Below are 141,582 nucleotides of genomic sequence, written 5' to 3'. Positions count from 1 at the left end.
CGATTTATCTGGATGGGTAGAAGCGGCGCCTCTAGAAAAGCTGACGGCAGCAAAAATCGGGAAATTCCTACTAGACGAATGGGTTTATCGGTACGGTCCTATCAAGACAGTCACGGTCGACAACGGGCCGGAATTTAAAAACGAATTTATCAAAGCTGTGGAAAAGATTGGAGCAAAATTTAAGCCTACAACACCCTACTACCCAGAAGCTAATGGCATGATTGAAAGAGGGCACAGACCTATTAAAGATACCTTGGTAAAAATGTGTGGAGAATCTGGGGGAAAGTGGCGGGAATATTTGCCTTTAGTACTTTTTTCCGACAGGATCTCTACAAAACGGACGACAGGATACTCACCATACGAGTTGGTATTTGGCCAGAAATCAGTTTTACCCGTGGACCTGGAAATGGATACATATTTAGGAATTGATTGGACAGACATTAGTACAACTGCGGAACTCTTGGAAGCACGGACGCGGCAACTGGAGAGAAGGGAGGAAATCCTAGGAATAGCTCATCAGAAGCTTCAAGAGACACGAGAATCATCAGTTAGGTTCTGGGACAGAAAAATGGCGGCCCAACTTCGGAAACCTTTAAACCCGGGCGAAATGGTTCTTATTTACAATAAAAGTCTAGAGGATCAATGGGGAAAGCTGTTTGCGCATCGTTGGAACGGGCCTTTCAAAATTAAGAAGCAACTCAGCGGTGGGTCTTACATTTTGCAAGAACTAGACGGAACAGAACTAAAGAGGGCTTACGCAGCATCACATATCAAAAGATTCTATCCACGAGGACGGCTATTGACCGAAATTCAGGAGGATGAAGTCAAAGATTTAGATCAGGATTCGGACCAAGACTCCGAGGAAGGATCGCAAAGCTCAGAATGAATTATATTTCTTTGTTGTAACAGTATCAAGAAGGTAAAACATAATTAAAATAGATAAAAAGAATAGAAAACAATATAAAAAGAAAAAGAAAAAGAAAAAGAAAAATAAAAAGAAGAAGTTAAACTCATTTTTTTTTTCAAGTTGGGGGAGGATCTTTTACCATGTAACAGTATCATTCTCAATTTGGTTGAGGACAACCATCGAAGTTGGGGGAGGGGGTTCTTTCTTATCAGTCTCAAAGTCTCATCAAAGTCTCAGTTTTTTTCAAAATTTTCAAGTTTTAATTATCCCCACTCATAAAAGTAAATAATAGATGAATCAGGCTCGATTTCTTACTCGCAATCTTCAGACATATCAAACATAGGATCGGTACTCGGGACAAGCTGGGAACACACACACATAGCAGGGATTTGGAGCCTTTAGCAGGAGGTACAATCAGGACGAGCAAAAGTATGTACGTTATCGGTCGGAGGAGAAGGACGAGCATTACGAGCCGGCTGAGGAACAAGCAAAGGAAAGATCACGATCAGAATCGTGGCGCAGAACTTATAGGCCATAACAACAATCAGGAGCTACCACGAAGGGGGGAGCCTCAGCAGAGACACGTTGAGAACGACGGCGAGTGGAAGGCATAAAGTTCTGAAGATAGCTATCGATAAGAGAAAGCTTGGCGTGCAGACTGAAGACGGAACGGAAGAGCTGAAGACGAAACGCTTTTATCTCTTGAGGATCGGCTTTGAAGCGGACGATACTCTCCTTGCACAGGGACCCCATTGACCCCCGTGGCAAGGAGAGGATAGGAGTCGATTTCGAAACGATTCCGTTAGGCATAACAAGGATCCGGCAGAGTTCATTCGAATGTGATATGCATATGGTCGGGTCTTTCGTTCGAATGCAAAAGTAAAAGTGAATAAGAAAAGAGAACGGGCAATTAGTTCTCTCTCGTAAACGAACTAGAAAGTACTAGTGATGGCGAATCTTCGGAAAGGATGCTCTAATTGAAGAAGAAATGAGAAGAAAGCGACTAGGAGACAACTTACCTAAAGATTGAGCACCACCGCGGCCAAAAACGAGGAGTGGGTCGTAGAAGTGGGGATGACGGATGAGGGAGAAGCTGCTCGAAGTCGGAATCGAACGAGCTGAAAGGATATCACAGGCCTAAGGAGATTGTCACGGACTCGTATTCCGAATCGGAGAAACGCACACGTCACCAGAACGCGCAGAGAGCAACTGCGGGCGCAGCAGCGAGGCCCGCGCGACCAATCACGCAAACCAAGTACCCCCGATGACTACTCGACACCCGAGGCGCGTGAGCAAGCATAGCGGCAACCAGCGCGCACTGCGGACTGTGCAGGAACCACGACAAGCAGCTTGGACACCGCAGGACCACGGTTCAAACCCCAAGGGACATAACCACAACCAACCACCTATAACCTGGGTTCAATTCCCACCAAACCCAACAAAATCAGACACCACAAGCGCGCGGTTTCGACCCCAACCTCAGAATAGAAATAAATTCAGCCAACAAACAGGGCGCCGGTTCACGCCTCTGCCTCAACCCAAAAATTCAAGTCTCACTCTCCGCAAAACACAAAATACCTATACAAAAACCATAAACTCAAGAATACACTCTCAAGCCAAATCAAGCCTCAACCTCAAAACAAACACAGTTATAAGTCATAATTGACTGGGGACAGTCAATAAGTTGGGGGAGGATGTGGTCATTATTCCTGTGTTTGTAGAAGGAAAAATTCAAACTTTTATGTGTACTCACAAAACGCCTCAAGATACGGCCAAATGGAAATCAGAAATGGAATCTAGGACCAAAATAACCCCTAGTCACCCACTGAAACCACTCTCATATCTCTACCGGATCAGAAGATACGCAAATCATCCCTTTCACGCACCAGTCCAAGCGGGTTCACACACAGACTCAACTCTCGGCTACCATACTTGGCATAATGCATACGGCACATGAATTACCTTTCTTCCTTCCTTTTATCAGTTCTCACCTCCTATTTTCATTTGCATATGTTTGTTTTCCAGTTGCATATCTTTGATCTTGGAAAATCCCTGTATGAATATATATGATCCTGCTTGCATATCAAAGGGACGCATTGTAAATAGTCTAGCTAAATTCCCTCAGTTTTACTTTCTCACCAGCCAAATTCCCTCATAGCTGCTCCCCTGGAGCTAAATTCCCTCATCATTGTCTATATAAGGAGGCCTCTGCCTGCCAGTTGTTCCCGGCCTCATGCCATCGGGGAGTCTATATTCTCTACTCACTTATCACTCATATTATCTATCCATATCACAGTTATCAGCTCACATCACCACTCACTTTCTCATACCTTTCACACTTTATTTGAAATTCATATCGCCGCTCAGTCACACACCTTTCACCAGTAACCAGTCCCCGGTTCCACTCCTGGTTGAGCTTAGCTCCCTCTCACCCTCATCACCCCTCACTTTCTGAACTTATATACCCCCAGGCCAAGGACCTAGGTTCAAGCCCCACTCGAGACATCAAGTCACCGTCACCTACTACATACATCAGTAACCCCATCAACCTCGGACATCGACAACAATCCTCTTATACATCTCATCTTCGAACATATCCTATCACAAAATAAATTGCCAAGCTTACCTTGGTGGTCTTGTTTTCTGATATACAGAAAGGCAGAGCTTGCTCCTCATCCATACCTTTCGCCATTCAGCAAAAGGGTCTCACGACACCTTTTGAGTCTTACACCGTCTACGCCTAGAGGACCCATGGTGTGTTATTATTGCCATAGAGAGGGCCACGGTCTGGGTCGTTGCGCGGAGTTGCAGAAAGATAAAGAGGCTAAGTTGGTGGAGCAGCGTGGAGGGAGTTTTTTCCTCCCAAATGGTGCGCTCATCCCGGTGGACAACTCATGTCCAATCCGGCATGTCGTGGCGTCTTACAATCCAAAGGCCGCTACGGCTAGCGCGTCGGAAGCTGAGTTTAGGACTACGTGCGGGTCCCTTGATCCCTGGCGGCCGCCATCTATTTCCTCCCATTCTTTCTCAGGCGCTTATCAGTCCGACCCCGCTCGCAAGAAGCATGAAGTCCCGAAACCTTTCAAGGCCCCGATAGTACCTCCATCCGGCACACGTAAGCCGTTGAGGAAGACGGTGTCTGATACTGAAGACATGGAGCATGAACCTGAACTTTTCGAACGTGTGCCAGCCGTCCCCGCTGCCTCAGAGACGGAAGAGCAGCAGAAGGGCGCTCCGCCGACGTCTGGATCGTCAAAGCCGGTGACGCCGCCGTCCAAGGTGCGCTTCGAGCGCGGCATTGCCAAAGATCACCCCAATGCGACGGACGTAATGCTCAAAAAGATGTTTGAGGTAACGGTGCCCAATGTTACGGTGTCCGAGTTGTTGGCTGTGGCGCCGTTGGTAGCCGAGGGGATGAAGAAGTGGGTGGCGCGACGGCGCGTCGAGGTTGGAGCGGACGAGATGAGGGTGTCTTCGGGAACTCTGGCAGAAGATTCGGAGGGTGAAGGGCGGATTGACGGCATGAGGCTCTACTCCTGTCCGCTGGGTTATATGCCGTGTTTGGTTGGCGACGAGGAGAGTAACTCTCTCCCGTTAATTGATTCTGGTTCCCAGCTGAACCTGATTTCCGACTCTATGGCTAATAAGTTAAACATTAGCCCCCGAGTGAATTTTAGCTCCGCAGTATATGGTATCGGAAACCAGGCGTGTGAACTTGTTGGAGTCGCAGAAGATGTTCTCATCCGGGTGGGGAAGACAATCGTCGGGTTGTGCCACTTCTGGATCACACGAATGGACGGGCCCCTCATCTTTGGACGGCCATTCCTTATGGACTTCAATGCAAGCTTAAACTTTGACAATCAGGTGGGCGAGCGGATCCTCTTGCCGGAATCAACAGGCCGTAAGATTGAGGTGTCGCTGTGCTCAGTGGATTCCAGACGATGGGAGCGCAAGTTTCCAGGGCACGGACGCAAGGCGGTCCTTTCTCACAAAGGAAAGGCTTGTGACGACCCTTTGGAGGGCCGTCATTTTTTGTAGACACGGTTGATTCAGGAGGCGGCAGATCTAATCTAGAGTTCCGAACTCTGTCTGCTGGATCAACTGCACATTCAGGAACTCAAGGCCGCTATTTTTCTTTATCCTCTCATTCTCATCAGGAAAAACAGCCAGAAAACGTCAAAAAACAGTCAGAAAACCCTCAAAGCATAAAAAAAATCATTTCTTCCGGCTTCTCAGATTATTCGATGGTTTCCTCTCAGTTTTCTCATTTATCTTTTAAGTTATCTCAAGATTCGGATGCGGTTCAGGGCCCAGGGGCCTCCCTTTCGATGGAGGATTCGGAAATAGCGGGCGGAAAGGAGGAGAAAGGTTTGGCGCGAGGATTGGGAGAACTAGAAGTAAGTTCCTCCCAGTTATGCACCTCCAAGGGTTCTACTGCACCGTCGAAAGCATTACAAGCCACATATGTGAGCCGCAAACATCACGTGGGCCCCGGTTTTCTAGGTTCGCACTTTTTGTCCACGGTCCCTTGTCTCCGCGACGAGAATAAACTAGGTCACGAATCTAGTCTCCGGAACGAGGATAAACTAGATACGTCCTATGGCGTTCTCCGCAACGAGATTAATCTAGTTCAGCTCCGCAATGAGCCTAAACTCCCGAGCCTCCGCGACGAGGGAAAACTAATGACCCTCTGTAATGAGGTTAAACTATCTCGTTGGACTTTGGCAATTGAAGGAGGCGAGGTTAGTTTTGCACCACCGTGGAGGCCATTTGGAGTGAAAGTAAGTTCCTCCCAATGTGCACCTCCGAGGCGTGATGCTCTCAACCTAGTCGAAGCCCTACCTCGTGCCACATACGTGAGCAATGGACGTTCTTTTGGGTTCTCTTATTCAGACAAGGCCGCTTTCGAGGACCAGCAGGAGCATCGGACTTGGCCATTGATGGAAAAGGGTTTGACGCTTGGCGGGCAGTCGGCTTTGGTCAAAGCATGGAGGGAGGAAGGGTTCTTAACCTTCGCGGAGAAGTATAAGCCGGTGGCGCGCAAGGTTAAGCCAGTCAACTTGCCGATGCTTCAGCAGTTGAACCCCCCACTTCAAAGGCCGTCTCTCTCCTGTGATCCCTACCGAGGTCTTTCTAAATCATTGGCCGGCCCTTTCGTTCCGCGTGGTCGAGTGACAGAGGATCGTCTGCGAGTCGTGAATTTCGGCCCCGATGGCTGGTTGAAACCAGATGAGTTTAATTTGATCAAGAACGTGCTATCGGAGAGGAATCGGTCGATTGCTTTCACTCCAGAGGAGCGCGGCTTGCTCAAGGATTCGTACGGCATGCCGTACATTATCCCGGTGGTTGATCATGAGCCTTGGCAAAAGAAGCGCATCCCTATACCGGCTGCAAAAGTCGACGAGTACATCCAGATTATCCGGGAGCGCGTTAAGAATGGACTTTACGAGCAGTCCACCTCGAGCTACACCAGCCCCGTCTTCTGTGTGTTGAAGGGCAACGGGAAGTTGAGGGTAGTACACGATCTGCAACCCCTCAATAAGGTGACCATTAAGGACGCGGGCGTACCGCCTGCCACGGAGGATTTCGTTGATTCTTTCGCCGGACGCGCATGTTACGGACTGGGGGATATTATGGGCGGCTACGAAGAACGCGCACTGGACCCGATTTCCCGACCGCTTACCACATTTGATACGCCTTTGGGACGTTTTCAACTCACGCGGCTTCCTCAAGGAGCTACAAATTCCGTGGCTGTTTACCAAGCCCAAATGGTTTGGATACTCCAGGAGGAGATTCCTGAACACGCGGGCATCTTTATCGACAATGGCGGCATTAAGGGCCCTACGTCAGATTACAATGGAGAGGTTCTTGAATGGCATCCGGGCATCCGCCGATTTATTTGGGAGTACGCAACTACGCTGGAGAGGATTCTGTTCCGCATTGAGGAGAGTGGGCTCACGGTCTCGGCGTCAAAGCTCGCGGCGTGTGTTCCCGCGCTGGAGATCGTAGGACACGTGGTATGCAAGGAAGGTCGACGGATGGCAAAGTCTAAGGTCAATAAGATCGTCTCTTGGCCGACCCCGGTCAATGCGACGGAAGTCCGCGGATTCCTGGGAGTTGTGGTCTACGTTCGAATATTCATACCTTCCTTGTTGGAGATCTGCTTGCCCTTGCGACGCCTTACGCGAAAAGACGCCGACTGGTCGTGGTCGGCGGAGTGTGAAGCCGCCTTTCAGAAGCTGAAGACGATAGTGGGCCGCGATATTGTTTTGGTCAAGATTCAGTACGGAGCGGAAGCCGGCAAGATTAAATTAGCAGTAGATTCGAGCTTTCATGCAGCAGGAGCGGTGCTTACTCAAGAGGATGCAAACGGCTTGGATCGACCTGCTTTGTACGAGTCGCTTCTCTTCTCCGACGTTGAATCCCGGTATTCGCAGCCGAAACTCGAGCTTTGTGGGGTGGCTCGCGTCCTCAAAAAGATGCAGACAATCTTGTGGGGGCAGCATTTTGAGCTGCAGGTGGACGCGCACTCTCTAATCGAAATGATTAACGCTCCTAGCCTACCCAACGCGCCGATGACTCGGTGGGTCGCTTTTATTCGCCTTTTTTCGTTCAATATCGTGCACAAGCCCGGGAAATCCTTCACAATGCCCGACGGCCTCTCAAGACGCCCTCAAGGGGACGATGAATCAGACCCCCCTTCAGATTTTGAGGAAGATCAGCCCCACATCAAAGCGCGGCATTCTTACGCGGTGGGTGAGGAGGAATCTTACTCAGGGTTCCAGCAAGGGTATTGGCGCGACCTCGAGCGCTTTCTGGCCACCTTGCGCAGGCCGGACGGGATGGACACTAAGGAGTTTCGCGCGCTGAAGCGCCGATCAGCTGATTTCTTCCTACAGGCTGGGCGGCTAATGAAGAGGGGAGTTCCCCTTCCTCGCATTGTGGTCACGGTTCCGGCAAAGCAGTATGAGATTCTCTCAAAACTTCATGAGGATTTGGGTCACCGCGGCTCAACGGAAACTTATCGTCGGGTGTCGGAGCGCTTCTGGTGGCTGTCATTGAAGGAAGCGGTGTCGAAATGGTGTCGCAGCTGCGAAGCTTGTCAGAAGAAGGATCTTCGCCGTCCTCAGGAGATACGTTACCCTACAGGCGAATCTACAGTGTTCGGACGGGTCTCCATGGACGTCGTGCATCTCAAGGCGGGTGACGCGAAGTACTTGATAGTAGCGCGAGATGACTTTTCAGGATGGGTTGAAGCTAAAATTCTCAACAACCTGACGTCAGAGGCGGTGGCCTCCTTCCTGCAGGACCACTGGACTATGCGCTATGGTCTAGCGCAGGCTTATTCGACGGATGGCGGTTCCGAATTTGGCGGCGCGCTAGCGGATATGTTACGCGCACTACCCGGGAAACATTGAGTCTCTACGCCTTACTACCCTGAGGGCCAAGGAATGGTGGAACGTGGCCATGGCCCCCTGAAGGCGGCGCTAGTCAAGTTGGCGGGCGAGAGCGGCAAGAACTGTCGAAAGTTCTTACCCTTGGTGTTGTTTGCCGATCGAATATCAACCAAGAGGACGACTGGTTATTCGCCGTATGAAGTGGTGTTCGGGCAGCGGGCCGTGCTCCCCCTTGATCTGGAAATTGAGTCTTACCTAGGAGTTGATTGGGATTCCGTGAAGGATACTGCCGACCTTCTAGCCGCGCGTTCTTTGCAACTCGAGCGCAGCGAAGAATTGCGCGGCGTTGCCTTCAAACAAATGATGGACGCAAGGGAAGAATCTGTACGGTACTCTCAAGAGAAGAACGCGTCGCGACTACAGGACCCGCTCAAGGCTGGGGACAAGGTTTTGGCGTACAACCGTTCCTTGGAGATTCAGTGGGGGCAGTTGTTTGCTCATTGTTGGAACGGTCCCTATCGAGTTGTGAAGCAAGTTCAGGGCGGTTCCTACGTTTTGGAGGAGCTCGATGGCACGGAGCTCAAGCGGCGCTTCGCCGCGGATCAAGTGAAGAGGTTCTTTTCCTGGGAGGACATTCTTGACCAGAAGTAAGTTCCTCTCCAAGTATGCACCTCCCGGGTAGTTGCTACCGCGTATTGTCAAAACTCTACTTTATGCCACGCTCGTGAGCACCGCGTACGCGCCTGGTTGGTTTTCTTTCTCTTTCTTTAGGACTTGGATTTCTTTTTTGGCACGGATACTTGACAAGCAGTCTAGGGACAGACTGCAAGTCGTGGGTGGATGTGGTGGACAGATCAGTACACAGGGCAAATTGAGGATTTCTTTGCGCATGGCGCGCGCCGGAGGACGTCAAGACTCAAGACAGCAAGATTCAAGCTTTCAGCCCTCAAGGCCTCCTCAAGTTTCAATGGCGCGGCGTGGCGCGCATCCTCAAGACGTTTCAGGTTCTTTTCCTTCTTTCTTTTTGTTTCTGTTTTTATGTCTTTGTTCCCTTTCTATTTCACTTTCATCATGTTTTGTTATTTTCCTCTTTCATTCTGCGCGCATTGGATAGGGTTTGGATGAGGAGGGTTGGTTTTTGTCTTGTTTCCTTTTGTTTTGTTTTGTGTCTGCTGTTTTGTTTGTTGTGGCGCGCGCATGCGCGCTAGGTTGTGATGAGATGTCTGCTACATGTCACCAACTCCAAGGTTTGAGTTCAGTTCGAACTCAGGCTTTGGAGCGGCATGGACCAACTCTGAACCGTAATTTTCAGCTCTCCATCAAAGTTTAAAGTCATTGTCTTGGCGCTTTGTCCGCCCGCATTTTCACACGTCTTCTGAGCTTATCCCCTCAACGCCGATCTCCTCCAATTTTCTGGTTTAGATCACACCCCACCGGCAGTATCCCCGGCTCTTTTCTCAACAACAAAATGGCCGACGCGCCACTCCAGCCGTCGTAAAATCAAAACCCCCCCACGCTTACACAAATCTCAGCGCTCACTCACGGCCAATCACCCCGGAGGGCATACAACACATTTTCCTTTCTCTTCCATTCCCCTCCCCCAACTGCCGCCGGCATAGCACCGGACGGAGTTCCTCACCGTGAGTGATGTCGCTTTAAACCCGTTTCTTTAGAAAATGAAAACATCCTAACAGCAGCATCCCACTTACAGATGTGGTTGTAATAATACTTCAGATTATCTGAATCCTCTGCGATGACCTTGTTTTGAGCAGATGTGGATTTGGATTTGTTTCTCAAGGAGCTCCCCAGTCTCTTGAAAAACTTTGGCACTTGAGAATCTAACACCAGGAAGAAAGTGAAGATTTGTTGATAATTAAACGGGATGTCAGCAATCCAAGCAACATCAACTGAAATTTTGTGTTTGATGGCTCTGCAAGCTGGTTGGGCTTGTTTGTCAAGAGTTGGTACAGTATGCGGGCAGCGTCTTTGTTCCCAAACCCTATGATGCGCATGGCGGCAGTCAAATCGAGATGGAGAATCACCAGTAGCCATGCCGGCAAGCTTTTAGAAATCATTTCTCGAGCTATGATGACCAAAACTCGTGCCGTCACATGGTCAGATGGATACACTCCGGGCGCCTTTCAGTTGCTTATCGGCCTCCTTTTAAGTTGGAATGGTTCGGTTATGGACGCCTGTTGTGGCAGTGCGCGATCGATCTACCAAATAAGTCCGAGAATCCGGATGGAAGGAAAGGGCGCTTGGCCGGATACACAGGCGAGATTCCCTCCGTCACTACCCAGCTCCTAATTGCTTCTAAAACATGACCATTATCAAATCTTGCATCATTGACGATTGGACGTGTATGAGAGCCATAAGCGGACCCCGAAACATCAGGAAAAATTTAGTCAAGACTCGGATGTGCGTGTGTTTTCTGTGGGCCATAATGCATGAACACCATCAGGCGTGCATATTGGTGGAAGCAGGGGTTACGGAGCAGGCCCTACAGTAGCGCATGGCAATAACGTCTTGCAATCTTAAAACATGGGAGGCATTTTATCCATGTTGTGTACACAACCCCATCGTAGCCCCGAATGGACCTAAGGCGCGGCGCCCAAATGTATCTACCGCCGCTTTATACACCATCAATGGTTAGAATAAAAGGGGGGTTTTTGCTCCCTTAACCCCAAGAGATTTTCATGCGACGGATATTACAGGGTGGAGAGTGGGGGTTCAGGAGTAGGGGAGGATCATGATGAGTTCTGGACTTGAACTCGGGATGGCTCAGGATCGCGGGCAACCGGATGGACTCCTCGCCTCTACAAAATGCCAAGTCAATAAGAGAGCGGACTGTGTGAGTTGGTTGTGCGAGGGGACTGACAGGACTTTTGCCTTCTGTTTATGGGACAAGGCTTTTTTTGAGGAGGGCTTGGGTTGAGCAGCGGCTGTTGATGGCTCTTGCAGGGTGCGAGCTGGGAGAATCTTCTCAACAGGATTGCTAGGAGCAGTAGTGGTGGTGGTGGTGAGGACTTCGTCTAGGGCTGCGATAACCGGCCTCAGGTCGCCGACGACCGCCTGTTCCTTGGCCTTCTTCTTGAGCCTCTTTGCGTGCGATTTTGAGTACGGTTGAACACCTAAGAAAAAAACCTGCTAATTCTGATGCAAGGAAACAGTTGCAGGCATGGCTGGTTCGGAGTTCGGTAGGGGCGTGGCGGTGGTATGGTTTTCAGGGAAGGATGAATGCACCAGTCAAGTGTGCTAGTCTGGTGGATCTTGAGAGGGCTGTGCCAGGTGGTGCCAAATTTTCTATAAAAAAAGGTTGTCGGCTTGTCTACTTTTTTGCCCCAGGCGTCCTCTGCCGCTGTACTTCCAGCTTGCGGTTTGTCCTCAACCCCCTCTGCTGTTGCACTTGCACAGTTTGGGGGGCTAAATTTGTTGGCCCCCCTTTGCATAATGCCTTAAATGCGGCGCGCTGGGGGTCATCCTCTCACCATTTTTTAACCCTGCTAGACAGGGATGGATGGTGGGCCATGGTGCATCAGCTTGCTGATGTTAGGTGGCTGGTTGCAGTGTTTTGTTGATTTTGGCATTTGTAGATGGAAAACCGGTCATGTCTTTTTCCTGGAAGTTGTAAAGGGGAAACCCTTGATTTTTTTTGTGATTTTTGGAGATTTGCAGGGGAAACCCTTGAAGTTTTGTTTTGTGATTCAGAGGCTTTAATAAACTTGGATATATATATTTAATGTTTTTGCGTAGTTTTACATATGTAAGAGTAATAATTTCTCTTTCATATGTAAAACTACTTTTTATATTTTTTATTTATATATTGTCACAGTGGCTCTGCCATAGTAGCCAGCTGACAGCACTGAATTCCATAAATCAGATTCAAATCCAGATTTCTGTTTTTTTTTTTTTTTTATCACAAAAATTTCACAGCTTTAATCCACTTGAAATGTTTATGATTTCAGCCTTGGTCAGAAAGGATAATGAGGTTTCAATCTGAAATTAAAGTAAAACATTTAGACTGTTTCAATTCTATCTCCCATCTAGATTAAATATTCTATGCACTCAAGTTTTACTCTAAATTCAGAATAGATCAATAAAAGAATTTCTTCTGTACAGGAGTGCAGTGGGACTTTGGTGTTGTCCCCAAAACTGGTCAAACCTGCCAGGGCCGGGCGAGTGCTGGGAGAGTATAGTTGAACCACACCCAAAAAAGCCTTTCTGGCCAAGGATTCTCAAAAACAAACCCAGGGATTGAAGCAAGTTTCATCCTAGGGCCCATCTAGGTCACTAGGAAGGCAAATCCAGGCACTCTTTCAGGCCATAACCTAATAGGGCTACCAGTAAGTGGGCCTCGAGACCTAGTCCCAGCCGGAACTAGGTGTACTTTGATAAGTTTGGGGAAGCCACTCCAAGAAGTAGCAATAAGTAGCGGGCATTTGAAGCCCTAGGCAGAAAGCCACCGGCCCAATCTCCCAGAGACTCGTACCTACACCAGGAAAAAAAAGTAGTCACTTGATGGCAAGTGACATGACACAGTTTTTTTTTTCAGCTCCAACACTGCTCCAATGCTGCTCCTCTCCACCAGCACATCTGGGGTTCACCTGATAGGTGTCAGGATCAAAGCACTCAATGTGAAAAAAACAGATGATGCTCTGCTTTGGCCCTGGCCCAGCTGATGCTCAGATTTTACCCTGGCTCAGCTGATGCTCAGTTTTTCCCCTGGCCCAGCTGATGCTCAGCTTTGGAACTGGCCACCTGATGATCATATTTGGCCCTGGCACAGCTGATGCTCAGCCTTGCCCATGGCTCAGCTGATGCTCAGCTTTGGCCCTAGCCTAGCTGATTTTCAGCTCTGGTCTTGTCCAAGCTGATTTCCATCTTTTTCCTTTGCCTGACTCAGCTGATACTCAGCAAGCTGTGCATCAGCTGGCCAGCTGGCCCAGGACTGGGCCAAAGCTGAGCATCAGCTGGGACAGGACTAGGAGAAGGCTGAGAAAGGACTGGTACAAAGCTGAGCATCAGCTGCGCCAGGACTAGTACAAAGCTGAGCATCACCTGGGCAAGGAATGGTCAAACGGCTTTATTCCAATTCTGAGAGTGAGCTGCATGAAAAAGCTGAGTATGAGCTGGGCAGAAAAGCTGAGTATGAGCTGGGTACCAAAGCTGAGTATCAGCTGGACAGAACTGAGGATCAGTTGGGCTCATCAAAAGCTGAACAGGACCTCCTTGGTAAATTTTGGAAGTTGACGAGATGGTTGGGAGATTGGGGTAGATAGTGGATAGATATTGGATAGATGGTGGGTAGCTGGCTGGAGCTGGTGTAATTTCACTTGTGATCAACTGAATATTTTGTTTTCCTGGTGCCACTGCCTACTCTCATTATCCTTTGGCTTGAAACAACAGTGAGCCAATACACTAACGGTATTTGTTAGTGTAGTGTATCTTAGCCAAAACCAGCTAACAATAGCAACATTTGCTGTTATCTCGTTTTTTGTGTTGCTAACAATACAGGAACTTTCCCAGGAAGTAGTGATGGTTAACAGCAATAACTGTTATTGTATCCTGTTAGTAGCAATAAAATGCCTGTTATTGTTGTTATTGCTGTTATTTCCTGTTATTTTTAGTATGGATACTTGTATCTGAGATAACAAATAACATGTATGTGAGAGTCAATAAAATGGCTACACTAACAGTTATTGTCCAATAACGTTAGTGTAGTGCAGTGGCCCATTGCTGCTTGAAAGTAGGCCTTTATATCTCCAAAGGAGATTATCACTTGAATCAAAAAAATCTCAACCACCCCACCCACCCTTGCAGTGGTTGAACCACAAGTCCAAAATCACAAAGTGGAACTCAAAGGAGTACTGCCAGGGTCTTGCACCAACCCTGGCAGAGTCAGGTGTGCGTTTCTTCTCTGAGAATGCTGTGGTGTGCTGTAGATCTCAGCACCATTGCAGTTGTGAGATGCAGCCAAACCTTCCTGGTGGCACTACAGCATCTTTGCCCTGGAAACTGAACTCTACTAGGCCTTGCGTCTAGCACTGCCCCCCCCCCCCCCCCCCCCTCTACCCACGCCCTGGAGATTCAGCCCTAAAGGGCTTGGCTCATGGGGTTGCCTAGGTGACCTCCTTCACTGAATCTGTCTTGGAGCAACACTGAAAGAGAAAGTGTACCCCCCCTGCGCCACAAGAGTTCTGCATGTGCCATGCAGCACACACCACACATTTCTTGCTCTAAACCATGCATTGGTTTCAGCCTTCAAGCCCATCCAAAAAATTCCTGGAAATTCCTAGGATTTTTTACCTGCTATAAATTCTACATCAGTGAACCAAATTTTTTATCTCCTTTGTGTGTAAGTTTTGGGTGAAATGTCACACACATGTCATGTACTGGATCTTTTCTAGAACCTTCCAAGTCAAAAGAACATTCAGAGTCAGATTCTACTCATCCGGACAACTCAGAACCACGCAACAACAAGACACAACAACTCAAGAACACCTACAGCAACTCCAAACAAACAGTTTCAGCACCAGCTTCACTTGACTCAACTCCAGGAGCATCGTTCAGGGGGAAGAGGATAGGTATTTATTCTTTCAACGTTCAACATGGTTATTTTGATCACTCAGATTGTTGTTTCTATCTTTCATCCATTCTTAGTTTTTCCCTATCTCTCATTTCATCATTGCCTTCTCAAACAGTCTGTCAGATATTAACACTCAACAACCTAGGTAAAACTCAAATCAACAATGTTTCTTTCTCATGAATGATTCTTATTAATTGTTATGTTTTCTTCAGTTTTCTACTACTGGTTTTTTAAAGTGTTTGCAATAAATAAAATCTCATCAAACTACAGTAAGGACTGTTGAACTTGAATTAGTTTGTTATTATCTATTCCAAAACTTAATATATCCTGCCTTATACACTTTATTTAGTTAGTGCCGCCCCCATATTAAGGCTGGCACCCAAAAAGTGCCCCTTGGGTGGACCCCCCGGGTGTGCGTGGTTGGGATGAGGCCAAAACCCTGCCAGAACCCCCGGGTGGTTTGGCAATACTTAATGGGTGGACTTGGGAGGTTGAGTGTAGCAAAAGAAAGAGCTCCAGTGCACCAATGAAGCAAGTGATGTGTACCTACAGGCTAGGAAGTTAGATAGGGAAGCATGTGGGGTGAAAAACAAGTCAATTGGAGTAAAAAACAAGTGTATTGACTAATTTAAATGAGTGTTGGGGAAAAAATGCATGGGGAGAGAGAGATGAGCAACTATATTGGGCTGTCGAGTAGCTGGTACCATCCCTTGGTACATAGTAACTGTTCCATCGTTTCAGGATCAAGTGATGCGCGCTGCCAAGAGACTACCCAACAACCTTTAGAGAAGACTCTCTCAGAGGCTGCACTTGTAGCCCGAATGGCAAGTAGCGCCAAGCCATTTTTGACAAGATTGGATAGTTTGATTTTTGGCCAGACAAGTACTTCAAGAATGGTGTTCCTTTGGGTTCAAGTTCTTCTTTGAGATAAAAAACAATCTCCACCTTGACTGTGTCCAGATCAGTGGTTGGTTCATAATGCAGAAGAGAAGAAGCTAGATGTGTTCTTCTTTGAACCCGGGTTCAACTTTGTTTGCTGGGGGGGATTGGGCATCTCATTGAAAGTCTTTGAAACCCCATGGAAAATTTTGAGGATTGCCTCAAATGACGTATCATAGTGCTTCTTGATAAAGGCTTTTTTTCTTTTCCAGACCGCAGTCTTGAGGTTGGGTCAAGGATCATTGCACATATGTAGCTTGGTTTGCCAAGTAAGGAACAGAGGTAGCTTTTGATCTTGTTGATGATCTGGGTGGCAGGTTGGATGAGCTGTGTTTGGTCAGATAGACCATTTTGAACTCTCTTTAAGTGCTTCATTGTCAGCCTTAGAGTCAACACAGCTGACCTAAAGTCTGCCTTTTTCTACTTATTACATATGAAATTACTTCATATATTTTTCATCTTAAGAGATATCATTGTTTTGACTTCATGTTCTGTTTCCTCATGAAATTTTAACCCTAGTTACAACTTATCAATTCTTTGTAACTATACTCCTTCCCTGAGTTCTTGAGTTGTAGCGCACATGCGCAGTTGTGACGTGTCAGCGCTACCAGGCGCGCCAAACCACATGTACATATGTAATTACATAAGCAAACTGTGAAAATTTTTGAATTCAGGATCCCCCTTGCCTGAGGAGGATACACAGACTTCAGCACACCAGAACCACACCCCAGATAACCCAGGATCACCACCAAAGAGATTACCACACTCCCAGTATACCTACCGTCACAGGCGCCTAGGATATTGACAGTAAGTAAACTCTCTCTCTGAACCTTGCTTATCCAGAGTGAAACTCTGTTTCTCTTGAATGTTTCTTCTTTTCTTTAACTCTTTCAATCATCAAAGATCAAAAGGTTGTCTCTGATTAAGACCTATAAAATCAGAGCAGAGTAGTAACCCTACTTCTGAATCCCACCAACGTTTCCTTGTTGTGAGTGGAGGCTGTTGCACTCTTTTTGGCCTGGCACAGCTGGCATCCAACTTTTCCAGGTTGAGAATAGCCCAGATCAATTTATAAAGACTTAAAGTCTAGGCCTGATCTTCTCTTTTCTCTCTCTTTCTCTTCCCCTCTCTTAGTTTGTATTTCTTTATCCCAAGAAATCTAAACTATTTCCCCCTCTTTTCTTGTCTCCTGTTGTCACGTAAGAGACACAGGCTCACATTCATCAAGACTATGTAGACAGGGAGTGTGGTGTTTAAGCTTGGGTAGTTGGATCCACATAGCATTTGTGTTGCTTTTTTAAGAGGATTTAGAAAGCGTGTCAGGTTGGCTGCTTGATCCCATTAGTCTACTCAGCCCCGCCCCTCCTAGCTCGGCAGGGAAGTACTGAGACTCCCCCCAAGCTAGGTGAGAAAACTCCTCCTTTTCCTTCTCTCTCCATTTCCCCTTTTCTTCCCTCTTTCTCCAAAAGTTTTATGTAAAGGGAATTACTGAGACTCCCCCCGAGCTAGCTCCATTTGCCCCTGCCAATACAAACAGAGGTTCTAGAAGCTGTTACGTGCCTCGTGCCCTCGCCCTTGTCCTTGTACCCTTGTCCTCGCTCCTTGACCCTTGTCTAGTGAAGCTCTCCTCATTGAGAGCTTAAAATTCCTTAAGATCTGGCTGTAAAAATTTGACAACCTCACAAAAGTGTTCATGGTGTTGCAGAGAAAAACAAATGCAAGTGCACATGCCCTGGATTCTCTTGAGGATAGTTTTGAGATTTATTCCACTGCTGTACAGTCCAGATTGGGGGTCAGACGCAAGATGCGCATGACAGTGTTGGAAAATTTGGATGCATTAGGATTTTTGGCATTCTGTTTGTCATCTTTGTATGTCATCAAAATTTCTTGACCATTGTGGTCTTCTTCAATGCCACCAAGGACCATAAGACCTGCTTTTGCCCCTAGATTTATGACATGGGCAATTCAATTCCAGCATGATTGGCTGGGATGAAGTCATCCCACTTTAACTGGGATGCACTCAACCAATTTGAAATGGGTTGATCTTGAACAATGAAATATAAATCCAAGGGGGGCACCTTGGATTTATATTTCATCAGTTGAGATCAACCAAGTTCAAATTGGTTGAGTTCATCCCAGTTTAACTTGGATAAACTTAACCCAGCTAATTATGCTGACAATGCAATGCAAACTAACAGGTGGGTCAGGGTGTAAACGGGTTGGGTTTGGGTTGAAAAACAGGGGTCATGCTTTACGCACTGCCAAAAATTACCATGTGCACTACCAATAAGTAGTGCACTCCAAGAAATCTTGGACGGTGCTCCACTCCAATTTCTTTGGAGTGGAACCCTGTGCACTCCAAAAATTAATGGATTACACACTACCATTGCCCTCAATTACTGGGATAGACCAGCCATCAAGATCACATAAAATCTTGATGGCCAGTCCAGATCATAGGGATTTGTACAGCCCTCTCAATGGCGGGTACAGACCGGTCACCAAGAGTATACAACCCTCTTGATAAATGGTCTGCGCTGGTCACCGAGGGGATACAGCCCTCTCAATAACCGGTCTCCGCCGGTCATTGAGGGGATACAACCCTCTCAATCACCCGTTTTTGGCCATGCTGAGGTGCATGTGCTTTGCAGTGACCAAGCAATCAACAATCTTCACTCTCAGCCAAGAGGCCAGCTAGTCTGTAGAGATGAAAAGGAGGATTTTTGGCTTAGGAAGAACAGCTGTGGTTTCAGGGCCTCATGTCTCATTTCCTTTGTGCAACCACACATTGGTCATGTGTGCCTTATGAATACTACCAAGGTTTAGCTAGCAGACTATTCTCCCTGTTGCGTGTAGCACTCAGGGCGCAGAGCTAGCTCGCAGTTCCCAGGTGCTTGGAAAAAGAGTCAGCTGAAAAGGCTTCCTAGTTGCTTGGGAAGTGCCATAATTCCTCATTGGTCCATGTCTTAAGTTGTAACATCAAAATACTATCTTGATAGGGACAGTTGGGTTGACAACCAACCAGATCAACCCGCTTTCTTAATTCTATATGTGAATATACTCGGGCAAGCAAGATATAGGTAAGAGGAGATTGCAGAAAGAGAGATCAAAGATCAAACAGACACAAAAGTCTCCAAGAGAATACATGAGGTCAGAGGAAGAGAATACATGAGAGAGGGAGGTATTTTGAAAGTGATTGGGTCAAGAAGTATGAGCAAACGCTCCGGGCATTGGCAAGTGATCGTCATTGTCAGAAGCGGCATCCTGATCAACGTTGTGGTCCTGGTCCTGGTGTTGATGAGGAATCGGAGGAGGGACAGGGGGATCTTCAAAGAGACGATCGAGGCGGGCGAGGAGGGCCTGGCGTTGGTGAGGTTGGAGCAAGTCGTTATCGAGCTGGAGGACAAACTGGATCTGGTTGACAAGGTGGTTGCGTTGTTCAGGGTCGTCGGCCTGGGCAAGAAGCCGCTCGAGCGCCGCCTCAGCCTCCTGCTCTCCACCCATCATCCTCCCCATCATCTCCTCCTCCTCCGCTTCTGCTTCCTCCTCTTCTTGCTGCGTCCGATCCATCCCGTAAGACTCCCCTGCCACCTCGTCTGTCTTCCTGAAATATTCGGCGTCGTAGCTCGTCCCGCCCTCCGGCGGTAACGGATCAAACGAGAATGCAGTGGCCGAATGGGAATATACCGATGGAGGAAGGAAGTTTTTAAACGCCTGGACGTCTGCACAGGACAAAAAGAGGGCAAGATTGATTGTTTAGTATACATGTACGTGTGGCTTAGGGGAGCAGAAGAAGACGAGCCTGAGACCAGGACGGCACGATGAATGCCTTCAGCAGCGACCAAGTGAAGCTGGGGATTGCTAGCGAACTGGATGCCGAGCTGGACGTCGGGGTCGTCAGGCTGCGAGAACTTGGGCACAACGCGCTCGAGGATCCGGCGCAGCCACGCCGAGGTCTCGGGCACTTTCCACAACGAGGCCGCCCGTGTGGCATAGATGCGGGCCTTCAGATGGAGCATGCTCTTTGCCGCGTCTTCCGTGTATCCCTCATCCACTTGCGCCCGCTCAATCCGCTCGTATTCGACCGGTATCGAGTGCCCGGTCGCGCGCGCTAGTGGCTTGATCACCTGCGGGAACCTCAGGATGGCAGATTCTAACGCAAAGTCACTGGGATCATGGTTCTGGTTAAACAATTAAAGGCACAATAGTTAGTCTTACCCTTGAGCACAAACGAATACAAACACGCTTAACTGAACACCGCTCCCTTTCCTCAATAGCTCTCAAACATAACGCTCTGGAATAGTATAAGCCCGGATAGGCTTCGGTGTAGATCCCTCCATTGGGATCCCGGTTCTGCAGATCGGCCAAGTTGTCGAGAAAGTCCAAGAAGAATTGGTCTTGGCTGGCTTTTGGAGCTAAGAAATCGATCCTGTTGTGCCAACCCATGAAAGCGCGCTTAGGCTCAAGCAATTTCGAATCTCTTTGAAAAAAAAAGAAGAGAGAAGGATGGAAAAGGACGAACCACAGCAGAGCGCCAAAAGGATCCTGATAGGGGTTCAAAGAGAAGAGGAATTTGCAAGTCTGAAAGCTAGATCGGTAACAGCCCTGCTTGAGCAAGAGCTTGAGCTTAAGGTCTAGCGCCTTGAAGAGGTTACGATTCTGAACGAGTCTGAAGTCGAGCCGAGCAGTGCCGGAGGAGAAGAAAGAGCTGGAGGCAGTCCAGAGAGTTTTCTCGCTGACGAAGAGGGCTTGGTTGAGGAAGCGAGTAGCTTGGCCCTGGTCTTCGTTGTGTGCCGAGACTTCGGAGAGTTGGAGCAGGGTGTCAGGATGGTATGGATGTCGTTGAAGGATGGTCATGAGCTGGTTAGGGTCGAGAGACATGATAGCTTGGAGGAAGCGGGACTGGACGAGCTTGAAGCTCATGCTATGTTCGAAGGTGAACCACAGATCGGCCTCGGCCAGCCGTCGGCCAGCCACCTCCTCGGCGCCCATCCGTCGCATGCTCAGCCCCGACGAGGCCCGGCTGTACGGCGGCCAGTTCGGCTCCGGCTTCGCTAACAGACTCGCCTTCATCTTCAGCTTCGAGTTCAGCTGGTGGTGCGGGTCATTCGTGATTCGTGCGCCGTAGACTGCATGCAGAGGGCGGATCGTCGCCCCGCTCGACGATACCTATTTTGGCCCCAAAACATACCACCTCAGCTTTGATTTTGGATCAGCGCGTAAAATCAACTTGCCACTTTGGCTCCGAACATCCGGCGTAGCTCCAAGTCCGGATCGAGCATTTTGGGGTCAACCTTCAGCAGATTATTAATCGCAGCTTCTTGTTGATCTAGTGTTCGCTGAGGATGGTCGGCAGGCTGGATGGACTTGAGCTTCGTGCTTAGCTCCTGCAATGCCTGGTCGATTTCGTCCACCTCGGTCTCCTTTTCTTTGCCGGTCTTACTACTAGCTTTGTTGTTCATGTTATTTTGGCCATTCTTGGCTGTTCTGGTGCTTGGTAGTGTTGTTTCTGTTGGTGAATCAAGAGTTGTTTTGTTCTTCTTCTTTTTCTTCTTCGGTTTCTTCTTTTTCAAGCCCCCTTGCGATTGGCCTGTTCTGAGCCTCGCGTCTCCTTCCTCTTCATCTTGTTCCTCGTCCTCTTCGTCCTCTTCGCCTGCCTCGGCCGCTAGCGTAGTTATGAATGAATTGAATAAGTTCTGTCTGCCCGAGTTGGTGGCTATTTCTGATGTTTTTGCTTCCTCGTCTGATTCAATCGCTGGTGTCGATGTTGATAGGAGTTGCAGCTCTTGGTCTTCTCGTTGCTGTCTCTTCGAGTTTCGTCCCATCCTGACTGTTGTGGTTCGTTCTTGGTTTTTGAATCTTCGAATCTTCAGCTGAGATACAATATATCACCAAGCAGACTCCGCTCATGCATAGTCCCTTCCACTTTGGAATCATCAACCTTAACCTATTGCAGCTGGTGGCATGTCCCTTTGTGTTCTGACCTCAACACCATCACTCAAGACAACTTCCTGATACTTCCAAAAGGAAAGGGCAAAAAACACACTCCAAACACATCTAGGCTTGATTTGACATGTACACAAATCACACATGTAGTTGCTAGAATCCTGAAAATAATGGAAGGTTCAAGCTTCATGAGAAGGTGGCCCTGGCTTTGGCATAACTACACCAAATTCTCAGACTCCAGGTGGAACTCAACACCCAATTGAGTATTGTGGCTCAGACTGTGAGTTGAATGAGGAACCAAGAGAGGCCAAAAGATCCACTTCTTTTGAGAAAGAAAAGGTACACCTGTGATCACCAACAACACAACTGAACTCGATGAAGAAAATAAAAGAAAATAAGAGTTATTGAACTGGGTTTGCAAATGATCAAGAAAACAAGTGGGCATTATGGAGCTCCACTCGGTGCTATGCCGGCGGCAGCGCTGGGAGGGGAAAAGGTGTCGATGTGACTGCCCTCACGGATCGGTCCGGATGAGTTGTATGGATTTGAGTCAATGGCGTTGTGGAGGTGGTTTTGATTTGTTTTGTTGAGGGTTGGATTTTCGACGGCGGTTTTGTTGAGGATTCTGGAAAGGATCAAGGGATTTGTTGAAAAGGGGGGGGATTTGTAGGACTCTGGACTCTTCTTTATTCTTTTGATGGCGGATCAGAATGCCATGCAAACTTAACCCAACTCCCTCGCTGCTGCGGGCGTCTAGGGACTTGCGCGCTATCACCCCCTTTTGCAGAGCCTAGAATCTGAGTTTGGCTGGGTGGTTTCTTCAAACCAACACAGTTTCTTGCACTCACAACATTAAACCTTAAAAATTGGCTTGGCACAAAGCCTTGCATCTTGCGCATCATCCCACACAATCTAAGCTAAGTTACACCCCTTCTTCAAGGTTAAAAAAATTATCAAAGTCAAGCAAACCTTGGAGTTTACTGAAGTTGAGTAACAGAAGAGATCCGTGCTCACACGGATATACATACACTTTTTTTTTGACTTACAGTCAAGCCTCTGAGCCCTTTATTGCCGGCACAAACCCGCCATCAAGACCGCATAGCCCTCTGGATGACCGGTAAAGACCGGTCATCAAGCGGGATATATACAACGCCCTGGATGACCGGTACAGACCGGTCATTGAAGGGAAATGTACAACCTCTCGATGACCAGTCTGTGCCGTTCATCGAGGGGACTCAACACTCTCAATGGCCAGTACAGACCGGCCATTGAGAGTATACAACCCTCTCAATGGTCAGTACAGACCGGCCATCAAGAGTACACAACCCTCTCAATGACCGATCTGTGCCGGTCATCGAGGGGACTTGACACTCCCAATGACCGGTTGATACCGGTCATCCTCAAGCTAGCTGCGTTTCAAACAAAGCTATGTATTAAACGGAGAGTCTGTGTTCTCATTTTATGATTAATTTCTGCAAATGTGGGTTATAGACTTGGTAATAGTCTTCAAGTTCTCAACCCTCTCAATGACCGGTACTGTGCTGTTCATTGAGAGGGCTTTATCCTCTCAATGACTGGTACTGTGCCGTTCATCGAGAGGGCTTTATCCTCTCAATGACCAGAACATACTGGCCATTGAGAGGGTTGAGTTCCCTCAATGACCGGTTGATCCCGGTCATCCTCAAGCTAGCTGCGTTTCAAACAAAGCTATGTATTAAACGGAGAGTCTGTGTTCTCATTTTATGATTAATTTCTCCAAATGTGGGTTATAGACTTGGTAATAGTCTTCAGGTTTAGTTTTCTCATTTAATTTTTCAGGACTGACTTGTATCAGTACATAAAGAAAAAAAATACAAGGCTCAGAGCGTACGTGCATGTTGAACTGATCTGGAGCAAAAAAAATAAAATATCATGGAATGAGGGAGGTACAAGGGGAAAAGCAAAAAGAGGGGTGAAAAATGCATTCTCCGTGCGCCAGAAAGGGGAGGTACGGTATAAGTCCCTCCTTCCAAGGGCTGTCGGAGGCTTGCTTCACAAGTCACACGCCCGCAGCAGCGAGGGACTTTGTTAAGTTTGAATGCCATGCCGTTCCCTTCCTCCAAGTTCAGCAAACTTGGACTCGGGGAGACAACATGTCACATGCATTTCATCATATCCTTGCGCGCCACGCGCGCACAACACAACAATCAAAGAGAAAGAAAAGAAAACAAAGCCAACAAACACTCAAAAGGAAAGAGAAAAAGAAACAAGAAATAAAACAAAGAGGTAATGAAGAAAAAAAAAGAAGAAAACAAGGACAGAGAGAGGAGGGAGAAGAAACAGAAGCAAGAAAGGAGAGAGGAAAGAAGGGGAAGAATCAAAAACAACAAAATAAACCCACAGAAAAAGCTGTGTTAGGACCAAGAAAATAAAAGAGTTGACTTGAGACAGGGGGGGGGAAGGAAAGATGAAGAGAGAACAGGATGGGAAAGGGGCTAGGAATGGGAACTGGAATCCTGACTCTTGAGAAGTGAATTTTGAAGCTTGATCTTTTGAGGTCTTGATCTTGATGAGCACACCGGTGAGATTTGAGAATTGAAGGATGATCTGACTACTGGTTTGGCCACCACAGCATCAGAAAAGTTGCCTGACATGCTCATTGTTTTTTTATTTTTTATTTTTTTTATTTTTTTTATTTTTTTTTGGAAATGAATGGTTCAATGTAATAAGATGGGGTGCAGAAATCAACTTTGCCTTAAGGAGGGTCAAAAACATGCACAAAAAAAGCATTATAAATGGTATAATACTACCTTGGCATGGAAGTTGACCTCATTCATCCTTTCATTTAACTCTTCACTTTGAAGGCTTTCTTTAAATAACTCCTCATATTGCTTAAGGATCCAATCACAAACCCTTTCAGCATGATTATTCATAACTCCTAGCTCACAAAGTCCTTGTTGTGGCTTGCAATGTTTCACTTTCTCAAAAAAAAAACAGTCCACCACCTGTATGTAACATCACCAAACTTTTCTACAGATTCTCGAATAGATTCATTTCTTTGAAGCTTTGGTAGGCTTGACTTGTAATTTTGATAAAATTGACATTCAAATGGAGATTCTTCTTCTCCTGAATCTTCTCCAACCTCCTATTCCTCTGCTTCTTCTTCTGTAAACAGGAGTGAAATCTGTCTGTTTTCATTCTTATCCACCAAGAAATCAGGTTTCCAAGGGGCAGGATTAGAGAATAACGATTTGGACCCGGGTACGGTTGGCACCCGGGTACCAGGTCTATTTTTTGCCCAAATCAGGGACCAAGTACCGCACCCGGCACCGCCTGGCGGGTACCAGCGGTACTTATGGCGGGTACCGGCGGTACTTTGTGCCTTTTTCTCACGGGCTTGGCGTAAGGGACTGGGGACACCAATTCCCCACAGTCCAGCTCGCCGAGAGGTATGTCTCTTGGCGAGCTGGTTAATCTCCAGCTCGCCAAGAGGTCTGTTTCTTGGCGAGCTGGTTAATGTCCAGCTCGCCGAGAGGTCTGTCTCTTGGCGAGCTGGTCAAAGTCCAGCGCGCCGAGAGGATTACACACCTCACGGTGAGCTGGGCTTTGACCAGCTCGCCGAGAGGATTACACACCTCTCGGTGGGCTGGGCTTTGACCAGCTCACCGGGAAGAATACCCTTGGCGAGCTGGTGTAAAAATTCAGCTCGCCAGGAGTTGTGTATTCCTCTCGGCGAGCTGGACTGACCAGCTCGCCAAGAGACATACCTCTCGGCGCGTTGAATTTTTACCAGCTCGCCGAGAGGAATACATCCCTTGCGCCGAGCTGGACTTTGACCAGCTCGCCGAGAGGTGTGTATTCCTCTCGGGAGCTGGTCAAAGTCCAGCTCTCCGGGAGGGATGTATTCCTCTCGGCGAGCTGGTACAGATCCATCTCGCCGAGAGGTGTGTATTACTCTCGGCGAGCTGGTTCCAGCTCGCCGGGTGTATGTATTATAATTTGGCACAGGGGGGAGGCACTTGGACGGGTACCGCTTGGGGTACCCGGGTACCGCCCCACTTTTCTTGAAAAAACAGGCACCCGGCACCGCACCCGGCCCCGCCCGGCGGGTGCGCAGCGGGTGCCGGCGGTACCCGCCAGGCGGTGCCGGGTACCTAGCAACGGGTCCAAATCGTTATTCTCTACTGCGGCAGGATGCAAGGTTTTTAGGTATTCTCTGGCCCTGATGTATATTGAGTGATACATACTGGACACCAGCATAACAAAATACTCAATTATAAACACATCCATGTAAAATATATTTTCTTGTCTTTGTGCATTGATGGAAGATGCAATTTCTGTTTGACAACGCAAGATAAAACTAATCATGTCATACACAAGCTTGGTTTCAATTATAGAATTTGATTTTATTTGGCTCAAAAAAGCTGATTGAGGTGTCTTTAATGATTTTTTCAGGTAATTCATAGATTGAATCATGAAATCTTCCACTTGTTGCACTGTGATTTTAGCCATAGAATTTGGTGATGCCAATTCAATAAAAATATCAAATAGTGGCTTAATGGGCTCTTCCCAATCTTGAAGGTTTATTTGTGTGGGGTCTTGAGAGTATGTCAGTATTTGAGCCTTTAGGTAGTCAAATTCCACTTTTTTCCATGTATCCTCATTCAAAACTTTAGATCAAGAAGCCAAGGAGAGAAATGTTAAGATCCTGATACATTTTTAATCGGTTAAGTGAATTTTGCAAACCATCTTTTACAACCCTTATGGGTTGTAAAACCGATGGGTTGTAAAATTCCATAGCCCCCGGGGTGTTATGCAATTTTACAACCCATAGGGCTAATTTGGACGTATGTAAATAAATAGGTTGCAAATAATAGTATGTAAAATTGCGTCAGACATGCATATGGACTAAATTCACAAACCATGTCTTGCAACTCTCGCATGATGCGGTTGTGAAATTACGTTACAAGCTTTGCATATGTAATTTCACAAGGTAAGTTCTTGCAACCTAGTATCGCATGCAAAATATGCTATGTAAATAAGCTTTACAAGCCCGTGAGATATAATTTTACATCACATGTGAACTCAATTTGCAATCGATGCAACATACATACTAACTTCCAACTCTAACACTTCAAACTCTGACGCTAAGCAAACAAAGGTGATATCAGCGACATCAACAAGTCAACCGGTCGACGCTAGGCAAGAATGACTCTCCATCCCCTCCCACGCTTGAGTCAATCAACAGTTCACTCAAGCTCCCACCGCGATGGCGATTCCGACAGCAAGAACCCCGATGGCGAATCCGACTCCAACGACCGTCACCGACCCGAATGGCACGATTGAACCGGCCGCTGTGGAACTCCGTCCGGTGCAGGCCGGCGGCAGTTAGTTGGAGGGGAATGGGGAAAAGAAGTTTTTATGTGCCCTCCGGGTGATGGTCGGGATGAGCGATGAGGATCGGTTGAGCGATGAGGTTTTGGGGGGGGAAATTTTACGACGGCGTTGAGCGCGCGTCGGCGGTTTTGTTGTTAGAAGGAAGAAAACTTGAAAGATCAATAGGATTCGGAATAGCGCTATGGAGGGCGCCGGATAATGATCAATAAACTCTCCTGGATTCCTGATTGGGATCAGCTAGGTTCCATGCCGCCCCTCGTCTGAGTTCGGGGCTGAACTCAGACTCAGGGAGGCGCAGCGCGCTGCGGACCAGTCATCACACCCCGCGCGCGCACAAAGACAAAACAAAACAACACAAAACCACAAGCAGGCCACAAAAGAGAACAAACCAAACCCTCCCCACTGAACCCATCCAAAGCGCGCAGTAGAGAAAAAGGAAAATAGAACAGAGGATCCATGAAAAAGAAAACAACAACCTGAGAGAACAAGCAGAACAAACAAAGGAAAGGGTGATCCTGAAAACGTCTTGAAGGCGCGACGCGCGCCGCGTCGCGAAGATCTTGAAAGGAACTGAGTCTTGAGTCTTGAAGCTTGAACCCTAGGGCACCTTGACCAGCCGCGCGCCAGCGCGCAATGCTTTGAACTGAGTCTACATCTGTACCATGCGGCACACCACATCTCCACCACGCTTGCAGTCTGTCCCTAGACTGCTCGCGTCCGCCATCGGGGAATTTAATCGGGGAAGGAAGAGAAAAGGAAGGGGGAAGGGGAGCCTAGAAACTGCGGAGGAACCAAAGGCCGGCGCGGTGCTCACGAACGTGGCATAAAGTAGGGTTTCGAAAAACAAGCGGTAGAAATACCCTGGAGGTGCACACATTGGGAGGACTTACTTTTGTTCTCCTATGCCTCCACGAGAAAAATACCTTTTTACCTGATCTGCTGAGAAACGCCGCGCCAAGGGGGTCCCGTCGAGTTCCGCCAAGATATAGGAGCCACCGTGAACCTGACGCACCACGCGAAAAGGCCCATTCCAGCGGCCGGCGAAGAGCTTGCCCCACTGTGTCTCGAGGGCCCGGTTGTACGCCAGCACCATGTCACCAGGCTGGAGAGGCGCCCGAAGCCGGCTCGCGTTCTTCTCCTCCCAATACTTGACGGATTCCTCGCGTGACTTCATCAGCTTACGGTGCGCCAGATCGCGCACTTCTTCGCTGCGCTCCAGCTGTCGTGAGCGCGCCGCTAGGAGGTCGGCAGTGTTGTGAACTTCGTCCCAGTCGATTCCGAGGTAGGATTCCATCTCCAGATCGATAGGCAGCACAGCGCGCTGGCCAAAGACGAGCTCGTAAGGCGAGTATCCCGTCGTGCGCTTTGTTGAAATCCGATCCGCGAATAAGACAAGCGGGAGATATTTCCGGCAGTTCTTCGCGCTTTCACCTGCGAGCTTGACAAGGGCAGCCTTCAGAGGACCATGGCCGCGCTCGACCATCCCTTGACCTTCTGGGTAATAGGGCGTAGAGACGCGATGTTGGCCGGGAAGTTCGCGCAACATCTCCGCAAGTTTGCCGCCGAATTCAGATCCGCCGTCTGTCGAATAAGAGCGCGCCAAACCGTAGCGCATCGTCCAGTTCTCATGAAGAAACGTTGCCACCTCCTCTGAGCTGAGGTTATTCAAGAATTTAGCCTCGACCCAACCGGAAAGATCGTCACGGGCCACGATGAGATATTGAGCGCCAGGGGCTTTGATATGGACAACATCCATGGCCACACGCCCAAAAACAGATGATTCACCCGTGGGTCCTCTGATCTCTAAAGGCCGTCGCAAATCGCGCTTCTGGCATGCCTTGCAGCTCTTGCACCAGAGCGCGACGCTCTTCTTCAAAGAGGGCCACCAAAATCTTTCCGCCACGCGTCGATACGTCTCCGTCTCCCCGCGGTGGCCTAATCCTTCATGCAGCTGCTCTAGCACCGCATCCTGCTTTGCTGGGATCGTGATAACAATTCGCGGGCAAGGGGAGCCTCTCTTCATGAGGCGCCCCGCGTGGACGAAAAACTCTGACGATTTGCGCTTGAGAGCCCTGAAATCTTCCGTCGCCATCCCATGCGGCGCCCGAAGGTCGATCAGGTAGCGCTCCAACTGTCGCCAGAACCCCTGCTGGTATCCTGAATATTCACCGTTAGCAGTTGTCAAGCAAAACCCTAGGGGTTTGATCGTGGGCTCCTCTTCGTCGAAAACAGAATCAGGAGGCGACTCATCTTCACCCTTAGGACGCCGGGACAGACCATCAGGCATCAGGAATGTCTTTCCCGGCCGGTGCACAATATTGAACGAGAAAAGTTGAATGAAGGCCACCCAGCGCGTCATCGGGGCGTTAGGCAGACTTGGCGCATTGATCATTTTGATGAGAGAGTGGGCGTCAACCTGAAGCTCGAAGCGTTGGCCCCAAAGGATTGTCTGGAGTTTCTTGAGTATCCGCGCCACGCCGCACAGCTCCAGTTTGGGCTGTGAGTACCGCGATTCGACATCAGAGAAGAGGAGGGATTCATACAAGGCTGGCCGATCCAGTCCGTTTGAGTCTTCCTGCGTGAGAACCGCGCCCGTCGCGTGAAAACTAGAATCTACAGCTAGCTTAATCTTCCCAGCGTCAGGGCCGTAGTTGATCTTGACAAGGACGATGTCCTTGCCCACGATAGACTTGAGTTTTTCGAAAGCCGCTTGACACTCCTCCGTCCAGATCCAGTCGGCGTCCTTGCGCGTCAGGCGACGAAGAGGAAGGCAAAGCTGAGAGAGAGCGGGAATGAAGATACGAACGTAGACAACAACTCCAAGGAAACCGCGAATTTCTGCCGCGTTGACGGGGGTCGGCCACGTTAAGATCTTGTTGACTTTTCCTCGAGACATCCTTCGCCCTTCCTTGCAGACGACGTGCCCTACTATCTCAAGCGCTGGCACGCAAGCAGCAAGCTTTGAGGCGGAGACAGTGAGTCCTGACTCCTCAATCCTAAACAGAACGCGCTCCAATGTCGTGGCGTATTCCCAGATGAAGCGGCGAATACCGGGGTGCCAAGAGAGAGCCGCATTATTATAATCAGAATCGGGGCCCTTGATGCCTCCATCGTCTATGAAGATACCGGCATGATCTGGAATCTCCTCTTGAAGGATCCACATCATCTGGGCCTGATAAACAGCCACAGAGTTAGTGGCCCCTTGAGGGAGGCGCGTAAGCTGAAAACGCCCAAGAGGAGTCTCAAAGGTTGTGAGGGGACGAGAAATCGGGTCCAGAGCGCGCTCGTCGTAGCCGCCCATTATATCGCCGAGCCCATAACACGCCCGTCCCGCAAAAGACTCTACGAACTCTTCTGTGGCGGGCGGCACGCCCGCATCCTTAATGGTGACCTTATTTAGGGGCTGGAGATCGTGAACAACTCGAAGCTTGCCGTTGCTCTTGAGGACGCAGAAGACTGGGGAAGTGTAGCTGGAGGTAGACTGTTCATACAGCCCCGTCTCGACTCGCTCCCGGATGACCTTGATATACTCGTCTAGCTTGGCCGCAGGGATCGGAATCTTTTTCTTTTGCCAGGGCGCGTGCTCCACGACGGGAATGATGTATGGCATTCCATACAAGTCTTTTAAGAGACCGCGCTCCGCTGGCGTAAAGGCTATCGCTAGGTTTCGCTCTGCTAAGACGTTCTTGATCAGATTGAGCTCGTCTGGCCGCAGCCACCCGTCGGGACAGAAATTGACCACAGCCAGTCGTTCTTCCGTGACGTGCCCTTGAGGAACAAAAGGGCCCGCGAGAGAGCGCGCGAGTCCGCGATACGGATCGCGTGACAGAGGAGGCCGGCGTAAGGGAGGATTGAGGCCCTGGGGCATAGCTTGATTCACCGGTTTGATCTTCTTGGCAACTGGCTTGTATTTGGTCGCAAACGCGAGGTATTCGCCCCATGACCACGCCTCCAGAAGGGCCTTCTGCTCCGTGAAACGCAGACCGTGCTCCAAAAGGGACCAAGTACGATGCTCGCCATCATCCAAAAACGCCGCTTTGTCTGCGAAAGAAAGACCGGATGGACGTCCATTGCTCACGAGTGTGGCACGCGGTAGGGTACAATGACGTTGCGTAGCATCACGCTCCGGAGGTGCACTTTGGTTGGAACTTACTTTCAGTCCAAAGTTCCTCCACGGTGCACCAAACATCACGCTCCCGCCCTCACAGTCCATTCTCCAAGAAAATAGTTTATCCTCATTTCGGAGTAGATCCTCAAACGTCGCGTCGAACCCTAACAAGAAGGCGGAAACCGGATCCAAAGTTTTGCTCACGGATGTGGCACGCGGTAGAGTTTTTGACGACGAGGTTGCATCTAGCCCGGAGGTGCACAACTGGGAGGAACTTACTTTCAGTCCTCCAGCCCTCCGCTGAGTGCCCATATCCACCACAAATGCCCGCACGTCCGAATTCGAAGAAAATAGTTTACCCTCTTCTCGGAGGCCGCTCGAAGGCGCAACTAGTTTATGCTCATCGCGGAGAACACTGCCAATCGTTGATGAATCTTGATCTGAAAGAGAGATAGCGGCAGGGCGTCCAAGGCTCACATATGTGGCATGTAATGTTTTCGACGGGAAGGGAGCATCATGCCCGGAGGTGCATAACTGGGAGGAACTTACTTTCAGTCCTCCAGCCCTCCGCTGTTGCCCAAAATCCTCCAAAATATCCTGTGCCTTGAGACCCCGGCCTGGAGTTACCGCGGGCGCGGCCGGAAACGCGCCAGAGAGTGAAGAAGAGGGAAAAGACGCCGAAGAAAGAGATGGACCGGAAACAGACAACATTTTTTTATTGATTTGATGATTTTTAAACTGTTTTTCGGGTTTAATGTTTTGATGAAGTTGATGTTGACGACCTATATGATGATAACCGGAAAAAGATGGAAGACAAAACCATGGGTCCTCTTGAGAGTGAGTTGAACCAGCGGCGCGAGTGCGAGGCCCTAGATTAAAACGGCCGCTTCCCAGTTCAACTTCTTTCATAAAAAATGACGACCCTCCGCAGAGTCGTCGCGGCCCGTCGCCATACGCGTCAGCACCGCCTTCCTTCCCTTCGCGGGAAAATCCCGCTCCCATCGCCCTTGATCCGTGGCGCAGAGTGAAATTTCAATCTGGCGTCCCTCTGAGTCGGGCAGCAGAATCTTCTCGCCTCCACGACCTGAAAATATGAGGGTGGCCTCGAAGTCTATGAGGAAGGGGCGACCTAAGATTAGGGGCCCTGCCGCCTTAGTGATCCAGAAGTGGCAAGACCCAAGGATTGTCCGCCCAATCTTGATCTGAACGTCTTCCGCAACGCCCACGAGCTCGCACGACTGATTGCCAATGCCGTAAACGGCGGAGCTAAAGTTAACGCGCGGGCTTATACAAAACTTGTTAGCCATTGCGTCGGAGATCAGGTTCAGTTGGGATCCTGAATCAATGAGAGGGGAAGCCGAACTCTCCTCATCGCCGATCAAGCACGGAAGGAAACCCAACGGACACAAGTATAGGCGCGCGTCGCCACCAGAGCCTTCTGTGTCAGGCCCTTCAGCCAAAAGCATGCCAGAGGACACCTTGAGATCTTCAACGCCAATCTCCACGCGCCGCTTGGAGACCCACTTCTTCATTCCCTCCGCCACCGATGGCGAAGACGCCAAGAGTTCAGAAACCGTCACGCCCGGCACCGGAAGATCGAATATCTTCTTTAACATCCCTTCCACCGCGTGGGGGTGATCCTTGGTAACCCCTCTCTCGAAGCGCACTTTAGGAGCGGGTGATTTGGATTTGCCCGCTGGTTCCGACGCGTCCGCGGTCGAAGGAATCGCGTCCTCAGCCGGAGCAGCGGGGGTTCGCTCAAACAGTTCAGGCTCCTCGTCCATATCTTCAACATCAGATTCAGCTGGCGCCTTCGCAGCCTTGCGCGCCGGCTTGCGCGCTGCAGAGGGCGGAACCATCGGAGCCTTGTAGAGATTGGGAGCTTCGTGCTTCTTCCTCGCGGCGTCGGCCTCGTAGGTCCCAGAGAAGGTCTGAGAAGAGATTGCCGGAGGGTACCAGGGCTTGAGCGCACCGCAAGTGGCACGGAATTCCGGAGTTTCAGAAGCCACCGCGGCCTTAGGCTGATAAGACGCCACCACGTGCCGAATTGGGCGTGATGAGTCAAAAGGGATCAGCGCGCCGTTTGGCAAAAAGAAATTGCTGCCCTTCTGCTCGACTAGATTCGCCTCTTTATCCTTGACAAGCTCCATGCAGCGCCCCGTGCCGTGTCCCTCTCGATGACAATAGTAGCAAACCAAAGGTCCACGCGGCTCGCGCGGCGTTCCCGGCGCAGGAAGCGCGCCCTTCGTCGCGAACTTCTTTTCCAAGCGTTGCTCAAACGACTGCAACATCTTGGAGATTTCATCTACGGTCGCAGGAGCCTTATCCGAGACGGAGGCATCCTTCGGCCGTCGATCGTCCTCCATTTTTTGCATGATGTCATTCGCGGCCTTGAATTCGGATGCGGGAACTGCGACTGGCTCGGGTTTGATCTGCTCAGAGGTAAAAGCCACCTCCTCTTCCATCTCTGATTTTACGGCTGCTCTGAGCTCACTAAGGGCTGGAAGGCGGTACCGCCCGTCCAACGTCTTAACCATCTTCTTCTTCCTGACTAGATAGGACTTGATGCGCTGCTGGAACCCGGAAGAGAATGAAAAGAAAAAGTGGTCGACGGCTAGGTCCTCCGAAGATAGGTGCTGATAGCGAATCAGATAAGATAGGATGACGTCGAACACGGATTTGAAGGATCTGTACGCGTCCAACGTTGCGATGCCGCCTTTGGCGGTCCACGAGTCTTTGAGGGCTTGGAGATCCGCGACCGTGTAGCGGACTATATCAACCTGGCCCCAGCGTTCGACCATCTGTTCGCGGAGCACGGCCCACGACTTCGTCGCGTAGCCGCTCATATCCCACACTGCGTCCTGGATGTCCTCGCTCCCGAGGAAGGAAGGGATCTGGAGGACCTTGTCCTCATCCGACGCGCCATCGAGGTTGGCGGCCAGCTCATACTGACGAAGAAACGCTTCCACGCGCGTGCCGGTGAACTTGAGATTGCGATCTTGAGGTTTGATCTTCACCATCTTACGCGATGGTCCGGATTCTTGAGGTGTATCCATAATGATCTGGCAAGAAAAGGAAGAGAGGCGATCGAGGGCGGCTCACGGCTGTGGCAACGTAATGCTTTCGAAAAACAAGTAGTAGAGCCCTCGGAGGTGCACTATTGGGGAGGACTTACTTCTAGCTCCTTGTGCCTCCGCCGCTGAACTCACTAAAAAAAGGAAAACAGAAAAAAAAGAAACTCGACCGCCAAGCGTCTCGAAACCGTGAAAATTCGGCGAGACTGTAAATCTTGAGGTCGCTGGTTCGATCCCGGCTCGGGGGACCAAATGTGGAACTCCGTCCGGTGCAGGCCGGCGGCAGTTAGTTGGAGGGGAATGGGGAAAAGAAGTTTTTATGTGCCCTCCGGGTGATGGTCGGGATGAGCGATGAGGATCGGTTGAGCGATGAGGTTTTGGGGGGGGAAATTTTACGACGGCGTTGAGCGCGCGTCGGCGGTTTTGTTGTTAGAAGGAAGAAAACTTGAAAGATCAATAGGATTCGGAATAGCGCTATGGAGGGCGCCGGATAATGATCAATAAACTCTCCTGGATTCCTGATTGGGATCAGCTAGGTTCCATGCCGCCCCTCGTCTGAGTTCGGGGCTGAACTCAGACTCAGGGAGGCGCAGCGCGCTGCGGACCAGTCATCACACCCCGCGCGCGCACAAAGACAAAACAAAACAACACAAAACCACAAGCAGGCCACAAAAGAGAACAAACCAAACCCTCCCCACTGAACCCATCCAAAGCGCGCAGTAGAGAAAAAGGAAAATAGAACAGAGGATCCATGAAAAAGAAAACAACAACCTGAGAGAACAAGCAGAACAAACAAAGGAAAGGGTGATCCTGAACACGTCTTGAAGGCGCGACGCGCGCCGCGTCGCGAAGATCTTGAAAGGAACTGAGTCTTGAGTCTTGAAGCTTGAACCCTAGGGCACCTTGACCAGCCGCGCGCCAGCGCGCAATGCTTTGAACTGAGTCTACATCTGTACCATGCGGCACACCACACCGCTAACACCAGCCCTCGACTGTTCATTCCGGAATCTAGCCCCATCACCCCAATTCCATCAAGCCTGATCACCCCAATCAGCCCCTTCAGCGTTGGAAATCTCATCCATCCCTTGATCCCACCCCTTAGTCCCATTGACTCGCCGTGCCCCTCAGATTTGAACAAGGAAACCACCACCGCTGACCCGCCAACACCTTGTTCTTCGTCTTCTGAAGAGATGCCGCTCTCGAACACCCCAAAACATACGAAATCGTCCAAAAAGATCAAAGTAAAGCCCCCAAAGAAAAACTCTCCGGCATTGCTCACAAAGAAAGGAAAAAAACAGAAATCACCCCCGTCGCCAATTGTCAAAAGAAAGCTATCCCAATCGAGGTCCAAGATTGTGACCAAGAGCGACGAGGACTCTGAGTATCAGCTCCCTGAAGCTTCCATCGCCTCTGAAGCATCCGAAACGTCTGAAGAGTCCTATTTGTCTGATCCTAACTCCCTTCCTGATGATTCGGACAACAAAGAACCTTCTTTGGACGACCAAGAAAATTTGCCCCCGTCGCCGAAGAACAGAACTAAATCTTCTTTTCGCCCGTCTTCAAAAAACAGGAAGAACGTATCGCCCCCGTTGCCAAAGATCAGAAAGAACAGCCACCAAACTAAGATCAACAACGACCGCCACTATCAGCAGCCCGAGACGTCTGACTCTACCTCCTCTGATGATGCAGATGACAAAGGGGATGGCTCCGATGAAGATCAAGATGAAGATGACGATGCATTACCCAAGAGAAGACCGTCCGAGAAGGAATGGTTCCTTCCGGATATGAGCAAGTCGTACGAGACCTACATAGATCACGGGTGTACCCTCGACAAGCAAGGCTATCCGATCTACCCAAACGGAAGGACCACGTTTGTTCGCCTGCCTCAAGACAATGTCACCAACTTTGGCTCCGTTGGGTTTTCGAAGACCCAAACTACGAGCTATCGCAGCAACAGGACCTGGAAGGTGACACGCTACTTCTGTCTCGGAGCTCTGGTCTGCGATAACTCGTCATGCGAATGGACTGGGCCTCCCCCAACTGGAAAAGGAGGACAGGAAAAGCTGGAACAAGGGTGAGTCTTCTTCTCCTCTCCTGCCAGCGGTTTTTTGGACATATGGGTTGCAAACTAATTTTACAACTCATTTTTTACGATCGTTATTTTACAAACCATGCAGTAAAATCAAATGTCAAGGATTGGTAGGCAAGTGCAAAGGCACCGTTCGACATGTCAAATGTCCCGATTCCGTAGCGGTTCAAATCGACCACCATCTCCCATCAGGATGGGGGATCCTCCGGCATAAGGGCGTCCACCCTCATCCGTGGCCTGTCGCCAAGAAGCCCGACCCGCTTGCAAAGGAGGAATTGAAAGAAGAAATCAAGAAAAACCCCAAGGCTGGAGCTTTAAAGCTCAAGGTAACTATTTTCTCTCCCATTTCGTTTCTTTTCATTTTTGCAACCCTTCTTTTACAACCTTCATTTTTGCAACCCTTCTTTTACAATCCATTACATCCCATAGGTTTCCTCCAGTCTGATCTTGTTACCCTCCCATTCTTTGTAGATGGGGAAGCCCACCGATCCCCATTCAGCTTTCGGAAGTGTAGTTTCAATCCACGAGTCCTATCAGAACAGAGATCGGCTGGCCTATTATTGTCGATGCATCCTTGCTGAGTTAGGATTAGCTCCTGACAAACTCGGCGCCGGCGTGGGGGACAAATTCATATTGGACATGTTTGGATGGGCATCGTAAGTTGTTTTAATACATTTTATGTATAATTTTGATTGCATCTGACTAAGAATATTGTCTTTTCTCAACAGGCGGGGTCTGTGGATAATCTCCAGCTCGTTCATGCCAAAGGCCGAGCATTTCACCTTCCAGACGAAATGGATGTCAGATCGCTTGCTGGCTCGCGATAAGGACAACAAAGTGTACAGCGGCGGTCTCATCTCCGACGTGACTTACCGGTACTTCGAGACAGGATACCTATTGACAACGTCTATGTTCTGTGAAGATCTTAAACGATGGATACCTATTCAGCTCACTTGGATTCAAGGTCTTAGCGAACAATACTACAAAATCCACTTTGCTACACTCTTCCGGCAGTTTCTGGCGGCTCCGATCACCCCCGCCGAGAGGGACACACTAGTCCGCGAGGTCGTAGACTTCTTGTCAGCTCAAGTCGAGGGCTTTGTGTCCGCTTACCTCGAAGTATTCCGACAGGGAACTTGCAAAGAGGTCAGGGGCATGTTGAAAGGATGCCGCGAGCATTATCGCCAGTCAGTCACACGCATCAAACGCAACCGGTCGCTCATCACTGCGGATCAAGAGGTATGTATGATCTGTTGATTTTTCTGATTAATGATTTGCAAAATTCCATTTTGCGATGCATAATGGATTGTAAATGTGAATTTTACAATCTATATTGCTTTGCAAAATTCACTCATCGAAATTTACAAACCTTATTTATCATGCTGATTTTTTTGCTTTATGACTTACATATTCACAGGAGCCTTTCCGAAAGGCTTGTATGGGTCTCCTCGATCGGTCCGAGCCGGGTGATCAAACGCATGAGCAGAAGGTTGACTATATCCGTCGTCGTTTTCCTAAAGTCCGGAAATGGCTTGACTGGTGGACCGTTTCCGATATCGAGGCCCTTTTGTTTCCATCCCAAGAACAACGGCTTGAGGACACGCCCGATGGAGATGGACTTCCTGAGACTACAAATGCCCAGGAGAGCTTGCACCGGACATACTATCGGCTCAGGTAAATCTCCTTTACTGTTGGTGTATGTATTGAGCTGACATCCGACTCTGTTTGTTGCACTTTAGCGAAGGAAGGCAGTGCCTGATGGTCGGAATGATTGACCTCTACACATTCGTCGACATGCTGGAAAAGGACTGGTGTGCCGCAATGAAGGGCGTTCCAATCAAATACGGACGTGATAACAAAGACATCGGATCGACTTTAGGATTAGCCAAGAAGCGAAAGCGAGCCGAAAAGTTTGTCAACGATGGAAGACCACCGGACACGACTGACAGTCTGATCAAAGGGAATAAGAGAGCTAAGCTTGGACGGCCCCCAAACTCCAGAAACCACAACAAAAGCCTCTGGGCCGCCTATCCCTCCTATCGAGCAAACTCCGCCTCCAAAAAGAACAATCGTTGCTGGCTAGCAGCCGGATTGGAATCGATGTGCGCATTGTTCTCCCCATTATGGCTTCGTGGGATCAGCGCAAAGGGAAAGGACCTCTTCACCCACTTAGCGCATCATTTCTCGTGTCGATCCACTGGTGAATTAAACGGAGGCTGCTCAATCCGATCGACTATAACCCGGGGCCAAAATCACCTGTTCAATGTTCTCAACGCACAATACCCTGCAAGCTTCATACCTGGGGCGTTCAGCTCGGCCGATGTGGAACTACTCAAGGGGGAGAATAGAGCTTGGAAGGGAAATGGATAGCAACACTAGTACTAATGTAAGCTATGCAAGGGTGCTGATGAGGCTGCCTTCCTGACTAATGCTGAGGGGATGAGAGTAACACTAAGAAAAAGAAGAAAAAGGTGTGGCTGATTTCTGCTTGATCTTAGGAGCTAGTACTATGAGCTTTAACTACTGACTACTGAGGGTAAGAGAGTTTGGAGGAGTGATGAGAGAGGGGAATGCAATGGCAAGGTTTAATGGCAAGGGGTTGATGAGAATGGGCACTTATAATTTCTGTATCTAAAATTATCTATAACTTCTGCATAAGGTACAAGTGAGGGGGGAAAGACAGTTCTTATATGAAGGAAGGATGAGCACAGACAATAAGGAGTTCTGGCTATGAGAATGAAGGTTGTACAAATGAGGAAGAGTGATGTGAACATAGTAACAGTATGTAATGATGAGCAATGCTGAAAGGGGAATGCTGGTTATGGGAATAAAAGAATGTACTAATGGGGAAGAGTGATGAGAACATAGTAACTACTTGTAATGATGAGCACTACTGAAAGAGGTAAGCACAGATCCAATGATGTAATGTGTACAATAGGCATAGTACATAATGAGAAATGTATGTAAAGGGTTTAGTATGTGAGAATAAATATGTAAAAGGAATTTACTGTAATGATTCAAGTAGGTTACTAATGAAATGAGTATTGTAACTAATGAAGAATGTAGGTTGTCTGTAAGTCTTATATCCTTATATAACTACTGAACCATTGAAGATAAGGGGGTACTATGTATGAGTGACTATAGGTGAAATTTGGCGTAGAATCTGAATATGCAATAATAATGAAGTATTTGTGAAGGGTTATGGGGGAAATGGGAAATGTAATGATGAATGTATGTAAAGAAAAGCAATAAAACACTACTTATGGTTTGGAATGGAGCACCACACCGATTATTTCATGGAGCTAGTCCTTGATCCCAAACTCCACCAGAGCCCAGAATACAAGAAACTGTTCTTGATTTGCGAACGCAGGACGTTTACTTGTGAACTCAAGCCTGAAACACTCCAATCACATCCTACCCGAGCTTCCCGGACATTACATGTATTGACTATCAAGCCTCAGATGTTTGATTTGAATAGGATCCCGTATTCCGATGTTGCTAAGCTTGTGGAACTCTGGCAAACGACCGGTTTGATAAGTACCTCTGGCCTTGTGTGTAAGGCATGTCAAGAATCGCAGTTCCCGACCCACCCGAATACTAAGGCCAAGCCCAAAAGGAAGTCAAAGAAAGCGATAGTTTCGATTGGCACATCCGAGGATGAAATTTGCGTTAACGTTGGAGTCTCTCAGCCGTCGGCACACTATCTGATTGATCGTTGCAAGCTTACCTTTGACAACCTCCCTCCCCCTCTTCACCTCAACTTCCATGTTGAGGTCAGCCACATTGATGATGTGCCTCGCCGGGACAGCTTCATGGCCACAACTGATTGGCCTTTCAAGTTGAAAGTCGGAGGCCAAACTTACACACTCATTTCTCGCGGATACTGGAACAGAGCCCATTACTGGTGTAAGGTCCTTTGGAGCGCCAATATCTCCGCTGAAAAAGGTAGTTTGACGGCTGTTTGGATGCATAACGATGGCGAGAATGACGGCTATGCTCAGCAAATCAATCGAGTGCCGAGTTCTATTGCTGGAGCCGAGATGTATACGGCGTGGGTCTTGTATTCACGTACGTGGAATGAATCCGAGGAAGAATACGTGGACAGCTCAATCCAAAGGATTCTGGAAGACAATCCAGATGCTGCTGGGGATGTCCCCTTCAAAGAAATGAAATTGATATTGAACATATCACACAACTCCACCTCGATCGCACACCGGGAAACCAGTTCCTCAAGCCAACGACCGACTTCAAACAACAAGGACGACGTTGAACAAACCCCTTCATCTGGCAAAAAGAAGGAGAAGGCGAAATCTGCGTCTGGCAACAAGAGAACAAAAGGAAACAAGAAGAAAATCCAGAAGAAGTCCGCCTCATTCAAGGAATCCGAAGAGGCAGAAGTCGAGTCGGATGTGGCCCATATTCTTCAAGCCGACGACTCATTCCTTGGTAATCAGACGGCCGGCGACGAATCCATTGCGAATCACACCGCCGAAGGTTCCTTCCTTGCCAATCAAACGGCCGGCGACGCGTCTTTGCTTGATCAGACGGCCGAGACAGCCTGCGACGATTCCTTGCTTAATCCTGGCGACGAAACCATTCAGACTGGGGAAGACGAATCCTTCCTGGCCAATCACACTGCCGCTGCCGAAGAGAATTCCGTACAGTCTCAGAAGCCACCTCCAAAGTCTCAGCCTGCCTCACGACTTCGATTACTGCTCAAATTGCCTAAGTTACCTGCCTCAGGTGATGAATTACGTCCCGATTCAAAGCCTCCAAGCCCGCCCTTACCACCTGAAAGCACAAGACGGCGATCTACCCGCCAAAAAAAGTGATACTGCTTGTTTTCACTTCTTGTTTCCTTTTTTCTTTTCTGTTCTGTTTTCCTTTTTTCCTGAGTGATTGATTGACTTGCAAAGTATCCCAAGTTTCTTTCTTGCTCAATTTTCCACTTGTGCCTCGAAAAAAATCATTTTTTTGTGAGGTAATTTGTAAGGTAATTAGGGTTGTAAAATTACATTTTGCCCCTTAGTTATTTCTATTTCACAAACCATATATTGCAATTCATAATGGGTTGCACGCCAATGGGTTGTGAAATTGTTAATTTGCAAGTTATAAAGTAATTTTGCGGCAGATATATCTTGCAATCCATATGGTTTGTAAAAAATGAGTCGTAAAATTGCTCTTCAGGCCATCCTGGGACAAATTTGCAATCTAAATATTGCAATCCTTTTTTTTGCAACTCAGATTTTTTCTTGATGGGTTGCAAAAATCCATAAAATGACACATTTTGTGGATTTTTGCATCCCTGCGGTTTTACAACCTATAAGGGTTGTAAAATATGGGTTGCAAAAAAACAGCGACCCATTTTTAATTATTTCTTGATCAATTTTTTCTCCTCTGACTCACCTTTCAAAAGATCAACCACCTTTTCTGTTGTAGGGCCTTCAAGAAGACTGAGCTTAACATTGAAGTTCATTTAGAGCTTGCATATATCCAATCTGTGTTGACGGAACCTGTTGGAGGCATAACATGATATTATTCTTGAGCCACCCTTGTTGTTCATGAAATCATCAAGATTCTTCTTGGAAATGATTTCATGCCTTTGTAAGTCAATGAAAAAATCAATCATGAAATCACTTCCTTGCCTGATGAATGGGATTGCTTCCTTTTTATTCATAATTTCTGGAACCTCCCATGTCTTTTGAATATCTGCAACTGAATTCATCCACACATCTTCCCATATATTTGTGAATTATGCAGCAAGATCTCCAGTCACCAGCATTTTTCCACCTGCCTTGAATTTACATGGCTTTCCCTTGAGCTCAAGATTATTATTTTTTTCAAACAAATTCCTCAATGCATTTTCTATCTCTTCCATATTTAGTTCAACATGATTAAGTGAAACTTGAGATAGATTGAGTTTCAAGGCACTAGATCTCCAAGAATAAAAACTTTTCAATGTTTTTGTGTAACATTGCCATTTGGTTTTTTCCAATTCTGTAATCAAGTCTACTGTGGGAATTGGTGATTTTTCTGAAATGGTAGATTCAGTATGGCCCACTGGGGGGATGAATTTTAAATGAAAAGGATCAGAATAAGTTTTTTGATTTCAGCTTCTGCATTTTCAGAAAGCATGGCGAATTCAGTCTTACCTCCCAGAGATGATGACTTTATATTGCTTGTCCCAAATTTTTCCAAAGGATATTTAAGCTTGTCAGATGTCCCCCCATCTATGGGCCAAACTTGATTTATGTGGCCCTTGGAATTTACAGCAGCCTCTGCAACAAGTGATTCTGGGACATGAGTGCCTGCATCATCAAGCACCATTTCCTTCATTGGCTGAACTATTAGCAAGATGCACATAATTATTATAGCAAAATTCAAAAAATAGTCAAGCATTTTTGTGTGGAACAAAATACTATAGCTTGGAATGTCTAGATTATCTCACAATTGCTCTCACAACCAACCTTTATAACAAACTGCTCCATTTTTTTTGGGCCAAGGTTCAGTTTTGTATGTATATTCAAGTCTGCCATAAAAGAAGCAAATGAGGTTTGATATATCCACAAAGATGTACATCAAGGAAAACATAAAAGAAGAAAGGTATGAAAACGTAAAGCCTTGTGCGGTGCACCAAATGTTGTGAGTGAGAGGGTTTCACATGTAGCTTTAATGAGCTTCATCCATTTTTTTCAGATCTTCAATATATCAGCAGTCTTGATCAGTCCCTTGCTGTGTAATGTTGTGAATTCATATGTGGGGCAGTTGGGCCAGCAGTGAAAACTCTACCCAAGTTCATATTCAAGGTTAAAACATGTACATCAGAGCAAATGCAAAAGAATCAAAGTATGAAAATGCACAGCTTTGTACAATACACCACAATTGTTTCACTTTAAGCTAGAGGAGTCTGCACATCCTCTATTTGTGGGCTAATTGCTGCTCTGAATTGAATATTTAGCTTTTGTCCTGCTAAAATTGCATACAGCAATGCTTTTAGTGAATGTAGTGGCTTTGGCGCTAAAATACAATCATTTTTAGCGTTAGCGCCTTCAAAACGTCAAATTACATGGCGGGGGGGGGCGAATTGTGTAGCAAGGGTGTTGCTAGGCTACCCGCTATATGTAGTGCTGGACCGCTACCACTATTTCTAACTGCCCAGATTATTTGCAGCAAGCGCTACACTATATTTTCAGCGCCTCTAAGAGTATCCGCATTGGTTGCGGATTAAGGAGGGATTAGCGTAGCTAATCCTCCTCGGCAACCACATTGGGTCCAATTTAGTCGGACTATACTCCTCCTTGGAGTATGATTTGGACTAAGGAGGAGTAACTTTACTCCTAGCTAATCCTGGGAGTAAGCCTTGCATGCATATTCCCATGCATGGATTGCGGGCACTGCTCCCCACTCAAATGTATGCACCAAACACAGCTGACATAAGCTTCAGGTGCATACACCATAGGGAATGCCTTCAGGTACCCGCTGGGGGGTACCCGGCACCCGCGGGCGGGTACCCCTCACACCCGTTGCGCACCCGCCAGGCGGTGCCGGGTGCGGTGTTGGGTGTCAGCTTTTGGAGAAAAAACAGCCAGGTACCCGGGTACCCCCCCTGTGGGGGGCGGGGGGCGGGGGGGGGGGGGGGGGGGCGGGCGGGGGGGGGGGAGGGAGGGATCATGGGCGCCGGTCGGACATTGGGTATCAGCAATATCCCTTACATCCATCCACATCTCGGCCGCCAACATGCCACCGACTCGCAGCCAACAACACAGCAAGAAATCAAGGACTCAATCAACCTCATTGTCTCAGAATGCTTCTGAAAGCCTGGCCAAGGACAAACCAGCTGCATCAGGAGGACTTTGCCAACTGACAGACAAGGAGGAGTTACGTGAGTAGGCTGGATGGCTTCATTCTACTTGTTAAAAACTAAAATCCCACATCTAACAACTGTTCCACATTACTAGTTCGAGCTCAGAAGGTTGCCAAGAATTCCATCAGTGTCAGCTATAAATCTTACGGAAAACCCGAGCTTTCTGATCAAAAAGATAAGACTGGGAGGCGGATAATCGCATACGCCTGCCTCTTGTAAGTTTCTTTTCTCGTTTCTTTACTCCTACAACACTTTGTAGGTAGATTGCTGAAGGCCATATTCAGGTGTGGAAATAGGATTAGCCGGCCAACCTCGGACTCCTCATGTAGTAACCTCATCAAGCATGCATCAAATTGCATCCGGAAGCTTAACGAAACACAAAAGAACCGTACATTAGATGGGTTTGGGATTACAGGAACTGGGGCGATCGAAGAAAAAGAGGTATGTGGCTTATGATGATTCACTTTTAGATCGGGCTCTTATTGTTGATATGCCTCAGGTTCCGCAACTATGCGCGATATGGTGCGCTGAAGCTGCTCGGCCTTTTTCGTCACTCGTGGACGCTAGCCATCAAAAGATCCTCCATCCGACTGTTCTCAAGAATTTGCCAACCAAAAAAGCGGTCTCCAAAGACATTCACTTACTTTACTCGGCGATACAAGACAGCTACCGATCTAGATTGCAGGTAAGGGCCCCTTATTTTTCCTTTCTTGTGCAATGATGTTACAAATCAACTGATTTTATGTCATTAGGCACACAAAGGTGCCTTATACTTAGGGGTTGACGCCTGGCAGTCACCAAACGGGTATGACATCTTAGGTGTGGTTATGTATAGATTAAAAGAAGAAGACACCGGTGAGTTTGAACTAGAGGCCATGCCTCTTGACTTTGTTCAACTTTCCCAACGGCACACTGGCGAGTACTTGGCCAAGACGATCTGACTGATCGTAGAGAAGTTTGGTATCCAGAATCAGGTAAGCCATATACTTTCCCTCAAGTAGTCTATTCCAAAGCCTGACTGAGCTTTTTGTTTATTAGATTTGTGGTATGGTGAGCGACAACGCATCAAACAATGAAGCAATGGTCAAGGAGCTCAAGAGGTCAAAGTGGACATGGTTCAAGGGTGATTCCAAATGGATTCGCTGCTTCGCTCATATCCTGAACCTGATTGTCCAGGGGATCCTTTGGCCGTTCGGAACCCATAGGAAGAAGACTAAGATGGGATCAATTTCATTATTGGTGGAGCCTGATGGTTCATCTTCTGAAGAGGACAATGCGGAGGGACAAATTCAAATGTAAATTGGTTTGTCTCTCATTTCTTGGACTGTTTGAATCAATCCTGATCATGTTTACGCTGTTATTCAAGCCTTGCCCGCGGTGAAGAGCCCGCTGCATTGTCCAATGAAGAATTAAGTGATGGTGATTCAAATCCTGAGGCCAATAATGAAGATTCTGAATCCCTTCTTGAGGAGGATATTGAAAATGCAAGTGATGAAGATGAAGGCGATATCTATACAAGTGCATCTTGCAAAGGAAGTTTGGCCAAAGTAAGTGAAAGTATGCATACTATGCTCGAATTGCATGTTAAAATTTTTTGTACTGATGTTGAATGTGGCTGTAGTTCCGTGCAATAGCCAAGAAATTATGATTCTCTCCCAATTCGCGGGCCGAGTTTGTTGAGATATGTCAAGAGAAAGGGTGCAACACACCGCATTTGATTGAAAGAGATGTTTGTACGAGATGGAATTCCACAAATTCTCAACTCAAAAGCATAATCCGGTGTGAAGCCGCATTGTAAGTTTCATTTCATCTCATTTTTCTTGGATTAACTATAGCTGAGCCCTTTTTACAATATCAAAGACCCAAATGGCAGCGACTTAAACGGCATGGTGTGGACCGCAAGTTTCATGTGGACGAGTCCGACTTTTGCATGGCGCGCGATTTGGTTCAAGTCCTTGATCTGTTTCATGAGATAACTCTACAAGTATCTGTTCCTGGGTCGGCCCGTTTGGCAGACACAGTGGTATTCATTGACCAAATCACTGATCATTTATCAACAGCTATCAAGAACAAGGGATATCCTCCAGCTTTGAGGAATGCATGCCGGATTGGATTGAAGATCACAAACAAATATTACAGTCTGACCAAAACATCTCCTCTCTACAGAATTTCAATTTGTAAGTTCTTTCTTATTTGATTTATCAAACGATTAATGTGAGCCTGTGTCTCTTGTGTGACAACAGGACACAAGGAAAATGGGGGGATTCTGGTTGGATTTCTTGGGATAAAGAAATACAAACAGAGAGAGAAGAAAGAAAGAGAGTAAGAGAAGATCAGGCCTAGACTTTAAGTCTTAATTAATTGATCTGGGCTATTCTCAACCTGGAAAAGTTGGAAGCCAGCTGTGCAAGGCCAAGAAAGAGTGCAACAGCCTCCACTCACAACAAGGAAACGTTGGTGGGATTCAGAAGTAGGGTTACTACTCTGCTCTTGTTTTGTAGGTCTTAACCAGAGATAACCTTTTGATCTTTTAAGATTGAAAGAGTTGAAGAAAAGGAGAAACAATCAAGAGCAACAGAGTTTCACTCTGGATAAGCAAGGTTCAGAGAAAGAGTTTACTTACTGTCAATATCCTAGGCGCCTGTGACGGTAGGTATACTGGGAGTGTGGTAATCTCTTTGGTGGTGATCCTGGGTTATCTGGGGTGTGGTTCTGGTGTGCTGAAGTCTGTGTATCCGCCTCAGGCAAGGGGGATCCAGACTACGAAAATTTTCACAGTTTGCTTATGTAATTTACATATGTACATGTGGTTTGGCGCGCCTGGTAGCGCTGACACGTCACAACTGCGCATGCGCGCCACAACTCAAGAACTCAGGGAAGGAGTATAGTTACAAAGAATTGATAAGTTGTAACTAGGGTTAAAATTGCATGAGGAATCAGAAAATGAAGTCAAAACAGTGATGTCTCTTAAGATGAAAAAGATATGAAGTAATTTCATATGTAATGAGTAGAAAAGGCAGACTTTAGGTCAGCTGTGTTGACTCTAAGGCTGACAATTAATATTTCATGACTTGTATTATTTTTGGTTTCAGTCCTACACCCCTTGTTTCGGGATGAATACTTTAAGTTGGCAAACTGGGAGCCCGATTGGATTGCCGAGGCTATACGCCTTGCACGGGACATGTGGGTTTCTCATTACAAGCCACAATCTTTGCCGAATCCCTCTGCTACACCTGATACCTCGTCCACAGTAAGTTTAATTTTATTTATTATCAAACTATCTATTTCATTAATGTTGATGTACGCTTATATCATCTCACAGCCCAAGACTGGCATGCTTTCTGGCCTCAGTCTAGCTGCAGCTGCCTGAGGCGGTAATAGGTCATCAGACGCATTGGACATGTGGCTCTCCGGAGGACTTATCCTGGAGGGTAACAACCCTGTGAATCCACTAAAGTGGTGGATCCAGCAAAAATGTACCGGCAACACACACGGGGGCCTTGTACACATGGCATTGGATGTTTTAAGCTGCCCCGGTAAGTTTTCATCTGTATCACTTATATTGCTTGCCATAACTAACTGGTCTCAACCTCACAGGAACATCCGTTGACGTCAAGAGATCATTTAGCTTTGGGGCCAACTATGTTACATCGCGGAGGCACCGACTTACGCCAAAGTCAGTAAGTTGCGGGATGACTGTTGCCTTCTACTCGAAGAACAAAATTGAACGAGGATCTTTAGCCGAATGGAAAGGGGCAATAACTTTGAACAAGAAGATGAGTTGTGGACGATGATTGACTGCCACCTCTTGTACATTTTTTCTACATTTTTTCATCTTTAAGAAATTTACAAACTTGTTTTGTGCGCTAAAAGTTGGGGGGTACCCGCGGGTACCCTCCAAAAGTACCCGCGGGTACCCTCCAAAAGTACCCGCGGTACCCGCCAGGCGGTGCCGGGTGCGGTGCCGGGTGTTGGGTTTGGGCCAAAAAACAGGGGGGTACCCGGGTGCCAACGGGTACCCGGGTCCACTGGAGCATTACCTAATACACCATACTTACACATCAAATTGGAGCTCACCAATGTGGTTGATGGCCAAGATTAGCGATAATCCGGTAGTAAGCTAATCTGCTACTACCAGACTTACTCCCGCACCAATGCGGATGCTCTAATTGATTTTAGTGTAATAGATGCATTGTTGCACAGCAATAAAAATTTGGTTTTCACAGGCACATCATGGTGCTGAGATTAAATAACCTTGGTGCGCGACCAGAAGGTAACCTCCAGGTCGCAGAGGTCCTATTGCAACCAGAAGGGCTTCCTTCTGATTGTATATTGCAACCAGAAGGGCTTCCTTCTGATTGCATATTGAAACTAGAAGGGCTTCCTTCTGATTGCATATTGCAACCAGAAGTGCTTCCTTCTGATCACATATTCCAACCAGGAGGGCTCCCTTCTGGTCGCCTAGGTCATGCCTCTTCAAACGGGAGGGGTCCCTTGCAGTCGCCGAGTTGAGTTTCAAGGGGCGGGTACCCAAGCAAGCAAGCAGGTACCCACCAAAGAGTGCGAATGCGGGTGTTGATTTCAGGATTCAGTCAAAACAGGCCGCGGGTACCTGGGCGTGACGGGGCCATCTCTAAAAAAACGGGGTTGACAACTGGCAGTATCATCCTAGATAAGGTTTTGGGGTATGGTGTTTCAGCATTTTTTCCCTAGTGCAGTGGTGTAGCTGCCTTTGAGTAATCTTCATGCTGTAAAGTATAATATGAGGAAATACCACCACCTCTATAACCTCCACATGGCAAGGAATGTTTCAAAAATAAATTACAGCAAGCTATACAGAGACTTAATGCTTCATCAATGAAGTGAAACTTGTACAGAATATGTGTCAATGCCATAAATACAGTGCTGTGACATGAATATATTTAAAAGACAGTAATCTAAAAATAACTTTAATTTTTGATCACAATTCTTAAGCACTCACTTCAAAATATTTACTGAATTCCCCCCTCCAAATAAAAAAAATATTTCCAGTCACAAACCAGTCCTCTTTTTAAAAAACTGACTATTCTCAATCCCCAATCAAATCAGTCCTTATAAGATTTTCTTCCAATATTATATGATATTAAGTTAAACACATCTTAAATTATCATTAAATACCAAAATGACCTGTTACTTGGGGTATCAACATGTTGGAATGTTGATAATCTGGCTCTTATTCCAAGGAAGTCAAACCATGGAATCTCTGAGTGATTCATTTCAATTCATTCCCATTTTTCTTCATATGTGGGACAAGATGCTCAACCTAATTACATTTTCTGACAGTATGTACTAAAGCAACTTCTCTATTCTGAACTAACAGGGAGTGCAGATGCAACAATTCATAGTAGTTGTATAAGCAGGCAAATTGGATTCCAAGAGAAAGAAATCATGACTGAAGATTTGGTTTCAGATTCCCAATTTAATTCTTTGCATCAAGATGAAGTAAATAGAATCCTAGAGTATGCAGCAAGTATCAATCAGTTTAACAAACAAGATGGAACTTTCCCCGAGATAAGTAAGCAATTTATTGATTTTGTTGTAGTACACTTTTCTAAGTGCTTGAACTGAGTGATATTGGCTTGAATTCCTCAAAATCTTCTTGCACTTATAATTTTAACTGAAACTTACAGCTCAAACAAATAAAATGTGGGAGGACTTCTTTGATTTGAGGGAAAGCTTGAAAAATACAGAAGCTGAATGCACAAAAAACAAAAAAGATGCTGGAAGACTATTGTTGAGAAAGATAAAAGATTTAGAGTTGTTTCACGATCTCATTTTGAAGGAAATTGTGGGTAGAGAAGCAAGACAAACGAAAATCAATATTAACCATAGGCAAATGTATGATTTAGAAACAGAAGGAAAAAAACAGCATTCTGGTTCTAAAAATGGGTCAACAAGTTTCAAAGATTTATATCAAAATCCTTTTTTGGAGGATGAGACACTCAAGTTGAATAAAATTTTAGAGAGTATTGATTTATTAACCATTGGAAATAATGGAGGAAAGTAGGATAGAAAAAAGCATGAGAGAGAAAGACTTGCATTAAAGCTTGTACACAATTTATTTGAAACAGCTGATTATATTTACAAGCAAAATTTTATAAGCAAAAAGGCTTTGCAGAGGTTTTATCAAAGAAAGAAGACAATGGATACTTCTACTTTCTCCATGGTGAAAAACTTCAAATATGAACATGGAGCCCATGATTATATGACCAAATTTTACACCACTAATTGCATTCTCAGCAACTGGAAATATTCACCTTATAGGAGTGGATTCACAGGTAAGACATTAATCATGAAAAAGAACTTTCTGTTTTAGGAAAATCCCTAATTTTACTGTTTGTTTTCCAGTTCTTGAGGGAAGTGAACTTAGATATCTCAATTATTCATTTCTTAAGAAGTTTCTCAGTATATATTATGAGTATCAACTAGGTTTTGACTCAGATCAATCATTTTTGGAATTATTCAAGAATGATATGTTATATCATATATAATGGAAACATATAGTGAAATCAGGTTGAATTCACCCATGAAGCTGGAAGAATTGAAACACAAAGATGAGAATTACATACAAACAAGAAAAAATGTCCAGAAATTAATGAGAATATTTCTTCAAGTCAATAAAGACATAGGCTTGTCAGAGCTAATGACCATGTTGGAAGCTGACAAAAAGAAGTGTTTCAATGTCTTAAATTTCATCAAAGAAAATTATGAAGAAGATATTCTTGATCTTGACACAGGAACCCTTTTCCAGGAAGAGATGAGGTTAATGAGAGCTAGCTTGAAGTTGATTGAAGATTCAAACAATGTTCTGAATTATCTACAGAAAAAAAAAGAATCAGTAATTGAATACTGGCCAGAGTCAGAGTGGGTTAAATTTTCCGAAAATCAAGAGAATGAGATATTCAAGGCACTTGAAGAGCCTCACATGATTTCAAAATACTATCAATTGATCCTCTCTAAGAATTCAGGTCTACTATCTATCCTACATAAGCAGGCATATTCTTGGGCGCTTTTTCCATTGGAAATATTAACAAGAAGCATTGAAAAAGAGGTTCCAAGGGTTCAGAATCATGTCCAGGAGCTAATTGATCTCAAAATCATGTTGGGCTTTGGTCCATCAGCTCAAATGAAATGAGAATGTCTTATAGTTGATCCAAAATCAGCCAGGCCAAAAGATGTCAAACTGCTGTTCCTTATCAAATTGAATCACTCACAAGTAGAAGGATAACCTAAGTGATCACAACAATTCTTCTGGTCTGGTTTTCAAAAGTTTTAGTTTAGTACCATCATACTCAAGATCCTTGCCTCAAGCTTCATCAGCCAGATCCTCAAGATTGCAGCCACCATTCAGTCTCTCAAACTCTCAAGATTCTCCATTTCCTTTTTTTCTTTATTCTTTTTTTTCTTTCTGTTTTCTTTGTCCTGACTCCCTGAGACATGATACATATGGGTTTATAATTGTTTTTTGGGTGGTTTTTGGGTTGTTTTTTGGGTTGTTTTTTGGGTTGTTTTTTGGGTTGTTTTTTTTTTCTTCTTATTTTTCTTCTCTGCATTATTTTCTTGAATCTCTCCTGAGGTTTCTTTGTTCTCTTCATCCCCTCCCTATCCAAGTTCTTTCCTGTTTTTTTTTGGGGGGGGCAATCAAGTGTTTTAATGGTGAATCTAATACATCCAGGTTTGTGAAAGCCAGATAGGGCTAGAGCCAACATGGCTTCACCAGCACTTGAGCCCAGCTTGGGCTTCTAAAGTGGATCACTAAAATACAAAGTGCTGAGCTTCCAGGTTCATGGTCCAGCATGTTGAGCCAAGGCCCTGTTTGGCAGCAATGATGCTGTCATTTCATATATTTCAATATGACTTGAGTGCTTGGCTGCCACTTGGGTCATATTGTAATTTTTCCGCATGACAAGCTCAATTTCCAGTCCATACCAGTCATACCCACATCAATGACTGGCACAGCCATAGCAAAGCTGTACTAGCCATTTGACTTGTCTTAATGGCCAGTACAATAAGACATCCCTCCCAATCAAGCACTTTTGAAATCAAAATTTATCAAAAGTTGTTTGTTGAACACAATTACAGGTGGAAATACACTGCATCCGTCCCTCTACCACAGATGGTACGATTCAGGTTGCACTTTCTAGACGGTAGAAATCGGCAGGCCAGTCCTCTGTTTCACAGAGAACGCCAGGCTGAACTTGGTGCAGGGCGCTTTGCCTTGCTTTGCTCCCATGCCCCGCGGCAGGAAAGGCGTTGGGCCATGGCCAGAAGAGGGCCTATTTCTCTTCTGCTGTTTTTCTTTGCGAAGTCGATCGACTGTAAATGGCAGCCAAACTGCCATGTTTGGCAAGTTTGGCATGCCGCTGGTTGGGTGTAACACACCCTTGAAGGATGTCCCCCGCGCGCGCGGGAACGATCCTTCACGGAGGGACTGCATATGCGGACCGGTCGGGTGTTTCTTTCCATGCCTGGAGTCAGCTAGGCCCCTTTTTCCATCTGTCCCCACAGGAAATGCAGCGTTCACTAGCGTGTTCAGCGCGCGTCGAGCCCGACCGGCAGTTCCCGGACGCGGGAGGCCCCACTGATTTGTGCGAGGCGTTAATTTGCGCCGCGCGCCCCGGCAGGCGAGGAAGTTCGAGTCGAGCCGGCCGGCCAGGAATGTGTTCTGGTTTGGAGCGGCCCGGCCTCCCGTCCGGCCTCCGAAGCCCGCGTCCAGGTGCTCGAGGCCTCGCCGAGACCTCCATGGAGGACCTTCGTCTCAGCCCCACTGCCTTCGCACGCAGCCTCAAACTCTCTCCCGATACCCCGTACGCCCCCTGGTCTTGTGCTGTTTTGTGGCCTCGACGGGGCCGCCCGAGGGGCTGCCGATGAGCTTCGGCGCAAGATCTCCAAGCGTCCGGCGCCCTCCCTGAGAAAAGGAGGGCTGACGAGAGATGTCCGAGCCGCCCTGCTGGACCGTTGACTGCAGCGCCATCGCGGGCGCGAAGTGTCCGATGTGCGTGTGGCAGCTGCCGATCGCCCAGCCGGTGCTGCCCAGCGGGTCCAAACAGCGGCTGCAGGGTCTTGGCACCCAGCTCTCCGCGCAGGCTGTTGGTGATATGCCGGATGTATGCGTCTGAGGGGAGGCTGATGCATGCTCGGGTAACGGTGTGCATCGACGCTGGGAGTGCCAAGCTGTGTGGTGGCTGCTCGGGGCTGTGCAGCCGGCGGGTTAATGAAGCCGTTCGCCCGTCGTCGGCTGGCGCCGGGCCGCTGTGCTGCATGTATGCGTTGCGGGGCCCCAGCAATGGTCAACAGGGTCCTCCTCGGAGATGTCCTCGCCCGTGCCTGGCGCCCATGGGACTCTGCATCCCCCCGTCGCCAGCCGCCATAATGAAGCTCATGGGATCAGACAGCGGCGCTCGACCAACGCTCGGGGGATAAGCCACAGGCTGAGTGCAGGGTGCTGGGCGTGGCTTGGCAGCCCCTCGCCCGCTTCCGGACACCCGCTCGCACTCCGCACACGCCCTGGCCTGGCCCAGGGCCCCGGTCGACACTACCGCAAATCCCCCCATAATCAGTCGCCGAGGGCCCGTAGCTGCGTAACCCACACGCCGGCTGGCCAACACCAATGCCCAACCACTTGAACCACCTCTGCCCCTCGCTGCACACCACTGGAGCCACTCCCCTTGCACGAAGACTCTCCCCCATCACGGCTGGCCTGTGTCGGATCACGTCTGGTGAGCCCTTCTCTCTTTCCCGGGCCTCCATGCGGCCGGCCTCCGTGCGTGCGGCACCAGCGGCGGGGAGCAGGGCCTCCCCAGTCCGTAACGTGTTCCGCCTCCAGCCAGCCCAGCCCCGCGCCCAAATTCCCAATGCAGGAGGCTTGCCAGACGGACTGGCCACTGTATCGATCTCTTCCCCAGCCTTGGCCGTCCGTTCTCGCCGACATACAATGCCTTCCCCCCCCTCGTTTCAGCGTCCGCTGGCCCATACACACACTCCTCCTTTGTATAGCCTCCGAAACACGATGGCCCGCTCCCTGCCAAGCCTCTCTTACCACAGCCTACTGACTGCCCTTCCTGCCCCAAACCATGCCCTAGAAGCGCTATAAGCCTCTGCCCCCCTCCCCGAGCCCCCCCCCCCCCCCCCATCCCGCTGGCCATCCTTTTCCTTTTCCGCACAGAACGCATCCACGCTGCGCCAGGATGGGCTCCGCTCCCATCGACTACCGCCTCGTGTTCTCGACTGTAAGCCCCTACCCATCCGAAGCCCACGCACGGCGAGCTGACCCGTCTGCCCATCCCCCAACAGTTCCGCCAGGACTACGGCCCGGTCGTCTTCACCCACTACGTCCTGGCCCCGCTGGGCATCGTCGTCCTGCTCGTCTTCGCCTACCTGACCGACCTGCTCATCGACCTGCTCCCCTTCACCTTCCCCTCCCAGGTACATCTGATTCCCCCCAAAAAAACCCCGCCCTCCCAGCGCTGACCTCTGCGGGCCCCAACGATGTGCAGGCTATCGCCATGATCCTGCTCTTCCTCCTCCTCCTCCTCCTCCACAGGTTCTCGCCCCACTTCCTGTTCCACCACGTCCACTCCTTCCTCCACCCCGCGGCCGACTTCCTGCTTGCATGCATGGGCCTCTTCTTCACCTCCTCCTTCATCCTGTGAGCCCCCCTTCCCCCCATAGCCTTCAAAAAAAAAGAGTACTGAAGTCTGTGTGTGGCAGGATCCCGCGGCGGGACGTGATGCCGGGGAAAGAGATCGGGCTGATCGCGGCGCTGTTCCTGCCGAGTCTGCTGGTCACCTGGGCGGCCACGGTGGTGCTGGTGAAGGCGCTGGCGTTCGTGTGGCCGCAGCGGACGGTCGACGAGCCGGAGGAAGACAACAACGCGGACGTGCTGTCGTCGGACGGCGGGTCGAGCCGGGCGAGCGAGGCCAGCGCGCGGCCGCGCAAGCCGCACAGCCGCCACTCCGGCGGCTCCCAACCGCAGGCCGAGGACGCCGGGCTGGCGTCCGCCGAGGCCGGCCGCTCCGCCCCCGCCTCAATCCACAGCGCCATCGAGGTCCGCGAGCCCCCCGCCCCGCCCGGAAACCCGCGCTTGGCGCTCGACAACACCCTCACCTTGATCGCCACCGAGCCCGTCGACGACGACAAGAAGAGCCTCGGGGAGGACGAGAAGGCGTGGCCGGAGCGCAGTCTGGCCAAGCTGAAGGACAAGCTGCGGCGCCAGCCGCGGCCGGATGGGCCGGCGGAGACGCGGGAGGCCCGGCTGGCGCGCAGGATGCAGGCCTGCTTCGACCCCGCCGTCTACCTCCTCGTCCTGCTCCTCGGCATCCCGCTGTTCTTCGCGCCCGGCGGCGAGCACCGCACGCTGCCCCTGTTCACGGGCGTCGTGGCGCTGGCCTGGCTGTTCAGCAGACGCGCCGTCTCGCCCGGCGCCCAGAAACTGCTCCACCCCATCCTCGTCACCAGCTTCATCACCGTCTTCGTCGTCTGGGGCTTCGGCAGGATTAAGGGCCTCACCCTCACCCAAGGTACCCTCTCGCCTTTCCCTCCCTCCCTCGCCTCTCCGCACCCTCACCCCCTCGCTTGTCTGTGTTTTTTTGTAGCTCTCAACCATTACTCGACCGGCGCCAACTACCTGATCCTCTTCCGGAGGAGCGAGGGCTGGGACGGCAGCTCGCCGAGCGCAGGGGACCTTCTCTCGAGCCTTCTCGTCGGCGGAATCGTGAGTGTGTTTCCCCAGAGAGTAGTCGCGGAGAGCAGGGCTGACGCGGGGAGCACAGGTGGCGCTGGCCTTCCCGATGTTCCGCTACCGCGCCGACCTGTACAACAACTTCTTCCGGCTCTTCGTCGTCGTCCTCCCCAACTGTGCGCTCTCGCTGCTGCTGTGGCCCTGGGTGGCCTCCCAGATGGGCATCGCGGGCGACCGGGCGATCACGTTTGCGGCCCGGTTCATGTCGACGCCGTTTGGGATCCAGTTCATCGTTGCGACGGGGGGAGACAACTCGCTAGTGGTGGTGCTGATCTGCATCACCGGGATCTTCGTGCGTGCCCCTCTTTCTCTCTCTTATAAGATCCAGGAATTGACGGTTATGGGTGGTGGGACAGGCGGTGATCGTGAGGGACCCGCTCTTCAGGCTCTGCCGGACCCGCACCACGCCCGGCTCCGACGAGTACTTCACGATCGGATGCACCATCGGCATCGTCGCCGCAGCCATCGGCACCTCCTCCCTCATGGCCTCCCACTCGCGCGCCGCAGCCACCTCCACCGTCACCTTCGTCGTCTACGGCCTCGCCCTCCTCGCCCTCGTCGCCGTCCCCGCCGTCGCCTCCTTCGTCGCCAAACTCGCCGGCCTCTGATCCCCTGCCCCCTCGTTTCCCGCTTCCTCTCTCACACTCCATAAAATCGGACTCTTCTATCCCCCTGCCTACCAACCCCCCCCGCGTCACGCAATAGTCGTCCCTCTAAGCCACCCACGTCCTCCGCCCCCGCCACCCGCACCATCGCTTAAAGCCCTGCCCATAGTGTCCATACCGGCCTCTGCTGTGTCCGGCCCGCCCATCCACACCACCCCCATACTTATCCCGCCGCACCGTCTATTAATGTCTGCTTATATATGTACACACACGTCCGAGCTCGTTCCCGCGGTGTCCCTTCCCGCCCGTCGGCCAAGTCAGCCAGCCTGCGCGAGGCGCAGACCGGCACGTTTGTACACTAGCGCCCGTCTGTGTGTGGCGTATCCCTCCGTGTGCGTTTTTCGTAAGCCGGGGAAGCTGTCGCTGCGTCGTTCCTGGTGCGTCATGCGTGCAGCTATCTGAGGACAAAAGATCGCGCTCGGGCGGCTGGGCCGGGCTGCGCGCAACCGCGCCTCCTGTGCGAGCCCCGGGGCGGCCGCCCCGCGAGAGCCCCACTGCAGCGCCCTGCTTGCGGCCGGAGAGAGCCCGGAAGGCTTCCCGCCCCCCCGCTGTTTTTTGGAGGACAACCCTCCCAGCCACCCGTGCCGCTGTCGTCGCTCGACTCGGCCCGGGGTGCAGAGGGCCGCGGCCCCCGCCTATCCGGGGTTTATATGCAAGAGAGAAGCACGGACGCGGCAGAGTGCCTCCGCGGGAGCCTCGGCGGGGAGAGCTGTGGCCCCGGGAGGAGATGTATTTGGGGCGGGGGCCGGAAGGCGACTGCGGACGAGGACGGCTGCCCTGTCTCCTTCTTTCCTTGTCCGGCAGCGCGCTCTCCGCTCTCCTGGCTCAGTGAGCCCTTCCCTGTAGCTTGGGCCCGGATGGAAATGGAAACCGGGAGCCAGGCCGCGGGGCCCGCATCGTGCTCCGGAAGTCCCTCCCTCCTGTGGGCGCAAGGCAACAACTGCTTTGTCACTCTACTGGGAGGAGGCAGGGGCGTTGTTCAGTCGGGCTTCCTGGCCAAAGGCTGTATATGTAGCGCTTCCGGGCTGCTTGGTTTTTTTTTGGAAAAAAGTGGGATGTTGCCATTAGCATTACACGCTTTGAATATGCAGTATTGTGTGGTGAGCAATTTCTTGGGGCATCATTCTAATTGCAGGGATGAAGTGTATAAGTAAGGAGTACGTGCGCGGTTGTTTGCGACAATGGAAATTCCTGGATTTTGGAAACACGGGTTGCCGCCAAAGACAGGTGTTTCTTAGTTGCGAATTAAGTGTTTTGCATTTGCCAAATGGAATGAGCTGATCTGTGTCTCCTCTCATGCACCCAGCGGTATTTCACCCGCCTCACCCTGAAACAAGGGGCCTGTGGCAAGTGGTAAATGACCCCGAGGGAGGTGGAAACACCCAAGTCTACGGCCTAGACCGTCTACAAAGGTAGTGGTGCTAAAATTAGTGATCTGTCACCGTTCCGAAGTATGTATGTTACTCCGTCTATGTAGGGGCACAAAACTGTGGACCCGGGCATGAAGGTGCACATGAAGCTATATGAAGCTCCTCACGATCCGCCCACCCGGCTTGCTAATCTAAACAAACCACAGTTTTTTCATAGCTCTATCCAATCCGGAGGGGGAGCAAGAAGACAAAGAATCTAGAACTATTTACTAGCACATCAGGATTATTAGCCCACCGAAATATGTTTTTCAAAGGTTTATTGGCCTCGCTATTACTAGTCTCTTATCTTTCTCAGGTTTTCGCCATGGACGATTGCTTTGGCATCAAATCCCCAAAGGTTCCCAAAAACCTATCAAGGAAGTTCAACAAGCCCTCGGGGTCATCCAGCAAAACAGGTGTGTCTTTGTTTTGCATTTTCCACGTCTTACCAAGCAAATCACCGTGCATGATGATTCCTTGCAACATACCTCCTGTCTAACCCCTCCTTGATCACTGATTTTAGTGTACTACCGAGCTATCCATGTGATACCATTACTGACATTTAGAAACACCAGATGATTTGCTTGAGCCGCTAGTTTCCTCAGAGTCACAGGCCAGAAAATCTCACCCCTCATCAGCAGACCAATCCAAAACAGCTTCCAACAAACGGGATGAGGAAGTTAGAGAACTCTCCTCTAATTTTCGCAGTGAGTGGGATGTTCCTATTGGCCAAACCCCTTTCATTGTCTGAAAATGGTCTGTAATCCTCGGTGGGCGGGATCCCTGATGAGTTTTCCTTTAGGCAATGCGGCTGCCTTGCGTTGGAAAGAGATTGAGGAAAAATATCTCGGCCCCCCAAAACCCTCATTTCCATATCGTCCTAAATCAACTGACAACGTGGAGGATCCGGAAAATGCGTGAGCTTGAAAACACACTGCGGAGAACGGCGTGTTGTGCGTACTAGAAAGACTCGGCCGGTGAATTTTTCTTGTTTGCGGAGGTGTGGCTCGCCCCCGCAAAAATCCCCCCTCACTCTTTCGAGTCAAATCCCCACTTCGCCCAATTTGTTTCATCTCTTCACCCACCCTATACTAATACCCGGGTAGAGGTGCCTATCCATACTCGCTTTCGGCCCATTTTGTGTGGTTAATTTTTTAGATTATCCTCTCGTAGTAATTAGATTCCCTTTCCCTTAATTTCGCCCATTCAAGGTGCTCATTGTTTACACACTAAGCGCAATGGCTGTTGTGTTGACCCTCGGGAATGGGATCATGAGTACAGGCGACTAATCATCCTAGGTAATCGTGAGGTCAATAAGATATCCACGGGCTTCATGGGAATAAAGATCACTATAGAATCGCAGCAGTTTCATTAAGTACATAGTGCAGAAGGCATGATAGAAATAATAGCAAGGCGATAAGTTGTACAAACATATAGTACCATCAAATCAAATGGGTGATGGTTCGGACTCGAAGTTGAATCAAGATGCACGATGAGAACCTCTTTCTGAAGCTTGATCAACACATATCAGAAACGTCGGCCGCGCTGACCCGGAAGAATCCCCATCTATCGGTATCTCCCTGAAAGCTCCAATGATAAAAGGGCGAAAACATCAGCTTCCGGATATCTCTGAGCAGAACATATCCCCCCAACTCATTCAATTCCCTCCAATTATTGTCAGACCCTTGAATAAAATCAGGCCCCTCATGAGTCAAAGGTAACATACATCGACTTTCAATTTTGCAGAGCAGCATAGCTTTTGGATCGTCTTTCCGGGGTGAGCATTGGCCAACAACTGACAGTCGTTATGTCTCCCGTTCCAATTCGAAGGTAGAACTACTCCGTCGCCAGCAAACAGACCACCCATGAACTGGTTTAGTAACGAGGAATGTTTGAGAGAGGGCGAGGGAGGAGAAGATGACTTACCGCCGACAGTATGTGTAGGCGGTGTAGTGGATTGGACAAGTGGGGGCTCGGCATTCAGACACAACGCTTGGGGTCTATCCTCCTCTAGACACAGGAACGGCGGCATTTTGGCGTCGTTTGGCGGCGGACCCTGCAGCATCAAGGCGACGCAAACGCGCAGGAAGGTGGCCGAATACATCGTTCCAAGGGTTTGGATCTTGAGGACTGAAGTGGGTGAGGATGACTGGGAAGGAGGGTGGTGAGAAATGGAGGAGGATGCTGGAGGGCCCGGCAGAAACGTTTTCGAGGAATCGAGACAGTTGATGCCACTTTTATCAGCAACTCAACTTGCTGAGGCAAGAAGCGGAGAACGTTGTGGGGCTGATGGAGACACTCGAAGTGCACGATTTCGTCCAGCTCCGATCCGACATTTACAAGTTGTAACCCACCTTCAGCAGGCTCCCTATGAAATTATTGGCCATACCAATTTCACCGGAGCGCTGGTGGTGGATACAGCCCAAGATGAAACTGCTGGCCCTTGTGTATGCGGCATGCCCGGTGCGTGATGACCAGTTGAGCTGGTTCACGGATGAGCAAACAACACTCCTGGCATGACCGGATGAACCCGCGTTGTTGAAAAGAGGATCAACAGGTATACCGTATGACCGCCGCCGAGCTTCATCGAATGACCCTCCTGACAACCACTGGTTGTGACTTGGAAGGGTGCCTGGACACAAGGCAGAAGCATGACCAAACTGCGTAGATTGCAAAAGGACAGAATAGGGGGTATCAAATATGAGAAATCCACATTTGGAAACCAGTTGATTGGCCAAAGATAAAATTCATTACCAATGGATCTCAAAATGGGGTATGTGAAGGGAAAACATGTTTTAAAAATGGTGGGTTTTTTCAAGCCAGTCAATTACATAATGGTGGATTTGGTCATATTTGATACCCCCTAATCTACATAGCCGGGAGAGAGTGGAAGCTCTCTCAGTAAGTACAACTCAGGGCCCTGCCAGGATGGCCACATGGCACAGGTACCCGCCACTAAAATCACAATTTGGTTTCCTGGATAACCAGGGTTTGGAAGCAAGCACTATGTACAGTGGGTCATCTAATGTTTTTTGCACCACATTTTTCAATGCAGAAGCTCAGCCCACAGCCTTTAAGTCATGAGATTGGCCACAGAGGTGGGAAAGAAGTTTCAAAAAATTATTTTGACCCGTGTGCATTTTGGGAGTTGGAAAATTAATTCTACTCTCCAGAATGGGAGTCAGAATTTTAATTTTTTTGATTTCACAAAAAATGACGGAAAATAAAGAAAAATTTATACCTCCGCACTGGGGCACCTAAAGCCCCCCAAAGTTTTACAGAGGCCATAAAGCACTCTGAATAGCACCTGATGAGCTTCACGGCATTGGCACACCCCAGGAAAGGGGGTGTGCTACTGTGGGTCTAATTTGGCTGATTTCCTACTAAGGAAATCCGTCAAAGCCTTAGCTACAGTGCCCCAAAGCCCCTCAAACTTTTACAGTGGGAATAAAAGCCTCTGAAAGGCAGATGGTGAACTTCTTGGCAGTAGGAAGCCCAAGGAAAGGGGTGTGCTACTGTAGGTCTCATTTGGCAGATTTCCTACTAAGGAATTCCGCCAAAGCCTTTGCCACAGTGCCCCAAAGTGAACCAAAGTTTCCAATCATGAAATACAATACTCTTTACCCAAATAGCTATCTGCAAGGCATTAGCACACCAGCATAAAATAATTTTGAGGCAGCTGGGGCTTTTGGTTGTATCTGCTACTAATTGCCTCTGCAACAGAAAAAAGTGCCTCCGCCACATTTAATAGTGCCTACACCACAGTTAATAGTGCTCCACCCACATTTATTAGTCCCTCTGTCAAAGTTAATAGTGTTCCCAGCACAGTCTGTGATGTAGGGTCAAACTCTTTGTTGTAAATCTTAGATATATCTCTTCAGCCAGTAGTAGTAATTTTGGACTATAACAAAAAGCAGAACAAATAAAAGAAATAAGATGAGTTTAAACAAAAGACAATCATAAAGAAGTAACAATTGAAATACCAACAGGATTTAGATGCTATCTATACTGAGAAACTGAATACAACACCAACAAGAACTTTGAAAAGCAAGAACAATGACTAGAACAACAAAACTAAAGAAACAATGGTTTTAGTGATTTTAATCATAAGAATGAAACACAATAGTAACTAGACCAATGCTGAGACTCCTAGTGTAGATTCTTGATTTAAACTCCTCCTGAAACGCAGTTGACTTCAGATTCTAGATCTAGTGTTGTTGATTCAAAATTGTTGATGAGTTAACGAATCCAAGTTGACAGTTTAGCATTTGCTTCTTCTTTGCCTGAGTGGTGAAACTCCTATACTCCGGCCTTCCTGAGTCTTGAGGGATTGAAGTGTGAGCGCGTCCCAACCGTGAATCAATGGTGAAGCGGAAAACGAGAAGGCAAGAGAAAAAACCTTTTCCAGCGCGAGCAAACTTCAAGATGTACTGACACGTGTACAGTGCCCAGAAGAAAGTTTTCATGAAATTTCTTTTGACAAGAACACATAAGAACCATGCCTGATAATTTCTGATTTATTAGGAGGATGGACAGAAAGGTTCCAAAAGAATGAATATAAGTAATGTTTTTGGAAAAAATAAGTGCATACTAGCTGAGAATATTTTTTTCATTAAATGATAATTTTGGAAAATCTTTAATACTATTCCAAAAAAATCATGAATAATCAGAATCAATAGACTGACATGTGACGTGAATGATAATAAATGAAAAAAATGAATCCCAAAATCCATCCTAAATTTTTGTGGGCAGTGAAAACACCTCAGACACTGTTTTTTTGTTACCTGCAGTGCAAATTTGCAATTTTTGAGGTACTTTCCCTGCCCACAAAAATTTAGGATGGATTTTGGGATTCATTTTTTTCATTTATTATCATTCACGTCACATGTCAGTCTATTGATTCTGATTATTCATGATTTTTTTGGAATAGTATTAAAGATTTTCCAAAATTATCATTTAATGAAAAAATATTTTCAGCTAGTATGCACTTATTTTTTCCAAAAACATTACTTATATTCATTCTTTTGGAACCTTTCTGTCTATCCTCCCAGTAAATCAGAAATTAGCAGGCATGGTTTGTATGTGTTCTTGTCAAAAGAAATTTCATGAAAACTTTCTTCTGGGCACTGTACATGTGATATTGAATATGCAAAAAACACAACTTCATCAAATTACCCTCAACACAGTCAATAGTGCGTCTGCCACAGTTAACAATGCTTCTGCCACATAACTGTGGCGGAGGCACTGTTAAATTTGAAGGAGGCACTATTAGCTGTGGCGGAGGCACTATTAACTGTGGCAGAGGCACTATTATCTGTTGCGGAGGCAATTAGTAGCAGATATGACCAAAAGCCCCAGCTGCCTCAAAAGTATTTATGCTGGTGTGTTACTGCCTTGCAGCTAAGCATTTGGGTACAAAGTATTTTATTTCATGATTGGAAACTTTGGGGCACTTTGTGTTGGAATATATGCTTCAAGCCCCATTTGAGTGGCCAAGCTATATGATCTAATATCCAAATATCACTAGTAAGACCAACCGTGTGTTTAGCTCAGTGGTATAAGAGCATCTCTCATGAATTATGGTGTTCAAAGTTGGTTTGCATAATTTTATGCATGCATAAATCATAAAATCTTTTTTGCAGGGGATATTACTGTCTGATTATGTAATACAAAATTTCCTCACCAAAATATTTTTATGATTTTATCCTTTATGCATGCATAAAATTAGGGTCAGCCTAAATGCACTCCAAAAAAATCCCAAAAGCACTCCAAAAGTGAGTGTATGGAGTGTGCACTCCAATGATTGTTGGAGTACAGACTAGAGTACTCCAAGTCAATTGGAGTGCAGAACCAGGGACTCAAGACTCTTTGGAGTGCACCACAAAGAACTCCAGTGGCCAGGAAATGTAATGAGTGCCCATGAGTCTCACTCCATCAGATTGGAGTGCATTCCCCCAGCACTCCATTCCTGATATTTCTCCTCCTCAAAAGGGGAGTGCAGTACTGTGCACTCCAGCCCTACAACTTCAACCGGGCTATGTACAAACACACCCCACTTGATCCTCCTGATATCCATGACCGGTACAGACCGGCATTGAGCGGATTAACATCTCCTCTCAATGACCGGTCTGTACCGGACCGCCGGTCATTGAGGGAAATCACACCTCTTGATGACTGGTCTGTGCCGGTCATCGAGGGGAGTAACATCTCTCGATGACCGGTCTGTACCGGTCACCGAGGGGACTCACACCTCTCGATGACCGGCGCGGACCGGTCACACCTCCCAATGACTGGCACAGACCGGTCATCGAGAGGACTCACACCTCGATGATCGGTCACACCGGTCATCAAGGCTAATAACACCTCCTCTCAATGACCGGTGATGACCGGTCATCGAGAGGGCTCACACCTCTCAATGATTGGTCAGTCCGGTCATCGAGGGTGATAACACCTCTCAATGACCAATCATCACCAGTAATCGAGGTGAGTCACATCCCTTGATGACCGGTCAGACCGGTCATCAAGGGGAATAACACCTCCTCTGGATGACCGGTGTGTACCAGTCATCGAGGGTAGGTGCCCCTCTCAATGACCAGTCGGTCTGACCGGTCATCAAGAGGAGGTGCTACTCCCCTTGGTGACCGGCACAGACCGGTCATCGAGGGGACTCACACCTCTCGATGACCGCCGGTCATCAAGAGGGCTCACACCAGCTCACACCACTCAATGACTGGTCAGACCGGTCATCAAGGGTAATAACACTCGATGACCGGTGATGACCGGTCATCGAGGTGAGTCACATCTCTCGATGACCGGTCTGTGCCGGTCATTGAGGGGAGTAACATCTCCTCTCAATGACCGGTCAGACCGACCGGTCATTGAGAGTAGCACCTCCCCTCGATGACTGGTACGCACCGGTCATTGAGAGGTGTTATTACCCTTGATGACCGGTCTGACCGGTCATCAAGAAATGTGACTCACCTCGATGACCGGTGATGACCGGTCATCAAGAGGTGTGAGTCCTCTCGATGACTGGTGGTGACCGGTCATCGAGAGGTGTGACCTCTGGATGACCGGTCTGTGCCGGTCATTGGGAGGTGTGAATGATGACCGGTCCGCGCCGGTCATTGAGAGGTGGGAGTCCCCTCGATGACCGGTAAAGACCGGTCATCAAGAGTAGCACCTCCCCTTGTTGACCGGTACACACCGTTCATCGAGAGATGTGACTGATGACCGGTCCGCGCCGGTCATCGAGAGGTATGAGTCCTCTGGATGACCGGTTGTGTGAGTCCCCTCAATGACCGGTCCAGACCGGTCATCAAGAGGTGTGATTGCTGTGGGCACTCCAAAAAAAAGGAGACTTGGAGTGCACCCCAATGCACTCCATTTGGTATTTGCTAGCTGGAGTGCAAAGCCAAAATCCTTCACTGAAAAGGTGGAGTGCTTGGGCTTGCACTCCATTTTTTTTGGAGTGCATCTAGCTGCACTCCCCTATTTTAGTCAATTTTGGAGTACCCAGTTGTGTACTCCAATAAACATGGAGTGCCCATCTGGGGACTCCATGTTTTGGGAGTACAAAATCAAAGCTGTGGAACTACTCAAGGGGGAGAATAGAGCTTGGAAGGGAAATGGATAGCAACACTAGTACTAATGTAAGCTATGCAAGGGTGCTGATGAGGCTGCCTTCCTGACTAATGCTGAGGGGATGAGAGTAACACTAAGAAAAAGAAGAAAAGGTGTGGCTGATTTCTGCTTGATCTTAGGAGCTAGTACTATGAGCTTTAACTACTGACTACTGAGGGTAAGAGAGTTGGAGGAGTGATGAGAGTGGGGAATGCAATGGCAGGGTTTAATGGCAAGGGGTTGATGAGAATGGGCACTTATAATTTCTGTATCTAAAATTATCTATAAATTCTGCATAAGGTACAAGTGAGGGGGGAAAGACAGTTCTTATATGAAGGAAGGATGAGCACAGACAATAAGGAGTTCTGGCTATGAGAATGAAGGTTGTACAAATGAGGAAGAGTGATGTGAACATAGTAACAGTATGTAATGATGAGCAATGCTGAAAGGGGAATGCTGGTTATGGGAATAAAAGAATGTACTAATGGGGAAGAGTGATGAGAACATAGTAACTACTTGTAATGATGAGCACTACTGAAAGAGGTAAGCACAGATCCAATGATGTAATGTGTACAATAGGCATAGTACATAATGAGAAATGTATGTAAAGGGTTTAGTATGTGAGAATAAATATGTAAAAGGAATTTACTGTAATGATTCAAGTAGGTTACTAATGAAATGAGTATTGTAACTAATGAAGAATGTAGGTTGTCTGTAAGTCTTATATCCTTATATAACTACTGAACCATTGAAGATAAGGGGGTACTATGTATGAGTGACTATAGGTGAAATTTGGCGTAGAATCTGAATATGCAATAATAATGAAGTATTTGTGAAGGGTTATGGGGGAAATGGGAAATGTAATGATGAATGTATGTAAAGAAAAGCAATAAAATACTACTTATGGTTTGGAATGGAGCACCACATCCTCCCCCAACTTATTGTCTGTCCCCAGGCAATGCACCAAAGAGAAGAGTGATCCAGAAAGAGTTGAAGAATGTTGAGTCCAAGAGTCCAAAGTTCCAAAGTCCAGTGTTCTTCCTCCAAAAGGTGAAATCCAAAGTCCTGAGTAGTAATCCAAATCCAAAGTCCAGTGTCCAAAGCCAATAGAATCCAAGTATAATCCAAGTCCAGTATATCTGAGTCCAAGGTATCCAAGTCCAATCCAAAGTCCAATAGTCCTATGTATCCAGAGTATCCATAGTCCAGTATCCAATCCAAAGAGTCCAGTATCCAAAAGAAGGTCCAATTATCAATGAGGGGTGAATGTTTAAGAAGATCTAACTCTGCTGAAGGCAATATCCTTGAGACAGACACATATTAGACTAATTTCCACTCTGAAGAATACAATAATTTTCCTGCCTAACTGAGGCCAATGGAAGAATGCAATGATTGATGATGAATGATGGGGTTGATAATTGTAGTTTCTGAAGGTTGTGAATGATTTGGGGTTGAATGGCTGAATTTCTGAGTATCTGAGTATATAATGTAGAGTTCTGTGAAGAGAATTTGAAGTCCAGGGAGGCTGATAAGCTGTCCAAAGAATATTCTTGCTCAAGTTGGGTGGCTTCTGAGCTGCAATGTGTTGGAAGAAATTGATTATAATGGTGAATGAATGAAAGGTTGGTTTGTTGGCTGAAGAATACCTAGAATACAGGGTGAAGATGATGATGGAGGAATGATTGATGTTCAGGAATTAATGAATGATGATTTTCCAGAAAGAATGATTTAGGATGATGATGATGATGGAGGAATTGAATGAATGACTGGATTATTGGATTTCTTCATGGAGGAGTCAATTGAGTTGGGGTTCAAAATAAATGATTGATGGCAGGGAATAATGATGGGTGCTTAGATTCCTTTCATGGAGGAGTGAATTATTGATGGATGAATGAATGATTATTTTTCAGAAAGAATGATTTAGGATGATGATCATGATGGAGGAATTCCATGAATTGCCTGGATGATTGGATTTCTTCATTTTGTCCAGACGGGGAATGGAACATGTGTTCATTGTGTGTAATGTCGAAAGAGGGGTCCTGTTGTCTGAGCGGGGGCTCCAAGCGGGAAACGCGCGTGCGGAACGTCAACAAAAAGAAAAGGAAATGGTCGACCCGTATCTTCGGAACGGCTCGATGAATTTTCTTGTAACCAAGCTCATTCGAAAGAGCCGATTCTCCAGATTAAAATGGTATATACTGATTATTTTTAAGGGTTGATTTTCGGTTGTGTAGGGCCGATTAAAGATCCAAGCGAAATCCGCGGGCGCGCATAGTAGTAACACCGCGTAAATATAAGGTAATATGTTTTTGGTATAACTTGGATTTCCGTCGATGAAAAGTTCTGATTCCGGGCTCATTCGAAAGGCAAGAAGGAGGAGATGAATGGAAAATCGAGCAATATTAAAGATTAATTCGGCCGATGGGCCGCCGTGGACGCTAAATGAAAGCTGTAAATGAGGCCGCGTAGATCCTAAAAAACTTCGAGCGCTTATAATTCCAAAACCGCTCGATAGAATCGGCTAAAACCAAATTCAGACGAAAGCCAGGATCGGAAAGGTGAAACTGGAAAGGTGTAATATGTATTTTGAGGTCGGCCTAATCGTTATTGAAACACTCCAAAGTTTCATTACAATTTCCGCAGTTTCCACCGCAAAGAAGTTGAAATCCAAGGGCTACATAATGAAATAAACCAAAGGTAACGCCGAGGGACTGCCCAAATGAACTCCTGCGTCTGAAAAGGGTGTTTAGATAAAATGATCGCGGTATTTACGCGCCAGGAGATATCGGAAAAGGGTAGATTAAACTGGGTCGAACACCAGAGTCAAAAATTAAAAGAATGAAAGAGAATCCGCGCCAAACGTCTTCGAAAGGTGAAGGCGTCCATGACGTCATAAAATGAAGAAGAATGAGTATCTATAAGGCCCCAGGTCATTGGCCAACGGAAAAGTTCCGTTATCGCATTCGATATCCGTAATGTTTGCCTCCAGCGCCACTTCCACGCCCTCATCGCCGAAAGGTATCATTGAAAACTCGATAGATTCTTCGTCCAATACGTCCATATCATCTTCGCAGCTTGACAAAGAGGCCGTCATTAGACCTTCCTACGAAATACCCTTTTCTATTCGCAGAGCGCACTCGTTCGTCGACAACATTCACGCGTACAACGCCGGTATGAGAGATTCTTTTAAACCTGAAGAAGTCGATGCCTTGCGCCACTATATCCAACAAGGACTCCTCGCCTTCGCTCGTGAGGACCTCGACGACCCGGTTGCCGCACGAAACGCACGCCTTAAATTGTATAGCCGGTTCCACGACGCTTTTACACATGTATGTTGAATGGATTCCGTATGTATATGAATAAGAATTTGAAAAGAAAGAAGATTGATTATAATACTGATATTTTTCCCTGTTTCTATTTTGATTTTTAGATGGATACTCATTCCATAATAGATGCCATGATAGAGGAAACTGAGGAGAGGAATGCCCTGGAATTATTAAGGATGAGGGACCAAGTGGAAGAGGAGGAAGATGGTTGGAGAGTAGAAGCAGAAATGGAGAGGATAAGAGCTGAGGGTAAGTTCTAATATATTCTATATTTTTTTTTTTTTATTCTTTATTGAAGACTTTTACTAATGTTATGCTTTAATTTTCTTTTTATGTCTTTTGATTTTTATTATTTTTTTTTTTTTAGATAAGGAGAAGGGAAAAGAGAAGGAGAAGGAGAAGGAGGGAAGTGAAATGGAAGAGGGTGATGTAGTGATAAAAGAAGAAGAGGTGAGCTTTTGATTTTATAATTAGTTATTTTATTTGAGAGTGTTTGAAAATGATTTTTATTGATTTTATTTCTGATTTGTTTATAGATTTTATTTTATTTTGTTTTTATGTTATTGTGTAAGAAGATGAGAAAGAGAAAAGAGAAGAGAAATGAATTGATTATTCCTTATTTATTGTTTTCACCTGGAGTGGTATTCCTTGACATGAGTTGCAGCAAACCTTCTGGCCAATTCTGTGCCATCCAATTCTTCCAAGATGTAAGATCCTCCTGGGTTTTGAGCTTTGATTCTGTAAGGACCATTCCATTTATTTTCAAAGAGCTTGCCAAATTGAGAGTCCAGAGATTTGTTATACACTACTACTAATTGACCTTTCTTTAGTGGCTGCCTTGATGTTTTCTTTTTGTTCCAATAATCCACAGAGTTTTTCCTGGAATCCATGAGCTGCTGGTGTGCTTGCTGCAAGATGGTATCCCTGTTTTCAAGCTGCTGAGTCCTAGCCAATAAAAGATCCTGAGTTGATTCTACCTTTGACCAATCCACTCCAAAGAAGGTTTCCAATTCTAAATCAATGGGTAAGATGGGGGGCTGTCCAAGAACTAGCTCATAAGGTGAGTAACCAGTTGATCTCTTGGTGGAAATTCTGTCTGCAAATAAAACTAAAGGTAAATAATTCCTCCACTTCTTTCCTTCTTTTCCACAGAGCTTGACCAAGGTATCCTTAATTGCCTGATGTCCTCTTTCTACCATACCATTTGCTTCAGGATAATAAGGGGTGGTGACTTTGATTTTGATTCCAGATTCCAGAAGGGATTTTTGAAATTGTTGTCCAAATTCAGAGCCTCCATCCACTGTGACTGACCAAGGGGCTCCATATCTGTAGATCCAGTTGTCCAAGAACCACTGAGAGATTTTCTTTGCCTGAATCTTTTCTAGTCCAACTGCCTCTACCCATCCAGAAAGGTCATCTCTTGCAATTACCAGGTACTTCCATTTGCCAGCTTTGATGTGAACTGTATCCAAACTGACTCTTCCAAAGATGGTTGCTGCTCCTGTAGGTTTCTTGGGTTCCATTGGCAATTTTGAACTCCTCTTCTGGCAAGCTTCACAAGACTGGACCCACTTGGTAACACCTCTCTTGAGACCTGGCCACCAAAATCTGAGTTTAATTCTTCTGTAGGTTTCAGCAATACCTCTGTGGCCTAAGGATTCATGAAGGGAATTGAGGATGGATTTCTGAGCTGAAGGAGAGGTGACTACTATCTGGGAGAATGGTTTGTTGATCCTGTGCAAGACTCCATTGGAAAGGAAAAAGTTGGCTGATTTGTGCAAAATTTGCTTCAATCCCAGGCTGCTGCATCCTGGAGGTTTGTTCATGGTTGAAAGGTATTCCTGGAGATGCTTCCAAATTCCTTGCTGCAAGTTACTTACCCCCTCCCCCAACTGAGCTGATGTCCCCAGAAGCAGGCCAAAAGAAGAATGTTTAGTTCCAAATCCAGGGTGAGGTTTGATCCAGGTTTCATCTTCATCAAAGCTAGGACAATCATCTTCATCAGAATCAGGGGGTCTTCTTGAAAGTCCATCAGGTAAGGTGAAAGTTTTTCCAGGAGTGTGAACAAGGTCATAGGAGAATAACTGAATAAATCCAATCCATCTGTTCATAGGGGCATTGGGAAGTGAAGGGTTGTTGATCATTCCAATAAGGCACTGGGCATCCACTCTGAGTTGAAAATGTTGACCCCACAGTTTGGTTTGAAGTTTCTTGAGGATCTTGGCAACACCACAGAGTTCTAATTTGGATTGTGAGTACTTTGATTCCCTGGGTGAAAAGACTACTGACTCATATAACACAGGCCTATCCAATCCATCAGAATCCTGTTGAGTAAGAACAGCACCTGCAGCAATAACACTGGAGTCCACTGAGAGTTTGATTAAGCCAGCATCAGGTCCATAGTCCAATTTCTTTAGGGTGATATCAGTTCCAACAATCCTTTTAAGGTCCTCAAAGGCATCCTGGCAATCTTCAGTCCAATCCCAAGAGGAGTCCTTCCTGGTGAGTCTTCTGAGTGGAGCAGTAATGGTTGAGTAATTTTTAATGAACATTCTAACATATACACAGATACCTAGGAATCCTCTGACATCTGAAGGAGTGGTGGGAGTTGGCCAGGTTTCAATTTTGTTGAGCTTCTTGATGGATATCCTTCTGCCTTCCTTACAAACCACATGGCCAACCAGATCCAGAGCAGGTACACAGCAAGCAAATTTCTTCCCAGAGATGGTGAGTCCAGCTTCTTCAATCCTGAAAATAATCCTTTCCAGAGTAATGGCATATTCATGGATAAATCTTCTGATCTGGGGGTTGTCCTTTAGAGTTTCTTCATTGTAGTCAGAGGTTGGTCCCTTTATACCTCCATCATCCACAAAGATTCCCATATGTTGAGGTAATTCATCCTGGAGTATCCACATCATTTGGGCCTGGTAAACTGCAACTGAATTGGTGGCTCCTTGGGGTAATCTGGTAAGTTGAAATCTTCCAAGGGGTGTTTCAAAGGTGGTCAAAGGTCTGGATTCTGGAGCTAATTCTCTTTCATCATATCCTCCCATAATATCACCTAGTCCATAGCAAGCCCTTCCAGTGAATGATTCAATGAGTTCCTCTGTCTTTGGTGGTAGTCCAGCGTCCTTAATGGTGACTTTGTTGAGTTTCTGAAGGTCATGTACAATTCTGAGCTTACCATCCTGCTTCTTTACACAAAATATAGGGCTGGAATAACTGGAAAAGGATTGTTCATAGAGGCCAGTGCTGAGTCTTTCTCTTACCAATTCTATAACCTGGTCTTTGATGGGTGCAGGGATTGGAATTGGTTTCTGTTGCCAAGGTTCATGGGGAATGACTGGAATGATATAAGGCTGTCCATAGGTGTGTTTAAGAAGGCCTCTTTCTGTTTCTACAAAAGCCAAAGCACCTTGTCTAATCACAATTACCCATACCAGCAGGAGATATTCTTGAGGAGAAAGCCATCCAGGAGGTCCAAAATTGATGAGGTCCAGCCTTTCTTGAGTAATCTTGGAGGTAGGAGTGAATGGTGGAGGAAAAGGGCTTAAAGGAGTGAGGTAAGGATCTCTTGAGAGTGGTGGCCTTGATAATGGGGGATTGAGAGATAATGGCATTGGTTGGTTTACTGGTTTTATTTTTTTTAGAGTTGATTTATACTTTGCTGAATGAGTGACTACAGTTTGTTGCTTTTGGTTGTTTTCCAGGGTTGCAGTTGTAAGGGAAGGGAACTGAAAACCTGGTCTCAATCTAAAAAATTTACCAGTCCAGAATTGGAAGGTATGCTGGTTTCCCACTTCTGATTACTGGGGAGTATGATTGGAACCAAAAAAGTCTGACCAGCTGAATCCATGATTGAAAGTGCTTCTCCTCTGGCTCCATTGTAGTTGATGTTAGCTGAGACATCCATCAAGAAAGGCTTTCCAATAATCATCTGAACTGGTCCTTTGGATACCCAGAAATGAACTGTCCTGACTACTTTCCCAATGGTTACCTCCACATCTTCAGCAATTCCAGGTATATCAGTAAGGTGACCTCCAATTCCTTTGAGCTTCATAGATTTAGCAGTGAGTACTAATCCAAGTTTATGTGCAAGAGTTTCAGGAATAATGTTGACCATAGAGCCAGTATCCAAGAGTGCTTGATGTTTCTCTCCTCCAATAGTGATGGTGATGTATCCAAGGGGGCAGGAGTAGTGAGTAGTGGGTTGCTCCTGTGCTGGTTCTTCTCCATTCTCCATGTCTGTGAAGTTTGCTGATTTGACACCATCCAATGGGACCCTTCTGTTGGTTATCTTCTTCCTGATACAGTCAGTAACTCCTGGTGATATAGCAAAGATTTCTCCAAAGGCCAACTCCATCTTTCCTGCAGTCAACATCCTACTAGCCACTTCTTCCTCAATTCCTGGGTACTCCTTGGCCAAAGTCTTTTCCAAATAGGTCTTCTTAACTGGTTTGTCCTTAGGTGCAGTGGTTGAATCCTTGTCCTTATCCTGGAATCTGACTTGAGGGGAGCCTTTTGAAGTAGGGGATTTGGAAGCACTAGGAGTAGGGGGCTGTGTCATGTGAAGTAATTCCTCTGTATCCATGTCCATTAGGTCCTGTTTCTCCTTCCTGATCCTTTTGTCTGACTTGGCTGGTTCCTCCTCATCCTGATCCTTAGAGTTGTTTCTGGTCCTCTTTCCAAGGTCTGCTTCATAACTGTGGGTTTGATAATAGGCTGGGTCCTCCTCTAGTTGGCCAAAAGAAGATGTGAGCTTAGTTTTAGAGTACTCTTCCACTGGGGTTCTGATTGGTCTGCTTGGAATCCAGGGAATAACTGATTTGTCTGGAAGTCTGTAATCTCTGCCATCCTTGATAACAGCACCACTAGACATGTCCTGGGCAAGTTGAGAGCAGCTGTTGGTTCCATGGGTTTCCTGATGACAATAATAGCATTTGAATGGCCAGGTCCTAGCAGGTTTGTCCATGTGGGGAGGTAGTCCTTTGCCAGCAGTGAGGGATGCAAGTTGTTTGGTAAGGAGTTCCACTTGTTTGTCCAGAGAAATAGAAGCAGTAGGAGCAGTTCCCTGAGTAGCAGGTGTGGGTTTGAAGGTCCTAGGTGAGTTGTCCAAAGTGAATTTCTCTTCTGCCCTCCATTCAGTCCTTCTGTTGACCACTGATCTTGAGTAAACTTCCTGGTGAATGTAGGTAAGAAGAGTTTCAGTGTCTGGCAAGATATCACCTCCATCCTTTGAGGCTAGCATTTGATTTTCCCTCATCAAGCTCCTAGTAACTCTTTGATCCAGATCCTTGTGAAGAGTTTCCAAAAGAAGGTGTCTGAATTCCTCCAGGCTGGTACTGTACCCCATTCTTACCAAGTAGTGAGTGATGGTTTCAAACTTGTTTCTGAATGTGTTGAAGGTTTCCAAGGTGCTGATTCCTCCATCCTGGGCAGATTTGTAGACTAGTTTCCTGAGATCCTCCCTGGTATATCTGACCAATGGCTGAGAAGTTCCAAACCTGGTGAGTAGCTGTTTCTTCAGGGTTTCCCAATCCAAGTTTTCATGGCCTGACATGTCTTCCACTTCATCCTTAAGGTCCAACCCTTTGATAAAAGCAATGATTTGTCCAGCCAGTTCCTTAGAGTTAGCACCATCATCTCTTCCAGCACTTTCATACCTTCTAATGAACTTCTCCACAGGCATGTTGGTTCCATCAAAGAAGAGCTCTTTGTCCATGGGTTTGATCTTTACTCCTCTGCTGACAGGATCCTCATACCTAGGCATAGCTGGTTCCCTATTTAAAAAGTGAGTGTTGGACCTGGTAGAGTGTGTTGAGTCATCCCTTTGGCGCTGGAACCTGGGAAAGCGGGGTGGTGGTGCATTTAAATCTTCTGAATCTTCTGAAAGCTGATTGGTATCTCTATATCCTGTGTATCTAGGGATACTGGAAGTCTGAGGTCCAGGTGGAGGTCTGTAAGAACTGGAGTTGACTTGTGGAGTAGAAGAACCCTGGGGATCTGGAGCATTGGAAGAAGGTTGATAACCTGGATCATTGGAAGGAACCTGAGTCTGACCAGTGTTGGAAGTGGTGGAGTCCTGAACTGCAGCATTACTGGATGGATCCACTGGAGGGTAAAGACTGGGAGCAACATTGGTGTTGGGAGATCCTTGGGCAGACATGATTGAAGCAGATAAGTTGACTCTAAATCTGAAGGGTGTTGAAGGTTGATAGTGGAGATGCTGATAGTGTTACTGTTGGTTGAAGTTGATTCTAAAAGCAGGGAGTTGATTTGTAAAGAAAGGAGTATGAGGAGTGTAGGTGAAGTAGTATGTAGCTGATGGTAAGAGTGTTACTAGAGCTGAAGATATCTGAAGTATAGAAAGGCCACTGTTGGGACACCACTTGTGGAACTACTCAAGGGGGAGAATAGAGCTTGGAAGGGAAATGGATAGCAACACTAGTACTAATGTAAGCTATGCAAGGGTGCTGATGAGGCTGCCTTCCTGACTAATGCTGAGGGGATGAGAGTAACACTAAGAAAAAGAAGAAAAGGTGTGGCTGATTTCTGCTTGATCTTAGGAGCTAGTACTATGAGCTTTAACTACTGACTACTGAGGGTAAGAGAGTTGGAGGAGTGATGAGAGTGGGGAATGCAATGGCAGGGTTTAATGGCAAGGGGTTGATGAGAATGGGCACTTATAATTTCTGTATCTAAAATTATCTATAAATTCTGCATAAGGTACAAGTGAGGGGGGAAAGACAGTTCTTATATGAAGGAAGGATGAGCACAGACAATAAGGAGTTCTGGCTATGAGAATGAAGGTTGTACAAATGAGGAAGAGTGATGTGAACATAGTAACAGTATGTAATGATGAGCAATGCTGAAAGGGGAATGCTGGTTATGGGAATAAAAGAATGTACTAATGGGGAAGAGTGATGAGAACATAGTAACTACTTGTAATGATGAGCACTACTGAAAGAGGTAAGCACAGATCCAATGATGTAATGTGTACAATAGGCATAGTACATAATGAGAAATGTATGTAAAGGGTTTAGTATGTGAGAATAAATATGTAAAAGGAATTTACTGTAATGATTCAAGTAGGTTACTAATGAAATGAGTATTGTAACTAATGAAGAATGTAGGTTGTCTGTAAGTCTTATATCCTTATATAACTACTGAACCATTGAAGATAAGGGGGTACTATGTATGAGTGACTATAGGTGAAATTTGGCGTAGAATCTGAATATGCAATAATAATGAAGTATTTGTGAAGGGTTATGGGGGAAATGGGAAATGTAATGATGAATGTATGTAAAGAAAAGCAATAAAATACTGCTTATGGTTTGGAATGGAGCACCACAACGCACTCCAACTTTTTTGGAGTGCTGGCCCCCCAAAGCCAAAAATGTGGAGTGCATGAAGTAAAAGTTTGGAGTGCATTTAGGCTGACCCTAAAATTAGGGGTTTGAGAAATCAACCCCCAAAATTAAAAAATTGACTCCCAAATTGAGTTTATGTCGCGCGGACCGCCACGCGACGTCTGTCCCGGGTCCCCATGACCCAATTTTGACCCGGGGGCATTTTGGGAGTCAATTTTGAAATTCCGCAATTCCAAACGGGAGTAGGAATTTTAATTTTGCAAAAAATGCCGGAAAATAAAGAAAAATTTATACCTCCGCACTGGGGCACCCAAAGCCCCCCAAAATTTTACAGCACTCTAGATACACTCTTTAGAGAATGTTGTGAGCTTCACAGCATTAGTACTCCTCAGGGAAACCCTGTGTAGTCAGGGGGCGGATTTGGCGGATTTCCCACTAAGGCAAACCCCCAAAACCTTATCTACGGTGCTCCAAACAGCTCAAAATTTGTTCTGCTATAAGGATAAGCTCTTTAAAACATATTTTAAGCTTCACGGCATTAGCACACCTCAGGGAGACCCTGTGTAGCCGGGGGCGGATTTGGCGGATTTCCTACTACCGCAATGCGCCATATCCTGAGATACGGTGATCCAAATGCCCCAAAATTTTTCTGCCACATAAATACACTCTCTAGAGCATATTTTAAGCTTCACGGCATTAGCACACCTCAGGGAGACCCTGTGTAGCCGGGGGCGGATTTGGCGGATTTCCTACTACCGCAATGCGCCATATCCTGAGATATGGTGATGCAAATGCCCCCAGAATATTTCTGACACATAAATACAGTCTCTAGAACATATCTTGAGATTTACGGGTGTATTCCACATCAGGTAAATCCTGTGTAGCCGGGGGCGGATTGGGCGGATTTCCTACTAAGGCAATTGTCGTAGTTTTCTTCCTCTGCGCCGTCCTACGCCGTTAGGAATTTTTTTGCGGTCTGTATTGCTAATTGTGGATAAGAGGGCAGGGAATCTTTTGAGCAGCCTCCGTTTCTTTGTATCGCTTCTTGATCAGAAGATATAGAGGGTTCAAGTGAGGATAAGTAGTCAGGCGCTCCTGGCCCCTCCGTTAACCCCTTTTTTGGGTATATTAAAAATAACTTTAAAGTTATTTTGCACTTTACCGCGCTTTTGCCGCGCGTACCACCGCACCGTTGCGCAGTCACCGGTGTAGCTAGAGGAGTACATATACTCTTGGCATCACCGCGCCTGACAAGTACTTGAACGAAGCTATGCAGTGTGAGACACTGCTCATTGCCACCATTATTCATCCATGCTACCGTATGCATATCTTTGAGCTTGTATTTGGAGTTGAAACTTGAAAGTAGGGAAGTCAAGGAGTGCCTTGCACTACTGAACCGCCGTTTATTGGACTACAAGGCCAAACCAGTCGTTGGATCAGCTTCGGAGGAACCATCTGAGATCACACCCATTGAAAACCCAGAAGCGGCGGAGCCAGACTCTCTCATGGCTCGACTTGCATCACGTATAACCCAGAAATCAACTGCGCAGGACGACGAAATTGAAGCTTTCCTCAAAGCCAAACTTTCCTTCACTAGCAAGTCAATCAATGATAAGGCCTCTCCATTGAGGTGGTGGAGAGACCACTGCACCACCTATCCAACTCTCTCTTGGATGGCACGCGCGTATTTGGGGGTATCTGGGAGCTCATGTGCAGTAGAAAGACTGTTCTCTGCTGCTTCCGACGTCTGCAGCAGTAGGAGGGGTGGCTTACTCCCATCAACCATGTCTCACTGCGTGAGCAGTATGATGTGGCTGCGGGAACAGGTTCCTATCACCGGCAATTTTGAGGAGGCCGGCAAAGCTTTGAAATCATTGGTGCCTGTGCCAAAGAGCAAGAATGTTCTGTGATATGCCTGTTTTATGCCTTTGTAATACAGATTTTGCTACAAACAACATTTAACGGGCCGTCAGCCCGTTATTTTAACGTAACATAATATGGAAATCCTTCCCAATAAAAATAACGCAACGGCACTAATATAAAAATATGAAAAAATACAACTAATGTTAACATGCGGCCGTTAGTGGTAACGGCCACAGTAACGCGCCTCAAATCAATACGTTATCGATACGTTAGCGTTACTGGTAACGTAGCTACCCGGTGTTGCTGAGACCCAATGATTGGGTCCTGAGACCCATTGATTGGGTCCTGAGACCCATTGATTGGGTCACAACTGTTTACGCAACATTCAGGCAGGCGGGTACCCGGGTACCCACCCTTTTTCTAGCAAAACTGAACACCTGCACCCCCATCCAGTATCCGCCGGCGGGTACCCACGGCCATCTCTGCTGGATTCCTGACTGGGAAGACCCTCCAGGAGGTCCAGGTCCCAGGAAATCAGGAGAAACCTGTCTGAAAAAAAGCAACCACCCATCTTCAACCTCATCCCCAAACTGAACTGAACCCCCGGTGCATTTTTTTTGAGCTGCCTGAGATTGTTTTTGCCTCCACCCACGTCCCCCCCCCCCCCCACCCACCCACCCTCCTGCCGCTCTCACCATGCAGAAAAATGAAATCCACCGCCTCTATTCCCAGGGCAGTACCATGCCTTCCAACCCCTCAACCTGGCACCTTTCCAATGGGCTGACAAAATCCAAGATAGCACTGTTGTTGAATGGCAATGAGGGCCCTAATCTTACACTCTGGGGAAGCCATGCAGAATTCTTGTTTTTTGAACTCATCATCTTGCCAGTCAGAATCATTGTCTGATGATGATTGGACATTGTTGGTAAAAAGTGTTTCTACGGCCGATGCTAAGAGGTCTTTCTTGATCAACCCTTCAAGGCTGGTGATTAGGAGTTTTGTAAGCCCCCTCCTTTGGGGTCTCACAAAGCTGTTACATAGATATCACTAGATTACATAATCCTGCCAATACTTAGTCTCAGCCTGTTCCTTCCCTAGCTCAGCAGAGATCCCTGTAGACTGACACATCTCTTTGAGCTAGGTAAGCCACTCACCCTTTCACTTTATCTCCTCCTTCCTCTCTTTCCTTCTTATCACCAGTTGTAGATACACACAGAGATGCATGTAGACTGACACATCTCTCTGAGCTATCTCCTGCTCATCTTGAAATACAGTTGCTGGTCATAGAAACTGTGCCCTTGTGCCCCTCTCAAGCCACTTCACAAGTGAAGGAGATTCAACTCCTTACAAGTTTTCTGTCAGGCATGTGCACCATCTGATCTTTTGGTGTCCAAGAAAAGGTAAAATAACTTCATCCAGCTCAACCAGAATACAATTTGTGTCCTGCAGAGATCATGTTGACTTACTTGCTTATTTCTTTGGCTGCAGTGAAGCTTCTCCAGTCAACTTTTGGACTGAACAAGCCAACAGATTTGGATGGCATGAGAGTTTCAAGTACCTGCTTTCATGCTCATCTCAGTGCATGCTGCGGAGCTTGCATTCACAGTTATTTTTTCACATTTTTCCACCCTTTTTGGTTTCACAAACGCTAGCCAGGAAACAACTTTAAATTTTGGATTACTTTGCAATTGTATTGGAAAATTCTAATGTAAGACACACGGTAAAAGACCAATGAGAGTCCTCTTCAAAGGTTTTTTTTGAATTATTTCTTATACATAGCAAGGGGTCCATGGGAGACCGGATTCCCCATTGCGGTCCCAGGGAGTTGGGACTGACTTGGATTCTCATTGGCTTTTGGGAACGGGCGCGCAGTGGTTGTGGAGTGCGGGAGACAGGCAGTGCGGTGATGTCCTGCAAGATGTGGGCCTTGATGGCACTTCAGGACCCCGGCCGGGATAGATTTTTACTCAGACAAAACCTATCCCATTTCCTGGGAGAGGTTCCTGGGCCTGATATTCTGTACATGACCCATGGAGGGACTCCTCCAGGTCCCAGGAGTTTTTTTTTTTTGGCAGGGGAAATGTTTCCTGGAATGATTCCTGAAGGTGGTTTGAAACCCCCTATTAGGCAATATGCAAGGATTCCAGGGTAGAAAACTTTTGGGATTCATGAGTATGAGCCTTGTTTTAATTGAGAATTAACTTGAGTGTACTACATGTCAGCTGGCAGCAGCTCCGTGTGTTTTTTTTAGTGATGCCCAGTATCCTGGCTGGTCCAACCCACTGGGACCTAGCCTGCCACCCACCATCCCGTTGATGTTGATACCAAACAATCCCCCAACTATCATCAAGTTACGACAATGCCGGCCAAAATTTGACAAGAGGGTATTATGACCAAGCAAGCTGACTAGAGATGACACCAACAAACTCGTTGCGGGTCCCTGCAATCCGCTGGCAGGTACCCGCCGGCCATCATGGGTTACCCGCCAGCGGATGCAGGTGCGGGTGCGGGTGCGGGTGCGGGTGTTCAATGCTCTGCAAAACGTGATCACCAGGTACCCGGGTATTCCTAGACCCGTCAATACACAGGCTAGATAACCTGTTGAGGTATGTGCTGGAAGTACATTGATCCAACTAAATTGGGGGCATCCACAGTGGTAGCAGAGAGGGAAAAAATTCTTGCTCTGAGGGTGGGCGTGCTTCGGATTCACAGACACAGAGCTGAGCTTCAAGCAACGGTGATGCTTGTGATCTTCACCTCATGATCCGGGACAGGCTGAAAGTAATCACCACTCTCTCAGTTCTCGATCCAGGATAAACAAGGACTTTTTGTAACAGGGGTGAGGCGGGCTTACTTTGTCCGTCTTGTCGCACCGCACGTTTTCGATTTCGTGAACCACGTCAAATCCGGACACACAGCGTCCGAAGATGCTGAACCAATGAGCAAAGACAATTAAGTTACGATTGATTGGCTTTATTTATCATCGACAGACACCCGCTATGGTCTCGAACCAAACGAAGATATGGATCAACAGGCTTACGTGTGTTTGTTATCAAGCCAGGGTGTCGGTACGGTGGTGATGAAGAATTGAGACTGGCGGTGTAGAGAATGAGGACCGAAATTGAATCAGAACGAGATCCCAACAAGGTCATGAGGAACTATCGACTATCACTCACCCCGTTTGTTCCAGGTCCGGCATTGGCCATACTAAGACAATATGGTCGATCGTGTTTCAGGCTGGGAGCGAACTCATCCTCAAAGTTACCTCCCCAGATGGATTCGCCGCCTGTATAAGAAAGATAAGAATCAAGATTACTCGAGGGCGGGTAGACAGAAAGACGAAGAAGAACGGGGAAACAAACCAGTCCCGTCACCACGCGGATCACCGGTTTGAATCATCTGGGCAATAATAAGAGATGAGAGTGAGAACAAAGGCGAGCAGACGATCCAGTTTGAGAAGCTTACAAATTTACGAATGATCCGATGAAAGATTACACCATCATAGTATCCACTCCTGGCATGACCAACAAAGTTTTCGACGGTCTTTGGCACCAGTTCTGGGTGAAGACGACAATGAATATCTCCGCGGGTGGTATGAATGATGGCGGAGCTTCCGAGGAGGACCTTGGAAGCGGGGGCGACGGCAGCTACAGCCTGCTCCTCCCTCGTTGGCTTCTCGTTAAAGATATCTCGATCGGTGTTCTTCGCCCCCGAATCGCTTATTTATTCACGAAAAAAAAGTCCTGTCAGTCCATGCCATCAATCAAGACTACTTGGAGTCTGTCGAACTAACTCACGATTCCGGCTCTGTTTGGTTGAAGATGTAAAACCGAGTTCGCTTGAAGGCAGTGCAAAACAGACTGGGTTCTGTCCGGCCTTCATCGGCCAACAGCGGGTTATCGGAAATCGCCATCGCCTGAGTAAGAAACCAAAACAGCTTAGCTTCTTCTAGCTAGCAGAGAAAAAAGGGGGAAATGTTGATTTGGACCTACCACAGTCATAATCTCTTCTTTGCGAAGTAGACTTGGGAGTAGAGACAACTGTAAGAACCGGTGGTTCTCATCTTTGCCAAGAATTCGGACCATCTTGTTCAGTTGGATGTTGACAACTGCTCGTACCATGAGAAGAGAAATCCAATCAACAATTTGTTGATTATCAAATCCTGAGGAGAGCTACTTTACTTTTGATCCCAAGTAGGGAAGGGTAAAGTAAGAAAGTACTACTAGGGTCGAACACTGCACTCCCACAAGCACCGGGCATCAGTCCACTCTCGACTGTTTTGCCAAGCTCACGTTCGACAGCCAGTCGACGACCAAATTCCATATCATCTAGGCTGTAGGCAGCCGTCCCAGCCTGCTGCATTTCGGTGATCGCTGTGATACTCTCGTCATATTTCCGGAGCAACTTCCCAGCGGAAAAGTTGAAGACACAGATACTGTGCTCTGTTGAGTTGAGAGTGGTGGTTGCGAAGTAAGATCCGTCATCAGACACCGTCAAAGAAGATGGAACAGACTTCGACTGTGGAGAGAATTAGCATGCGCTCCTCGTGTTCTATGACATATACATAGGTTCTCAATTACCTTTTTAAATGAATACAGATCGGTTTGGCTTTTAAGTGACCATTTCAAACCCTCAGGGAGACCAAAACCCTCAGAAGGCTCCCAGTACTCCAACATTCCAGAAGTGTCTGCCGAGATGACGCAATTGAATTTAGGATTGAACTGCGAGGAAATAGATCGACCGTCAGTCATTCCGTTCTTAATTTTGGCTTTCAGAAGTGGTGAAATCAACTAACCGCAAATAGATGGACTGGAGCTTGGTGGAGAGTAGAAGTTGACATAAAAGGTGTGCCATCACCTCTACCATCGTAAAAATGGATAGCAGATGATTGTGCATCAGAGCTGGTAAATAATCATGATACAAAATCGAACTGGTCAGCCAACCGGTTTACGAGAGGAAGTAGTACAGCATGGAAAATCTTACACAGCCAAGATAGTCGCAGCCTGGCCAAAATCGTGAAGCCAGCAGCAAGCCTTGGGGACGAAGTTGATTTTGAACATATTGATCATATCTGTCCTACATTGAATTAGTAAAGACCTGTTCATATGTAAAAATGACTGATGATTGTATCAAGGGAATCTACCGAAATTCTTCACGTCAAAGATCTTGATGCTTCCGCCTTCTCCTTCCGCCGACACGCTCGCATACATCATTCCATCCACTGAAGCAGAGACTGAGACGATCGGACTTAGGTGGGCACGATAATGCTTAACAAACCTGTTGACGTTTATTCCGGAAGCAAAGAAAAAAAGAATAAGAAGTGTCAACTACCACCAACAAAGAATATGGATCAGAAAAAAATAACAAGACGAGAAATTTTGGTCCAGATGAATAATAATCCAAGTAGAATCTGTTGTTTATGGAATCCGGGCATCTCTAGACTACGGATGCGAATCTAAGATCAAAAACATACATACTCTATTCCAGGCCCTTCCTTGGGGTCTTTTTTTGTCCAAAACTTGATATGGCCGTCTACCGAAGCGGTGATGATAAACAACGTTCTAGGGGAAAGTCGTATAAGGACGAGAAGGCTCGGCGGACGTGAGTGACCGCAAGGAGGACGCACCGAGTGACTGTGACCCAAGAGACGACATCCCGGTGCATGAATGATCGATGATAGCGCTCGGCGGAGGGGAGGTTTTTCAAGTAGAGACGCTCATGTTGGTGGGCCGCTCGAGCTATCGAGAACAAGTATGACGACAAGCAAGTGGAGTCAATACATGGGATGCGTTCACAAAAAAAACTGGGTGGAAGCAAGAAGAACCGGCCCGCACACACACCTTTTTTTCTCGATTTCTCCGTCTTCTTCAGTGCCTTCTCGTCATTCACCGCCGGCAATGGTCCCACCTCTTCCTCACTATCTTCGTTGGCCGGACTGGCTTGCTTGGGCTCGGGCGGACCGGGCGACTTGGATTCGGTGCGGGAGCGCTTACGCGCAGCTTCTTCGGACATCACGGGACGATGAGGGCGGCGTGGAGCTTGCTTCTTGAGATGAAATATGTAATTTCCTGGTGGAACTCTTCTTGAAGATGTCTTGGCTTTGAAAACGTCGGCGACCGATCAAGTTCTGTCGCCTGTCACGGGGACCCCCGAGTCCGATCCCCCGTTCGAAGAACACCACAATCCAGTCCTGCTCAGATCGAAGCCCACCAAAACACAACATCATCATCCATCAGCATCATGTACTCAGACTTGCGATACACGCACGCCAAGCTATTATCGACATTGCTTCTTTTCGGCTTGCCCAGCAAGAACCATGCTTTCATGCAAACATCCTCGTTCTTGGCTTGGTCGAACGCCCCAGGGTAAGCTCAAACTTGTCTTCATAACACACGATCTAGGCTGACTGAAATTCCAATATCTTTTGTTTGGAAATTCTGGTCAACCAGCGCATCTCTTCAAGAGTTTTTCGGACGAGGACTGCCAGAGCTTGGATTTCCAGAGCCATCCCAACAGCTGGCGTTCCATTCGGGATCCCAGCCACTCTGTCCGACGGGCACCTCCTCTCTAATAATCTTCGATCTCTCAGAAGCCGAGCAGCGATCGACACTCAAGAACCAATTACTCTCATCATCAAAGATCACTCAAGAATACAATTCGCTCCCAGAGCCGTCGAGGTTCTGGACGGACCATTTCCCAAACTCCTTGGCCGACCGCTGGTCCTCCGAGCTCCCAATGATTTGGCCCAGCTTGTGTCATGGTCAAGTGAAGATCACTAAACTCAAAATCGGGGAAGATTTGGGTAAGTACCCCCTCAGAAAAACTAACGGGTTTAGCCGAAAGCACCAAGGAACTTATACTCCCCTTGATCGGGCTAAATAGATGCAGCATTTCGGAAAGCAACTCAAGATCTAGATGAACCACGACTAGTTATCTTCACCACATCACCACCCCCTCTCGACACGAGCCCATCGAACGTGATAGACAAACGTGGCCTACCGGATATCATGGCGGAGAACAGCAGCAGGATTCCGTTGTCCGCGGAGAGCCTTCCGGGCCCAAAGACCGGCGTATTCTGGCGATACAGCTTCCTATCCGATTACTTGATCGTCGGAGTCCTCGTCATGCTCTTGCTCTTCATCCCCCCCGTCGTCTTGGGCTCCTTTGCCCTCCAATCCATCGAATCTCCCAAAGGCTTGAAAACTAAAATGGTCGGCCAAGTCAGTGAAGTCAAAGGAAACTGAACCTTATATTTCCCTTCCCTTACAACATGTGTAAAATTATGGCACCCGTCTTAGTGTAATCAAGCTCCCCTTCTTCCGCTTTCTGATAATAAAAAAAAAGAGAGACTTTGACTTTGGTTTTGATCAGTTGATTGGTTTCTGCTAGTTTGATTGTTTCCTGTGTCTTTCTCAACCCTCCTTTTTTTAACTTCGAGTTTCAGGGAGGATGTCTGAGATATGTTCCCTGGCAAGTTGGTGTTGGCTGGACAACTCCCAAACAATGGTAAAAAACACGCTGATCACAAGAACAGAATTATGAGGACTTCCATTCCTGACATGGAAATTGGAAGAAAAACCCCAGGCCAAAAATGTTGGTGCCAGTGTTGCCCAGCCACCATTGCAAAGCAGGCAGTCCCAACAATCAGGAACAGCTCCCTAATTCTTGGAAGTCATTTTCCCAAACCTCCAATCATGTATGTTATTAGGGGGTTTCAAAGTTGGCCATATGTGACTTGCATGCACTTTTGCAAGTCGGTGTTCAAGTTCATTCTTGAACACCGAGTTGCCAAATTGCACGCAAGCCACACTGTACTACACCCCCTAAGCCTGCTTGGATGTTTTTTTGAAATTTGGTGCTCAATAAAAGCCTTGAACACCAACTTGCAAAAGTGAATGCAAGTCGTGCATGGCCAACTTTGAATCCCCCTGTTGGATAAGCAGGGGCTAAATCTGGCAGTGTGCAAACAGAGTGAGGCGGTTTCTGTTGGCATGACCACACAAACTGCTTGAGCCAATCACGCCCCACAAATGATGGAGTGAACCAGTTCAAATTCCAACTCGATTGAGAAGGGCGTACATTGGGCAACGAGCCAGACAGCAAAGCAGCATCATCACCCCGTCAAAGTCATTCATAAAGCTAAAGGAGGGAGAGGACAAGGCATGTGAACGATATCGACAAGTGTAGACAGACGAAGTAAGATCCTGCTGAGAGGGTAGAAGATGAAGTCGGACTGTGCAGGGATTAAAGCTACTAAAATACATCGTGTTTTTCAATGGTGTGTGGGCAGGAACACAGATTAATGTTGGGACCAATTGATGGATTTCAAGTCGATTCCCTCCTGGACCATCTCCCACAACGGACTCAATTCGCGCAGACCTGGAAGAAAAAAAAAAAAGGGGGGGGGGGGGGGGTCAAGTTGGATTGATACAGATAGGTGAGGGAAGGATGGGAGGACTGACGAGTGACGACGTCGACGATTTTACCGGCAACGTAATCGACCTCTTGTTCGGTGGTGAACCGACCGATTCCGAAACGCAAAGAGCTGTGGGCGTTCTCGTCGCTAGCTCCGAGCGCCCTGAGCACATAGCTGGGCTCGAGTGAGGCCGACGTACAAGCGCTTCCAGAGCTCAGGGCCACATCCTTCAAGGCCATCAACAAGGATTCGCCTTCGATGTATTCGAAGGATAGGTTCAGACAGCCTGGGTAGCCTAATGTGCCATCGCCGTTACGCACGATGTGGGTACAGCTCTGGGTGATCTTGTCGTTCAACCTCTGTGATAGTCTTGAAATGTGCTCATGATCATTCTAAAGAAACAAGAGAGCCAGGATCAGGAAGGTGTAAGCCGGGGATGGTAAAATAGGGTGATGAGTGGTGTGCTGACCTGGAGTTCTAATTTGGCTAGTCGACAAGCCTCGCCAAAGCCGACGACAAGTGGCGCTGGCACTGTACCAGAGCGCAGGCCCCGCTCTTGCCCGCCACCATTCATGATGGGCTCAAGTCTGACCCTAGGACGCCGACGAACATAAGCAGCCCCAATGCCTTTGGGTCCATAGATCTTGTGGGAGCTCATACTCAATAGATCGATCTGCATCTCCTCGACATCGATGGGGATCTTGCCAACCGCTTGGGCAGCATCGGTGTGGAAGAACACGCCCTTGTGTTGACGAATAATTGCACCAATCTCTTTCATCGGCTGAATGATCCCAATCTCGTTGTTGACAGCCATAATCGAGACAAGGACGGTGTCGGGACGGATGGCATCAGCAAGTTGCTGGAGGTCAATGAGGCCATTACCTATTGCAAATGAAACAAAAATGATTAGTGATCAATCGTGTGAAACGATAGTCTGGGGGCTCGCGTTCGATCCCAGTGTGTTGACCTACTTTTGACGGGTAAGTAGGTTACATCAAACCCTTCATCTTGTAGAACCCTGCATGAGTCTAAGACGCATTTGTGCTCAGTCTGGGTGGTGATGATGTGTCGTTTACGTTCCTGAAAAGTAGAGACAGGTGTGTGAGGATCAATGAGAGGATGGGGAGATGGAGAGTAAAGAAGAGAACGAACTTTATAGAACCGGGCGACGCCCTTGATAGACATGTTGTTTGTTTCGGTAGCACCCGAGGTAAAGATGATATCTTTGGTGCTAGCCCCAATCAGATTAGCAACATGGCTTCGGGAAGTCTCGACGGCCTTTTCGGTCTCCCAGCCGTATGCATGGGTCTTGGAATGTGGGTTTCCGTATTGGTTAGTCATGTAAGGCATCATCGCATCTAGGACGCGGGGATCAAGTGGTGTCGTAGCCTGAAGGAAGAAGGAATTGAGTAAGCTGCACGAGACTTGAGAGTGATTCAACAGAAGTGGAATTGATCAATACCTGCATGTCTAGATAGATGGGCCTTCCAACCTTTTCTTGTTTTTGGGTGTTCTCGGTTTCGCGAAGTTCGGATACGGGGGTGACGACGAGTGGGTCAGGACGACGGACGATAGGATCGATGATGTCGAGGGTAGCTTGAGAGTTGGCCAGCTTGGATGAGGAAGACGCGGATATGGATGGGGGAAGGTCGAAGAGATCGGAGGGTCTGGACTTGTCGACGACTTCTGCCATCTCAGCCTTGCAGCTTCTGGAGACATATTGAGGTGCGGTGGTGGTGGCGAAGTGCGCGGGCAATGGTCGTTTGGAAGAGGCAGGATGAGCTGCCAACCGCAGGGAGGATCTCATCAACCCAGGTATTTTGGAAGTGCTCATGATGGTCAAGTTTTGATGGGTGGAGTGTCGTGGGGGGGATGGAAGATAAGGTGAGGAGAAGAAAACCTTTTGCTTATTTCGGGTCAAGTCGAACGCAGTTGACTCTGTTACCCGGGGCTCGGGCGGGGGGCCAGCCTCGTCCCGAACTAGGGATGGCAATCGGGCGGGCTCGGGTCGCCCGCGGGCGGACCCGAGCCGGGCCGCAATATTAGTGGGCGGGTCGGGCCGGGTCAATTTTACTGAAATGGCTGCCCGACCCGAGCCTGTTTAGTGGCCGGGTCGCCCGTGGGCCGCCGACGGGCCCCAGCCAGAAATGAAATAATAAAAAATTTCTTGTATTTGGGTACGGGGAAGGGTTGATGCAGTGGTTTCTACACCACATGCATCACAGTAATATACAAAGGAATTGAGAAGAAGGAAATACCGGGAGTTGAGTTACTTTGCCGCAACTTGCTTTGCAGCTAGCTTCCTGGCCTTGATCCAGTCTTGAGTGCAGATTAAAGCCTCAACGGATTCCTCGTTCAGGTGCGTTTGATAGTTGTCAAGGACCCGCCCACCCGTAGAGAATGCCGATTCCGAAGCGACCAAGGTAGTTGGGATCATGAGAATTGTTCTTGCAACCTGAGAGAGTGACGGGAACCGGGCGGCATTCAATTTCCACCAGTCAAGCAGATTGAACTCCACCTCCTTTGAATCTGGGAGGATGAGGTTTCTCTCTTCGAGGTAGAGATTTAACTCGGCCATGGGAGCATTGGGTTGAGAAGATTCCATCAAGCCAGCCATGTATTCATGGAAGGCTGAGAGGTCTTGATCAATGGTCTTCTTCTTCTGAGAGGTCTCTTGTTGACTACTGGAGGGCTCGTTGGCGGGTGATGGTGCTGGAACGTACAGATTCCACAGCGCCAAAAATTGAGACTTGACTCGGCCAATGAAATCGTTCACATCTTCGTCGCCAGCCGGGTTCTGCTCAAGGTTGTAGCAAAGGTAGCGCATCTTGTAGCGCGGGTCGAGGACCAGTCTGATGGCAAGTACTGTCTTTGCCGGCTCCCAGTATTTGTTGAACTTCTGCTTCATTGGTTCAACCATACTGGTCAGAGTCGGGTTTGCCGAGGACTTGTTGAGTTGCACTTCAATAGCCGACATGACACAATAGCCGTAGTTGATCATTGGATATTGGGTACCACTCAATAAAATAGTTGCTGAATTGAGTAAGGAGAGATCTGATTAGCCTACTGAGGGACTTAGGAAGCAACAAGTAGAGAAACTTCACACCCACCTTGGTAAAATGGTTCAAGAAACTGCTCCATGAGCACCAGTTCATCCCATTGAACCTTGCTCGGACAGTCCTCGAACTTATCGTCAACTATGGCCAGTTCCTGGAAGGCTAACTTGCATGGCAAGGAAGCCTCGATCATGAGGTAAGTCGAGTTCCATTGAGTTGGGACATCCTTACAAGGATTTTTCTTGTTTATATCGATGCCAACTGCCGTGAGAGACTTGTCAAAGGCGTCCATGCAAGAAGGAGAGCCGTGAATCCAATGGACTGCATTACGTAGTTGATCGACAGCATCACCGGCAATCTTGAGGCTGTCTTTGACGACCAAATTGATAATGTGAGCAAGGCAGCGCATGTGGAAGTGGGCCGAGGTCGCTGCGCCAGGGGTAACACTGCGGTCATCAACATATTGTTTGAGCCGTACCATTGCCGCAGTGTTTGCTTGTGCATTGTCGAGAGTGACAAAAGCAACCTTGTTGACAAGCTTCCAGTCTTGTAAAACTTGGCTGAGGCGGTTGGCAATCGCTTGGCCGGAGTGTGGAGTTGGGAGAGGTTGAAAGCTGATTATGTTCTTGTTTAATTCCCATCGTGAGTCAATATAGTGTAGAGTAACGACCATATAGCCCGTGAGATCAGACGCGGTCCATGTGTCGGTCGTCAGCGCAATATGGTGAGCATCCTTTGCAAGCTTTGAGCTCTTGGCCGTCTTCTGGTTGGTAAAAATTTGCACACAGTTGTTTTGGACTGTCTTGCGTCTAGGCATCTGGAACTGAGGCTGCAATTCCCTCATGAAGTCAATGAATCCTTCATGTTTGGCCATTGCAAAGGGATACTCGTGGAGAATAATCATTTCAGCAAGCCGTGCTCGCAATTGTTCTTGTTTGTAAATCCAGACACCCCGGGCAGCCTGAGTCGATGAGGCTGAGGGGAAATTCAAGCGGCCTTGCTTGGCATGGATCATGCCACCCTTCTTGGTTATGCATTGGTTCAAATGTCGCCAAAGGTGCTTTGTTCCCGCAGAGGATCCGCCAGTTAACTTCGCTTGGCAGTAATTACACTCAGCCTTCTCTTTGCCATTGGATTCTACAGCAACCAAAATTCAAACATTCAAACAAAATAAAAAACCTGAAGGCTATTGGCAATTAAGAAATACATAATCACTCACCAACAATCTTGGTGAAATGATCCCAAACCCCGCTGGTCAGTTTGCGCCGCTTGATTGGATTATTGTCTTGGGATTCGCTAGGCGCTGGAGTCCGAGGCTCAGGTGAATCTGGATGTCTGTCCAGGTCGGTACTAGGAGGAACCTCAATGTTGTTGTCTTCGTTCTGAGAAGTTCGCCGCGCCATAGTTGGAGACTTGGTGGTTGTCGGTGGTTGCTATGTCACTCCTATTGGCGGACATATACCAGTATATCCTATATCTGCACCGGGGGATCCGGGGGGCGGGGATACGGGGGGTGCCCGACGGGCGCCGTCGGGCTACCCGGACCCGCCCAAATTCTGCCGCGGGTCTGGCGGGCCGGGTCATCTTTTGATTTTTCCCCAAAATGCTGGCCCGCGCCCGGCCTGAACCCGGCCGGGTTCGGGCCGCCTGTCGGCAGGCCCGCCCAATTGCCATCCATAAATCACCCTGGTGGAAGTTGCATGGAACAGGGTCCACCCGGGGGCCAACTTCTACAATCAAGCATGGCAATTGGGCAGGCTTGTCAACAGGCCACCATGACCATTTCCTCCTTATCTTCATCCTAATTTAATTTTGGATGTACTTTGCACACTGCAAAAAACTTGTTGCGCACTGTGGGGGTTGGCGACTTGACGTCTCGGCCACAGTGTGGCTAACTTAACCAAGTCCCTCTATGTATGTATGGAGGGGGGACACTGTCCTGCAGGGACCCTCCAACTTACACCCCATGTCCAAGCTTGGGCTGACAGGATCCAGGAAAGGTTTGGGGGAACAAAAGATTCCCAAGGTCATGGAAAATCTCTCCAATTTTTTCTTGATTTTTTAGGCCCTTCAGAACCCCTCAGATTTGTTTCTAGTGACTTTCTGTGGTCCACTTCATCCTATATTACACAGTCCACACTGACAGAATTCAAAACCAATGATGCTATAAGTGACATTGCACATCAAGAAGATGGGTTGGGCCTCACACGTTGGGGATATATGACTATAGTGTATGGGGAAGGCTTTAGTAAACATGGAAATCTAAGCAAGAATGAAATTGATCAAGAAATGGATGGATCATGACGAGAGTGTGGAGAACCAGGTGTACAAGAGACAAAGAAGATGATGATTCACAAGGTCTCAGCCCGGACAGGGGTCCGGGATGAGGTAGATGCCGCGACTGTGGCAAGTGTCAGAGTGCGTAGCCCTCCGGGCTACAACACCCCCCCTCTTGCCGTAGACGCGGCATCCCGTACAGCCAGATAAGAAAACAACGTAGAAGAGAAAATACACAGGACAATTGGAGAAGAAGCTTTTGTAAAGAAAAATATAAGTGAGAGTAAAAAAAAAATGAAAACAAAGTTAAGCCTTCATGATCCTATGCCTCAATGCATTAAAACTCTCCGGTGGCATGCCTTTAGTGAAAATTTCAGCCAGCTGGTCCTTTGTTCCTACCCATTCCAGACAAGTTTTCTTCTGAAAGAGTGCTTCATTGGTGATATAAAAGTCTTGGTCAGTGTGGCATGTCCGCTTGTTGGACGCGTTGTCAGTGGACACCTTAATGGCAGATTGGTTATCACAGAACAAATGACCTACAAAATCTTGCTTCAGCACATCGCGCAGAAGGTGCCGAACCCACAGGGTTTGGCGCGTCGCAACTCCCAGGGCCATGTACTCTGCGTGACAAGTCGACAATGCCACTGATTGCTGTCTCCTTGACACCCAAAGAACGGGGCAGTTGAGGAAAAGTACCAGGACACCGTAAGAGGACCTGGAGAATTCACCTCCCCAAGAGGCATCTGCAAAAGCTTTCAAGGGTTTAGCATTGCTTGACGGGAAAAGACAAAAGGAGAGATCCTTGCTCCCCGCTAGATAATTAACCAGGTGTTTCACTCCTTTCCAGTGATTGACACCTGGTTTGGCCGCAAAGCGCGCCAAGTAGTTCACTGCAAAACACAAGTCCAGACGTGTTCCCACAGCCAAATAGCTGAAAGATCCAATTACTGACAAGTATTTCCCCGAGTCCCCTGGTATTCCATTTTCATCCGTTGTCGCGTTAAAACCCACCGGCAGAGGAGTCGCCGCCGTAGTAACCCCATCCCAGTGCTCATCGAGGATGCCGGCCACCAAGTCTTTCTGAAACAGTTCAAAACCGCGTCCTGTACGCTTAACGTTCAAGCCAACAATCGCGTCAATCCCATGACTCCATTTGATTTTTAGGATGTCCTTCAGATACGTCTTGAGTTTCTTCAGAAGCGCCTCACTCAATGCCATCACAACCCCATCATCTACATGAAGCCAGACCATGCCCGCTTTGTCCAGATGTCGCAGCACGTACAAGCTGTTGTCGTATTGCGAGGGTGAGTAGCCAAATTTGTCCAGCACGTCTTTTAGGTGGAGCCACCAGCATTGCGCCGCTTGTTGGGTTCCATAGAGGGCTTTCTTCAGCAGAAGTGCGTGGCCAGGGGGTGTCTCCATCCCTTCTGGAGGTTTGACCCAGACTTCTTCAATGATTGGTGAATTTAGGTATGCGGCCACGAAATCAAAGGACTGAACCGGCCATCCGTACGCTGCGGCAATCACTAGAAGGAGTCTTAGGGAGACAAAAGTTGCCGTCGGCGCGAAGGTAGCATTGAAATCTTCCCCTTCTACCTGCATAAAACCTTTAGCTCACGTACCATGCAGAACAATGGTATCACGGAATGGAATGATTTGCTTCAAGAAATCCAATATAGACACCAAGTCTGCTACATGTGAGTAAACTTCAGTTGTTGATAAAGATAAATGTGGTTGATCAGGCAGTTGAATCTTTTTAATCATATTCCGTGTCTGAAGTATTGGCTCTACCACCCAACGTTGACTGAGTGAAAAGAACAATCTCTTGCTCGAATGAGCAGGCGTTGAGTTGCTGTAATGTTGGGAACCTTATAACAACCCAAGTGTGTACACAACCCCTTGCCATTCCATTTCCGACTTGACTGATCAGCTTTTTGGCAGCTGATGGGTTGTGCATTTGTTTACTTTGCCTTCAGGGCACCGCAACGAGTCTGTCTACTTCTTCTTTCACCGTTACAAGAGATTCCTATTTGGCAGCTTGTACTTGAATTAGGGCTGGAAACAGGAGCAAGCTTAACACCCCAGCCTCTCTTGTCAGCCTACTCATAGTGGAGGAAATTCCATTGATCTGCAGCCCCCCAAAGAACCAGATCTCCATCCAGAAAAACTTCATTTTTGCGGGGAAATGCTCTCCCAGGGGCTGCAGATCTGGTTCTGTAAGGTCTGTAGATCTCAATGGGAACTCCTCCAGTAAATACATAGCTTGGCCCCTTCCACATTCCACTCAGGCAGAGAGCATGCCAAGGAATCTTCCTCAAGAGACCTTGATTGTATACAGATTGTATATCTCTTCAATTCCAAGTATCAAGTCCCCCTATACAATCCATGTAGAATATCAGCAGCACCATTTCTTGTGCCTCCAGCCATCTAGTGGATAATGACTGGAGGACTTCCTGTCAATCTGGGAACCCCTTCCAGAACCAGATCTGAGCCAGATTTTGCAGGGAAATTTAGGCTTTGAGACTCTGGGAGGCTCTCAGACTGCTCCCAGATTGTGAAGGGAAGTCCTCCATTTCCTGTCAAGATCTGCGGGCCTCCCAGAAGTGATCTAGAGCCCAAAAATCTAGATTTCCTGGTACAAATCTACATTTTTTGTTCCAAATCGAAATATGCTGGGGAATTTCCTCCAGTGGTATTTTCAGAATTAGGATGTAATAATGCATCTACTTCAATAGCAGAGTTTGGCTGGGTGAGGAAAATCCCTGGATGGAAGATCCAAGAGCTCTCTGCCATTCTTTTTTGAAACTGCTGTATTTCTTTTTCATTCTTTTTTTGTCAAACTGAGGTGTCCAGATGCTCAAAAAAAAATTGAGAAGGGCAACAAACCTCCCCTCTGCTGGCTGGCAGAAAAAAAGGGATTTTCATTGTCTTCAATTTGCAAATTTGCAGTGCGCAAAGCGTTTTGAGCTACTAGTGGTACTGCACATTCTAACTTAACAAAGTTGCACCCTCCTACCCGCGGAGTGTTAACACTCTGGTTGTATTGTGCCTACCAGAGGGAGAGACTTACAATTCAAACAGACTTCTGACAGTATTTTGTTTTTTTGACCGGGACTTTTTCAAAACTGCTCTCTGTTGTAGCCCGGAGGGCTACGCACTCTGACACTTGCCGCAGTCGCGGCATCTACCTCATCCCGGACCCCTGTCCGGGCTGAGACCTTGTGAATCATCATCTTCTTTGTCTCTCGTACACCTGGTTCTCCACAGGTTATGAGCCCTTGACGCTTATATATCTATAACTTTCTTGTCTAGCAGACTACCACCGGCCTAATCATCCGGATCAGCTTTAAAAGTTAACCTTTCACTCCAACCGCAATCTCTGTTGATTGCCGAGTCTAATCCGCTTGCTTATCTGACTGACTAATCATCAGCCAGAAGGTCAACAAGGTTGAAATTCTGATCTTGGTCTCAACTTAATAGGTTTGGTCCATCCGGAATCTCAACAAACTTTTGGCAATGATCTTCTTAGGCTTGTGCTCTGGGATGCCGGTGAGAAGAAAGCAAAAGAGAGTAAGTTTTGGTCATCACAGAGCTAAAACAAAGACAATAATCTAAAAGATGAAAAAAAATAAAAAAAAATAAAAACAATACATCACGGTGCTTACCTGGGATGCCGGTGAGAAGAAAGCAAAAGAGAGTGAGGAAAAAGAGGGTTCACCGGCACCCAGGGAAGAGTCTTTGAGAGAAGAATGAAACACAATATAAACATAAGCTAAGTACATATGCTACTAGTGAAATATAATCCCATTCCATAACAGCCACCCCCTCGAAAAGACTCTGACTACTGATCAAAAACTTGAGCAGAGAAAAAAAAAAGAAAAAAAAGGAAAAAAAAAACTAAAGATGAGTAGGGAAACAATGGAGAAGCCAAAGATGATGAAAGCATATCCAATCACAAACAATATCGGCAGGCTGACCGGAATCTGCAAAAGTAAAAGAAACAATGTGTTGTCACTTTGATTACACCACCGGGATTGATTGAGGGTAAGACGGACAATCGCGGGGGGCGCATGTGTCTCGCCGCCAGCGCATGCCAGCCCCCCAGGTACTTGCCATCACATATGTCACTCATCCAGGAGATGACATTTTGAGGCTGGCTAATATCCTCTCGAAGGGCATCGGGCCCAGCGCCTTCGTCATGATGTTGGCCAGCTGGGCGTTGGTTGGGACCCATTCAATGTCAAGCCGCTTGCAATGAAGCTGTTCATTGACGTAGAAAACCTCCCGTTCTGAGTGCCTGGTCCTCTTGTTCGCCGTGTTGTCCTTTGAAATTTTGACAGCCGCGTCATTGTTGCACATCAGCTTAGGAGTGATAATTTGGTTAGTCATGTCGAAAAACAGCTCTTTGAGCCAAACCAAATGTCTTGAGGCCCAGCCGAGCGCCATGAACTCCGCGTGACACGTTGAAGTTGCAACCGACGGTTGACACTTGCTGGCCCAGAGTATTGGTACCCCAAAGAGAGTCGTGACCAATCCGTGCGTTGAACGCGCAAATTCACCGCCCCAGTTGGCGTCCACCCACGTGAGCATGTTGTTGTCATGGGTCTCTGGCTCAATCACCAAACTGCGGCACCCGACTGCCCTGATGTAGCCAAGTGTGTGTTGAACCGCCGCCCAGTGCCTCTTGGTGGGTGATTTCGCGAACCGTGCCAGAAATCCAACCGCAAACGCCAAGTCAGGTCGAGTCGCAACCGCCAGATAATTCACCGATCCTACAATAGAGAGATATCCATTGGGGTTGATGATTTCCTCGCCAGAATGAAGCGATGGAATTGATGTCTTTCAGTGGGACTGCCCAGGGTAATGTTGCTTCAGTGGTGAATGTCTCCAGAATCTTGCGCGTGAGAAAAGGTTGAGACAGTACAATCCTTGAAGGGCTGGGACGCTCGACCTTGATCCCCACAATGGTGTGCAAGTCACCTTCCCACGTTGTCCAGAGCTTGGACTCGAGCTCCGATCGAAACTCTTGCATGATAGCTGAGGATGAGGCTGTGACAACGCCGTCGTCCACGTGAATCCATACCAGTAAGGTTTCGCCACCGCGGTGCATGTGGTAAAAAGAGTCATTGTAGAAGCTGACAAGAAAACCGATACCTTCCATGATCCGTACAAAGTGTTTCCACCAACAGCAACCCCCCTGTTTAGTGCCATAAAGTCCCTTATCGAGTTTCAGGGACTTGCCCTTGTGTTCCTCAGGCACCACCATCCCGTCTGGAACTTTGACCCACACATCTTCATCAATTTCACCATGTAGATACGCCGCGGTGATGTCAAAAGACTCAATTGCCCAATGATTTGATGTGGCCACTACAAAGAGCATGCGGAGGGACGCAAAAGTCGCCGTCGGGGCCCAGGTGTCGTGGTAGTCTTGGCCAAAAATCTGGCTGAACCCACGGACAATGTATCTTGCTTTGTATTTCTTGATTGAACCGTCCTGGTTTCGTTTTATGTTGAAGAGCCACCTGGCGTCCGTTTCTTTTTGTCCCGCTGGCACGTGTTCGAAATGCCACACCGACATGTCCCATATGTTGGCCAGTTCGTTCTCGACAGCCGCTGCCCATTGATCACCATCTTTCCTGGCTACTGCACGAGCATAAGTCCTTGGGAGGAGCTGACTCCTTGTGACAGCTGACAGTCCCGTGTTTTCCGGTGATTGACTGGCCAGAGTGGCCTCAGCAACATTTGAACCTAGAACAAGTGCTGAATTAAAAATCATAGGTGCAACATCTTCGGTATTTAGCAGCTTGTCGATTGAACGCCGAACAGGTGCTACATCCGGTGCAGAGACTAGTTCATTGTTGTGTTGAGGGACCTGAGAATTGTTATCCCCATTGTTGAGAATCTTGTTGAGGGATGATGATAAAGTCAGCTTGGGCTTGATTGGTTCCGGAGGGTTCACAGAAGTTTGATTGGAGTATGGGAAAGTTGCGATGGATGACTCAAAGAATGAATTATTTGTCGGCACCCAAAAGATCCATCCCTTGCCTCCTTGGACATAGCCCACAAGGTTGCAGCGCCAGGCACGTCAATCAGTCTTCCCCGTTTGATACACATCTGGTTTGTGCACAAAAGCCACCTCGCCGAAAGCCCGGAGTCGATCCAAGAGGGGTTTCTTGTTAAACATGAGTTCAATGGGTGTTTTATCACCCGTCAGTGAATTGATCATCCGATTGTGGGTAAAGTAGCCCCACAAGTAAGCAAACCCCCAAAACTTGGTGGGTAATCCCGAGGACACCAGTGCCGTCCGCGCCATTTCACCAACAGTTCGATGGAGTCGTTCTGCCGCTCCGTTCTGTTCCGGCTCGTAGGGCATTGAATGCTGGTGTTCAATACCTTTGTCCTGCAGCCACGAAAGAAAAGCCTTCGACGTGAATTCGCCGCCACCGTCCGTCCGAAATCGTTTGAGTTTCTTTCCGGTAAGTCTCTCCATCCGCTCAATGTACCGCTTAAAATTCAAGCACACGTCGCTTTTAGCTTTCAGCAAGAATCCTTCGGAATAGGTGCTAGCAAGATCCCGAAAGACAACAAGATACTTCACGCCGTTGAATCCCTCAATGAACGGGCCCAGCACATCAGAAACAATGACGTCCATCGGCTGCAGCGTTGATTCTTCAGAGAGCCGTTGACCCCGGTTGCGTTTACTTTTGCTCACCAGACAGTCCTCACATACAGAATCTTTATTTGTCAACTTGTCTGGTAGCCCTGGTAGGCTACCTAGCGAACACATGCGAATGATTTGCTTGAGACTAATGTGGCCAAGCCGACGATGCCACATCAGTGCGTCTGAGTTCTTGATGGAAATATCACACGCGATCATTGCATTGGGGGATGGGGAAGTTGGGAAATCACAGGCTTCGGAAGCAGGCGGCACAAAGACGGTAGGAGAAGGCGATAATCTATAAAATACTGGAACCTGCCACCGGCGGTGAATTGGGTAAGATCGGAAGCTGAAACCATTGGAGAAATGAATCAACGCGATGCCTCGATTGGATATGCGTAACTGGCCGCCACCTAGTCGGAGAGTTTCAGCTGACAGAAGGGTGCACGTCGCAGTTGGGCTGTAGTAGACGTTGTTGAGTGTTATCGATCCTAACTGATTCCAGAGCTTCATCTTCCCAACCACAGTGACAAAAGATTGTGGTCCGTGAGTCGCAACAGTCAGAGGGATGGGGTTAGAAAGAGTGGTTTGGTCAAAAAGCAACAATAAGTCGTTGGTGAAAGTATGGGAAGCACACGTGTCTAACCCAAAAAATCGCCCTCCTTGGTCAACAAATTGATTAATTTCCTTTTGTGCCACCTCATAGTCGCACGTGTCCGAGTTGGCTGACAGAATCGTTGGGGCATTAGCTGAAGCGGCAGGCAAGGGTTCAAGGACCGGCGCAGCCTGTGAAGCGTTTGGGCAAATGATTTGAGATTTGATAGAATGCGCATTTGCAGGCGACGGGAAGACCATCGCCGTGTCAGGATTAGTTGCGCGGGGGCGAGGAGGTCAGGACGTTGTTGAATATATGTCGAAGATGTGAGAATGGATTGAGATGGGCTTTGGCCTTGCGAAGTCGGTCCCGCAGTTAAGGTAGATCGATTGTGAAACAAGCCAGCGACGGGTGACTGAGAGAGAAACATTCTGGGTTGAGCGACACGTTGACCTAGTGAATTCAATCCCGCAGTGAAGGCAGATCTTGTTCGGTCGCCGGTATCGCAAGTGTAAAACATAATGGATTCGCCGAAGATGTGACGACTGAAAAGATGATGATGATCGGCGTAGTGTTATCGCTTGCAAGCGGACTCTCAAGAAAAAATGCACCGTGACCTAGTTTGCAAGAATCTGGGCTCATAACCTCTTAGGCTTGTGCTCTGGGATGCCGGTGAGAAGAAAGCAAAAGAGAGTAAGTTTCGGTCATCACAGAGCTAAAACAAAGACAATAATCTAAAAGATGAAAAAAAATAAAAATAAATAAAAACAATACATCACGGTGCTTACCTGGGATGCCGGTGAGAAGAAAGCAAAAGAGAGTGAGGAAAAAGAGGGTTCACCGGCACCCAGGGAAGAGTCTTTGAGAGAAGAATGAAACACAATATAAACATAAGCTAAGTACATATGCTACTAGTGAAATATAATCCCATGCCATAACAGATCTCACCGGTGTTATAGAGAGGAAAGTTTTTTCTTGGAGAATTTCAGTGGCTAGGGAGACTAGCCATCTTGCCGAAAACAGGACTGTGGCCCGGTCCTGTTTGCTATTGTCTTTCTAAGAGGGAAGACTTGAGTCTCTATTTCATCTCCGACTCGTGGACCGACTCCCTCCCGACCTCTTCAAGTTCTTTTTGCTTTTTCTGTTATCTCTCTCCCCACATTGTCAAAAATCATATTCCATCCCTTGAAAATCCACAATCTCCATACATATTTCTGCCTATCCTCTGTTCATTTTCCCGTCTATCCAAATATTCCTTACATTTTCTTTCTTCCTTTGCTTCTTGTTCCCCTCCCTATTCTTTCCCTTACATCAAATCGCCTACTCTTCCCTTATTCCCTTTTCCCTAACACATCTCTCGACCACCCTCTTTGACCGACTACGCCAAACGATGGATCCCAGGACGAATCAACAATCGACGTCTGGAGCGGCAGGATCGTCGAACTGGCACATCGACGACTTATCACACAGGAATCGACTGGAGGAAGACATCGCCGTCCTTCAGTCACAGTTTGAGCGCCTGCCGCCTAGCCCAGAGACAACAGCAGGACCGGCCCGTCGGCCCACGGAAATCCGGGTGGGTAAACAACGACAGCCTGTTCTGGTAGATGATCAACAACTTCCACCGCATATGGACCCGCGGTTGCCGTCTGAACCTGCCCATCCTCTCAGAAACGCGAATGTGGACATCCCTCCTCCGACTGCAGACGGAGGCCGACAAGAGCGTTTGGACGCCAAACTAGCAAAGCAAGTTCGTGATTTCAAAGAAGCTGAGTTTCTCCTGAAACAAAGCAAACTGGTTGGGACGGCGATTCAAACGGGCAAGGCGCAATTCCGGCAAGCCAATACCTTAAAGGCGGATGGAGCAAATTTTGCTGACTGGTACCAAAATCTGGCCGAAGTCGGGAGGGCAGCGGTAGACGATGCTCGTTTCTTCATTACTGCGTGCAAAAACTCCACCTACAAGAAGATTGCGCGGGCATTACTCATCTCCAGCATCAATCAGTCGCTGGTTGCCGAAATGCAACAGCTTCCAACATGTTTTGCAATGTACACGTCACTCGTCAATAAATTCAAAACATCCTCCCATGCGGCTCAAATGTTGATCTTCTACAAATTCAGACGTTTCAAAATCAATCCAGATGGACACAACGCCGGGATCGCCTCAACTTTACGGGACTGGCAAGCAGAATGGGCTGCGGTCAACGTCAAGTTTGGCATGGATGCTTTCATGGGTTTTGTGCTTCAGTCGGCGGTGATGGAGTCCAATGCGGAGTACAAGAAAGATTTTGAATTACGTGTCAAACAACTAGTCAGGACAACAAACAGGGACGCTGTCCTTCCTTTGACTTGATCATGAAAGCGCTGGACATCTGTAAGGATCAACACAAGCATACTATTGGTCTTTCCTCTGATGCGGGGCAAGTTTTTGCCTCACCTACACCTCCAACGGCGCTGTCCACCTCAATGCCGGCGGCGGATAGTTTCAATGTTTCGGCTTTTCTGGCGGACGTCGATGAACAGGATTGGGTTGACGCGCTTGACTTTTATGCTCTCACTGCGCACAAATGCTGGCAGTGTGGAGGGGAAAATCACTATGTGAGGAACTGTCCAGAGCCCCAACAATCAACTCACGCCAACAGAAAGTCAGGTCCACCAATCGGCACCATTGCAGGCACTCTCTACGGTCACCTCCCGAGTGGCGCCTCAGTGAACTCCTCCCGCTTCTCACGGACGAACTTCAAGAAAACTCAGTTTCTTCCCTCAAGAAACTAGCAGCATGCCAAAAATCCTGCGGACTACTACCGGCCGCGGTATCACAACAACGGCCAACAGTTGCAGGGACCGGATTCTGGCCCCTCAATCCCAGCAAAGAAGGGGGTTGAGGCCCACATTGTGGAAGTCAACGGACTTCCTGATGATCTGGATGACCTAGATTTCCATTCGATGGCGCTAGGGGAAGATCTGGTGAGTGAAGCTGCCATTCTTGATACAGGTGCCTCCCATGGTTTCACCGGGTCTGAATTCCTCCTTCATGATTTTTGTCTTCTCCCAAAACCCATTGGTGTCTCGGTAGCTACCAGTGGGTCAGGATCTTTGATCACAGGCGTGGGTGCCCTGAAATTTCAAGTCCCTGATGGGACTGTTATTGTCTTGCGACATGTACTGTACTGTGAGAAAGCGAAGACCACCCTCATATCAATGGCGGCACTGCGCAAAGCTAATGCTCTGGTGGCTTGTAATAACGCAACAGATACTTTTCAAGTTTCACGCGCATCAGGCAAACACTTTTTTGATTGTGTTTTTGAACCGGCAAAGAATTGGTGGTGCATGCCCTATCCAATGATCAGGGTAGATTGTGCAAGGACAACTTCCCCACCGGGGTGCCATATTCTTTACTCAAAACCAAAACCTCTTGTCAATTCTTTTTCTTCTTCTGATCTACCATCGACGTTCCCGGCCTTTTCTTCTTCTATTCCTTTATCTCCCATCTTTCCTTCTCCCGTGTCTCAATTGTCTGATCTGCCAGTCTTGTTAAACCCGCACCTGTCTTCTGACGGCAATGATATCACAGTTATGTCCTCCAAAACTGAAGCGAGAAGCAATGAGATCTTCAAGGAGCCTTTGGGAAAAGCAACTGACTTTAAGTGGAAGCCTGAGTCCCTTCCACCAGATGAAGTGAAGCTGCTCCATTATCACAGAGCGTTTGGACATGCTAGCCTTAGGCACATAAGGCGGATAATTAAGTCCCAACTGGTATTGGGTTTACCAGACCAGATCCCTGTCGGAAAGATACATTGTCCTGTATGTGCAATAAGTAAGAGCACGCGAATTAACCCCTTAGCCTCCACCCTTCAAGTTGCAGATTGTTTGGATGTTTTAGCGGCGGATTTGATGGGCCCGTTCCAAGTGGATTCTATAGAAGGCGGCAAATACCTTCTAACAATGAGGGACGTAGCAACGGGCTACGCTTTTGTCAAAGTCTTGAAAAAGAAGTCAGAAGCTAACCAGCATATCATCGATACAATAACGCGACTTGAACAAGCTACCGGAAAACGAGTGAAGACCTTGAGAAGCGACAATGGCGGAGAGTTCGCCAACCAAAAGCTAAATGATTTCCTTACGGCGCGCGGTATTGGCGCTGAGAAGGCACTTCCATATCACCACTACCAAAACGGGGTGATTGAACGTTTCAACCAAACAGTGGCGGACATGGGGCAAACAATACTTTTAGATAGTCCACTGTCAAAGAATTTTTGGAGTTATGCTTTTGTTTGGGCGACTCATGTGTTGAACCGGCTCCCAAACAAATCAAGTGGCGAAAAGACTCCTTACAAAGCAATGTTCAACAGGAAACCGCAGTTCAACAACTTTTGCCTTTTTGGGAGCACCGGATATATCCACATTCCTCAAGAGAAACGCAAGAAACTGGATGAACGTGCGGTTATGGGATATGTGATTGCTCACCTTGAACAAAGTAAAGGCTGGCTGTTTTGGATACCGACTCAAAAACGTTTTGTGAGCTCGGCAATGGTACGTTTCCCAGCAGAGCTAGCAAATGTCCCGGTCGCAAAAGAATCCTCTCCTCACGTTTCGCGTGATGCGGTTGAGCATAGGCCAAGGTGGCGGCAAGCAAAAACATGGCTGCAGAGCACAAGAGCATTATGGATCTGATGAATCTTTTCTAAAAATAATTGATTCAAGAAGAGCAAAGGACGAGTATGCAGTCCCGAAAAAGGATCAATCAAGGGCTTGTTAATTTGGTGATGTTGAGCCAGTCGTCAAGGATGGGTTACTAGCGACAAAGTGGGGAGGATGTGGGGAATTTTCAAGTCAAGATGCTCTAGAGCGGGGCTTTTATGGATGGTGTTCAGGGTGACGGCAACCTTCTACAAGGGCGAATAGGAGACACTGGCCATGAGCACACCGGCAATGAGCGTACCATAGAGACCGGTACTGGTTGGCAATTGAGGGACCAACAGAGCACCACCTGCTCTCGAACCGACGACCGAAAGTTGCTCGTTGACGAGAATCGGGGGCTTGAAGCTTTGGTTGTTCGTTTCTTTGTTCTGGCATCCGATTGGGAGGGAGTTTTGTTGAGGGAGCTCCTTACATAACATTCTTTGGTTGGAGTGTTTCTCCGAATCCGAGGTCAGCAGGGGCCAATCCATTCTACCTAGGTGCCTAGGGAGGACCCTCTGGAGCGGCTCCGGCCTCGTCTCACGACTGCGGCGCGGTTTGCGCTTTCTCCCGCGCGGGAGGCGCGAGCCTTTACTGTCGTCCTACTGGACACTGCTCACGTGTTCAGCACCTTTTAGGTGCCTAGGGAGCCCCGGAAGCCGAGTACCGGCTTCCCAAGGCTCCCACGTGTGGGTCGGGGGAAGGGGGTGATCCCCGATCCACTTTTCCAGCCTCTCCTCCGTGCCGTGCCTCGGCCATGGATCCCGGGAGGGGATTCCCAGGCCGGGCTGTGCACGTGAGGGAGGGAGGATCGCGGAGCGGGCCTTCCGGGAGCAGGCACACACCCAGGGGTGTGAGGGCCAGGCGCTAGACCCCACGCCTGGGTGTGCATGTCTTTAACTTAGTAGGGCGGGTGGGAGGTGAAAGAAATTGACTTTTTGCGGTTTCCGCAACTCAGAGCTTCGGTAGGGGTAGGAGATTTGGTGGGGAGAGCGAAGAGGATACTGGAGGGAACTCTGGGGGGGGGAGACTGGATAGGTCTCTGGACTATGAGCGAGTCCCCCAGGGATGGTTCCCTCGCCCCATCGGCCCCTCCTGCCCTGTATCTCGATGGGCTGTCCTAGTATGAAGTACAGGCCAGCCCGGCCGCATGGGGATGCGCCCGGATCTGACGCTCTACAGGGCTCAGGCTTTGGACGGTCCCATGGACTCCGCCTACCTCCCGTTGCACTCCCGATAAACAACATGAAACCAGCCGGGAGCTCGCCTCGCTGGCTGCGACCGAGGACGAGCATCACAGGAGGAGGACAGCGACGGACATCGACGACGACCAAGGACAACTTCCACGAGCTCATCAGCCAGGCCATCCAGCCCTGCAGACTCAAGCACGCCCAGCCAAAGGTACCACTCGTCGAGCGGAGGCCGGATCCAAGAGTGGGAAGGCACTCGACCCGCTACTCCGCAACTGCATAGCTTGACCATCGTCGCTCACAGGTTAAACAGCTCCGGGGGCAGCCCATGTCCACAGCATGCTCGCCCGGCTCATTCCCCACATCTTCCGATGCCGCCGAAAAGATATCCTCTCCTCTCACCTCAGGATCTCCGCCCAATGGATTGTGAGAATATAGACTCAGCTGACCGGCATCCAACTCATAAATTGATTAGGATGCTGCTATCAAAACATTCTGTGGTAAATTGAATTATATTGCGTCCACACTTTTGCGGAAATTTAGATCAAGGGTTTCCCCTGCAAATCTTTTGAAAAAGCCAATACAAAGAGGTATGTAGAAATTGGGATCTTGGGTTCCCCCTACAACATACTACAAATACAAGCATGGTTTGTCTACAAAAATAGTAAGTTCAGGTTTTCAAATTTGAAGATAAATTGAGAGCAGCCCCAGAACATAAATGACTTGGACTGACCCCCAGGATCAGCCCATGAAGAACGGTGTGGTGATCAATTCTGGCACACGTGTCAAAAGTGTCCACGGAGCAATAAGTGTAGAGTGCAGATGACACAGAAAAAAGAAGAGCAGAGCACACAACTGAAGGTAGCAAGCCAGCAGCGCACAGAACTGGACTTGAACTGAGCAGGCCAGCCCAGACTGGCTAGCAGATGGGGTGATTGGGGGAAGCCGTGGCAGCCGAAGCGGGCTACGTTAGCGGGCGTAGCTGGGGCAAAGGCAGTGTGTGAGATCCTGAAATCATAGGCTAGACAGGGGCATGTAAGATAGGGAGAGGAGTTTGATGGCAGGAAAAGGAGCGTAGACAACAGGAGTTAGAGTGATAGTGGTGTGGTGTACCAAATGTGTTTCAAGTATCAAATCACATAAATTCACAGTTTACTAATGAGAAGGATACATATTTCTAGATGTATTATTGAATAATTGGATTCTACAGTTCATTTAACCCCTAGTCACTTACTGGAACCACTAGGCTTGCTCCAATCAGTCAAAACTTAATAGGATTATACTAATCTCATAATCATAAGTACATTCTTTTTATAGTGATAGTACATAGTATAAACTTAGATTGAAGTGCATAGTTTTAGGGTGGTTTATGTAGTTGTGTGGTGTGTGACCATCCCTAAGAGAGTCTGTTGAATGGATTGGAAACATCCATCAGCAAGTCCGTTGAAGGGAGTTGCTCATAAGAGAGTCCGTCAAACTCAATAAGTCCGTCAAATGGAGTGGATATGTACATCCCAAGAGACAGAGCTCAGGGAGTCCGTTCAAACTTCAAGCGGTCTGGGTGATATCTCACCCAAAGCTTCTTGAACAGGGTTGAACAGAATCATTAATACAAAAATAGAATTGATGCTGGCGTTACTTGCATGACAGAAATTTGTACAGGGTATTGACGCCGGCGGTACTTGCATTGACAGATTTTTGTACGGGTTAGTTTGGCTCCCAGAGGCTATTCCTTTAGTTATATGTAGATTTTTATACTATTTTTTTGGACTTACTTTGTGCACTGTGCAGTGCGCGAAGTTTTCAAACACTTTGCGCACTGCGCATGAAGGGCGCAACTTTTTCAAATTATTTCTTTAAAAATCAATAGAAAAGCTTATTATTGTCCTCTGTGAATTTATTTGGAGTTTTTTGAAGCTTCTTTGTATGCTTAAAAATTGCACCAATAAAAAGAACCAGTACAGTCAATTGGGGACCTGGAATCCATATTACCACCAGCCAAAAAATCCAAATAAATAGCACTGTTCACGTAAGCTATATAAACATCAGCAAGATTGAAATAAAGTTTATCCCATTGTGCCAGCCAATTTGGCTGGGAAAGTATGCTGCTGTATATCTCTCACATGGTCATAGATTTCTTACGTGAACAGTGCTAATTAGTGAATCATGATAAATATGTATTTTAACTTTTTAGAATTTTTGGCCACTTTGTGAAAGAATAAGGCTTTCAAAAATTAGGAAAGTTTGCCACTTACCGGTGCATCCAAGTTTATTAAAGACAAAGAAAACTGAGACCATCAAAAAAAAAAAATCAAGGGTTTCCCCTATAAATACAACAAATTACAAAAAAATTACAAGGGTTTCCCATATAGAAAAAGCTCAACACAAAAAAAAATCAAGGGTTTCCCCTATAAATTCAACAAATTAAAAAACAAATTACAAGCACCAGGAAAAAACAATGATAACTTGCCTACAAGTGAAATGAGAAAGTACAAAGGCCCCTTTTTAATTTGCTATGTCACTTGCAGACAAGTGATGATTGTTTTCTCCTGGTGAAGGGTTTCCCATATACAAAAAGCTAAACACAAAACAAATTATATCACACAAAATTCTAACCCCCGCCCTCAAAAACTCAACCTAGCCCTCCAACATCAGCAAAAGTGCTGTGTCCACAGGCTCACCCCCCAGCCCGCGTCAAGCGCACGGGTCAAAAGGGATGGATGTGAGACCATCCGCACCGGGGGCTAAGTTAGCCCGGATTAGGGCACTTAGTTCAACCCCGCACCCGCATTGGGTTGGATCAACCGGGGATCAACTTAACCCGGAGCTCCGTTTGGAGCTAGTGGGGTCTAAATGTAGACCCCACTAATCCTGGGACTAATCCCAAAATGAATATGCATCATGCTTGTTAGTATGAACTTTATGTGTTTAGGTGCCAAACACATAACACATAGGCACCTAAACACATAACCTCCAACAGCCTCGGACCCACTAATCCCCACCCATGCAGATGGCCAGTTGGATTATCCTATTCCAATTGTAATCCAAGCTAGTTAGCCCAGGCTGATCTAGCCACGGATGCGGATGCTCTGAAGGCCCCCGGCCCGCAGCAAAGGCTGTGACCAGTGGGGGGCCCACTGTTTGCCTCTCAAACTGCGCAAGTGGGACAGCGGAGAGGTTGGGGGTTGATGGTAGCTTGAATTGCAGCATGCCAGATCGCCCCAGCGGAAAGACAAAGGAAACCTTCTCCAAGCCGCAACTCTCCGTACAGCTAAACCAATCCACCTGTGAACACACTTCGAACCCTTTCCAACCCTCTCCAAATCGCCTATGACACCAAACCAGCCCTTGCCTTTGAAAACATTCACCAGTAACCACCCAGCCAGACGTCTCGGACGCCACTCACCAGCTTTGGTTGTTATGAGTGCAGCCAATACTCCGGCACTGCATTAATATCCCTTCAATCGGGGTTTTCCCGGTGACACATGCAGTGAGTACCTATGTTATACTGTTTTTTTCCTAGACCAGACCAAATTTTCCAGTTTAACCTCATCCGGTCTGCTTCACAAGTCTTTTTGCTACACTATCATCCAACTAGATCAGTTCACCTTATTTCAATTGAACTGGACACCCCAATTTGTCTTTTCAGTACATTATACTATATTTTCGACCAGACCAGTTGACAACTCAATTAACACCGCACAGGTCTCAAAATCCGCAACCAGCAGCCATTTGACGCCCTTTCCTTGTTGTTCACAACAGCCGCGGCAGACCCCCGCAGTGGAGGATGACGTAAGTTGTCATGACCTCACCTCCTTGAAAGCTTGCTGAGAATTGCTCTGAGATTTCAGAAGATGTCGAAAGATTAGGTGTTGTGGAGAATAATCTTCTCTGGGTGTCTCTCAGGTCAGGCATGCCAGGGGCAATGCTGTTCTTTCCCGTGAACCTAAGCGCGAGCGTTTTCAGCGGGAAAAACATAGCGTCTTGCTGCAATTACTTGATGAAAGGCTCAATATCTGGGTTCAGTCACAATGGAGCACTTGAACTTGACTTCAAATTGGCAACTCCTCTTCCAACACACAATATGACAACTCACTCAGGGATGAATCAAATAATTGTCACCGCCGTTGGCACAATCATAGAACTTTCAATAACTTCTGGCAATCATCCCGGCCTGGGGCCCAATTATTCTATTGTAGTATTTCACAAGGTATGCGCTACAAGTGTTGACACCAACACAACAGAAACTGAAATAATTATATAGGTAAACTTCAAGCTGGTGACTGTCAACTTTGTTGTTTCTCCCACACTATCTACAACAATAGGTTTGAATTTGAGATTCTTAGGTTGCCAAGAGTGGTTTTCCGGCTTTTTGGTTGGTGTGCATATCCGAACTGGATGGTGTATTGTTAAAGTGAGACACTTCCCTAATTGCGTACGTGTGAATGGGTGGAACTTAACACTTAATTTCCCTAAAGGTAGTCTTGGGTAGCGTCTCCGGCGCAATTGATTCCAATGAATGACTTAAATTTACCAATCCATCTTTTTCCCTGGTCTGGCTCAGCTGATGCTCAGCTTGCTGAGCATCAGCTGGCCAGCTGGCCCAGGACTGGGCCAAAGCTGAGCATCAGCTGGGACAGGACTAGGAGAAGGCTAAGCAAGGACTGGTACAAAGCTGAGCATCAGCTGCGCACAATGTGAAAAAAACTCAAGAAACTGGTGTCAGTTGACATGCAGTATACTGGAGTTCAGTCCCCCTTGAAACAAGCCTGATACAAAACAAATCCCAGGGTCCCTTTTAGTCAAAATATTAGGCCAGCCTGACTGGCCTGAGTGTATGGGGGGTGGCTCGACTGCAGGTGGCCCAATGGGTTGGTGGCGGATGGATGATTAGCTAGCAGGGTGGGGGGGGAAGAAGACCCGCAATCAAACACGGGATGGGGTGGGGGTATGGCTGTGTCTAGGGCAGTGACTACCGGCTAAGACATGCCAGCTATGCTGAAGGGGCCCACACACCCAGCACAACACACTGGAGACTTGTTTCCAAACATCCATTGGACACTCCAGCCAGAGTGTCCAATGGACAACAGTTTTGGTGTCTGCCAGACACTCTCAACGGAGAGTTTCTTGTTGACAGCTTTGTCTCATGTCCATCGCTCAAGAGGAGACCTGATTCCCCTTGATGACCGGCGAGACCCTCTTGATGACTGGCACAGACCGGTCATCAAGAGGAGACCTGAGTCCCCTTGATGACCGGCACAGACCGGTCATCAAGAGGAGACCTGAGTCCCCTCAATGACCGGCACAGAACGGTCATCAAGAGGAGACCTGAGTCCCCTCAATGACCAGCACAGACCGGTCAACAAGAGGAGACCTGAGTCTCCTCAATGACCTGCACAGACCGGTCATCAAGAGGAGACCTGAGTCCCCTCAATGACTGGCACAGACCGGTCATTGAGAGAAGACCTGAGTCCCCTCAATGACAGGGGAGAACTAATTCCCTTGATGACTGGCACAGACCGGTCATCAAGAGATGACCTGTTTGAGTGTGTTTGGACTGTCAAGATGTCCATTGGACACTCTCAATTTGAGAGTATCCAATGGATGGCGGCAATTTTTGATGTCCGCCCAATGGTTTGAAGGACAAAGCATCACTTGGACGCTTCTGGAAGCGTCCGAGTGATGCTCATTGCCCCTTGCGTCCGCTGGATGCTCCACGGAAATCCTCTGGACATTTCTCAGTCAGAAACGTCCGCGGGATGCAGCGCATTTCCAGGAATGCGCCCCGTGGTGTACGTGTTGGAATGTTCTCAAGATGTAATTTGATTTCATGTGAAATGTGAATGACATTTCATCCAACAATACAAGCTTTCCAGCAGCCAATCCTAACCTAGAGCTGGCCAAAACAAATCCGCTGCGGGCACCTGCTGTCTGCTGGCGGGTTTGGATGCTGATGTCTGGGATTCTGAAAGAAAACATGTGGTTCTGCGGGGCACAGATGAGAGCCCCAGGGCATTGCCCATGTACCACCTTCACATTTTCCCAAATGCAAGGGTGGAGATTTTCACACACCATTCCTTGTGACACTATTTCACAGGTGAACTAGGATACAAACGGGCCATCCTGGGGAGACTCCCTTTGATAGCCCTACTGTAAGGTCCATTAAAAGGTGTGTTTCCCCTTGTTTGCCATGAAGGTCCTGCCATCAAGAGGAGGACCCACTCCCTTTAATGACTGAGCAGCAGCAGCCATTGAAGGAAGTGTGTATTCTCTTTGATGGTCGTACATCCTGGTAGATTTTCAACCCCAGTGTCAAGGTCAAGGGAGGATGAGGAGGAGCTGGGGACTTGTTCCTCTTGATGAAATCTTGAGTTTGGTCAGAAGAAGAATGTGCTCTGACTTGATTATTTATTACTATGAATTCAGAGGGAAATATAAATCAAGCTGATCTGTCACATTTGTGACAGATGACTACAACTAGAAACTGCCCAAGAGCTACACATCTTGAGTAAAAATTATTTAGAACTAAATTTCTAAATCTTTCTAGAACTACAAGTCTAGAGTAAGATTAATTAAGTACTACACATATAAATCTTTCTAGAACTAAAATTCTAGAGTAAAATAAATCAAGAACTACATGTGTTTTAATTTTGATGATAATAATATTTTTAGCTGTTGGTGAATCAAACAAGAGGCTGAGAGAGGGTAGAAATCCAACTCGTCCATCAGGGGAGACTTTGACGCGCTTTCCAGAAACTTGCAGACAGTAATTTTATGTTGTTCTGGTTCTGATGTGAGTCAGATGTGGATTAGGAAATTATTGATAAATTATTCAGAAGTGAATGGGAAGTCTGTCATAATTTATGAGGAAGTATCACAGGACATTGTGCAATGTTGCATAGAGCTGTTTCATTCCTTAAGTATAACTTGATTACAGCCCACAATGAAATGATAGGTACTCAATGTTCAATTATTAATCATGTATGGCAAATTTATGGTGATCAATTTATCTATGTGCAAGGGGTTTCACACAACATGAATGTGACTAGCTGAGGCTCTGATGACTTTCTGACAAGTGTTTACTTGCCATGGAGCTGTGAAAGGCCCCTCCAGTGATCTGTCACCCCACTATACGCGCATACACAAAGGTGACATTGGCAAAATTGAAAACAATTCACATGCATGGGCACGGAGACGTTGGAAAACAAACAAACACAAAAATGGCTCACACACTGATATGTGTTGAGACGCAAGGTTGTCTAGCTGAGCCCAAACCTCCACGCTTGACTTGACGCTGTGGGGACTACTCCGTGGGATAGAGATAGCTGTGGAGGGGATGAGTGCGTGAAAAGGCTGCCCCCCGGGTGAAATGCTAAAGAGTAGAAGACACCAATAGAGTAATGAAACTCAAGAAAAGGTGTGGCGCAGAAGATCAAGATAATATCAGAGTAAGGTGATGAAATGGCAAAGTAAGTAATTCTCTCACACAGAATGGTTACTGGATGTTGGGCAGGTAAGATGATATATTTGTCAAGGCAGAATGGCTACTGTAATTGACTATAAGGTAACTATGAGATTATATAACTATTGACCAACTACTGTCTGATGAGCTGATGGGGGACAAAAGTGTGGACAAAGGGGCATTTTATATACACAATCTGGGGGGTGGTTGACTTGTGGTTGTGGGAAATATGAAACAGTGAAAAACTTCAATCAAGGAGAAGTGTAGGATAAATGAACAGAAAGGGATGATGCGCATGAAGATGAGACAAGTACTAATCCCAAAGTAGGTGCATTAGTGTGAAACCACGAGGTAAGAAAAGGGCTGTTGAGTTGTTGACCAATGTGGATTTGATGTTTAATGTATGTCTGGATTTGGTGATGATGGAGTGTTTGATGTTGAGGTGCCTGGGTCCTGTGTCTGGTGTTCCGTGTTGTTGGCCTAAGTGGTTGGTTGCCTTGAGAGTTTATTCCTAGAGCCCACAGAGAGTAAAGAGGTTTTGATGAGGCTCACCACAACACATATTTCCACCCTATTTTCATCATTTTTTGACTTGATTGTAGATGATACTTTCCTTCTTTAGGGAAGTATTCCCATTCAGATGGGCCTTCAAGGTGACATCATTCTCACCAGGGTGTACATGTTTATCTGCAGGAAGCCCAGCCTGCACTCTGGAACAACCTTTTACCCGTGCACATGAGGGCAACAGTATAAAAATGATCATCTTCATGATTGCGTAAATATCATGAATCAAACCCCAAGAAATTATCCCAATCAACACCCAGCTCACATTAGATTTATGATTTGATTGTGGCCATTGTGTCTTAGTGGTTTTGACTGTGTTCCGGTTGACTTCTGCATGGCTTGTAGATGATTCATGGATGAATGCAGGATCAGATCCAGATCAGTTGCGGATGAGTTCCAGCATTGTTCATTATTTCTTCCACACATTTCACCAAAAGCATCCAGCACAGTTGCAGAAAAAGGGGACAGGATGGCCCTCTCTGGAGAGGGTGTCAAAATCTTCCCTGGGGACCCCAGCCAACAAAAGGTGTGTGAACAGCTGATGATGGCCAATACATGTTGGGCATTGGATGCCGCCTCCTGTTGATGGCCGGTAAAGCCTGGCCATCCAAGGACGCATGCCCTTGCTGGTGTGTTGAGATAGTATGCTTATATCCATATCCAGTATGCTTCAACCATAACACAAATCAATTTTGTATGTAGTCTCTGCAAGATTGCTTCTGGGGTTTCCTTCCTCAGTGAACCAGAACCATGCCTTTCTCACTCCCGAGTGTCACAAGACTTTGTGTGTCTGTGAACTCTAGTGTTCATCCTTTGTCTCTCTCAACATGGCGCAGGGCGGCCGTCTGAGGCCTGTACCCGCCATCACGAGGAGCTCAGACTGCCTTTGCGATGGCTGCGGTGAACCGGCAGACAAAGGGCGTGCACACGCCTTCCCTGGCCGGCACCGCTTGGCCACCAATTAAGGCTGAGGCCCTCCACCGGCCGGACGGCGCCGGCCACCAAGGAGAGTGGGCACGGGCCCATCCGGCACCCAACGCGAGCGTGCACTCCTCCCCCGTTTGCCCAACTCCTCTCCGTAGCCTTCTGATTCTCGCCTTTCGCACGGTTGAGATCAGAACCTTGTTTGCGTGTTTCCCCCACTTCAACCTTCGTGTCCATCCCGACCCCCGGCAAGAACCGTCCCGTAACACACGGTGGACTTTGGAGCAGTCCGCCCTCTGAGGGCGCACATGCGCAGCGCTTTTCCAGGGGAACACCCCGATGGCCGCTGCTCAGCCTCCGCAGCGCAGGCCGATCGGGCGGGTCGTTGGGTGCAGGCAGGAAACAAGGGCATGGAAGCTAGCGGTCTGCTCTGCCCGCTCTTTTCAAGCCCATCACTGTCGAGCTCATCCTGAACAAAACAGCGGGATTTTTTGCGAGAAGAGCTTAGCCAGGGACTCTCCCTGGCGGACGCCTCGGGGGCTGGGCGGGTCCCCCGTGGGGGGGGGGCAGTGTTTCTCCGGAAAAGCAGCAGGAGTCATGCAGGCTGATGATAGGGAGCCGGCAGGGGCGACTGGCGACGTAATGCATTTAAGTAAGTGCAGCAGCGCGCGATCTGGGGGGATGCAGGATTAGCGTGCAGGGCTGCTGGACACAAAGGCGGGGGCACGTGAGTGATGGGTGCACGCGTCGCTGCAAGTGCCCCTGCACAGGCCCGCCGATCGGCCGCTCCTCTCGCCCCCACCATTAGCTGGACTCTCTCCCGACTGCGGGCCCTCTTTCCTGCCTGTGTCTGTGTGGGTGGGGGTCGCCCGGGACGAGTGGCACGAAGCGGGTGGCCCGGAAGCGGTGGATGTGCGGTGTGGCCTTTCGCGGGTCCTCCGGGGGCCGCGTTCTCTCCGGCGGTCGAGCTTCGGGCTCTCTGGCCCGATGCCCCCGTTCTCGGGGGGGGGGGGGGGGGGGGTGTGCTGTGCATGACTGTGGGCACGGGCAGCGTGAGTGGGGCTCCTTTGACGGCGGCGATCGGGCGGGGATTCCTTTGAGTGCCCCAGTGTAGTGCAGGACCATGCAGAGGCTGGCGAGGAGAAAGGAGCTCGGCAGGACGGGGAGGCGGAAGAATGGCCCGCGGAGGGCGGCTGGCGATCTCCCCCTGGCTCGGGCCATGCCAGATCCCACCAGCCAGGCGGCTGTTGACCGTCCCATTAATAAAACCCAGCCATCCCCCACCACCAGCCAGCGAGCACCCACCCTGGCTGGACCACCACCACACCATGCCATGCCTGCCCGCCGACCGCACCCCCTCGCCCGTCTCCTCCGCCACCACCGCCGACCATCCCGAGCCCAGCCACGCCCGCCCGCCCTCGCCCCCTGCACCCCCACCCGCCGCCCCCTTCCGCCCCCACCTCTCCCTCGCCGAGCCCCAGAAGCCCGCCCGGCAAAGGCCGACCCGGCCCCTCCTGCCCCTCCCCGGCCCCGCCCCCCACGCCCTCCTCCGCGCCAAAGGCCCCTGGCAGAAAGACGAGGACCGCGCCCTGCTCTACTGGGTCAGCCATCTCGGCACCGGCAAGTGGGTCGACATCGCCAAGCGCGTCGGCAGCCGCAGCGGCAAGCAGTGTCGCGAGCGCTGGACCAACCAGCTCGACCCCCTCAGTCCGTACCCTTCCCCCTCTCTCCCTCTGTGTGTATCATCATGCTGACCCTGTCCCGCCAGTCGACCATTCGCCGTTCACTCACAACGAGGACATGCTCATCATCGCCATGCAGCAGAGTCTGCAAGCCAACCGCTGGTGCGAGGTGTCCAAGCACCTGCCCGGGCGGCCCGAGAACGCCATCAAGTCCGTCCCCTTCCCTCGATCCCTCCCCCTGCACGCGGAGACTGACATGCATGCTGTCGATCCAGGAACCGGTGGAACTCGCGCGAGCTGCAACGCAAGCGGCACGAGCTGCTGGCGGCGCGCGCCCAGCCGCCGGCCGTGGGGCTGTTCCCGGGGCGGCCCGGCGGATGGCCGGGGAGCCCGGCGCGGCGGGCCCGGTCTTCGACGCACCGACGGCTGCCGTACGAGCCCGCGGGGGGGCCGAAAGCCGCACACGGGCTATGGCCGACGCAGTCTTCGACGCTCGCCGACCCGCTGTTCCCTCCTCTGCATGAGCACCACCCGACCACGGCAGGAGGCGGCTCCTGGCCCGGCCGCTTCCTGCCCCCCGCTGCTGGCGGCTCGCCCCCCGCTTCGGGGCTGCAGGAGAGCCCGCCCCCGCGCTTCGGCCCGCCCTTCTACACCCCCCCGCAGGCCCCGCAGGCCGTCTTCGCCACCCCCGTCGCCGACGACGTCGCCAGCAGCAGCGTGCCTGCGTCCGCCTCGGCCACCACGCCCGACTCCGTCCTCGGCCATCCTCCCGGCCGGCCGCCGCTGTTCCCCGCCCATCTCTTCCGTGACCCCGAGGCGGCCCTGGGGGGCGCTAGTGGGCCCGGGACGCCGGGGTTCCCGCTGTGGCCCGACGACGAGTGGCGCCCGGCCGGCTTGCTCCCCAAGCCCGCGCCCCCCGCGCACCCGCGCCTCCACTCGCCCCCAGCCCTCGACCAGCCCTGGACCGCCCCCGCTCAGCTCCACGCCCTCTTCCCCCTCCACAGCCACTTCCAGGGCCTCTCCCGCCCCGCCGCCGCCGCCGAAGACGTCCTCCTCGCCGGCTTGCTGCCGCTCTGGAGACCCGGCGGCGGCCCGCTCGGCGACGCGCTTCCGGGCGCCGGCGGGATCTTCCGGCAGGCTGACTTGCTGGAGGCTCGCGACGACCAGCTGGACCGGCTTCAGCACGACCGGCTTCAGCAGGAACTTCCCGAGCAGCTGCAGGAGCAGCTCCAGCAGGACCTTCGCCAGCAGCTTCGCCATGGGCTTCGCGAGCTTCGGCACGGCCGGCTCGACCAGCAAGACCAGCTCCAGCATCAGCATCACCATCCCCATCCGCACGAGCAGCATCCGCGCCAACAGCATCCGCACGAGCAGCATCCGCACGAGCAGCATCCGCACGAGCAGCAATGTCAGCAATAGCAGCACCGGCAGCTAAAGCATGTCGGCAGCAAAAGAGCACCAGCAGCAAAAGCATACCAGCAGCAAAATCATATCAACAGCAAAAGAGCACCAGCGTCGCCACTCGCACCTGCACCACCCGCCCCACACCAGCACCCCGGCCTCCTCTCCCTGTATCCTCCTCTTCCTGAAGCCTCCTCTCCCTGTAGCCTCCTCTTCCTTCGTCGCCGGCCCACCCTAGACCAACCCCCCGCTCGCCCCTGCCCTCCACCGGCTACATATCCTGTGCCTAGACCCCGTGTGTTGTATTGTACCCTTTGTAACCCCGATGTATGCTCCTCTCTGTGCGCCTCGCGTGCGGGATCCTTTTGGGCAGAAAGTGGAGCACTGTGGCTGGCTCGGGGTGTCGATGTGTGTGGGCCTGACCACTGTGTGTGTGCAAGCGGGAGCCCGGCGCCCGGCCTTGCACGTCGTTGTGCCGGGCGCTACGCTGCCGCGCTCTTCCGGCTCCCGGCCCGGGCATGTGGACAGGGCTCAGGGAGCCGGCGCGGGCCCATCGGGCCCTGTGCGGCCAAGCTTCCGGGGGCGGGGTAGTCTGCCTTCCGAGTGGACGGGCGGCTGGCGCCCCCTGCCAGAGAGCCTGCGGCCTCCACAGAGGCTGGTTCCGCTCGAGATAGGGGGCGCTGGCAGGTGCTGGATGTGCATCATGCCGACCCGGCCGTCGACACGCGTCTGGCTGGCAGGCAGGAAGTACGGCGAGCAGCTTGTATGACAGAGCGGCTTTGGAGGGGGGATGCGCGTCAGACACAGCCGGTGATCAGCGGGCGCCGGCGGGCAGACAAGACACACCTCAAGGACATGACAAGGCGAGACACCGATAACAGGAAGGCGTGAACGATTGGGAACGGAACTGCAGATGTTTGGTGAGAGCAGATGCGGGTTGATGAACAACGTTGTGATGTTGAGGCAAAAGGGTAACGGCTGTGAGAGTTCATGCCTAGGTAAACGGCCGCAATCTCATCAATTGAGAAAGCGGTGTGGTGCGCACAAGTGCCCGGTCCCCTCCTCCGCAAGATTATTCCCGGAGAAAGTCGGGTGATCCAGATACCTCCGCTGCACTCCGCATAGGAGTAGTGTCAGCCTGTGTCTCTTATGTGACAGCAGGACACAAGAAAATGGAGGAGGGAATGTCTGGATTTCTTGGTATAAAGAAATACAAACAAAGAGAGACAGAGAGAGAAAGAGTGAGAAAGATAAGATCAGGCCTAGACTTTAACTTATTAAGTCTTTATTAATCAATCTGGGCTATTCTCAACCTGGAAAAGTTGGATGCCAGCTGTGCCAGGCCAAAAAGAGTGCAACAGCCTCCACTCACAACAAGGAAACGTTGGTGGGATTCAGAAGTAGGGTTACTACTCTGCTCTGGTTTTATAGGTCTTGACCAGAGACAACCTTTTGATCTTTTATGATTGAAAGGGTTTAAGGAAACAGAGGGAAGTCAAGAGCAACAGAGTTTCACTCTGGATAAGCAAGGTTTGGTGAAAGAGTTTACTTACTGTCAATATCCTAGGCGCCTGTGACGGTAGGTATACTGGGAGCGTGGTAATCTCTTTGGTGGTGATCCTGGGTTATCTGGGGTGTGGTTCTGGTGTGCTGAAGTCTGTATTCCTCCTCAGGCAAGGGGGATCCTGACATTATGGAGCTCCGTCCGGTGCTAGGCCGGCGGCAGCACTGGGAGGGGAATGGTGTTGGGTGACTGCCCTCATGGATGGTCCGGATGAGTCATCAGGGATTCAAGTGATAGCTGGGGGGGGGAAGTGGTTTTGAGGGTTTGCCGGGGTTTGGATCCTCGGCGGCGGTGTGTTTTTGTTGAAAGGATTCTTGAAGGATGCAAGGGATTTAGGGATCAGGACTCTCCAGACTTGGATTTGGAAAAAAAAAAAAGAAAGATCAATTTCTTGATAACCCTGACTTGGATCAGAACAGGTGCTATGGCCCCCTATCCTCCAAGTTCGCCGGGAACTTGGATTCCTGGAGGCCTGTCACAAGCATGTCATCATCTCCTTGCGCGCACACACAACGGACAACAGAAAAAAAAGAAGAAAAAAACAACACAAAGAAGGAAAAAGGAAGAAGGAAGAGAAATAGAACCAAGAGCTGAAAACATGAAACCAATAAGAACCTATGGAAATAAGAAAGGAACCAGGAGGAATGGAAATAAACATGACTAAAAAAAGACAAGGAAGAAACAAAAATCAGAAAAAGACAACAACTAGGAATAAACCCACAGACAGTTCTGCGTTAGGACCAAGAAAGGGAATAGATGAGGAGGGATGGGATGGGAAGTGAGAATGAGAGGAGAGTGGGGAAAAGGAAGAAAGAGGATCTGAGAGAATCTTGAGGGTTGGATCTGGGGGGCTGATCTTGAAGATTGAACCTGAAGCTGACTACCATTTTGACCACCACAACGTCAAAACTTTTCACAGTTTGCTCATGTAATTACATATGTAACATGTGGTTTGGCGCACCTGGTAGCGCTTACACGTCACAACTGCGCATGCGCGCCACAACTCAAGAACTCAGGGAAGGAGTAGAGTTACAAAGAAATAATAGGTTGTAACTAGGGTTAAAATTGCATGAGAAGACAGAATATGAAGCCAAAACAAGGATATCTCTTAAGATGAAAAAGATATGAAGTCATTCATATGTAAAAAGGTAGAAAAGGCAGACTTTAGGTCAGCTGCGCCGGCTCTAAGGCTGGCAAGTAGTGAGGTTCAATCTGCAAAGGAAGTCATAAAGTAACGTATATATCTCCGCGAGTACGTAGAAAACCACCGCAAGTAAAGTCAAATCTGCCGCAAGTAAAGTCAAGATACTCTGCAAGTTAAGCAACTCCGCTGCAAGTAAAGTAAAAGAGCTCCACACGTAAAGAATCTGTGTAGTAAAAGAATAATAATAATAAAGAATTTAACTACCAGTCCTGGGAGGGAAACTCCCACTGCCAGCATAATTTGGTGGGCTGAATTTATCCCAGTTAAACTGGGATGCATCCAACCAATTTAAACTTGGTTGATCCCAACTGATTTAATATAAATCCAAGGTACCCCCCTTGGGTTTACATTTCATTGGTTGAGATCAACCCATCTAAATAGGTTGAATGCATCCCAGTTAAACTGGGATAGCTTCAACCCAGCCAATTACACTGGCAGTGTCCCTCTTCCCTCTGTAGAAAAGGAAACCATCATCCTCCGCCCACCTCTCACGCAAGGAATCTGCCAAGCCATGCTCCTACACTCTCATGCGGATCTCCTTTCAACTTTTCCGCACGTCATCACCCACCGTTGGACTCCTCTTGCCATAGCCTCCCCGCCCCTGTCTAGCCTACAACCCCAGGATCCCACACGCCGCCTCCGCCCCAGCTACGCTGTAAGACTCAAAAGTGGTAATGAAACCCTTTTGCTGAATGGTGAAGGGTATGATGGAGTTGCAAGCTCTGCCCTTCTGTTATCAGTCAACAAGACCCACCAAGCTCAGCTTGGCAAGTTTTATTAAGTGATAGGTCTGGTCTGTTCCAGATGAAATCTGTTTGACTGGCAACATGTAAGTGTTTTAATTACTTTGTTATAAGGGTTGAATTATTGTTATAAGGGTTGAGTTATTGTTATAAGGGTTTTAGGATTTGAGTGTGGATGAGTGTTGGGTGACTTGTGAGTTCTGGGTGAGCAACTGGGGAGCAGGCCACTGGGGGTGGAGAGAGCTCCTTTTATAGACAAAATTGGAGCCCCAAAGGGGCTTGTGGGTTAGGGTTTCAGCTAATCTAGACAATGAGGTGAGGGATTTTAGCTGGTGGGAGTAGATACAAACACCAGGAAAAAAATGGCCACTTGATGACAAGTGACATCATGCCAGCTCCAGAGGGCTACCCACCATCTACCCATCATCTACCCACCATCTACCCACCATCTAACCACTTTCAGAATTTCCACAGGAGATCCTCACTTTCACTGGGCACCACTGATCCCCATTTCTGGTCAGCTGATACTCAGCTTTAGCTCCAAGCTTATGCTCAGCTTTGTTGCCCAGCTCATGCTCAGCTTTGTTGCCCAGATCAGAACCAGTCCTGGCCCAGCTGCGTTTCAGCTTTATTCCACTCATGGCTCATCTTAGACTCATACTAGGACTATCATTGGCCCAGCCAATGCTCAGCTTTGGACCAGTATTGGCTCAGCTGAGTTTCAGCTTTGGATAAATATCGGCCCAGCCAATGCTCAGATTCTGAGTCTGACCACTCCTGTAACAGATTATGCTCATCTGTGGACCATCCTTGGCTCAGCTGATGCTCAGCTGTGGACCAACCTTGGCTAAGACAATGCTCAGCTGTGGACCAGCCTTGTCTCAGCTGATGCTCAGCTGTGGACCAGCCTTGGCTCAGCTGATGCTCAGCTGTGGACCAGCCTTGGCTCAGCTGATGCTCAGCTGTGGACCAGCCTTGGCTCAGCTGATGCTCAGCTGTGGACCAGCCTTGGCTCAGCTGATGCTCAGCTGTGGACCAGCCTTGGCTCAGCTGATGCTCAGCTGTGGACCAGCCTTGGCTCAGCTGATGCTCAGCTGTGGAACAGCCTTGGCTCAGGTGATATTAATCTTTTGAATAGTCTCAAAAAATCTGATACTCAGCTTTGGAACAGCCTTGGCTCAGCCAATGCTCAGCTTTGTACCAGCATTGGCTCAGCTGATGCTCAGCTTTTGAAAAGTTTTGGCCCAGCTGGTGTTAATCTTTGGAACAGTATTGTCCCAGCTGATCCTAAGCTCTGCACAAGCCTTCCCAAGATGATGCTCAGCTTTGGACCATTGTTGGCTAAGCTGATGCTCAGATTTGGAATATTCTTGGTCCAGCTGACACTTGAATTCGTATCAGGCTTGGAATATCCAATGCTCAGCTGTGGCCCAGGCTCAGCCAATGCTCAGCTTTGGCCCAGGCTCAGTCAATGCCTACTGCTCAGCTTATGATGAGCATGAGGTGTTCCTGGGAAAAAATTAGGGTCAGCTGACTGTGCCACATTGAGTGCTCTGGTGCAGTCCTGCAAGCTCTACAAGTGCTGGTGGAGCAGACTTGAAGCAGCGCTAGAGTATCTCTGGAGCAGAAACCAAAGCTGCATCATGTCACTTGCCATCAAGTGACTTTTTTTTTTCCTGGTGAAATGATGTCATAACCCCTCAGGGACGCATGAATGGTGTCAGAATATACAACAGAACATTCTAAACATGCCAGGGGTGCATACATGATATCAGAATATACAACAGAACATTCTAACACATGCATGAGGTGAAAGTAGACTGCATGAGCTGTCATACAGGGGGAATTAGTGTATACACAAAGTCTGAGGCTGCAGAAACAGTGTAAATGATGTCATACTATGTATATAAAGGAGTGTATGTAGTTGATATGTAATGAGTGTAGCCTGAAAGGGAGATGTATGTTTGTATCCTGTGATATGTATAAGTGTACTACTGTGAAACTTGGGTTGAAGCAGGTGACAGCTGGGTTACTGGGGCTGGCTGTGTGATAGGTGTCCATGAGGTGTAACTTCTACACTAGAGGGGGTCCAGGGGTGCTTCCAGTGGTGACTAGGGGTGAAATTGACTGTAGAATCCATTTCTGGGGTCCATTTGATGGTATCTTGAGGCCTAGTATGAGTAATTGTGTGGCATAGAAAAAACTTTCTATTTTTCCACTTTTCCATCTACCACAACAGATGATGTGTGTGGCTTGGCGGATGGCGTGCTTGAGAGGCGGGCGGAGGAGGATGGTTTTTCTTTCTCATGTTGTTTTTCCTTTTGTACGGAGGGGGGGGGGGGGTTCCCTCCCCCCCCTGTCAGCATCTTATTTTTATGATTTACGGTTCTTTACTTCATTTTTGTTACTCTGGTACGGATTCTTTACAGTGGAGATGTTACTTACTTGTGGAGTTTTGCCTTTTTGTACTTCATGGCAGATTATACGGCTTACTTGTTTTGCGGTTATTTATACATTATTTTACTTGCTCTACGATTATTCTGCCCCATACTTGTGTGCAGAGCTGACCAAAGTTTCCCCAGATCACCCAACTTTACCCGGGAATCATCTTGGAGCGGTGGTGGTCCTGATTATTCTACACAAGGACCACTTTTGCTCACCACAATGTCCTGTCACCGCCACTAATAGCCAGTCCGTGCTGGCCTCCTTAAGTCAAGTCCAGCTCCGCTGCAGGGTTGTGTACATACAATTGCCCCTAACTTGACACAAGTCCCCCCTGATAGGAGGCTTGCTGTGGCTGACCGCAAAGCGGCCCCTCCCGCAGGGAGGGACTTGTGCACAACGTCAAAAATTTGGCTGAGAAAGAAATCATGAATGGCTGGAGGAAAAATCATTAGCATCACCCAGCCTCCCCCTCAGCTCCTGTGGACCTGCCCCAGAGCCAAATTACACTCCTCAATCTCAGCTTTCCAATGGTGCTGGTCTCATCTCCTCAATCCTTATCATTTTTGCTGTACTAATGTTTTAAAAATAAAAAAACACAAAGAAATGTAAACCAAGGAATGACAACCATCATGCTTTGTGGATATTGGATTCACAAGCCTGCAGATATCTGCAGATCCTACACCTGTAGCCACTCAATCTTTGCAGATAGGATATTCAATTGTGCATATTATTGGAAAATCCAAAATTGGATCTTTAGTGCAATGGAATATCCTCCAGGATTCCTTTGACCTCCAAAACGGATTCCTTCAATCAGTTTTGGAGTTTATGCCTCAAAAACTTGGGGGAGGGTGCCCATCAGTACTGCCAAGAAAACTGTATATTCAATTTTTCTTGTACATATTTTGGTGAATTTTAAATTGTGTTTTTGTGTTTTTAGGATTGAAAATCCTTCCTTTGTCTGCCAGCCTGCAGACATTATTCATAAGCCTCTCCTACAGAGAGCCCTTGGGGCGGGCTCCCCCAGACCCTCCGTTTGAGAGGCTTAGTTAAGCTAGCAATTGCCCTGCACTCCACCTCAAAGAACATCCTCCGTGCCAGCCTTGCCGAACTACAGTCCGCAACCTCCGCAAGTCCGTGCGGTCATTTTGAGTCCCTGGCCCAAATCTACCACTGCAGCCGCCGGGATCTAAACTAGCTGCGGAACTTAGCAAGCAAAGCAAACCACTTCCACAGTCCAAAGATTGAGTTCTGCGGGGCTGTAAAACTGATGCATGCAGATTCAACTCCAGCAAACAACAAACTCAGGTGTGTGGAAAATACCAGCCCCCAGTCACTCAGAGCAAGAATATCAGCTAGCACCAAAGATGAGCAACTGATAACTTAACTCTGAACTGACGAGATGAGAGCTAATGCCTCACTCAAACTTTTGCAGATAACCTTGGAAAGGAAAAGACCAAACAAACCAATCCCTCTCAAAGATCAGAAGGGGAAATCATTGGTGAGTGAATGAGGCAGAGCAAAGGCTTGAGGTCTAAGTAGCATGATACTGCTATAGAAAACATTGCATTGCTCCTCCACCGACTTGCTGGATCTAAACCAACCAGACCCTAAGGGCCAAAGGCTCAACAAGCATAAGGACCACCAAGTTATAACTTGAGAAGAAATGACAGATCAAGAACTAACAGAACCCATTGGTTAACAGATTGACTTTCTTTCTCATTTCTTTATTCTCATTAGAGTACGGTCAGTAGCCTGCTCTTAGGTAAATATCTACATCTCAACTTTTGTTTATTAATTACTATATCTACATCTCAACTTTTGTTTATTAATTACTATAGTTGTTATAGAAGCTACAGAACCTTACTAAAGTAATAAACTGCTCTTAGTCTTCTGAAATCTTTCAACAACTACCAAGATGACTACTTAACAAACAACTTAGGTTACGACTATAAACTATGCGGACTGCGGAATGTTATTATCACTAGTTACTTTTGTGTGACAGTGATGACAAAGAAACCGCCTAATACAACACAACACGAAGATCAATGAAGCACTCTCTGCTTGGCCATCTTGTGCGTGGGGTATCTTGGCGGATAATTCCTGACGGCTTGAAGGAGCTGGGCCGGGTAGTCGACAGCGGAGAACGGGCGGGTCGAGAGGGATGAGAATTCGGCCCTGTACCACAGCTCGAGCAGATCGAATGCGAGCCGGACAGCCTCGAGCCCGGCCAGCCGTGCGGTGCCGACCAGCGTCTCGTATAGCCGCTTCTGGGCCGTCGTGAATGTCTTCTTCGGGTTCGGCTCTTGGCCGCCCACTTTCGCCTCGCCGAGGAGCAGCGGGTGGTCGTCCGTGTCGACGAACAACTGCTCGTAGAACCATTGGAGTAGCTTGCCATGGTTTCCCTCCTCTCTGCCCAAGATCTCTCGGTCCAGTCCGTTCAGAGAAAATAGGTTATGGTACCAGTTTAGCAGCTCTAGGAGCGTGTCAATCTTCCTCCGGGCCAGACTGTATCCCTTCTCCTGTTGGTTTCTCGTGCGGAGAGGCAGCCGGATCCGGGCGTTCCAAAGATACCGTCCTCCATGCTTCTCTGGCTGCCCATACCTGCGCACGATCATCACTAAACCCCCAAGCTCCTCCGTGAGGGTCTCCGTATACGACCATATCAGTGAATCGGTGTACAGTTTGTATATCTCTTGGTGCTTTTCATCGAACTTTTCTCTGATCATCCTGAATTCTTCTTTCGCTGAGGAGTCCTGGTGAGGAAGGGCATTCTGCACACGGTTGTCGAGAGTGCTCATCTGCGGACACCCAGGGAATAATGTCGCTTTTTCTCCCTTCTTATTTTTAGGTCCTTGTTTTTTATTTGCCTGATTTCCGGGGTCTGACGTGGGATCAATAGGGCTTTGCGGCTGCGGCTCAGGTATTGTGGGGGTCTCGATCACCTGGTCGATAGTCGTCTGAGACTGAACTGGTTGATTAACTTTCCGCCTTTTGTTGGGTCTCACTCGTTCGCCAACATCGGCCTCGGTTTCCGAAGCGGTCTGGGACCTCTCAGAAGGCGTCTCAGTTTGCAGGGGAGAATCGGCTGGGTGGATGAGCGGGTGATGTTGTTGAGAAACCTGCACTATTTCGCTCGATCCGACTCCTTTTCTGTCATGCTGCCCGGTTTGCCAAAGCATTCCGGCGTTCTCAGAATGTGCCTCGTTTTCCGCGTCGGGAAGAAATCCTTGCAAGCGGAGAAACTGATTAATTTGCTCCTCATTCCCCCCCAATGCTAATCGACTGATCAGATGTGGAGCGGCTCCCCCATCGGTTGCGGAGCTCTTGTGGTGCGCCACGGGTTTCGCTGCAGCCTGGATCAATCTCCTCTTTGATCCTATTCCTTCTCTGTAATATGACACAGCTCCCTGGTCGTAGGCAACATCATGTCCGTCTAGATAAGTAGTTCCAAGCCGAAAGAGCGGGTCAGCAGCGCGTCATGGATGACCGAATTTTCCAAGTTGAACGAGCAGCACTCCAGCTCACCTTTCTCCTCAGATGGCCTGGATTCCATCGGCCCAACGTGAGCTGCCACATTAGCAGAAATATCAGTCAACCGTGGCTGGCAGTTTGAGACCGGATGCGGCTTGATGATCTCCCCGAGTGGATCGGAATAGGGACGATTCGAAAAGGTGAACTCGTCCGCAAAGTCCTGTGGCTCTGCGCGCGCTGAGCAATCCCAATCGACAGCCTTCATCCCATCTGAATTATCATTCCAGAGGCTGATGGGATCCCTCGGATTCTTGCGGAGTATAGCTTCAAGCTCAGAAGGACGAGCGGCGGTCACCCAGATCAGGCAGCAAAGAATAATTTTGAGCCAAGTTGGTGCGAGCCCAGCCATCTCTTCGTAAACGGTAAAGAGTAAGTTGAGAATTCTACTTAGATCTATTAGGTATCATTGGATGGACTTCGTTGATGGGAGAAACATCCCGGCCCATCCCGTTCGCGCGGTTTCGGTTCGTCATCACCACGGGTCATGGGTTCCGGCGGAAAAATACCGTACATAGCTATACATGTGATCTTGCAAGAATCAGATACGTCCCACTTTCTTCATCTGAAATAATCCATCCGTGAAGCCTGTACATAGCCTTGGGAGCAGGCCACGTAAATATACATATTACGTTGGACGTATTTCAATCTAAATATGTATTCCAGTGCACGCTTGAAACAATGGAAGTGACCTTGTACTGCAAATTCTTGAAACCGGATGGACTTGGGATTGGGCTGGAAATATTTTGAGGCTTCAGTGGCGGAATTCAATCCTATCTGATGCATACTTCTGCGGCGAGCCAGTGTGGAACTACTCAAAGGGCAGAATAGAGCTTGGAAGGGAAATGGATAGCAACACTAGTACTAATGTAAGCTATGCAAGGGTGCTGATGAGGCTGCCTTCCTGACTAATGCTGAGGGGATGAGAGTAACACTAAGAAAAAGAAGAAAAAGGTGTGGCTGATTTCTGCTTGATCTTAGGAGCTAGTACTATGAGCTTAACTACTGACTACTGAGGGTAAGAGAGTTGGAGCAATGGTTGAAAGAGGGGGGGGAAGCAATGGGCAATGGTTCAATGGCAATGGGTTGATGAGAATGGGCACTTATAATTTCTGTATCTAAAATTATCTATAAATTCTGCATCAGGTACAAGTGAGGAGGGAAGGACAGTTCTTATATGAAAGGAGGGATGAGCACAGACAGTGGGGGCATTCTGGCTATGGGAATAAAGGAATGTACAAATGGGGAAGAGTGATGTGAACATAGTAGCAGTATGTAATGATGAGCAATGCTGAAAGGGGAATGCTGGTTATGGGAATAAAAGAATGTACTAATGGGGAAGAGTGATGAGAACATAGTAACTACTTGTAATGATGAGCACTACTGAAAGAGGTAAGCACAGATCCAATGATGTAATGTGTACAATAGGCATAGTACATAATGAGAAATGTATGTAAAGGGTTTAGTATGTGAGAATAAATATGTAAAAAGAATTTACTGTAATGATTCAAGTAGGTTACTAATGAAATGAGTATTGTAACTAATGAAGAATGTAGGTTGTCTGTAAGTCTTATATCCTTTATAACTACTGAACCATTGAAGATAAGGGGGTACTATGTATGAGTGACTATAGGTAAAATTTGGCGTAGAATCTGAATATGCAATAATAATGAGGTATTTGTGAAGGGTTATGGGGAAATGGGCAATGTAATGATGAATATAAGTAAAGAAAAAGCAATAAAATACTACTTATGGTTTGGAATGGAGCACCACACCAGTTACCACGTCGATTGGGAGGACCCTGGGAACCCCCTGTAAATGGGGGTAATGAAAATGTATGAATTTTTTGGCAAAAACCCAAAATGGTAGGCACAAAAACGGTATGAATGGGCTTTTTTGGGCTCAATGGTAAGCACTTTGAGTGTATGAATTTTTTCCTGGGTAAGGGAGGGTAGTAACTATAAGATGTATGAAATTCCTGAGAGTGCAACCAAAAAGCCCCTTCCCCCCCTCAGCAGCACCCCTTGTCTTAGGGCCTATACCATTGGCATAGGGCATCAAAAGTCAATTTTACCAATTTTATTTCCCTCAATACTTCTTAAAACTCCAGCTGAAAACCACCAGAAGGCATTCTTGAGCCCAAAAGTGAAGAATTCAACAATTGAACCCTCCTATGGTTTTCTTTTGTTTGCATAGAGGACAAGAAAAGTGGAAATTTTGCAAAATTCAAGCAAGATTTTATTCTTCTGCGCCACCCCCCCCCCCCCCCCCCCCCCCCTCCCCCCCTTGGCAGCAATGGTAGGCATTGAAAATGTATGAAAAACTGGAAAATGCCCTGAGTGTAGGCATGAAATGTGCATGAATCAAGTCACAAAATTTATGAATTTTGGCAAAATTCTGGATTTTACATTACCCCCATTTACAGGGGTTTTCCAGGGTCCTCGATTGGGACATCGAGTCTTTGTAACGTCAATGAGGGTGTGTCGAAAGGGACTCCCTTCGTTGCGAGCATCGAGAGGGGAGAGACAGAGAGCGTGATCTTGAGCTTGCAGCAGTTCCTTTGTGAGTTTTTGATTGGTACGACTCGAGCCTTGTCTGCTGAGAGACCAACGCTCTCTTTCTAAGCTGTCTGATTCTTTAGGCCTGCGGCCTCCCCCAACCTAAGATGCCCATCATAGCCACCCGGAACCAACTTGACTTGAGTCCCTCTATTGGAGGGGGGACGCCGTCCCGCAGGAACCCTGCGAAGGAGGGACTTCATGTGCAGCTATTTGCTGCTATCCGCCTTCCCAATCAGGCACCTTTGTACTGGGATGAATTTCCTGTTTGCCTCCAGGAGGATTCCTCCTGGGCAAACACCTTGTGCCTGCTCGCCGAGGAAGATTGCTTGGCAAGCAGGCCACTACTATGAAAAGCCCGACGCAGCTCTCCCAATGGCGGACACAATTCATCCAGAGCTTCTCAGGATGGGCGGTGCCAGCCGTCACCAGCACTGCCACAGCACTGGCCATTGACACACCGGTGATTCGCACCAGTCAACAAGAGCTCAGGAGCTACGCGTACATGAGAAAATCTTGCTGGCCGTACCTGCCGTTGTTGTCAATTTCCAGCCTCTGCTGGCCGTGTCAGTGTGTGTGAAAGTGTGTGACTTTCCAAGACATCCTGTCCTTGGTGTTTTGACACAGTCATTACATACAAACAACGGCGTGTGGCTATGGTCCATCCCTTGTGCACGATTGTCTTCCCGAAGTGTCTGGCAGTCTGCGGACAGCTCCAGACTCATGAGGCTACTGGCGGCCACCTTCTTTGCCTCAGCCGCCAGGAACAATTTGATATTGGCACGTATTTATAAGCACAGCCATCACCAGCCATCGTTCCAGCCTCAGAACACCAAACTGCCCCCTCAACACCTGTGCATTATCCAGTAAATCACTATTCAACTTGAGAAAACACGCCGCACAATCCACCACACAAGATGAAGATGTTCATGTTCGTGATCACGGTCTTGCTTTCCCTGGGCACAATTGTCGCGCCACGTGGAACACCCTCAGCGGGCGCACAAAACCCCTGCCCCGGCGGTCCTCACTGCTAGGGAGATATCAGGATCACTGTAAGCTCGCTATCCAATTTGGAACCGGAAGTGTTATTATGAGACCGCAAATTTGTAAACAGTAACTTCCTGGAATGTTTAGACAGAACTACAACTTTGTTTGGAATTAAGCATTTGATCGTGACCTTTGTTTGAGCTTCAATCCATGCGAGTAACGCTGGCGGCGGCTGTTCCCTATGAGACTGGCTCAAGTCGCGAGAAGAAAGGAGCGGCAAGTGAGCCCAATAAATGCACCTGCCTCAACAAAAGCGCGTCACTCTTTTCCACTGGGAGGGCATCCTCCCGGTGGACCAGGTTGCATGAATTAGTGCTCCATCTACCAATCACTTTCCCTCCCACACACCCGGTCAACAATACACTGCAACAATGTGTGCGATGTTCCACCTCACACGAAGCCAACGTCACCGCGAAGTAACCGCCTCTGCTGGGCCAGATGGGCTTCAGGCTGCATGTGGGCGGCGACGCATCCAGACTGCGAGGCCACGACTCCATACCGCGTCCAATATGGAATGGAAGAGTTAGTATAAATTTGTCTTTCATTAGGCTCAGGGCCATTCACCGGGAGTTCGACGGGCATGGATAACAATCGGCTTCAATTCTGGAGAACATGCTAACTCGAGTAGGCGGAGAAGAATTGAGCTCGAATGACGGGCTTGGAGGTTGAGTTTTGTTCGGCGCCAGTGTAGGAAGAATCGACATCAGCCCCGAAATCGTCAACTTACTTCAACCCCAGTCTGTGGTGTAGTTGAGTTAGATGAAACCTTGTGAGATGTGCTGTGAAATCTGTGTCCAAGCTTGAGCAGCTTTTGAGCGAAGTTCGGCTTTCCCCCATCTTGTTAAATACTAAATACTTTCAACAATGGGTGATGCAGGTAAGCCCGATCGAACCTGAACTGATTTTCTTGCGCTTGAATCTGAGTGAGTCTCCTTCTTTTCTGCTGGCATGCAGGGTTCTTCAAAGGCACATCAAGCGAACAAGTAAGTGCATCCCGTTCCCACTTGCCCGATTATCTTTTTGCTGAATCGTCATGGTGTAATTGCTTTGATCAAATTTGGCAGGATATCCGATTCAAAGACAAGGAGAAATCCCTTCTAAAGTCGATCAACTTTCCCAAAGGACTAGACCAGAAAGTGTGTACCACCCCTATTTTCCTACCAAGATCCATCGAGAGCTGATCCCACACCTTCGCTGAGCTTTTAGGTCGACATGCGAAAGGTGGAACTTTCGGTCATGAGACCGTGGATTACAGACAAAATAATGGAGTTACTCGGTTTCGAAGACAAAGTGGTGGTTGAATATGTTAATGGCTTGCTAGATGATCCCACGAGTCCCGTAATTACTTCGATTTTGCTAACATGTTCTTGTTGAGGAATCTTGAATATCTCTACCCATGTCCCCATATTTGCTGAAATTAGAACGCTGTTTCCGTTTTTCAGATCGTCGATCCTAAAAGAGTGCAGAAAAATTTGACCGGGTTTTTGGAGTCGAAGACTGGACCGTTCATGTCAGAACTTTGGACGCTATTAATCTCTGCTCAACAGTCGCCACTCAAAGTTCCTGCCCTCTTTATCGAGCAGAAGAAGGAAGAGATGCGTAAGAAGGAGGAAGTGGATCTCGAGGCTCAAGCTACGATCAAGCGACGGCAAGAGCTGGAGGCAGAAAAAGAGCGCAAGCTGGCAGAAATCAGACGCCGCGAACGATGCCAAGGAAATGGTCGAGGTGGTTACTACGGCTTTGATAACTCGCAAAGAAATGGATCAAGAGATGACGGTCCGAGTGGCTCTGCTTCCCGAGGTAGCTTTGTCCCCCATCGTGGCAGAGATTCAGGATGGAGGAGTCGCGGCGGGGCCAGAGCATCAGATAGCCCAATTAGAGAGCCTTCGTCTACCAGGAGACGCTAGAGGTCTCGCTCTCGCTCTCGTACCCGGCGGTGCGACTCTCAAGCCGACAAGGGAACTGCTCGAAGCTCCAGACGTTCTCGTTCTCGTTCCCTTTCGCATTCTCGCTCTCCTTCTCGTTCTCGCTACCGATCTCGCTCTCCCCCATCTCGACAATCCCGACGAAGAGCCTCTCCATCGCCACGCCTAGATCGCCGTCACGAAGACTCGTCGGAGCGTGATAAGTGCATCCATTCCACGACACAATACAACGGTAATAATGCACCGAGGCACGAGGGACGGGAATGTGAAAGCTGAGGCTACAGTGATTTATGGAACGCTTTTGTTGTACCCACTCTCATTGACAAACTGTGTTTTGATGTTTCGCTTAGGTTTTCATATCACCAGTCCAAGCAGTTTCTCATCCAGTTCATTTTTTTCTTGGGAAGGATGGGAGTCATGGCCGTCGGTATACACCTTTACAGATGACCTTGGTGTGGGGTTTCCACAGGCTGACACAGCTCTCTTTTTTTTCTCTCCTCGGATTAATCAAAATATCTCGCTCTACAAATTTCCTCCTTGTAAGTTCTGGGTAGAATTTGCTCTGAGGTAAGAATAATCCTAATGGAGAAAAATAAAAAAAAATAAAAAACTCTTGACAACACGGACAACAGACTCCTAGCACACCTTAGAGCATCCACATTGGTTCAGCTAAATGCAAGGTCAAGTACTCCTTGAAGTGTAAGGACTCAGGATTGAGTCCTTCACTGATCATCATAGAGGGGCACAATGGACAAGGCAAAAGCCTATGAAACCGTTCTGGTACTAACTTAGGGGCTGTATTGCAGGTATATAGCCGGGAGAGAGGGAAGCTTGAGAATGAGAAGAAATGGAAATAGCTTACCTAGCTGGGAGAGAGTGAAGATCTCTGCTGGACTAGGGAAGTAACAGGAGGAGACTAAGGACTATCTGTGGCTCATGTAAGAATGTGACAGCTCTTGTGAGACCCCAAAGGAGGGGGCTTACAAAAAGAGCCAAATTTAGGAATGCAGAGGGCACTCCACACCGGTTGAGCCAAATCAAATGGTAAACTCATCTGACTGACCTATCAACACCCACCACCAGTTTGTATTAGGGATGGCATTTGGGTACCTGGTACTGCCTGGCGGGTGCCTATTGGGTACCTGCCAAGCAGTACCAGGTGCTGTACCAGGAGCCTGGTATTTGGGAGAAAAACAGCGGGTACCCAGGTACTGCCTACCCACACCTGCCCTGAGCCCCCAGCTTGCCGCTCAACACACCTGTAAGAGTCACTCAAGCTGACCAGCAGAATCCTGTTTCAGGGTGCTCAGACTGGCTTTGAGGGCCTGAATGATGGGCTGGGAGGAGGCAAGGTTAGTGAGCAATTTGTGGGCCAACACCTGTGAGGAGAGCAGCTTGGCCTTGAGATCCGCAAGCTTGGCCTCAAGAGTGCCAAGTTCGACAAGTGTCTGGTCATGTGTCTCCCACGGAACCGGGTTTACCTTTGTCAGGTTGTTGATCCTCTTTTGGGCTTGTGTTAATTGAGCCTCCAGCTTGTAATATCTGCGTTGCCATGCCATTGGTTTGGTGCAATTTGGTCAAGGTATCACGGGTACACCGCCCTGGGTACCGCCCGTACCTGCCTAGGCGGTACCAGGTGCTGTACCAGGTGCCTACTTTTGGTCAAAAAAAAAACCTGGTACCCGGGTCCCAAGCGCCATCCCTAGTTTGTATGTACATGCATACTCTTGATACTGGTCATAAAGGTTTGTATGTACTCTTAATGACTGGTACAAGTTTGGTACCCTTGCACTGCAAAAAAAACTGTGTCAACTGTGAGCAGTTGACATGCGGTAACTCTGAGGAAGCTTGTGGTGTTACACCAGCCTTACTCAAGGTTTGACTCAACCCAGGCTTTAATGTACAGTCACTATGCACCTTGCACAGTGACTGTGCCAACAAAGACACTTGTGCATTCAGGTGGAGTTACAATGGCAGCTTGGCTTGAGTATCCTACATGTCAAATGAAAGCAGTTGACCAAGTTTTTTTTGCAGCGTTGGTGACCGGTACAAACCGGTCATCAAGTAGCCAGCTTGAGTCCACTTGATGACTGGTACAAGCTGGAATCACACTTGATGACCAGTACTAGAGATGTTGACTTTGAACCCGTTGTGGGTATCCGCTATCCGCTGGCGGGTACCCACCAGCGGATAGCGGATGGGGATGTGGATGTCTGGGTTGCTGTTATAACCCAGCGGGTACCCGGGTATTCAGGCGGTTATCCGCTCATCCCAGGGTCTTTGTGCGCCGCAGCTGCGCAACACACAATCTCTCACCCAGCCTATGTACTCTTGGCCCCGCACCCCGCCTCCCCCTTGGCCCCGTTCCCCGACCCCTGCTCCCCTATATGTCCTCCAACCCCAACTACATATATCCTCCGATCCGGAACATATCATCCTAACATCACATCATGAACCAACGCAAGCGGCCCTGAACAATCATTCCACGGTCACCATCACTAGAAGAAGAGGCCAATCGAACCACCTCGGAGCCACATGGTGAATGTGACAATGCAGAATCATCCACCCCTGTGGCAACTGATTCGACCGACGAGCAGCGCCTTCGTAAGTACTTCACCAATATTCTAGTGATTCATCATCCCTCAAGCCAACCCTTTTGAATGTAGATCATGCACAGAGGCTTGCACGCAACCAGGTCAGCTCAGCTTATTCTTCCTACGAGACACCAACACTTTCCAATCAGCTCGATAAATTTAAACGCCGCATGATCGCATGGAAGTGTAAGACGTAAGTTTTTTTTCTGCTATTTATATCAATGGATGAAAACTAATCAAACAGATGCACCTTTCAGATGTTCTAAGACTATCAATCGACCAACATACAAATAATTGTGCAGCAATCTCCTCACGCATGCAGGCCGATGTCTGAGGAAGCAGCAAATACCATCAAATAACAAGACACTTGCATTGGTGGGCATATCCGGAACAGGTGACATTGACCCACGGGAGGTGGGTGTTCTTTAATTAGTTGAAGTTCATCTTTTCATTCAACTGAATGTTCTGTTGACTCTCACTCGCTTTAAGTTTAGGTTACGCAAAGATGTGCCATCTGGTGCGCCGAGGGTGCCAAGCCGTTCTTGGCCTTGGAAGATAGAAGCCTCAAGAATGTTCTACATCCAACAATCCTCAAGTATCTACCAAGTCGAAATACGGTCACCAAGGCCGTCCACATGCTATACTTAGCGGTTCAGGAAAGGTTATGTATGGAATTGAAGGTGTGAGGCCGCGGCCCGCGAGCTCACCAAATCTATCACAAGAGTGTCACTGACCGGGATCCGGCCGCCTACTTAGATCCCATCGCCCCGCACCCACCTAGCTCAGTAAGGAAGGACTGACCTTCCTCTGAGCTAGGTAAGCATTCCCCTCTCCTTCTCTCCCATTGTTCTCCTCTTCCCTTCTTCTCCTCTTTTCTCTTCTTCTCCCAATTGTATGTAGTAAGGAAGGACTGACCTTCCTCTGAGCTAGTTCTTTGAAATACATATTGCACAGTAGTTCCAGAATCTCTACAAGGGTCCCTCCTTGCCCTTTTGTCCTGAACTACTGGTTCCTCTTCGCTCAGTGAAGCTCCCCTCGTCGGGAGCTTACACTTTTTTTTTCTTGAACCACCTCGCGCTTCGCATCGTCTTCGCTTCGCCTTCGCTTCGAACAAACGTACAACTTCGCAATGCCCTCTTTGCCCAACAACCAATCAAAGCCACCCAGCAGGGTAATCTTGACCCTCCAATTCGCCTCCACCCCTCTTCGTGCGCTCGTGGACACAGGCTCGGAGATTAATCTCATCTCTCAAGACGCAGCGGACCAACCCGGATTGCGGATCCAACCGCTCTCGACACCAACGAAAGTCCATTTAGCGATGAAAGCGGGCTCTGCGAGGCCCCTAATCCTGCGCAGCTACGTTGTAGGCGACCTATCTTCCCCATCACACCCCTTAAAGTTCAAGGACGTGTCCCTGCGAGTAGGACCAGTCTTGGGAAACTACGACGCGATTTTGGGCACACCGTTCCTTTTTGGATTCGACCTGATGGTCTCAATCCGCGGACTATCAGTTATTCACGAACCATCGGGAGCGGGAATCCACGGCGCTGAGGCAGTGGACGCATCGGCTTGCTCGGCAACTCTAATAGCGGGCAATTTCGACCACAAGGCGGCCGAAGAGAAATTGTTGAAAGAATTCGGCGATCTGTTCCCCGTGGACATCCCAGCAGTCTTGGATGAAGCGGAAGATGCGGGCCTATTCACGGACGGATCATTTCCAAAAAAGCTACAATCAGAATCTTCGCGTACAAGGCACAAGATCATCCTCACGGACGCGAACGCGATCGTGAACGAGAAGCAGTACCCATACCCTCGGAAACACCTAGCGGCCTGGCAAACGCTGATCCGACAACATTTGGAAGCCGGACGCATAAGGCGCTCAACAAGTCAATACGCATCCCCATACCTCATCATTCCCAAGAAAGACCCAAAGGCGTTGCTGAGGTGGGTTTGTGACTACCGGCGCTTGAATAGCTTCACAGTCCGGGATAGGTCACCCTTACCTAATGTTGATGAATTGGTTCGCATGGTAGCATCGGGGAAAGTGTTTTTGATCCTCGATCAAACAAACGCGTTCTTCCAAACGCGAATGCGCAAGGAAGACATACCGCTCACGGCAGTCAAAACACCGTGGGGCCTTATGGAATGGGTAGTCATGCCAATGGGATTGACCAATGCCCCCGCAACGCACCAAGCACGGCTCGAAGAGGCCCTAGGAGACCTGATCAACTCCATCTGCGTTGTGTATCTCAATGACATCGTCGTTTTCTCCGATTCCGCGGAACAACATGAGCAACACGTCCGATCAGTTCTCAAACGTCTCCGTCAAGCAAACCTTTACTGCAGCGCCAAAAAGACCGAATTGTTTCGGAAAGAAATCAAGTTCCTCGGCCACTATATCTCGGCAGACGGCATTCGACCAGACGACAGCAAAGTGGAAGCAATTCAAAACTGGCCATCCCCTCAATCTGCTAAGGGTGTAAAACAGTTCCTAGGTACTGTACAATGGATGAAAAAATTTATATGGGGCCTGCAAAAGTACGTGGGCACTCTTACGCCCCTGTAGGGATTGTTGATCTGGACCCTGGTACCAACCGGTACCTGGGTACCCCCTTGATTTTTAGCCCAAATGTGATACCTAGTACCGCACCTGATACCGCCTGGCAGGTACCAGGGGTACCGCTGGCAGGTACCACAGGTACCGCCAGCAGCCTTTTCTGTTTCCATTGCCATGAGCAGCCCTCACATACTAAATCACTATGTTTTATATTGCAAGCATCACCGAATAGCTTAATTCTTACTATGTAAACTATGTAGAGTAACTTATACTTAGATTACTCTTCATCTACAAGGATTACCTTTCTTTTATGCTTCCTTGTGGTCTTGCTGGAATCCTTGATTTTTTTTTTCCATGCAGCCAAGGTACCATCTTTGATTCTTCTGTTCTTTGAATAGAAGGCAACTGTCATTCCGCCACTTATCGAGTTTGGTCCAAGTCGGTGCCTTTGTGCCGAAACATAATCCCGACCAAAGCTGAATGCCCTCTCCACATCAACAGAGGTTGCTAATGAATCAAGTTCGGAATATAGATTAGATGGATGCAGTAAATATATTAATGTTTTGATAGTTGACTGACCTGGACAACTTAAAACATCAAGCGCCATATGTACCAGGCCGCCATGCATGTTTCCGGAACGCTTCTGTTGAAGCCACCACTTGAGAGGATTGACCGGATCGTTACCATTGAGGATAAGTCCCCCGGCCAGCCAGACATCAAATGCGTCAGACGCTGAGTTTCCGCCTTGGGCGGCCGCTGCGTTTCCAAGTCCAGCCAGCATACTTGTCCTGGGCTATTGAGATATGTGAAAGATCAGTAAAAAGTACATGGTATATTTGTATCATATCAAATTAATCCTGCGACTTACTTTGGAGGATGTAGTTGGTACAGATACAGCTGCCGCAGCCGCTCGCGGCTTGTAAAACAATACCCACATATCCCAGGCTAAGCGTATTGCTTCGGCTATCCATTCGGGCTCCCAGTTTGCTAATTTGAAGTACTCATCCTTGAAGGATGGGTGCAGGACTGAAATTCACATATTCAGAATAAGAAATCAACCATGATAAGGTATAATATACATACGTATAGCTATCCTATAAAGCGGGGAGGTGTCTGTTAGACTATAGTATTTGTTGGTTATTTTTAACCCAAATCGACTTGCATTCCTCAACGCCGCAGGATATTTGTGATTGCTGATAACAGTGGATAGGTGCTCGGTGATTTGATTGATGTATAAGACAATATTCGATAAACAAGACGAGCCTGCGACGGAAACTTGAAGTGTTAGCTCATCAAAGACGCCCAGGACATTGACCAAATCGCGCGCCAGGTCAAGGTCCAACTGATCCACGTAATGCCTGCGCTCAAGGCCATGCCTTTTATGCCGCTGCCACTCAAGGCTAATGATGAAGAATTGATAAATTTTAGTGATACTGTACGTTTTGAGACGGAATGCGAACCAACTTACACAGCAGCTTCACATCTAAGAATACTCTTGAGTTGAGTATATGTTGAGTTCCATCGAGTACGGACATCCCTCTCAACGGTATGCGGCTTGGGACACCCTTTCTCTTGGCAGATCTCTACAAACTCCGCTCTTGAATTCGGTGAGTACCTCAACTTCTTCACAACCGCCCAAAACTGCAGCAAGGACTGATATCAGCTTCTCTCTCATATTGATCCAAGACTTATTTTACCTTTTCCAGTGATTTTTTGCATGAAATGGTTGTATAGCGATCACTTTCATCTTTGTCACTCGCTTCGTTTATATCTTCTTCATTGAGGGATTCCATATCACCTTGATCGTTTCCTCCTTGTGATTCATCATCACTCGAATAATCATCTGTTAATGGTGTTGCACCCGTTTGACCCGGAGAAAGCCTAGCGTAATGTTTCACAAATGTATAAGCTGTCGAAATTATAATTGGAGAAAATGAGATCAACCTTACAATCTTATTTAATCCTCAGCATCATCGTCTTCAGAAAGCAACTTGTCCGAGCCAACACTATTGTTTCTGGAAGTATTCTTCCCCTTTGCACTCGCAGTTCCGAACGGTCGGAGGATCCCGTGAACTATCAAGTTCAGGATGTGTGCAAAGCACCGGATCCAATGCGCCTCACCTCGGAAACGTGGCCACTTGCGCTCCTTCAGCTCTCGGACCATAACATGATTGTTTGTGGCATTGTCACTAACGATTCCGCATATCTAAATTTTAATTTGTCAGTGTAGAAGTTGAACAGTCAACAAAAAAAAGGGCAGACCTTTTCTTGAATGTTAAACTTCTCCACGACCAAACTGACTGTCTTTGCCAAGTACTCGCCTGTGTGGCTTTGAGAGAGTCGGACAAAATCTAGAGGCATGGCCTCTAGATCTACCTTGCCCGTGCCATCTTCAGCTAATCGATATATTACTATACCTAATATATCAAAACCGTTAGGGGACTGCCACGAATTGACCCCTAGATATAATGCGCCTTGGTGCGCCTGATAAACAGAAAACCGGTCAGGTGATCAAGTTAGAAATAACTAAAAATAGGAACCACCCACGTTTAAAACTGATTGATACTCGTGTTGTATAGCGGAATAGAGCATGTGGATATCTTTTGAGACTTGATACGGTTTCGGGAAATACTTGAGGACCGTTGGATTGAGGATTTTTTTTAGGCTGGCATCCGAAAGCGCTGAAAATGGCCTTGCTGCCTCAGCGCACCAAATAGCACATAGTTGAGGAACCTGAACAAAGAGAGATAAATCGATAAAGAGCATGTTTCTGATTAAAAAGGGCAGCAACTTGAACTGAGCACTGACATCCGCTGGATTTATATCCCCTGTCCCGGTTATTCCGAAATGTGCCAATGACGGAGTGCGTTTGGAATCCTGAGTTTTTCGGAGGCATATCGAAGCATGCTTGGTGAGGTTGCTGCAAGAGGAATCTGAGGTTGGTCGGTTGATTCTGGTGCCGCATCTGAAGATGGATGTCAATCAAAAGGTCTAATAGGTTAGTTATAATAGAAAAGCTAGCTTACAACTTGCAGGGATAAGCAATCATGCGGCGTCCATACTTGTCCAACTGATTGGAAAGCTCGGGCGACTCGTATGAAGCATAGGATGAACTGATTGAGTTTTCCGCGACTCTCTTAGCTCTTTCTATATGTGGATTACTAGTCAGAATTGGGTTGGAAAAAGTGATGTAATGACCAGGCTGATGGTTTGTACTCACGCAATTCCTCCTCATCTGTCGTCGCGGGTGGGGGCTGGGTTGCAGGGTGTGCGTTGATATCATTGGTGCTTCTCGGCGATTCGACATTTTCTTGTTCGGGTGGATTCTGCTTGTCTGGTGCATTTTCTTGGGATGATGAATCGCAGGATGACGGACGCTTGAATCGTTTGCGGTGGCGGCTGGAACGCATTGCAAAGTAGTTGACTGTCAAGAAGCAAGGGATTGATATGGGGATATGGGTAGTCAACGTTGTGGTGGACAAAATGATGAGATGTCTGCTAGATGTCACAAACTCCAAGGTTTGGGTTCAGTTCGAACTCAGGCTTTAGAGGGTGGGCGGTACTTGTGGGCGGTACCCGGGTACCTCACTATGACCAAACTCAAGTACCTCATACCGCACCCGGCACCACTGCACAGGTGCAAGGCGGGTGCAAGCGGTACCTGCCAAGCGGTACTAGGTACCCCCCACGGGTACCAATCAACAATCCCTACGCCCCTGACAAGCTCCAAAATCGACAAGAACTCCTTCCACTGGGGCAAAGAAGAAGAAAAAGCGTTTGAAAATATCAAGAAGATCATGACAAATTTGCCAGCATTGAAAAATGTCGATTTCGAATTGGAGGATCCAATGTGGCTGTTTACAGACGCCAGCGGTTCTGGACTAGGGGCGGCGTTGTTCCAAGGAGCGGAATGGAAGCAATCTTCCCCGATAGCTTATGAGTCCCGACAAATGACTCCGGCTGAGAGGAACTACCCGGTCCACGAGCAAGAACTGCTCGCAGTCGTCCACGCCCTCCAAAAGTGGAAGATGCTTCTTCTTGGCATGAAAGTGAACGTCATGAGCGATCATCACTTGCTCACACACCTCTTACGGCAACAAAACCTGAGTCGGCGACAGGCTCGATGGACAGAACTATTGGCGGATTTCAATCTCAACTTTGAGTATATCAAAGGAGAAGACAATGGTGTGGCAG

The 141,582-nt window shown here is 48.2% G+C and overlaps 17 protein-coding genes across 17 annotated transcripts; 7 read left to right on the top strand and 10 right to left on the bottom strand.

Annotated features, from left to right (window-relative positions):
• Positions 1–10,981: 10,981 nt before the first annotated feature.
• Positions 10,982–13,687, bottom strand: PtA15_15A114 (uncharacterized protein; the record flags this gene model as incomplete). Its single annotated transcript, XM_053163288.1, has 3 exons — positions 10,982–11,120; positions 11,183–11,403; positions 13,682–13,687. The coding sequence occupies 3 exons, from the start codon at positions 13,685–13,687 to the stop codon at positions 10,982–10,984; spliced, it is 366 nt and encodes a 121-aa protein (XP_053027278.1).
• Positions 13,688–19,027: 5,340 nt separating this feature from the next.
• On the bottom strand, positions 19,028–20,827 carry PtA15_15A113 (uncharacterized protein; the record flags this gene model as incomplete). The annotated part of the gene is made up of 5 exons (XM_053163287.1): positions 19,028–19,279; positions 19,418–19,548; positions 19,629–20,007; positions 20,078–20,255; positions 20,349–20,827. The coding sequence occupies 5 exons, from the start codon at positions 20,825–20,827 to the stop codon at positions 19,028–19,030; spliced, it is 1,419 nt and encodes a 472-aa protein (XP_053027277.1).
• A 103-nt stretch (positions 20,828–20,930) lies between these two features.
• Positions 20,931–21,288, bottom strand: PtA15_15A112 (uncharacterized protein; the record flags this gene model as incomplete). Its single annotated transcript, XM_053163286.1, has 2 exons — positions 20,931–20,995; positions 21,057–21,288. The coding sequence occupies 2 exons, from the start codon at positions 21,286–21,288 to the stop codon at positions 20,931–20,933; spliced, it is 297 nt and encodes a 98-aa protein (XP_053027276.1).
• Positions 21,289–35,520: 14,232 nt separating this feature from the next.
• Positions 35,521–41,251, top strand: PtA15_15A111 (uncharacterized protein; the record flags this gene model as incomplete). Its single annotated transcript, XM_053163285.1, has 2 exons — positions 35,521–35,990; positions 40,645–41,251. 2 exons carry the CDS (start codon positions 35,521–35,523, stop codon positions 41,249–41,251), a joined length of 1,077 nt encoding a protein of 358 aa, XP_053027275.1.
• Positions 41,252–51,135: 9,884 nt separating this feature from the next.
• PtA15_15A110 (uncharacterized protein) lies at positions 51,136–53,585 on the bottom strand (the record flags this gene model as incomplete). The annotated part of the gene is made up of 2 exons (XM_053163284.1): positions 51,136–51,139; positions 53,251–53,585. The coding sequence occupies 2 exons, from the start codon at positions 53,583–53,585 to the stop codon at positions 51,136–51,138; spliced, it is 339 nt and encodes a 112-aa protein (XP_053027274.1).
• Positions 53,586–53,633: 48 nt separating this feature from the next.
• PtA15_15A109 (uncharacterized protein) lies at positions 53,634–54,415 on the top strand (the record flags this gene model as incomplete). Its single annotated transcript, XM_053163282.1, has 2 exons — positions 53,634–53,895; positions 53,982–54,415. The coding sequence occupies 2 exons, from the start codon at positions 53,634–53,636 to the stop codon at positions 54,413–54,415; spliced, it is 696 nt and encodes a 231-aa protein (XP_053027273.1).
• Positions 54,416–54,509: 94 nt separating this feature from the next.
• Positions 54,510–59,316, top strand: PtA15_15A108 (uncharacterized protein; the record flags this gene model as incomplete). Its single annotated transcript, XM_053163281.1, has 10 exons — positions 54,510–54,551; positions 54,616–54,747; positions 54,819–54,970; positions 55,033–55,811; positions 55,917–56,035; positions 56,094–56,354; positions 56,419–56,568; positions 56,985–57,016; positions 57,122–57,625; positions 59,295–59,316. The coding sequence occupies 10 exons, from the start codon at positions 54,510–54,512 to the stop codon at positions 59,314–59,316; spliced, it is 2,193 nt and encodes a 730-aa protein (XP_053027272.1).
• Positions 59,317–59,653: 337 nt separating this feature from the next.
• PtA15_15A107 (uncharacterized protein) lies at positions 59,654–60,240 on the bottom strand (the record flags this gene model as incomplete). The annotated part of the gene is made up of 3 exons (XM_053163280.1): positions 59,654–59,716; positions 59,863–59,972; positions 60,063–60,240. The coding sequence occupies 3 exons, from the start codon at positions 60,238–60,240 to the stop codon at positions 59,654–59,656; spliced, it is 351 nt and encodes a 116-aa protein (XP_053027271.1).
• A 20,805-nt stretch (positions 60,241–81,045) lies between these two features.
• Positions 81,046–84,330, bottom strand: PtA15_15A106 (uncharacterized protein; the record flags this gene model as incomplete). The annotated part of the gene is made up of 16 exons (XM_053163279.1): positions 81,046–81,093; positions 81,173–81,248; positions 81,359–81,411; positions 81,495–81,604; positions 81,681–81,717; positions 81,784–82,036; positions 82,116–82,234; positions 82,311–82,426; positions 82,500–82,836; positions 82,899–83,039; positions 83,114–83,219; positions 83,302–83,389; positions 83,462–83,595; positions 83,796–83,879; positions 83,945–84,056; positions 84,159–84,330. The coding sequence occupies 16 exons, from the start codon at positions 84,328–84,330 to the stop codon at positions 81,046–81,048; spliced, it is 1,986 nt and encodes a 661-aa protein (XP_053027270.1).
• Positions 84,331–84,642: 312 nt separating this feature from the next.
• PtA15_15A105 (uncharacterized protein) lies at positions 84,643–85,562 on the top strand (the record flags this gene model as incomplete). Its single annotated transcript, XM_053163278.1, has 3 exons — positions 84,643–84,683; positions 84,768–85,120; positions 85,201–85,562. 3 exons carry the CDS (start codon positions 84,643–84,645, stop codon positions 85,560–85,562), a joined length of 756 nt encoding a protein of 251 aa, XP_053027269.1.
• A 1,055-nt stretch (positions 85,563–86,617) lies between these two features.
• PtA15_15A104 (uncharacterized protein) lies at positions 86,618–88,568 on the bottom strand (the record flags this gene model as incomplete). Its single annotated transcript, XM_053163277.1, has 6 exons — positions 86,618–86,697; positions 86,781–87,126; positions 87,204–87,616; positions 87,706–87,814; positions 87,887–88,123; positions 88,197–88,568. The coding sequence occupies 6 exons, from the start codon at positions 88,566–88,568 to the stop codon at positions 86,618–86,620; spliced, it is 1,557 nt and encodes a 518-aa protein (XP_053027268.1).
• A 15,641-nt stretch (positions 88,569–104,209) lies between these two features.
• On the bottom strand, positions 104,210–104,491 carry PtA15_15A103 (uncharacterized protein; the record flags this gene model as incomplete). The annotated part of the gene is made up of 1 exon (XM_053163276.1): positions 104,210–104,491. One exon carries the CDS (start codon positions 104,489–104,491, stop codon positions 104,210–104,212), a length of 282 nt encoding a protein of 93 aa, XP_053027267.1.
• Positions 104,492–105,068: 577 nt separating this feature from the next.
• Positions 105,069–105,473, top strand: PtA15_15A102 (uncharacterized protein; the record flags this gene model as incomplete). The annotated part of the gene is made up of 2 exons (XM_053163275.1): positions 105,069–105,123; positions 105,301–105,473. 2 exons carry the CDS (start codon positions 105,069–105,071, stop codon positions 105,471–105,473), a joined length of 228 nt encoding a protein of 75 aa, XP_053027266.1.
• Positions 105,474–115,315: 9,842 nt separating this feature from the next.
• Positions 115,316–117,241, top strand: PtA15_15A101 (uncharacterized protein; the record flags this gene model as incomplete). Its single annotated transcript, XM_053163274.1, has 5 exons — positions 115,316–115,609; positions 115,712–115,847; positions 115,909–116,032; positions 116,098–116,524; positions 116,639–117,241. 5 exons carry the CDS (start codon positions 115,316–115,318, stop codon positions 117,239–117,241), a joined length of 1,584 nt encoding a protein of 527 aa, XP_053027265.1.
• A 7,980-nt stretch (positions 117,242–125,221) lies between these two features.
• On the bottom strand, positions 125,222–127,059 carry PtA15_15A100 (uncharacterized protein; the record flags this gene model as incomplete). Its single annotated transcript, XM_053163273.1, has 2 exons — positions 125,222–126,612; positions 126,705–127,059. The coding sequence occupies 2 exons, from the start codon at positions 127,057–127,059 to the stop codon at positions 125,222–125,224; spliced, it is 1,746 nt and encodes a 581-aa protein (XP_053027264.1).
• Positions 127,060–131,176: 4,117 nt separating this feature from the next.
• Positions 131,177–132,219, top strand: PtA15_15A99 (uncharacterized protein; the record flags this gene model as incomplete). The annotated part of the gene is made up of 5 exons (XM_053163755.1): positions 131,177–131,189; positions 131,267–131,295; positions 131,377–131,448; positions 131,519–131,650; positions 131,755–132,219. 5 exons carry the CDS (start codon positions 131,177–131,179, stop codon positions 132,217–132,219), a joined length of 711 nt encoding a protein of 236 aa, XP_053027263.1.
• A 1,286-nt stretch (positions 132,220–133,505) lies between these two features.
• Positions 133,506–133,796, bottom strand: PtA15_15A98 (uncharacterized protein; the record flags this gene model as incomplete). The annotated part of the gene is made up of 2 exons (XM_053163754.1): positions 133,506–133,658; positions 133,719–133,796. 2 exons carry the CDS (start codon positions 133,794–133,796, stop codon positions 133,506–133,508), a joined length of 231 nt encoding a protein of 76 aa, XP_053027262.1.
• Between the last annotated feature and the right edge of the window lie 7,786 nt (positions 133,797–141,582).

This window comes from Puccinia triticina, chromosome 15A (genome assembly GCF_026914185.1).
Source record: "Puccinia triticina chromosome 15A, complete sequence".
NCBI classification, from domain to species: Eukaryota; Fungi; Basidiomycota; class Pucciniomycetes; order Pucciniales; family Pucciniaceae; genus Puccinia; species Puccinia triticina.
The sequence above is the reverse complement of the archived record's forward strand: the minus strand, read 5'-3'. Positions and strand labels throughout refer to the sequence as shown.